The sequence below is a fragment of the Lissotriton helveticus genome, chromosome 7, assembly GCF_964261635.1.
Source record: "Lissotriton helveticus chromosome 7, aLisHel1.1, whole genome shotgun sequence".
NCBI lineage: Eukaryota > Metazoa > Chordata > Amphibia > Caudata > Salamandridae > Lissotriton > Lissotriton helveticus.
Window position 1 is genome coordinate 259,846,262 of NC_136068.1, and position 144,179 is coordinate 259,990,440.

The 144,179-nt window shown below is 43.0% G+C and overlaps 1 protein-coding gene across 1 annotated transcript; it reads right to left on the reverse strand.

Annotated features, from left to right (window-relative positions):
- Positions 1 to 6,814: 6,814 nt before the first annotated feature.
- Positions 6,815 to 121,404, reverse strand: KCNG1 (potassium voltage-gated channel modifier subfamily G member 1). The gene is made up of 3 exons (XM_078650484.1): positions 121,322 to 121,404; positions 10,210 to 11,015; positions 6,815 to 8,048 (listed from the first exon to the last, which is right to left on the reverse strand). Exons 2-3 carry the CDS (start codon positions 10,966 to 10,968, stop codon positions 7,278 to 7,280), a joined length of 1,530 nt encoding a protein of 509 aa, XP_078506610.1. The 5' UTR covers positions 10,969 to 11,015; positions 121,322 to 121,404; the 3' UTR covers positions 6,815 to 7,277.
- Between the last annotated feature and the right edge of the window lie 22,775 nt (positions 121,405 to 144,179).

Genomic DNA, 144,179 nt, shown 5'->3' on the forward strand with positions numbered 1-144,179 from the left:
CGGCTGGGCAATGGTAACATGTATGATATAAATACGAAGCGTGTGCAATACCTGTGAAATGACATATTCAAAGATGGCGCTTGCAGTAAGAACGCAATGTTGTCCTTTGTTTGTTGCAATGATGCTCACAATGATGTAAAAACAAGGCGGCCTCCAACGCCCGTGGTGGTACACTGACGAAGGAGCACTTCCTAAACGAGTCTGTAAAAATAAATCCACTGCTGTGTTGAGATAAATACCCAGAGAGTGCTGGTTTCATTTTTCTTCGGAGGAAGGGATTTTGGGAGCAGAAGCTATTTTGCGGAGCACCACCGCATCGAGGCACCCACCCATGGAGTGACCCGCTTTGAGGTGCACTGGAGCGTGATATATATATATATATATATATATACATATATATACACACACACACACACACACACTCTCTCTCTCTCTTCAGATCATGGAGTGTATACTCATGTAGAAACATATATATTTTTATTATTTCCACATCTATGGTTTGTGCAGTTGCTTGAAGTTTACCCAATATCTACATGGATTTATATGCAGTGTTAGACAAAAATAATGTATTCCCCAAATTTCAGATTTGATTGTGATATAGAGATGGGGCTGGTATTTCAAGCATATTGTCCTATCAGATAGAGGATGCATATCTGAAAACAGCAATTATCATACATTTTGGATTATTGATTCTTCTGTGACTTGCTTTCTCTGGATGGCTCCCTGTTGTTGTTTGTCCTTTAATTGAATATGAAACAATGTGCTTGAATCGATTATCAAGCACTTAATACAATAATGATTAGAAATAACTTGCTGCTGTTATTAATACCGTGTTTGTATCATCATGTATGATTTTCAAGGGTGAAAAATCGAAGACCGCTCATAGAGCCAACAATGAATACAAGTTTGATCCATTAAGCCTGAATAAATTCCCTTGCTGTCTTCCAAAGTTTTGTAAATTAAGTCCTGCAGTATGTAACATACATATTTATATTTCAAACCTGCCTCACAATTTTTAACCCAGAGGCCTGGGGACCCCATAGAGTGTTCGCAGAAGCAGTGAACAAAGATCACTTGCATTTGAGACAACAAAAGAACATACAAGATCCTACCAAGAGAAATTTCCCCAAGGAACAACAACTAGCTATGAACAGTATCTGCAGAGACAAATCCATAGAATATAAGCCATCAGACAAAGGCGGTAACATTGTGTTACGGACACGTGACCAATATGATATGGAGGCACAGTGGCAGTTGTCAGATAGGAACTGATATCTAAGAACCAATGAAAAAACCCATAATCAGAGCATCACGGTGTACCACCAGTTGATACGAAATTGGTATAAGAGCAAAGTGTTGGAAACTGATGAATATTTATATCTTCAGTGTCTACCTACCATTACACCTACATTTCATCATCTCCCCAAGATCCAAAAAGACAATAAACACCCTCTGGGAATACCAACTGTTTCCTCACAAGGGAGTCTAACAGAACATTTACCCATCTACATAGACCATTTTCCATTGCAACTGGTGCTGAAATTGACCTATTACATCAGAGACACCAAGGACTTTTTGAAACATTTCAATGAGGTATAATGGAAAGACGGTTTCCAACTGGTGGCCCTGGACAACTCTAGTCTGTATACTTGCATCACACATAAGTATGGGCGGAGGACAACACAATTCTTTTTGAAAAATCGCCCTTTGAAATTCCTGGAACATAATGCCATGCTGATCGAATTTATAGAGTTGTCTTAATAACACCATTTTTCTTTTCAAAGACCAATACTACAGACAGGTCTCGGGGACTGCCGTGGGCACCTGCTTCACCCCAAGCTATACAAATGTATTTGTAGGTTGGTGGGAGGATCGGGTGGCCTGGGCGGTCTCTAATGCCAGCCAATGTGGTAGCGTGGCATCGATACATCAATGACCTCTTCCTGATTTGGTGGGGGCCACCTGAGTCAGCTAGGGTATATATCGATGTTTTGAATGCCAATGAATTCAACTTGAAATTTACGGGTGAAGTCAGTTCTCAGTCAGTAAATTCTCTAGACTTGACAATTTGTGTCTTTGAAGCGAGACTGTGTACCATGCTGTATAGAAAACCTACAGCAGGTAATTCAACACTTTACGTCAAAAGTAGTCATCCTGATTTGCTCAACAGCAGTATTCCCTATGGTGAGCTTTTGAGACTAAAAAGGAATAAAACTAGAGACCAATATTTCCAATTAGCTGCCAAAGAGAGCATGGCTCGTTTCAGCTCCAGAGCGTATAGCAATCAAACCTTAACACAAGCTTTAAAAAGTGTTAACTCTCTAGCTAGGTTAGATTTATTAAAAGATACACAAAAAGACACCAATGATATCTGTAAATTCAGGATGATTACCAAATTCTCAGAGAATGCCAATGACTTGAGGAGAATCATGCATAAGAACTGGCATACTTTGAAAACAGATTCCATCATAGGTCAGGACATACCGCCTAGCCCCTTGCTCACCTTTAGAAAAACCAGGTCCCTTAGTAATACCTTGGTCTGTAGTCATCAGGCAAAAGAAGCCATAGGGTCTAGATTGACAACATTACATGGCTTCTTCCCATGTGGGAAATGCAAGACTTGCTGCAATAGCAGGAAAATCCTTTCACTCAACATTCCAGGTCTGGACAAACCTAGACATCTCAGCAAATTCATGACTTGCATGACACCATATACGGTCAATTGCATGACAATCACATGTGGATTGCAATACATTGCAAGCACCATAAATCCCACTAAGGTCCTCATACTAGAGAATATGAGGGCCATTACAAATGGGGAGGCCTTATATCCAGTGGCTAGACTCTTTGATAAGGAGCACAACAGGAATAGTGACCTGCTGACCTTCTGTATTGATCATGTCCCTGTTGATTCAAGGGGCAAGGATAGAATCCTTAGATTAAGAAGACTTGAATCTTGTTATATAATTGATCTACAGACTATGGCCCCAAAAGGTATGAATAGTAGTGAAGAACTGGCAGTTCATCTGGGGGAGTAATTGTCTAGGTGCCCTCATTAACTGAATTGATACAGCATGTACGTTAGATCTCCTATCTGGATTCCTCTCTTTTAATCGTTTTTATCTTGACTCCATCGCTCCTCCCTTTTCATATATATATATAACTTTATTTCAATAATGAAATAACACCAACTTTCTATTTTTCTGCACTATTATGTAGGACATAGGAATTATTTATTCTTAATAGCACTAAAAATAGTAATAGGCCGGTTATTTAGGCTTATTAATGGCAGGTACTGGAGGTCCATTCAGGGTGTAATGCAGTGGACACCAATTTGGGGATGATGTTCAATAATTTTACTTGGTTTTGTAATGACTGGATACAGGCCCCATTTAGGGTGAGATATTGCAAATTTATTCCTGATTACGGTCATGTATAAACCCTCCTTCACCATGATTTATCTTGAATGTGTGGTATAAACATTTTTTATATTTATACAACAGAATGGGAGTGTAAAAACAAAACACATCAATACCTATACTGATGTTGGAACATTGAAAATGTTACCATAACATTGCCACAATAGCCGAATTGAGTACTAGCAACATCATGGTAAGATGGCACTATATTGTAAACAACGAAGAGATCCATATATCCTTATATATATATATATATATGTGATCAAGGCCGGTCATCGGCTGAAATGCGTCATGGTGGACTCGATGTGAGATAATAAAAAATGAATTTTTCACGCAACCGGGGCTACGCTCAATTTTATCTCTAGGAGGAGAATGGCAGCTGAAGAATTTTAACTTTGTCTTATTGTAATCACATTTATCAGTATTCAAATAAATATGATAAATTATCTCAGGTCAGGGTACTGTGCTGAAGGGGCCCCCTGGAGCTCGGGTACCCCCACTTCGTGGGCTGCGGCTTCCTATGTTACGCCATTGCTTGAAGGCCACTCTTTCGCTTGCTTGGCCGCTTTCTAAAGGAATAAGTTAAATCTCCTTCTCCAGATCACAACAAATCTAACTTTCCATGTGGAACTTAAACTTTACTAGCTCTCATTAAGAAATGTCTCTTTGTTTTTCCTGCAGTTTGAATAATTTAAGTCAGTAGAAGGATACCGTCTGGTACCCATGCACTACATAACCTCATTAATCAACCAATCAATATGCCACTTGCTGAAATGGTCCAACAGGGGACAAAGGATGCTAGGTGTGAGATTAAGCAGGACTACAACATTGTGATACTACTCTATATTTTCTAATTCAACAATTGCAAATGAAGGATATTAAATGCCATCACAACTCCAAACTTCCCTGCCATCTTGTTATGAAGAAATGATCAAAACTAGAACAGGGGTATTTTTGGTGTCCACACCTGGCCCACACGTTCTGTGAGTACATTGGAAACTCCAAAGCTTGTGTTAGAAGGAAATCTGTATTACAAGGGTCACACAGCGGCTATTAACCTATGACAACAGAATTAGTAATTATTTACTTGTAAGATCTTCCAGAATTCCAGGCATATAATTCTGTACTTGCCATTTGTACATGTAGTGAGTAACAAAGGGTTCCACCAATCCCAGTGTCCTACATATAACCTGTTTGTTTCTTGGCTTTGGGCTACCTTTTGTGGGGAACTAAGCCTAGACCCACAACAATTGTCTAGTAATCATCAGTTATTCCTAAAGACAGTGGTCCCTAGACAGTTATGAAATTGGAGCAAACAATAAACATAAGCTAAATAGACTATATGTTCTTTGTCCAGCCGGACAGAATTTTAATGATTAGATTAATGCCCTTTCCTTTCTCTTCTTTCCCTCATCTTTTCTCCCTAAATTTTGTTTTAAATTTGCTTATATGTATCTAGACATGAAGCAATTGAATGTCTACAATTTCTCGTAAGCAGGCCTGTAAATTATCAATGTCCTCAAGATGATCCCATGCTTTTTTGCCCTAGGGATCAAAACTTCGTCAACACCCCATGTACCATGTGTATTTAAACACTGTGGATTACATTGCACAATGGTACTTTGAATGCGATTTAAGTCTGTTAAATTGTATGATATGCAGACTTTCTTCTTGCCTGAAAAAACCCTCCCCTATTCGTGTTGTCTGTCTATCTTTGTAAGTTGGGCGCAGGATGTCTTCCACTTGAAATTGAACATGAATCTCCTTTTATGCACTTATCTAATCATTAAAATTCTGTCCGGCTGGACAAAGAACATCTAGGGTTCGATTCCGATCCGGTAAAAAAAAGTCCGTACGAATCGTATCCAGAGCCCTCTCCGTACGACTCGTACACACGCCGTACGACCCGACGCAGGACGTTGCAGGGTACGATTCGTACGGGAAAAACACTCCGAACAGCTATTCAGAGCGGTTTTTCCAGAATCGGAATCGACCCCATAGTCTATTTAGCTTATGTTTATTGTTTGCTCCAATTTCGTAACTGTCTAGGGACTAATGTCTTTAGGAATAGCTTACACACCCAAGGTCCCTGACGTACTGCCTTTGGGTTCCCTTGTTGTTTAAAATAGTAATCATCAGTAGCAGCTGGCAGGGAATGTGGGTGGGGGAGTGGGACAAAATAATAAAATTTAAAAAATACCACTTGCCTCGTCTGCTAGCCACGTCTCTTCTCTGCTTCTAAGGAATCAGGAAGCACACAGGCTCCCTTACCCAACCACAAAGCTGCAATGCAACAGTGTGATTGGTCTGTGCGTTGTTGATCGGTACTCAGATTGGGACTGGGGACCGGGCATGTTTCCCACCAGGCTGTTTAATGCAGCCTTGTGGGGGACATGCAAAGTGTGCATGGCGGTTTGGCCGGGCCATGACGGCTGGCCAAGCAGTCATGCCCACTTGGAGTGTGTAAACCACTCCTCCCCCTGTACCCCCACCCTAACCCAGCCATAAACCTGTGAAAAATAAAATAATAACTACATTATTATCATTTTGTCTTTCCTGCCCAAAGAGCAGTGGGGCGATGCTCCTCAGCCTTAACGGAGTAGCTGCCCCTGGTAATCACCCCCAAAGTAAAGGACAGACAGAAAGATATTGGGTTAGTGCAATTTGCTAACAACTATGTGAATCTCTTCTCAAACCTATGCTTCGTTTTGTTCTATGTGATTCATGTCATTAACATCAGTGCTTAATTTGTGACTGTGGTTGCAGGTAGTGGACACCAGCACTCAGCTTGTGAGACCAGGACATATTTTTCATTATCAGACCTTCGCCCAAAGCAACAGAAAAAGGCATGAAAGGGAGGAAAAAGGAAAAAGAAAAATATATGTACACAGTGACAAATTGGGGAAGCAGGTATGAAAAAAGAACCAGGAAGTTTAGGTTGGAAAAAGAAAGAAGCATGAGGTGCAATCAAGACTAGGCAGCCTTGGCATTCTGCAACAACTGTGTTTGCCAAGGATTATATGAAAAACGTTACTTTCATTTATTTATTTTTCTTACAAATTATGCACTAACCCATGAATATGGCACCAACATAAGAGTAATAACAGTGAAAGATCAAGAAAGGATTATGTAGGACAATTAACAGGTGGGGCCCTCTGAAGGATTGGGGGCCCCTCTGCGCCGCAGGGCCTCCTGGAACCAGTGTTAAACCCTGAATAAGTTTGGATCTATATACCTAGAAGAAGCATGTTGAACCCTTGGATCTGACAACCTGAACTACCATTCAGCATTCTTCTGAAAGAACTTTCTTTGTAACATATGTAATATGTATGTTCTAATATTTACGTCTGTACTTTTATGGTCTCTAAATATAGGAAACACTGGACGTCAGATTGCACGGTATACTTTTTAATGCTCTGTATCTATAGATTTGCGCTTTTGTAGACATTTCCATAAATACAATTAAAGCCATTTCATAATAACGTAATAATCGCGTGAAAAAAATGCATATGTAAAGTATGTACAAGTTATATACCTATAGAAACATAATAAATAATAAAACGGCCTACACAAAGAACATTTAATTTTCTGTACAGTATGTTTAGCTCGCGTAGCAAACACCTATTTTTTGTGCTTCATGAATATATACATAATTTACTTTTAAGAAAAAAAGAGTAGCTAAAATATACTGAAAGCAAAAATATAAATAGACTCTTAGGCTGTGTTGGTTTTATGACTTTTTTTTTCTTGCTACTGCAGTACATGGATTTTCATCAAGTGCTTGCTGTGTGAATGGTAAGAAGTGTTTTATAACCGCAAAATGGCGCCCAGCGCTGGACTTTAAAGGTCATCTGTGATTTAATCATTGTCCTTGGTTTCGGAAGAGATACTGTCAAATAAAATGTCGCCCCCGTGTGCGATATTACTTAACGGCGACCTTGATTTCAGCAGCAGTTGGGCTCTCCGGCACATAAGTCTTTCCTGTTCTTGTTTCAGCTCAATGTAAGAGCGCGAAAAAGTATGGAAAATAGAAGTCACTGGAAACGCCATGAGAAGGATCCCGCTTAGAATGCTGCTCAGCGCTACAACTTGGCCTGGAATGCTTCTGGGCACCATGTCCCCATATCCGACGGTTGTCATGGTGATTACAGCCCACCAGTAAGAGGCGGGGATGCTTGTGAATTCCTGTGTTTCTGCCATTTCATTTTCAATGAGATACAGCAGGGGTGAAAAGAGTGCAATAGCTACACAAAGAAACAGCAAAAGAAGCCCAAATTCCCTGGTACAACGCCGAGCAGTGAGCCCCAATGTCTGCAGCCCCAGGGAGTGCCTGGCTAAGCGCATGACATACAAAATTCTTAGGGCCCGCAGTATCCTCAGCACCAGACCTACTTTGTCCAAGTAAATGTTGCCTGTACCCGACTTCTTCTTGCCAGCTGAAGTATTGTCCACAATCAAAGTGATATAATAGGGAAGGATCGCAACAATATCGATAAGGTTCAGTGGCCTTCTTAGAAACGCAAATTTGCTCGGTGCCTGAATAAACCTTAAAGAGAACTCTAACGAGAACCATGCCACACAAACAGATTCCACAATGAAAATGTTGTAGCACATCTTGGAACATTCACCCTGGAAAAAAAACAAAAAACAACATTCTCGTCATCACAGAAATTTATACATAATATACAATTTGAAAGCATTGTTCAAATGAAGCACTTTCTGAGCAACTTTTATGACTACAAGTAAATTGGTGGAAAGTCAGGGGTTCAAGTGAATTAAGATATCTGATTTTCCATCTTGTCTTGTTATATGTTGAAGGCCCACCATTAAGCCGGGGGCTGGACTAGACTTCTCCATTAGAACTGTAGCTACTAACCGGCATGCAGTGTCAAGCCTGAGGACATTTTGTTGACAGCTTTTTATGGAAGCTCCTTCAGAACGCAGTTCCTTTCAAGCAGGTTCGAGCGTCTTAAACATATACTTATTTTGCATGCATGAACATTGGGATTCAAAGTGAAATGGTCATTATGAATATAATATCCAGAGGTGGGCGTGTTGCTCCTCCGATGGAGACACCACCAGCATATCAAATTTGAAACATTGTGTTATAAAATTATTGTAGCCATTATATCATCCACAAACATATTGCAACTGAAAAATGAGGGTTAAGTGTACATTTGCTATAGTTAACTCCACATATCTGTATTTTGATGATATATAAAATCAATGTGTGTTGATGCAGAGTTGAAAACAGTAAATCTATACTCATCTATATGTTGAATATGGCTTCCACAGGAAGAGATTAGCAGGAATACCCGGATTGGGATCTGGTAATTCACTGCTATGATGTCACAACACTGGTTAAACAATCTGGTGAACCACTGTTGTACATTTCACATGGTAAGCACTTGCCTCCTCTTTGTTCCGCTGCCTCGCCCAGGTCTCAGACACCCAAGAGTGGGGGCAGAATGACAGTTGGTGGGGTTGACCGCTTTCTCCAACCTTTCTAGGGTCTCTGCAGGCCCAAGGGAGGCAGGAGAACAGGAGCAGGACTGTCCCTGCACCACCCGCCTTCTCCCTTGTTTGCATGGGTCTTTGCACACCCAGGTTGAGATGGGAAATGAAGCCACTCAGACAAGCTGCTCTCAAAGAGCCACTGTCAACATAGTGCTGGCTCTCTGCTCCCACTGTAAGAGTGGAGAGCCTGACTTTGGGCTGGGAGGGGGTGAGAGCGTGTAGTGGGTGGTAGGGGTGGATGAAATAACACCAGATTATTTTTACTTCAATTTTGGTGGGGTTGGCAGAGGGCAGCAGGATTATGTGGCAGCAGTCTAAGCAACTTTTTGGTCCATTACATACAGATAAATGAGTAGGGGGCATATGTATACTGGACGGATAGCAAGAGGCCATGTATTTTCTAATATTAGGAGATGGGCTTGGGATGGGATTATTCCGAGCAGGGTGTGGGTAGCTGGTTGGTCCAAGGATTTCTTTTCTAATTTACATAAGTGGGAGTATATGTTTAGAGTGGTGGGGAGATGATGGGAGGCCACATGTTCCTATATGTTATATCAGCCACGGCCCATGCAAGTAAGAGCGGTTCGGCTGGGTGGGGGGGAGGGGTTATTTCGACTGACGACGAGGGAAAATTAATGATTTATTTAATTTTCCTTGTGGTCGTCTGTTGATCCCCCAACACTGCCCCACCGCTCTTACCTGCACAGGCTGCAGCTGTGTTACGTATGGATCCCGCCTATTCTTATGCCCCTTTGTACTTACTAGAAACCAGGGCAGATGAATTGGAGATGCCATATGCAATATAAATTACCTGTTGGGTAAACTATGACTAATGGGTATGTTTTTCAACTCAGGGCTCTCAGTACCATCATAGATCAGTCGATCTTCACTCTTATTCTCTATTTGATGTCACTCGGAATCCCTCGATGAATGGCATCCCCGTTATTCCGTTACCCAGCTATAATTCTAAACATACTTCACATTATTTTTGTAGTCGATATTCTGGCTGCAACATTTTTGTAGCACAGTTTTTGTGCTCGATATTCTGACATCCACAGATTAGTAAAATCAAACAGGCTATTTTTTGGATATCTTCAATGAACATTTAATATATGAATTAACACATAACCAATTTAGTGGAGATTATTAGAGCCTTAATTGCAAAATATCCTTAAAAATAGGAACTAGGCATGTTTATCCAATTCACTCTTAAGCGGTGTTACAGTTCTACCTACTTTTGACCAAGTTACGCGTTCTGCCATAGACCACTTACTTTTTCTTCTTCTTCCCTTAAATCGGGCATGGTGCTGATAGACAGGTTTACTGCAGTAATGGTCACAAATAATACAGACAAACATGCAAACACTTTCCCGGGAAGTCCAGATTGAGGCTTTTCTACCATATCCCGCAATTTTCTCATACATACACTAGACCTGGTCTCCTCTGCTGTTTCAGAGGCATTTTCATTCTCTGTCAGTTCGTCTTCCCTTAAGTTCAACTCTGCAAACTCCTCAATTTTTTGCAGGTACCTTCTTTTACAGCACCATTCCAGGCTGTCCGCCTCAATGCCCCAGTACAGAAGCTCTTCTTGGAATGAGAGTGCGCACATCTCCCGCAGGAGACGCAGCTTACCCACGCGTAAGAAAGTTAAAATCGTTCTAAAAGCTCCTGGGTGGCGGTCAAAGAAAAACTCGTTGCAGGTGACGTCATAATCATCACAAATGTTCAAGATTTCATCAAAATTGTTGCAAAATTTGAGCTGTCCCAACCGCGTCAACGGGAATTCCTCCAGGGTAGTCCATGGGAGTAGGTACTTTATCCCCCCCACGTTTATGATAGCATGGTGTTTGCGGTCTTCAAGGCGAGCGCTTTTGTAGACATCTTCTTCTGGTTGGATTAGCTTTGCGCGTTGATAAAACACCCCCTTTAGCGCTTCTGTTTCTTGAAAGATTGGATGTGTGAACGAGTTATCAGATGCGCAGCTAATGGCACTGTAGTCATAATCAGAATTGTCTCCTCCAAGAACAGTCATCTTGATTATGGAGCCTCACATCACTGTGATAGTCTAATCATAGAAATCTGTAATGAAAAAAACAAAACATATTTTAGTATTCCTACAATGAAAATATTTTGATTTGGTAGAAGCGCAGAACAAGAATTTAAAATAGGAATCCTAGCCAGGTCTAAACATCTTGTTTTGAATTTGTAGAGGGGCAGCCACGACACTTCACAAATGGTTCATCTAGATAGCTTTTCACAATATCCACAGTTAATATGTATGAGAGGGATTTAAATAAAATGCATTTCACTCGGGAATATTTTTGTACATGTTGGTCGTGCTGAATACCTAACTGGATTACACTATTCGGAGAGCTGACGAGGTCAGGGTTACTGTATATCGAATAAACTACATCATGCTATGGAAAGAAAATGTACAGCTGAGATGTTAATATGAACTGCTAGCTCAAAATTTAGTGACTATACATTATTGCATTATTTAGCACAGTTCAGTTACATTTGGAAATGAATATAGGAAGTTCCATATGTTGTGAAGAACAAACATCTTCAATCAATGTTAAAATACACCAGCTAAGCAAAGATTGGGTGGTAAATGCAATCTACTCTTAATTTATTTACAGTTTGTGCTATGAAAAATGGAGGCAAGAGTTGTAATGTTTAGGGAGCTTTCTCATGTGGTTGTATACATTAACCTTTGCACACTTTACTTATAATTCCAAATACTGAGTGGTGTTCAGTGTATACTTTTTTGAATATGTAATATAGCATTGGGATGGCTACAACAGATCTCTGCCTGCACCATTTCATTCTACAGGAAATATGGAAATTTATAGAAAAATAAAATAGAGCCTGCACGTTTCTGAGAACCAAAATATTAAGAAAAATCATTTAGTGGAATAACATATTTAAAAAAAAAGTTAGCGACAAACAAATAGCAATATCAAACTCTTGAATAATTAAAAACATGTAATATTGTTTTGGGGGAAAATATCCTCTTTTTAAAAGAAAAAATTACTACCCCATAAACAAATTTCAATAGGGTACAGCAAATAAGTATTAAAGCAGGGAAAAAAGCAACGAGACAAAGATAGAGGAAACCAGAGTAGGGATAGAGTGAACAGGATTATGAGGATATGGAAGGGGCACACAAATAAGAAGAAAATGGTAAAAAGGAGTAGCATTGCGACCATAAGAAGTAAACTAATTTTAAAAGTGGGTACATCTTCCCGCACCCCGAAAAGGGGGAAGGTAGAAAGGAGGAGGAAGGGGATAAAAAAAGGAACAAGAAACTTTTGTGGAAGAAAGGCATTGGAATAAATAAAGAGAAAATTGGGATTCCTCTCTCAGAGCAACTGTAGGTAATTGTTGTTTTGGTTGAGGGGGATGTGCACCCTCCTCAAACAACAACCACAATCCCAGCCAGGGTGAATCACAAAAAATAACTAATTTAACCTTTGCCTACCCCTCTGGTTGCTCAGCACAAAATAAGTCAGGGTTAACTTAGAGCAATGTGTCACCAGAGCCTCCCCCCTCTGCCCATCGAAGGTAACCCACTGCCTATACTTGGAAGTATTAGTAGGCATGTGGGCTTTTGGCACCATCACTTTGTCACCTAGGGACTCTAAAACAACCTCTGCTCTACCCCCCATACTAAATGGGGCAATCTTCTCCCCAAGTGCTACACTGGCCAACCCTTGGGTCTGTCCGCAAGTGGGGGGGCGGTGCCCTTTTGAGACACTTGACAGCTCCCTTCACGTGCCCATATCGGTAGCACTCATAGTCCTTTCCTGTCTTTAAGTCAATAAACACATTCTTTTGCTGGCTAGATTTCGGCTGGTTATCCTTCCCCTGTGAGCTGTTTGGTGACCTTTGGAGAACATCTTACTTCTATTTTTGTCTCCCCTCTTTCTTCTGTTGGGGATGTTGACCTCCCTTTTTGAGATCCCCAAAGATGGCTTTGTGGGCAGTCTGGTGCAGACCCAACGGTCTGCATCCTTTGCAAGCTTCCTGGAATGAGTAACCTTGCTGTCAATCAGGTTTAGGTACAGCTCTGTAAAGCAAGTTCTGAAGATGTGCTCTCTTAAAATCAGCACGTGCAAAAAAACGATGGATTTAGGCCCAGATCCTTGTACTGGGGTGAATGTATGACATTGTTCTACATTCTGTCCATCAACTGTGTTTTTTGCAATGCTCTTAAAATCAGGCCACACAGCCCATTGAAACTACTTATTTTACTGTCCATTACCCAGGCACTCAGTGCCTTGCTGGAGTTTTCTAAGAAACCCTCCCAAGACTGGTTTGGCAGCTTACGCGATCCCTAAACCTTATACAGCATTTCTCTGGGGTGAGGCCAAACTTGGGGGGGGGATTACGATTGCTGTGAATCCATCGCAGATTCACCGCAATCGTGCTGCCAAATCAAGCCAACCAGATTGCGATGGTGGGGGTGTGGATGGAAAGTCCGTCCACCATGGGTCTGACAGCAGCCGGACCGGTTTGCATCAATAGAATGGTGACAGTGCCTAGCAGGCACCATCTGCCATATTATGATGCTGCATCACAGCAAGCATTTACATGGCGGTGAATTCGCCATGTAAAGGCTGGCGGGGAAGGACTTTGGGGCCCATTGCGGGCAACCCTCGTGCTGGGGGAGTTTGGCTTTGCATTGAGGGGCACCTTTGGTACCCCTCACATTTCCCTGCACAAGGTTGCAGGCACAGCGTGGTGCCTGCTATGCAGTGCAGGGAAATGCAAACAGTGTGTTTTGAAAATTGCAGTGGGTGCTGCAGGCAGCAGCACCCGCCACAATGTTAAAGATAGATGATGCGACCGCCACGGTCCCATCGTAATATCATGTGCGGGACCGCCGCCCTACAGACTGCTGGACCCAATCCCAGTAACGAAGGCAGACAGACTTAAGTCTGTCCGACATCGTATTCACCCCCTTTGTGAGCAGAAAGGCTTTCATGGCAGCACACCTCATCTGATTCCCCGCCTCCAGTGTACGAATGGGAATGTGATTACCCACTGCGGGCATGTGATTCCACAGACGTGCCCACCAATTCTCCTCTGGGATGACACGCATCCTCAGGGCTACCTCATAGGCTGAAAATCATTTGTCTATATCATCCCCATCACATAGCTAGGTATCAAGTATTAGGGTATGCGGACAATCACCTCTCCATTGGACACTGGATTGCTGCCACCATTGTTGCTGGTCTCTGAGATTTGCTTGGCTTTTCGGTGCAGCTCTTGCTCACACACTTCATGAGTACGTAGAATTGTCCTTTCTTCCAATTTTCTGTCTCTTTTAGCCATTCTCTCTTCTTCAGACCTCTGGGCCTCTACCTCCCCCATTTTCAGTTTGGCCATTTGCAATCTAAACTCTTTTTCTACTTTTTTGTCTCTCAGCTCTTCAGGGGACAGGTTGTGGAAGGACAGACTCCTCCCTTCCCTGGCAGGTGGTTCCACTCATATGAACAAGTAGTCCTCCACCGCCTCAGGTTCCTGTAGCTCAAGACCTGTTGCCAGGTCCTCCTCCTTCTCCAGGTCCACCTCCTCAGGACCATCATCTTCCTGTTCCTCTTGGGGTGAACTGCATCCCTTGTACTTCCTCAAAGGCTCTGAGGGCTAATTGGAGATCCACCTTTGTGGTTATCTTCAATTCATTCAGCCGCCTTTCCTTGCAAAGCCTCTGCAGCTCTGCCTTGCTTTATTTAGTCACGTTCATCAGACCAAATCAAAAACTAAGGAGAGTTTTAGAGAAAGCCGAAGAGGCCAATCAAGGAAAATGAAAAAAACATTGAATGTGATGCCAGTTAATTTTGGGGGCTTTAGTTTCACACAAAATCATGGAGTGTCACTGTAAAAACAAAAGTACTGAATACCACCACTGAGTACCAATGTAGGAAATAGGGTTTTTGGTTGAAGGGGGTTTTAATCCTCCTTGGGCAACAGCCACAATCCCTGTCAGGGTGAACTCCAAATAGTCACCAAATTAAATTGCACTTAACTCTCTGGTAGTTTGGCACAAAAAGTAGGCAGGCTAAACTTAGAGGCAATGCGTGAAGTATTTATGTAGAAGCAATGCGTAAGGCATTTAAGTAGCAATCAAGCAGTAATAAAATGAAAACATAACGCAAGAAAAATCCCACACCAATTTAGAAAAATAGAGAAAATGTTAACAAATAATATGTCACCAAAACAATTAAATCCAATCAGTAGAACAAGAGTTATGAATTTTTAAAGTTTTAGTGAAAACTAGCACTTAAAAAAAATCAAAGCACTTACTGCGGAGATCAAGTCTCAAGACTGAGTCAAAGTTTAAAGTTATGGCTGACTGCGATGGACGTGGCTTGGATGCATGCAGTCGATTGGGCCGGGTCTCGGATTACCTTTGCACCTTGAAGAATTTTTAATAAAAATGCCTGAAAAGGTAAAGTTCACCAGTTCACCAGGGCATGGCAGCTGGCGGTGTATGCGGAATAGGCGTAGTCGTCGGGGACCGCTGGAAGAAGTCACAGTGAGAATTTCTACGTTCAGACTATGTCGCTTTTTTGGAAGTAAAAAATATACAGCAGGAGGTAGCTGCAGCCAACAAGGGCTCCATGAGGCCGGATATCCTTCCCAAGAGAAGCCGCTGAACAGGGTTTGCAGCTGTGGAAAAAAATGAAGTGGGAGCTATCACAAACTGAGGCCATCTGGGGATGCACCTTTGTCGGATTGGCAAGCTGGTAGGTCCCAAGTTCAAGTTTTCTACTGTTGGGCACCTTGTGGCACCACTTCCAAGGATCCAGGTCTAGTGGGGCATCACTTGGAGGACAGGATCCACTTCAGGCAGCAGGGTCTAGGTTCAGGTTCAAGGTTAACGAAGCTTTTTGGGCCCCTGTAGCTCAGAAAAGAAGGCCAGTCAACTTGTCCCTGGAGTCACTCTGGTAGTTCTGGGATCAAGCAACAAGGCAGGCTCAAGCAGCAAGGCAGACCTCATCAGTATGGCAGTCCTCTGGGGGTACAATGCAGGCTCCTACCTGCAGGGCAGTCTTCTAAGAGCAGCAGGGCAGTCCTCTGAATTACAAAGCAGGCCTCAGTCAGCAGGGCAGTCCTTAAACACACAAGGTTTTCCTTCTGGGCGTCAACCACAGGTCCAGGAGTGAACTGAAGAGCTGGTCCAAGGGTTCACTATTTATACCTGGCTCACCCTTTGAAGTGGGAGAAACTTCTAGGCTCTACCCAATCTGGTTCTGGAAATTTCCCTCCTTCACCTGCCTAGGCTCCAAGAGGTCTACGGCGACCAAAGACTGGTTCTTTATGAGTGCGCTGGAAGCAGTCTCTTTGAAATATAAGTGTGAAATGGAACAGCTCTGCCCCTCCCATCCTGGCAGGATGGCCCAACCAGCCAACACTTAATCCCCTTTGTCTCACTGTCTGGGAGGAATGCAAAGTGGCATTTTCTGAATTGTGACTTAAACTCCAACTTTGCCATGAAAGAGGATTTTAAATTAAAATTCTTTTGAGACCCAACATGACATTGCTACCTGTTCCCAGTCAAGCATTAGCACCCATTAAAAAAGTAATATGGCAACCCAATACTATCCTAGTGATGAAAAGCTAATATGGGAGTTTTTCACTACCAAGAGATATAGAACTTAAAAGTACATGCCCAATGTTTTAAATATATCATTGCACCCTGCCCTATGGGTGGTTTAGGGCCTAATTTAGGATTGACTTATATGTATTAAAAATGGATGTTTAGGCCTGGCAAGGACTTTATTTTGCCTGGTCAAATTGGCAGTTTAAAATTGCTCACAAGTTGCAATGGCAGGCCTGAGAAATGTTTTCAAGGGCTCCTTAAGTGGGTGGTACAACAATTGCTTGAGGTCCATTAGTAGCATTTAATTTATAAGGCCTGGGTACATGTAATACTACTTTAATAGGGACTTATAAGTCAGTTAAATGTGTTAATTGGGTGTAAGCCAATTGAACCATGTTTATAGGGGTGAACAAAAGCACTTTAGCACTGGTTAGTAGAGGGAAAGTGCAGTCATACATCCATCAAACGAATTCAGCCAACGGGGTGAGAAGGCAAAAGGTTTGGAGGACAACCACACTAAAGACTGACAGGTCTAACAATAAAACAAATTAAGAAAGTGAAACATCATCCAGTGATAAAATATTGGAATGGAAGCAGAAGGATGAAGAAAGGATCTATGTAAACCTTGAACAAACACCCACTGCGAGAACTCATTTTCAGATAAATGGCATTTAACATTTAAAATAGGAAGTGAAGGGAAAAAAGGCATTCTATGATTTGGCTTCTACAAAGCAGTTTATTTAGGATGTTCTATAAATCTGCAGTGAGGAGCTTCCCACGCCTTCTTTTAGTTGTTGGTTATCTCTCACAGCCTATAACAGGTATTTGTGTTTATAATTATCCAAGGCCCCAATTTACACAGCCAAGTGAACAAAAATCAAAAAATTGCTGCGGTAGGATCACCCTATGTTGAGACCACATTTCTAACATTGATTTCGAAATAGCCCAAAGTGTACTTCCACACCAGTCACAGATTTCCAGCAGTACTCGCATGCATATCATTTATGCATGCAGACTTTTCAGCTGTTGCGAAATTCTGCACAAGGATATATGAAAAAACTGCATTTGCACTCTTAACTGACTTTAATCCCCCATGGGGACCGTAAACCTCCATTTATTTTAGGGTTTTTCTCATTAGGAAATTGACAGCACATTAACTCATGTCATTCGCTGTAGTAAATATGCAAACATTTCCAGGACACAAACAACCTACCTACAAGGTTCATGTAAATACCACTTACTGGGTGTTTATCTGTTTTTCCAGGTAGGATCTTCTTGGAATACGCACATCAACCCAGCTCTTAAACTTGTGATTACAGAAATCCCAACAATCAGGTTTAACAAATTTACAATTCACCAAATCGCTAAATTCATTGAAAAAGGATTTGAATTTCGAAGATGTATTCCAATGGGCACATCAGTTGATTGCAGAGACACTGCAGGGCATAATTTGGCTGGTGGATGCATGCGATGGGCATGGCAAGGATTTTTGTGGCTAGGACCTTATTTTCTAAAGATCAGACTTTGATACACATCATTATAGAGGAAGGCAAAAACCATTAAATAAAATGGCATGACGTGCAGAGTGGTGGAAGGAAGTCATGTGGTGGAATCAAGGATAATCCTACTTGATATTCAGCAGCCAATAAATACAACATTGCCCAACATTGGCTCCTAATAAAACGTTTGGAACTTATGCACTTGAGCTGCAAATACCATTGTGAATAGGACTTTTGCTGACACAATCATCAAAATTGGTTTATGTTCATCTATTTCAGATACTCCATCATCCTGGTCTTCTTCACTTATCACCCAGCTTCACAACTCAGTTAATGGATAGTGAAGAAAGTATATTAAGTGTTGCAATTCTGTACTGCCAATGCTGCACGAAGGATGGGCCACATTTTCTGCTCAGACTTGCATCAGGCCAGAAATCCAGGGCAACTTTTGAATAAGCAAATAATTCCTATTTAATCTCATTAAGTCCTATGTTAATATCCTACTTGGACCTGGGCCTCCTTGGACCAATGTTGGAGATCCCCGAGAAAAATACCACATTGTCGAACAAATGTATTTAACGGTATGAGTAATGTTTATTTTCTGTTCTTATGTCGCACCCCGTTTTCTTGAAATACATTCCTAAAACTGTGAAACCCAACCATGACTGTGTGGCTCATATATTCAAACTCTTACACAGCAAATGGGCTCTTAGCTGAATGCACTCCTTCTTAATTAGGTCTGGCTTGACAAAGCAGTTGTTGCCAGACCTTAAGTGATAATTTAGAAAAAGAACTTTCAGAAATGCTACTGAGAGAGGGATTTAGGCTCAGCCCACATGTTGGTTTGCTTGTGCACATAATTTACTTGGGCAGACCTGTGCTTTAGCTAATAAAAACGAGTGCATGTATTGCACTGTTTGCTGTGGGAAAGTATATGCTCAGAATTGAAGGACTGTGTTGGTTATTGTGTCAAGCTACTGTTAAAGGCTATAGGCCTGATCTCTTTACTATGAAAAATCATGATGAAGGTAGTAGGCCTAGCATATTTATTGTGAAAAGCATACGTTAAAGTCATTCGTCTTTTTAGGGTGGGTTGTTATTACTCTGCATTAAAACCAGCAGACAGAGATTGTTTAATGGAGTTTCACAGATTAACCTAATAAGCTGCGGCTTTGGTGTTGGCTACCAACCCAGGACAAACTTTTGGAATAAAAGATAGGCACTGTGATAATCCTTCTTAGGCCCTATTAGAAGAGATAGTGTTTTGTTTGCCAACTATAATTTTGCGTTCATTTTGAACCACCTCACAATTCAGATAACTCGTGCACCCTAGTACAGCCTTTTTACCTCACTACGTTAACTATAACTTGCCACTGTACCATGCAGTGTGTTCGGTTCAATAATGTAATTTGAAATGTCACAAGTGATATTGATAGTGCAGGGACTTCACAGTCTCTAACTTCTGTAATATGAAAGAGTAGAGGTAGTGCATGGAGTAGGGGTGAGTTATAGTTAATGCAGTGTGGCGAGTGAGGTGAGAAGACTGTGTGCGGAGGTGCACAAGTTATCTGAATTTTAAGGTAGTGCATAACTATAAATGTGAGTTATAAGTATGACATATTAATCTGAAAGTGATGATTAAATGATAAATTAAAGATTTGAATATAACTGTAGAATGACTAAAGTTTGTGTAGTTTAAATTGGGTTTCTATACCAAAATATACCTTATCTGTAACCTTTGTTTGTTTGTTTGTGTGCATTTCAATGGTTTTATAATGTAAGTAACAACTCTGTAATATTAGTAAAGTTTAGTGGTGTGGAGTGTTATTAAGTGGAGTGTGGTAGAAGATAGTGGAGGATAGTGTTGTAACGTGTACTGTGGTACAGTATATTTTCGTATACTGGAGTGGAATAAAGTGGTATTATGTCTACTGGAGTGGCATACATTGGCATGGTATACAGTTGAAATGAATATAGTGCAGTTGCATACAGTGGAGCGGTGTACACTGAATTTGGATGGTGGAGTGATGTATATATCAGAAACATATAGTTTAGTGGGATAGCAGAGACTGGAGTGTGGCAAAGTGGTGTTACATCCTGTAAATATTGTAGAGTGTATTTTCGTAGACTGTAGTGGCATACAGTAAAGTGCTATAGAGGGCAGTCTTGTGTAGTGAAGAGGCATATATTGGAATATGGAATACTAAAGTAGCGTAGAATCAAGTGGCGTACAGTGGAATGTGGTACACTAGAGTGGCATAACGTGGAAAAGCATACACTGGAGTGGGGTGCAGTTGAGTGCTATACAGTGGAGTGGCGTACCTTTGAGTGGTGAACAGTGAGCTTATGTAAATTCAAGTGACGTGCACTGTAATGTTGTAAAGTACATTTGCATAAAGTGGAGTGGCCTATATTGGAGTGCTGTACAGTTCAGTGGTGCAGAGCGGACTAGCGTACATTAAAGTGGTGTACTGTGTAATGGCGTATAGTATACTAGTCTAAAGTGTAGTGAATGCATTGGAGTAGCAAACAATTAAGTAGAATTCACTGTAATAAAGTAGAGTTTATGAGATGTTATATTTTGAGATGTACATTGGAGTGGCATACAGTGTAGTACTGTACAGTAGAGTGCCGTACAAATCAATATGGCAATAATAGAAGCATAGAGTCTTGTGATGTACACTGAAGCCTCGTTTAGTGGAGTGAGGAAGAATGTAGTTCTGCAAAGTGAAATAGCATACAGTGCAATGTGGTTCACTGCAGTGGCGTATACTGCATTTCAGTATAATGCTGTGGAGTGGAGTAGCATACACTGGAATTGCATACACTCCAGTAGTGTACCATAAAGTGCGGAATAGTGGAACAGCAGTTAGTGGAATAGCGTAAAGTGGAGTTGCATACAGTGCATTAGGTTACAGTTGTGAGCAAATCAGTGTCGTAAAGTGGAGTAGCATACTGTAAATAGCGTAGAGTGCAGTGGCATAAAGTCATGTCGTACTCACTGGAGTGGGGTAAAGTGGAGTACGTAATTAAAATGAAATGTAGCATAAAAGTATGTGAAAATGTGTGAATGTTGTATCTCAAAAATACGAATTTTAATATCTAAATGTAAAATATTTTGTATATGGAATACTGTGCAAGGTTCACAGTATACCAAAGTAAATGGGACTTAGTACTGGTGATGTGTCTGGTTGATGGCTGTTTTTGCCAAAGGTAGAAATCCGCCATGTAGTTTTAATTACAATTTTGCATTATTGTATAATCAGCGTTTTGCTGACTTCTGGGTCAGGGTGTCACATATAGTTAATTTTAAAGTTCTGTTATTGTGAACAGCCATTGCCATTTTAAGAAGCAGTAATAGGTGAACGTTTTTGGTTTTAAAAATCTATTTATTATCGACCTATGGTTTTCATAAACAATTATACCTTACTAAATTTGCACTCGTTTGAGCAATGCCCACACATTTTAGCAGACTTCTTCCACTGGTTTAATAGTGGAAGGAGTAACCTTTTTGTGGTGTTGGCTGAAGGGGATTTAACATGCTTAAATTGAAAATATTTCCTATAGACTATTACATTTAGTGTTTTGCGGAAGCCCCAGAGTTGCCTTTTGTTTAAATTTGGCAGGATTACATGTTAAAGCATTCACATGTTTATTTTGTGTAGTGCAGGTAAGTTATGTAATTATGTTATACGTTTTGATGTATTGAAAGTTAGTAATATTTTTTAATGGGGTATTTTTGTGAAATGTGGGGGTATTTTGTGTTAGTACCACGGCACATAGTTATTACAAGTCATTAGCTGATTAGGTCATCATTGGCTTTACAAAAGTTAAAGGCAAACTCGTTATGCCTTCTGATGTAGGCAAGTAATAGGTTTGATATTTTTGCGCTATTACCACTTTAATAATGTGATAATAGATAGAGCAAAATAGTTGTAACTGTCTATATAATTTTGAAAAACTATGGAGTAGCATGGGAGTACTGTAGTACCCCGAAACAATTTTTAAAAGTAACCTTTTTTGTTCATAATTTGTTCTACATTTTTACACCACTGTGCAAGTGCTTTTTTTTTACAAAGTAACAGTAATTCTTACTAATTACTGTGCTACTCTGTACACTTTAAGTGCATATTTAAATATGTAAAAAAAATTGAAAAACACTTTAGCACATTATATTATTAAAATACAGAGCCATATAGTGTATACACAATTTTCTTTTGTTCGGTACCACTGTTTTCCTGCAGTACTTCAGATTAAAATTATATATATCGTGATCAAGGGGAGGAGCCCCGAAACGCGTCGAGTGATACATTGTTTCTACTGCCGAGAAACGCTGAATAAAAGAAGTTTCTGAGAAAAAACGCCGCTTGTGTCCGTGATTCATATCGTCCTAACACAGGACTTGTGTGGATTTCCGAATTTATATGGGCTCGCTGCCCAGCACGGACCGCTGTTGAGAGTGGAGGGGCCATAGCGAGGTGTGGCGGCTGCTTACACCGTGGTGGATATATATATATATATATATATATATATATATATATATGTGACCAAGAGCAGGATTGCTCGAAACGCGTCTTTTTGTTTGCCCAATTAAAACTTGAAAACTTAAACTTACTGGATCCGTGTGGCTCGTTCTTCACTTGTGGACTGGAGTGAAGTTTTGTTGGATATATATATATTCACTGAAAAAACCATAGGTTTCAGGCCTGATATAGTTAGGAATTAGCATTTAAAAAACCTTAGAAATTCACTGAAAAAACTGTAGATTTTAGGGGTGTTATAGTTAGCTGGACATTTCACTCATACAAAACCATGGAAATTCCTCCGAAATAGTTAGTTGTACTAACTATATCTCGCGCGCCCGCAATCCACTGCTGCTGATGTCACATATTACATAATTCATGACATGGTCAGTGACATCACTGATGACATCTCAAATGACATCACTGATGACATCATCCAGTGAATGTGGTTTGCTTTGTTATTTAAATATGTTATATATATATATATATATATATATATATATATATATATATATATATATATATAGCAATTTGCATTGAAGAATGAGTGGATATATAAATATAAATATCTGGATGGAGGATTTAGTAGCAGTGTGATTGACTGTTTACTTGACTAATTTAAAGTGTCTCTCTAAATATGTTGGATAGTGACTAAACTGTGTGAACATCTGTATCACTTTGTCAGTTGTTGTAAAAACTACTTCTCCAGTTGGTTACTAGCTATTTGAAAGTCTATATTAGTTATTGATTAGTTAACTAAGTATTTGTATGGGAGAGTGAATATGTGTGTGTTTCGGTGGGAGGTGTGTGACTGCCCAAAGATGTGTGAATTGTTGATTTAGTAGGTATATGACGTTGAGACTACATGTTATAACAGTTGTTTGGGTGAGTGAATATCTTTATGGGTGTGGTGATGAGCAAATATCTCTCTTAATGGTACATGTCCAACAAAGTAGAAAAATAAAAGGCAATGTATGTGTCGGTTGTTGTTTATAAATAAGTATAGGTAAGACTCACTGATTGTATGCGTGACTGTATAGATAACTGTATACTTGTAATAGTGATTTTATAACACACTAAGTATAATTTACTATCTATATGAATAGATAAAATGGTGTTTGTATAAATGTATAGCTAAGTAAATGTAAGTATGATCCATTGTTTGCATAAGTGAATAGGATGACTTTATAAGTGAATAGGATGTGTGCTGGTGTGTAATGTTGATATAGGTGTATAAGTATATTTGATAGGGTTCTATTGATCATTGACTGCATGTATGAGTGAATCTGTAGGTAAGTGATTAGATGTGTGTATAGATCTAGGAATCACTGAGTGGTTTTTTAGAAACTTGTATCGGTGTGTCAATGGATTTAAATATGGTACTCTGTATTTTACAGTGAGTGATGAAAGGTTATACTAGTGTATTATGAGGTGTATCGTCACGTGGATGATGACATCAGTGATGTCACTGACCATGTCATGAATGATGTAATATGTGACATCATCAGCAGTGGATTGCGGGCGCGCGAGATATAGTTAGTACAACTAACTATATTGGAGGAATTTCAATGGTTTTGTATGAGTGAAATGTCCAGCTAACTATAACACCCCTAAAATCTACAGTTCTTTCAGTGAATTTCTAAGGTTTTTAAAATGCTAATTCCTAACTATATCAGGCCTGAAACCTATGTTTTTTTTAGTGAATTTCAAAGGTTTTTTAAATGCTAATTCCTAACTATAAGTTAAACAACTGCAAAGGTGCACCACAAAAGACAATGAAAAAATTCCAATGCTATTAATAAGCAAGAAAAAAGGACGTTTTGCATTAACAGGATGTTGTTAATCTTCAAATGATCTTTATTTTCAATGTATTCAAAAACAATGTACAGCCGACGCGTTTCGTCCCAAGCTGGGACTTCTTCAGGGCTGTCGGTAAAAACATACAAACAAGTGGTTACTCTACTAACTACGTAAAATGATAAACATTTCAACAACATACACAATTCACAAAACATTTTTTTAAAAACACATGTTAAAACATGGGCATAGGAGCTTGTACAAGCAAACAGCCTCAATCCTCAGAAACCATGATGAGAAAAAGGCATCTATCTTTGACATCAACAACTATGTACACCAGAGTTTATATGTACAATATTTACATATATAAAGATATAGATCTTTGGTTAGGCAATCAGTACACGTTACATTTATTTTTAAAACAAAGAAAATTAGGCGAAGGGAGAGTGCCTATATGTAAATTAACAGATGAGTGCCTATGTGTAAATGAACTATTCTGTACAAGTGAATCTATATACAATATAAACATTTATAGCGGGAGAAAAAGACCTCAATTGGACACCGAATGTAGGACATTACACGCTGATAGGGAAAAACTTGATGGATATTCACAATATCATTTGGAAATTCCTTGGCCAAAAGCAAAAATTCTTCATATATGACCAGGTGATTCATGGTGCGGAGAAACTGAGAGGAGTGGGGACCCCCCCCCCAAACCCCCCACCAAAGGGTCGTACCAGAAGGCAGAAAACAATCCGAGGTAAGAGTATATCTAAAATCTAATATTCTTAAGGGAAACACAGTGGGAGTTGCTCTCAGCCTGGATAATCAGGGAGACACGGTCGGTCATATTATAAACCCGTCGTGCACCAGAAAATATATGCAGTTAACTTAATTACCTTTTATAAATGTGAGCTGTCCCATAAGGAGTTAGAGTATGCCGAGATTGAAGAGTCTGGACCACGTGTTCACAGATTCAATCGTCCATTGTGCACTTATTGATGTATTAAATTTCTGATGTTTCCTTTTCTCATTCAGTATGGAACAAACCGGGTTGTACCTCCAGGAAACAGAAAGGAGGATAGAAGCATAGTCAGATTTGGTGAGATACGCAATGAAAGACAGAATAGGAGATTCCTACACTTTAATATGTCTAATCAGGGCATTAACTTGACTTACTATGTATCTATTTATTGGGTCTGGACTAGGTCAGGTTGGATTCCTGAATATAGGCAGTGAAAACTCTTCAAGGATTCATATGTTTGAACATCTTATACATGTTCTGAAAATCATATAAAGGATATATATAAATAAATGGCATAAATAAGTAAAGCCTGCAGATAGAATATGAGAAAAAGGATACTGTCGCAAGAAAGTTTACCTGTAATAATGACAAAGTAACAGGGGACAAAGATGTCCTATAGGTCCCCAGAAGAAGGAGGTGGGCACTGTATTCCAGTAGGCCTGCCAGGTGAAAAATAAATATAGAGGATATTTGTTGTAATTCAGTAACTACTTTAAAGATCATGGATTTATGATCAAGTCTCTACAATATATCCGTCTCCATAGGCTTATGTAAACATGCCCATCCACATTGACAACTTCATAATTTACATGTGTGGAGAACATGGATATATGATCAGGTATCTACATTATATCCGTCCCCATAGACTTATGTGAACATGCCCTTCCCCATTGACCAATTCGTAATTTACATATGAGGGGGATTAGAAGTAAAGGCCCTAAAGGCCATCTTGCCTAAATTTGGAATATGGCCTTGAATGTAAGGCTCATCACTATAAGCACTACCTCTCCTTAGTTTTTAGTAATAAAGATGCTCAATAACAGTGATAAGCCTAGTGACATTAATTTAACAAAAGGCTACTTAAAAAAAGATTGAATACATGGGCAGAGTAGGTTTTTGACAAAGTCAAAAACAAACAAAACAAACAGTAGGTTTTGGCCTAACAGTCTTACCGCTTGTGTTCAAAGCAGCCGGCGCCCATCCACCAAACCTACGTCCCGCCGAAACACCCGCAAGGTCGCTGTGTTTAGACATCCTGATTACTACACAGGCTTATATACCGGTATTAATTCGTTTCAACCGATCACAGCTGTGAATTTCGCGCCAGAATGCCGTCTTGAAAACTGAGCCATTGCGCTATTGCTTCCTAAAGAGAAAGCGGCGGCCATCTTATAGTGCGTTTCAAGTGGCTGTAAGACCCTGTGTTTAATATGCACTATCGACTAAATATGAAGGATCCTCACTCCTAATTGAGCTTTCATTTTATGTAAATCATTCCAAACAATTTATGAAAATGCACCCAGATGAATCAAAATCGATTGAAGAAAAAATAAATTTTACCGGTTTGCCAGTCAAATGTCCAATTCAAACCTGTTGAAATATAATAATAACCCCTACACTCTAAAGTTTTTATTTTGAGCATGATGAAGACTGATAATAGTAAAGGCTCGAGATAATCATTGTTTTCCCAAACGCGGTGTATTTTTTGGGCGGAGTCCCGGAGTATAAGGCGGAGGGCGTCATAGGAAGACCGCAATAAGTGTAGTCAAAAACGGCGGCCATCTTAGCCTATGTTTTTAAACAAATGATTTGAGTAAAGACCCGAAGCCTAGGGCAACATTTATTGAATTGTGGGGTATTTCTAGAAAGAGTTTGTTTAATAAACATTGTTTACTCAACCGCAGTGAAAATAATATATATTTCACCTTCTGTCTTTCATTGCGTATCTCACCAAATCTGACTATGCTTCTATCCTCCTTTCTGTTTCCTGGAGGTACAACCCGGTTTGTTCCATACTGAATGAGAAAAGGAAACATCAGAAATTTAATACATCAATAAGTGCACAATGGACGATTGAATCTGTGAACACGTGGTCCAGACTCTTCAATCTCGGCATACTCTCACTCCTTATGGGACAGCTCACATTTATAAAAGGTAATTAAGTTAACTGCATAGATTTTCTGGTGCACGACGGGTTTATAATATGACCGACCGTGTCTTCCTGATTGTCCAGGCTGAGAGCAACTCCCACTGTGTTTCCCTTAAGAATATTAGATTTTAGATATACTCTTACCTCGGATTGTTTTCTGCCTTCTGGTACGACCCTTTGGTGGGGGGTTTGGGGGGGGGTCCCCACTCCTCTCAGTTTCTCCGCACCATGAATCACCTGGTCATATATGAAGAATTTTTGCTTTTGGCCAAGGAATTTCCAAATGATATTGTGAATATCCATCAAGTTTTTCCCTATCAGCGTGTAATGTCCTACATTCGGTGTCCAATTGAGGTCTTTTTCTCCCGCTATAAATGTTTATATTGTATATAGATTCACTTGTACAGAATAGTTCATTTACACATAGGCACTCATCTATTAATTTACATATAGGCACTCTCCCTTCGCCTAATTTTCTTTGTTTTAAAAATAAATGTAACGTACTGATTGCCTAACCAAAGATCTATATCTTTATATATGTAAATATTGTACATATAAACTCTGGTGTACATAGTTGTTGATGTCAAAGATAGATGCCTTTTTCTCATCATGGTTTCTGAGGATTGAGGCTGTTTGCTTGTACAAGCTCCTATGCCCATGTTTTAACATGTGTTTTTAAAAAAATGTTTTGTAAATTGTGTATGTTGTTGAAATGTTTATCATTTTACGTAGTTAGTAGAGTAACCACTTGTTTGTATGTTTTTACCGACAGCCCTGAAGAAGTCCCAGCTTGGGACGAAACGCGTCGGCTGTACATTGTTTTTGAATACATTGAAAATAAAGATCATTTGAAGATTAACAACATCCTGTTAATGCAAAACGTCCTTTTTTCTTGCTTATTAATAGCATTGGAATTTTTTCATTGTCTTTTGTGGTGCACCTTTGCAGTTGTTTAACTTGTATATAATTCCATAAGGAATCAGCACAGTAACGATGGGTGCTAATCAGTGTGCACACACTTCCCTTTAGTCATCTTGGGGTGAATTATCATTTGGGGTGAAAAATAGTCAGGTGCTGACATTAGGAAGGGTCCGTCGTTGTACCTTTGGTATTCATTCTAATTCCTAACTATATCAGGACTGAAACCTATGTTTTTTTCAGTGAATTTGCAAGGTTTTTTAAATGCTAATTCCTAATTATGATGTGTGTGAAACCTATGGTTTTTCTTTGAATTTCTAAGGTTTTTTCAACGCTAATTCCTAACTATAACGTGTGTGAAATCTATGTTTTTTCAGTGATTTTACACAGTTTTTTTTAATTTTTAATTTTTATTTTTATTTTGCACCACACGATTCAATCTGTCTCTCCTGTCCAGCCACGCAATCAATTTCCCGGCCTTATCACCCACGTCATAAAGTCGCCCTTGCTGCATGCGATGCATTGCCTCAGCAGCGGCAGTCACAAGGGCCCTGTATTCAGTTTGCTTAAGAGCCAAAACATGCAGAATCTCAGGCGTCACTCCAGCCTCCAATCGCCCCTCCAGCACCGCAATCTCAGATTCCAAACTCACCACCTCTACTTGGTTGCGCCGTTTCTCATCGGCCACCAGGGACAAAGTCTGACCTCGGATCACCGTTTTATAGGCCTCCCACAGTGAAACAGGGGAGGAGACAGATCCCTCATTTTCGGCAAAATAATAGTCCACACATTTGACCACCTCGGATCTGATTCTAGGGTTCTGGAAATGCCATGGATTGATCAGGGCGATTCGGCCCCCCGTCCCCAAACAAACGTCTAAGTGAAACCATATCGGGGAATGGTCCGAGATCCCCCTAGCCAAGTGTCTGATTTCACGCACCGAGGTCAACTGCACCATAGGCACGATAATATAATCAAGTCTCGAGAGACTTCCGTGAGCCCCCGAATGAAAGGTGTACTGAAGTTGGCCAGGGTGCAGCTGCCTCCAACAATCGGCCAACCCAAAGGCATCAAGGAATTTCCCCAACCACAACTGCGATGCAGGGAGAAGCCGGGGGGGGGCTACGATCACTCTCACCATTTGCCACTGAATTGAAATCGCCACCCAGCACAAGCAAGCCATCGGGCAAGCCCAGAATGACCTCGCCCAAGTCAGCGAACGTGGTAGATTGCAGCCCAGGCGGAACATAAATAGACAGTATGGAAATCAATTTCCCCTCCCATCTCCCCGTAATGCCAGCATAGCGGCCCCTATCATCTAACAGTGTGGTATCTACCTCCAAGGGAAGGGAATTCCTGATCAGGATACCAGCCCCCCTCGATCCCGAGGTAAAGCCGGAGTGTGCCACCAAACGATAGCCTCTCCTGTGCAAAGCATAGCATGTGTTGCCCACCAAATGGGTCTCCTGAAGCAGGACCACATCCGGGGAGCACCTCTTCAAGTATTGCAGCACAATCCCACGTTTTATCCTGTCCCCAAGACCATTAACATTCCAGCTCAAAACCCTAAGCCCCCTACCCCCCATCCCGGAAGTAAACCGACCGCTCTCCCCACCTCGAAACAGTCAAGTGAAAGCAATTGATAAGCAGAACACAGCCTCGAAACAAACAAGAAGAAAAAAGCCCCCCTCCCACCCCCAAGGAACCCAACAGTGTCAAACCCCCCACCCTGCACCCCTGCGGTAGACCCAGAAGCCACCCCAACTTGCAGTGTGCCTGTCGCCCCATTAAACTAACCTACAGAAAGAGAGAAAGAAATCCCCAGAGGAGGAAGATCCCTCAGACCCCCTCTCACCCCCGGGCATTCACATAATACTCAAAACACAGTCCGGTAGCCCCGGCGATGTATTCTGGCTTGCCAACGTAGACTCACTGCTCCTGGTCCTCTACACCTCCCTCAGCTCCTCTCGAGTCTTCCGGGCCCTCGTTACGCTTCGGTAAAGTGTCCAACCAGTCACTCACCACCTCAGGGCGGTCGAAGAAAAAGGCACGCTCAGCATGTTCGATTCTCAGGCGGGCCGGGAAAAGCATAGCATATTTCAGTCCCAGGTCTCTGAGGCGCCTCTTCACGCCCGTAAAGCCCATCCTCTGTTTCTGGACTGCTTGCGTGAAGTCTGGATAGAAACTTATTGAAGCGTTCTCAAATTTAGTGGGCCCATTGGTTCGCGATGTTTGCAGGATAGCGTCTCTATCGCGAAAGTTAAATAGTCTAGCTATAATAGGCCGTGGAGCGGCTCCCAGCTTCGGCTTGCCTCCCGGAACACGATGGGCCCTTTCGACCGCAAAAAATTTACTTAGGCCCTTCGGCGCCAGATGCTTCAACACGAGGTCCTCCACCAGGATATCAACAGGCATATCGGCAGAATTCTCCGGGACACCAACGATGCGGACGTTATTGCGCCTGGCCCGGCCCTCAAAATCCTCCAATCGATTGGCAAACAAGTCACAAGTGGTCCGAAGATTACGGACCGTGGTCTGGAGGTACGAGACATCCGTGGTCAGACTAGCGGTCTTAAGATCAAGAGACTTGACACGCTCGTTTGTTTTCCCAAGGTCCGCTCTGATGAGGGAAACATCAACCGCCACTGTGTCTATTTTAGCAACCAGGGTTTCATACTGCTGGCCCATGCAGGATTGAATACTCGCAATAGCGCCCATCACGTCTTTCAGAGTAGGCTCCTCGTCATCAGGAGCACCGTCCCCAGCTTCCTCCAGGGCACCACTCGATCCGCCCGGGGAGCCCTTAGGTCGAGTAAATCGATCAATGGTCTGAGATTGGGTGGCCCCCCCTCGGGACGAACCTCTTGCACCGCGTCTCTCGACAACCGTCCTGCCCGTCATGACCGGGGAGAGACTCCAACTGGAATTGCGAAACTCGGGCAAAACAATCTCCGTCGTGGCAGGCGCCAAATTGCGAGCGAATAAGGGCACAGCACTAGCACCAGGCTGGCGGTTGCAGAGTAAGAACTCCAATCGGGAAGTGGGCAGTCACAAGGAGCAGAAACGAAACCGAAAGTACACCAAGGGCAGAGGGCGTGGCTTAGCAGCCGTTGTTGTTCGATTGCCACCTGGGTACCTCGGGGACTCAAGCCCCCGGTTGGCATACGTGGTAGGCCTCAAAGTTCAGGACGCATTAAGTCCAGTGTCCGACGGCCAAAACAAATTACGAAAAGAACGCTGGCATCAGCAGGGCGTCAATGAAAAATACCCGTCGTCAGAATCAGGATAGATGACAGGATAGTCGCGGGAGGCGGAAGGGGTCCCGGGAGCTCTTAGCTCACGCGTCCATCTTGGAATCGCGCGAAGCTCCTCCCTTACACAGTTTTTTAAGTGCTAATTCCTAGATGACAGGATAGTCGCGGGAGGCGGAAGGGGTCCCGGGAGCTCTTAGCTCACGCGTCCATCTTGGAATCGCGCGAAGCTCCTCCCTTACACAGTTTTTTAAGTGCTAATTCCTAAATATAACGTGTGTGAAACCTATGTTTTTTCAGTGAATTTCCAAGGTTTTTAAAATGCTAATTTCTGTATCAATTTTTATATTTTTTATATATTTATTTTCCAACAAACTGCCTTTGTATATTGTAATACATTGACTGTATCCTGTAATATGCAATGGCACAGCTAGTTTTTATGAGTTGGATAAAGTTAAACAGTATAGTCTACATCTTCAATCAAAATATAAACAGTCAAATTTGTCAATTAATTTTTTTTTCAACAGGCGCGCAACATGCGCGCACTTCGTAATTTTTTTAAGAAAAAAAATGGGTTTTTTTGCCCTTCGGGGTCTTCAGGGACCCCATGAGAAGGCCTAGGGGGTCTGGGAGTCTCTTCCCTGCCACCGTTTCACGTTTTTAAAAGCTTTTACGAAAATCGGGCAAACGTCATTTATATGCGACGTTGCGCGCACGTAAAGTAATGTGACATGAAAACAACACTTTTGATTGGTTTATAGTAGTTTATTTTCCAGAACTTGAAAAACCCCACCCACTTCCCTCACTGTCTCTTTTGGTTTCCTGAGAGAAGGATCTCTGCTTTGTTCCAGCTTTTTTCATATCAAAATGGCAGAACAGCAGCCACAGGATTCTTCTGAGTTTGTGTGTGAGTAACTCTATAGATGAGTGTCCGTGTGTAATAAGATGTATAGGTGTATGAGTACATATGATGAGTGAGTATATGTATGAGTGCCCATATAGAACGGTTAGTGAATGACTGGATGTGTATGTAGATTTTGGAATTACTGAATAGGTTGTTCTAACTGGAATTGGTATCTCCATTTTTTTGAAAATTTTTGTTTCTATTTTTGAATGTGTGTATCAAGGGTTATATTACGCTGAGAGGAGGCCTGCCACTCTTTCACAAGGATGATGTAATTTGAGATGTCATCAGTGATGTCACTGACCATGTCATGAATGATGTAATATGTGACATCATCAGCAGTGGATTGCGGGCGTGCGAGTTATAGTGAGTACAACTAACTATAACGGGGGAATTTCAACGTTTTTTAAATGGTAATTCCTAACTATAACGTGGCTGAAACCTATGTTTTTTTTAGTGAATTTCAATGGTTTTGTAAATGATAATCTTTAAATGTATTAATTGTTATATTTTTTATACTGATTTACTACATTATTTCAAATTATTTATTTTTAGATATTTTATTTTTTAAGTTACATTGCATATTTTTAATATAAATTGAAAAAAAAAAGTTTTTACACCTCTCTGCAACGCAGCCCCCTGACGCGTTTGCAGAGGGGGAACTAATTCCCCTTGCATACTGGGGGTCCCTGGGGGCCAACTAGCCCACCAGGAACCTCCAGTATTCCCCAGGGGGCTGCATTGCAGAGAGGTGTAATGAGGCCACACCCTTTTTTACACCTCTCTGCAGCCCAGCCCCCGGGCGCGTTTGCAGAGGGGGAACTAATTCCCCTTGCATACTAGGGGTCCCTGGGGGCCAACTAGCCCACCTGGAACCTCCAGTATGAGCCAGGGGGCTGCATTGCAGAGAGGTGTAATGAGGCTATGCCCCTTTTTACACCTCTCTGCAACGCAGCCCCCTGGCACGTTTGCAGAAGGGAAACTAATTCCCCTTGCATACTGGGGGTCCCTGGGGGCCAACTAGCCCACCTGGAACCTCCAGTATGCGCCAGGGGGCTGCATTGCAGAGAGGTGTAATGAGGCTATGCCCCTTTTTACACCTCTCTGCAACGCAGCCCCCTGGCGCGTTTGCCGAGGGGGAACTAATTCCCCTTGCATACTGGGGGTCCCTGGGGGCCAACTAGCCCACCAGGAGCCTCCAATATGCGCCAGGGGGCTGCATTGCTTTGCCCCGGGGGACGGCGGTCCCCGGGGCAGTGTGGAGGGGGGGGGCACACTTCTTTATCACTATGTCCCTGCGATTTGGTCCCCCCGGGGGGTAATTTAAAAAAAACAGACCGGGTTTTTAAAAAACATTTTTTGGGACTTGGGGGTCCTTCTGGGACCACCTGGGCAGGCCTAGGGGGTCAGGGTGTTTCTACCCTGCCCCCTGTTTGTGTTCTACACATTTGTTTTTCTGATTTCTTGTGCCTCGGTCTACCGAGCACAAGATGGCTGCCAACACTTCCTGGTTTGAAGTGTTAAAAGCCAATGAGCTGTGATGTATTCCTATAGGTTCTGTATCGATACCCCTATTCCTGACCCTATTCTGGTTAACAAGTTAACTAGCAGCCATCCCATGATGCAGAAAACCCCCATGATGCAGAAACCGTTATCTGATTAAGCCACACTACGGCACAGGAACGTGTTATCTGATTAGGTCATAACGCTTGCCATCTAATTAGACAAGCGATATTCCTCCAGCCCCTGATAAGGCATACGGAGTTCTCAAAACAAATCAAACCTATGACAACCTGGGAAAAACCCTGCGGCCATTGTTTTGATTTCATCGAGAACTTCAGCAAAAGAATGTGCTAACGACCAGGTCGTATGACATCCTTATTGACGTATCTATGTCCATCCTTACGTCAATCTCGGCACCTTAAAGGTATAAATATTACCGATATCGCCCTATGCAAACACACGCGGTGGTGACGAGATCGGAGCAGCCAGACTTGCCGAAGCCCAGAGCAGAGCAGACCCCGCTGGCGCAGCCCCGCCTTCCTGACGCGCTGAGAACGAGACGCTGCTTTCTCCTGCCGAGAAATCCAGCTCCGGCGCTTCCGGGTAGCCCTCGCAGGCAGCCTGGAATATCGAGACCAGAGACGAGAGATACCATCCCTCATTCATCCTAGATTCCAGGTACAGAACTGAATAACCCCTCGCAGAGAATTCTTTAGTCAGTCACTTGGCAAAACAAACTTAACTTAAACTGTAACTTTCTATCCCCGCCCACGTATTAGGCTTAGGTCAGGTACACTGGGGTAGGCGTAGTTAGAAACACCAGTTGAGTACGTTTAGTCAAATATATATGTGTATATATCTATTTTATTCATTTTAAACCATCATATGGCTTAGAAACCATATCAATGTTTTTACAGTATTATTTTATACTTCTGCTTTTAATGTATGCACTTTACTTAACCATAAGCATTGCAATAATATCGATCCATTTCTCTTGTATGAGAAAAGAGACTGATCAATAAATAACATCTTTTATTGAACACGCCCGTCTCTTCCTTTTCTCTACAATCTGGTGAGACTAAGAATGCACGTACTGACTGAGTAAAATAAGTCGTCTTTTGTTTTCACACGACTCTAGAGATACACTCTTGATTAGGGGAGAGCAAAGTTGTCATGTTCTATGGTTGTCAGAAACTAAATCCCTTCTTGTCTATCCAGGGAGGTTCAACTCCTCCTTGCCTATTCGAGAAAGTTTCTAGTGAACTCTGAGCTAGCTGGCAAACCCAAAACTTTAAGTCTAATATCGACAGTAGTAGACCTAGTTAACGTCTGGTCTAGGCCTATACTATTGAAGGTATTATTCCAATGCGCAGAGCCTATTGGGATTTTAGGAACTACACTACAGAGCATGCAGCTCGTGCTGATTGGCTGCCACTGTCAACACTCTAAAACAGAAATTGTTGGCAGCCATCTTGTGCCTCGGTAGACTGAGGCACAAGAAAGCAGAAAAACAAAGGTGTAGAACTCAAAAAGGGAGCAGGGTAGAAGCACCCTGACCCCCCAGGCCTGCTCAGGGGGTCCCACAAGGAACCCCAAGGCCCCAAATTTTGTAAAATAAAATTCAAAAATGGCAGGGTACGCGTACCGTACGCGCACCGTACTCGTACTCGTACGCTCACCTCCCCCTTATGAGGCAGTCACAAAAGTCTTAAGCCAATCAATAAAGAATAAGGCGTCTGGCCCGGCTGGTGTCCCTGCTGATTTCTTCCTGGCTAACCCTGATCATAGGCTCCCACTGTTAACCAACATCCTAAGCTGTGTAGCACACCTGGGCCCACCAAAATCTTGGTCCAATGCAATAATAGTACCCATTTTAAAAAAGGGAAACAGGTCTGACTCCAAGAGTTATCACTCAATTTTGTTGATTGACTGTACATGTAAATTAATGGGCAGGGTCATATTGGTTCGTTTGGAAGTTTGAAAGAGGGAAACTTTCTGACATAAAGTATGGTTTAAGGAGGGGCCTGGGTACTGTCGAGCAGTGCCTCAACTTCCACTTGGTCATAAGCAAGTATACACTAGCAAAGAATGGTTCCCTTTCTTTGGGATTTATGGATTTAGCATCCGCTTTGACTGGGTGCTGAGAGGGAAGCTGTGGAAAAAATGCTAAACATGGGAGTAGACATTCTCTAGTTCATTTTCTAGCACAGAGGCATCAGGGTATGACTGGGAAAGTCAGGTATGGGGCGGATTGGGATCTCACCACCCCGTCAAAATGAACTGCGGAGTATGCCAAGGTTGTGTGTTCGCCCCTTTTTTTCTGTTTATACATTAATGACCTAGAGAGCTACTCAACCAAGGGCAGGTCGATGTTCCAAGAATAGGGATTAGAAATCTCCTGGTGTTGCTTTATGCTGATGACTGCATGCTGATGTCCACAACTGGTGTGTGTCTGCATACATTTTTAACCAGATTTAATTATTTTATGTGTGACTTGGATCTAAAGACTAATACAGCTAAAACGTATGCCATGGTGGTTGGGGATACCCCTCTCCTCTTAAAGTCTTGTTTTATTAATGATGGTAGGATGCTCTATGCTCCAAATGTCTCCTACCTATGTGTCCTCTTTGACCAGAAAGGATCTTGGCACCACTTGGTTGAAACCAGGGTAATATGTTTCAACCAAACCTTGGAGGCACTATTTAGTTTTGTGAGGAAACCAGGATCCAGACCAATTGATATAATAATTAACATTTATAAGCCGCGCTCTTGCTCTGTAATTCTGTATGTGGCAGGAGTTTCGGGTGTTTGCAACTCGTGACGCCTTCAGGCAGTAGAGAATTCCTTTGTTATGCGATTATTAACAGTTCCTAGTAATCTCCCGATCAAACTTTGTCGTATGGAATTAGGCCTGACTCTAATCCATTGTATACAAATTTCACCAACTTTATTATGGCACTCGGTATGGGCAAAGGACGAGCCGATCCTTAATGGTGCTATAATATTGGACTGTATGAGCCTTGATTTTATGCATAAAATACCATGGCTTAGCTACTTTTTTATAAGCAGCTGGAGCTAGCAGGGAAAGTGGATTGTTTTTACAACCATAACTTATCACCAAAATCTCGAAAACCCAGCTAAAAGGGGGTCTTTTTATCTATTTTAAAGGAGAACAGGGAGCACATGGAGATTGTGGAGAAGAGAGTAGTGGAATATCTGTCCCTAGTTTGCTCTGATTGTTTACAGTCCTACCTTTCTTTTTTCTATTGCCACTCGAAAAGGTTTTATCTTATTAGATTCAGCTTTAGCATCGCACATTTGTTGGTTTCTTACCCTAACAAGGCGTACTGTGATGCTGAACTTGATTCATGTCCATGTGACTATCAGTTCATAGTTTGTTGCATTTCCTGTTTTTTTTTTTACTGGCTATACACCAAGCCGTGGAGGGATTTTATTATTCTGCTATTAAGGGTTTTGAATATTAGGAAAAGTAGGCCGGCCTTGAATCATCTCCAGCTCCTGAAAGATGTGTATATAGATGCTAAATGCTATATAGATTAATCTCTACAGTAGTTCGTTTATGAAATTTAGTTGGGAAATGAGGATTTCCATATTGCTAGAAGATGAAGTATATCTTTTTAAAGGATGCACAAAGTATTTTGATTTGAATTTTTATAACTTTACAGTTTTTTTATCATGAGACTTGAAATATATGTGAAATCTATTCACCTACTATTGGTAATTCTTAATGTACTTACTGAAATCCTTATATTCTGTACCGGGTAATTTTTTTTCTTTTTTACATTATGTCACTAGGCACTTTACTTATTCCAAAGTGGTCAAAAACACATGCTTGACGTATTAGAATTGTTTTTATATTTCACATCCGGAAGCCTATGACCTGATGCTGTACTTTGGAATGTTATTTTACCACACAGTTAATATTGCTTTTAATGAATGTTATTACATTGCCTGTTTTTTGTATATAATGTTCTCTTTTATGGTTGTGAAAAGATCCGAATAAAGAATATTTGATTGACTGACTGACTTCATGTGTAGTAAATATATTTGATGTGACTGCAGGGCTGTTAAGCCCCTATTTGCATAACATATATACACTTGTTTCTTTATATTTCAGCCCCTAGTGCCCAGGACTCATATAACTCTGGTTTTGTTTGTTGTTTTAAGATCATTATATAAGTTAAAAGCTATGTCATCCGCTCATGGGTGGAAGAGACAGGAGAGGACACCCTTGCCTGCACATAGCCTGAATGCACAGGGTTCTTGGCCAGCAGTGCACAGGCTGGGCAGTGATCCGAACAGGCACTGATACTGCGCTATCATATTGCATAGTTATAGGAATCTCTCCTGGCTCTGTTCCAATCAGTAAACACTATCACCTTCACAGGGAAAACGGAGTCACATGCAACCAAAAACAGAAGCTTTGCCCTGCCACATCCAGGAGCACGACTTAGGCACCTGGGCTCACGTGCACACCCTCCAAAACCTACTCAGCATATGAATTGAATTAAGAGTTCTCTTAAAATAAAAACAGGCAGACTACTTCTACCAGATGCCTCATCATCTCTGCACAGACTCGAGTGGAGATTGACAGCCCTACTAATTAATCAACCATTTCTGGTAAAGGAGGGTGTTAGTAATGCCTTCATCTCTAATATCAAATAGTGCGACATATTTACAATAATATGTCACATTCCTGTGCTCACCCCTGCGCTGGCGCACAAACTGCAGCCATGCACCGGCGCAGGCACCCTTGCCCCATGGTGCAAGGATGCCTACGTCATGGGGAGGTTGTTTTTGTGCAGGACGGGGCACTTTCCTGCACAAAAACAATCTCTGCAAGCATTTTCCTCTTTCAATACGTGCTGTAGAATGCAAAGATGAAGATGGAGGGGGAAGTAGGGTCACACTTTACGCAAGAGGCTCCCGTGAGTCTCATGAGAGCATGCACTTTGATTGGATGGATGTTGAAATGTTAGAAATTAATTGGCTGCCATTAATGTTTACAGGGAAAAAATGGAAGTGTTGTGGAAATGAAGTAAAAAAGCAGACATGGCATGCTGTCCCCTGGATGTAGAGAGTAGATGTCTCAGGTATAAATACTGTGAAGATAATACGTGTATATTGCTTTTAAATTAATTTTTACGGGACTGCAAGGGATTGTGAATAGTAAAAAGGAGTATATGAGTTCTCAATATACTCTGATATTAGGAATACATTTTGTGGCCTTTGATTTTGAGAGGGTGTGTGGAACAGATAAGTACTGTGATGAGTATGTGGTTACATTTTCTTTTTTTAAAGTTAAGAACTCGCTGGACTCTTTTGATATCGTGAAAAGTAGAAAGGAATTGGTGATCTTTTGATCCACTGGGGTATGCACAGTTGGTACTGTACAAAGAAGTATTACTGGAGATGGTGTGTATCAAAGTCTACTATTTAAGCCCATTGGCTTGGTAAGAGTTGTGAGTAGAGTGCAGACTCACACACCCTACTATGCACACCTATTATCAGAGCGAGGGGTATTAGAAGGGAGGACTTTACCTCTCCATTCTCTAATTCACACATCTGTCATCTGAGAGAGAGGAGTCAGTGGAGAGGCCAGTCTCTCTCTCTCTCAACACACATTACTATGTACACCCATCTGCTGAGAGATAGGTCTGATAGGAGAGGCAAGTCCCTGCCCATGCACTACTATGCATATACTACTACGCACATCCATCATCTGAGAGAGATCTGAAAGGGAAGACCAGACTCTCTCGCTCTCTCCACACCCTAGTATACATACCCATCATTACAGAGAGAGGTCTCAGAAGAATGGTCAGTCCCTCCCCACAACCTACTATACCTACCCATTATCTAAGAGAGGGATCTCAATGGAGAGGCCAGTTCTTTTACACACCCTACTATGGTCACCAAACATCTGAGAGAGTGATTTAAAATGAAAGGGCAATCCACCCCAACTACCCTACTATGCACAACTCTCATTACAGAGTGCGGTCTCAGAAGAGAGAGCAGTCCGTCCACACACCCTATGACGCACACCCTCATCTGAGAGAGAGGTCTAAAAGGAGAGGGCAGTCCCTCCCCACACCTTGCTACACACACACCCGTCATTTGAGAGAGAGGTCTAAGAGGAGAGGGTAGGCCCTCCCCATTCCTTACTACGCACAACCATCATTTGAGATAGGTTTCAGCATACCTGCTATGCACACGCATCATTATGAGAGTAATGACACCTCAAAAAATGATTGCTGGTGACATGTATTGATATCAGAGTTAAAAATAACTAAGCAAATAAACAATTTCTATTGAATATCTGTTAAAAACTCACACACATTTTTACAAAGATTTTGCAACCATATTCTGTTTTGTTACAGGAAAAAAACATTCTTTTACTAAAATGTCAGAACACAACATATATCAAAAAGTCATTCTACCGTACACACATACACTCACTAATAATTGATTAACTTTAAAATAACTCTAGAAATCCACTGAAAAAAATAAAGATAATGAAATATTACAGTTAGGTGTAATAAAAATATCAGTTTTCACTTAAAAGAAAAACTTGGAAATTCACTGAAAGAAACAAAGGTTAAATTGACGATTTAGGGGCCGATTAGGATGGCGGACGACCCGTCCGCCACCCCCGAGGTAGAGGGACCGTCTGCAGGCGCAGTGGCGGTCCCTCCGGTGCAATTAGTATGTGACCGCCACCCTTGCTGTCACATCCCGTATCTTTAACCTTGCGGCGGGTGCTGCTTGAAGCAGCACCAGCTGCAAGGTTAAAAATGCATGTTTTACATTTACATGCACTAAGCGGCAGGCACCGCGCGGTGCCTGCCGCTTGCAACTGCAGGGGGGTACCATAGGTACCCCCCATGTGCACCCCCAAACCCCCCTTCACTCTGGGGGCTCCTGTGTGCCCCCAGATGCAAAGGAACACATGCTTTTCCACGGCGGAAAAACCGCCATGGAAAAGCATGTCTGAACACGCATCCTAATATGGCTGGCGGTGTCTGATAGACACCGCCACCATATTAGAGCTTTTCCGCCACGGTCGGAAGCCGACCGCGGCGGAAAAGCGGCGGACGGTCTTCCCGTCCACCGATGACCCCCCAGCCATCCTGAGCTGGCGGGGGGGTCTTTGAAGGCACCGCAGCGGTGAATCCGCATCCTCCGGGCCGGCGGTGGCTTCCGCCGGCCCGGAGGATGCGGATTCACTGCAATCCTAATCGGCCCCATAGTTAGGTGAATTTTTCAGTGTCAACACTAACGTTTTGAACTAAACAAAACACACATATTCACCAGTAATAGTTAAATGCACTAACTACAGCTAACCATAACTCGCGACCCCGCCATGCACTGCTTATGACCTCACATTTAGCATTACTCATGACATGTTCTATGACATCATTTATAACATCAGTCATGACATCTCAAACAACATCATTGATTTTCTGTATGTTCTCTGAAAGTGATCCTTTAACAAATTAATCACACTGCATTGTTATTATGTGAGAATGCTATGGGGTAGGTAATTCCAGTACACTTCACACTTACTGAGAGTACCAGGCTGAGTAGAAAATGTGTGTAAACATGGCACACTCATCCTAATTTATGTAAAATGATGTTCATTATTTAAGCATACAGAATAATCCAACAGGTTGTTTGTTGTTATAAGGAGTGTTATTTATTAGTCTAATGGTGTCCTATTCAAGCTCCTTGATATCACACTCTTGCCATGTTTTCGTATTTCTGTTCTCTTTCAGGCCTATGCTTTTACTCCCTTGCAGATGAAAATCCTGTTACAAATGTATTTTCATGGATATATGGATGGTGTAAAATTAATGAAAATTTACAAGAATGGTTGTGTTCAGCTGCAAGAGAGGCTACATCTGCTTGAGGAGGGTACAATTCTTAACTGTGATAAATGTATATAATTTGACTCTACATGGACCCAAATATTTCACACAGTGCACTGTCATAAATATCATGTTTTGTCTTCCACAACACCGGACCAGCTGACACCTGAACAGCTGACTCGCATTTCACGCACCCCAAAGGCCCCTATGATCAGCCCAGCTCTCCTATGGCATGGTCCACCGCGCCAGAAAGACCAGATCAGGAGGCCGCTCCTTCCCCTTCCTCGTGGCCAGACCCTGGAACGCCCTACCGCTCCACCTCAGACAGGCAACATCACTCCCCAACTTGACGAGAAACCTCAAAACTTGGCTCTTCGATAGACCTCCTCCTTGATGTACTGGAACCTGCACCTCCCCTCCTCCTCAGCACCTTGAGACCCTTATGGGTGAGTAGTCGCGCTTAACAAGCACATGATTGATTGATTCCCCTCTTAAGGCCTGAATTTTCCTTCTTTGCATTCCCATTGTTGAGAATGTCATGTGCGTGCTAATTATTTAATCAAAAATGAATATGTGTGATGCAATCATATGCTCATTCTTTTTCATAATGTTCCTGTTCCTGCACAAGATAAACAAGCTTAAATGAATATATGCATAGTATTTAATCATTGCTTTTGATCATTTATAATGTTCAGCATTACTACGAAAGGATAGAGTTTCTGAAAAATTGATAATTACTTGTTGCATTTGCTGTCCAAGGGAACACTGTCTGAATATTGAAATTAGCTTTTACAATTACAATACTCTTTGATGAATATTTATCATAAAAGTCTTAAACAAAGCCTGGGATAATCTATAAAAACCAGACAGAGAGCTAAAAGTCAGAGAGGACTTTACACCAGGTCACAGAAGGACATGATTGCAAACTCATCATAACTAAGCAACAAAGCATTCAGCCTTCATTGGCTGCCTGGTCAGTTGCACTGTAGGCTGTGCCTCATCACTATGACACAACTGCCTCTGTAAGCTGAAAATATAACTTATTGTTCTGGAATAAGGTATGCAGATGTGACCAATCTTTGAAACTCAAGATTGACTTTTATGTTAATGTATTATTTAAATGCTGGAAGCAGAACTAGTATTGTTATTAGTAGTAGTGAAGGTGTTAGTGCTATAACTTATTAACAATGTTGGAGTATTATTTATTGTTTCTGTTACTCATAAACTTTCTTACTGCATTACTGTTCATATTCATTGTGGTAACAATTCATCTTCTCTGAACTAGACTACAGATTTAGTTTTAAATTAAAGGTTTTAAAATGTGTATCCCATATTCTAGTGATCCTTGAGTGTGTTGTTCATGTATAAAAGAGACCTAATGTCCTTGTCGTATCTCATGGGACAGCATATTACCTGAAGCACATTTGATGCAAACATTACTCAGTTAATTGTGTGTTGGTTGCAGCTCAACTGGTTTTCTGATTTGGGTTGGATTATTGGTGGAGTCATTATTGCCAGGGGTACAGTAGCTTTTGAGAATGAAACAGCACTGCCAGACTATAAAATATAAATACATGGGGTCCGATTCCCAAAGAGTTTGCTATGGGTAGGTAGGACTTACTCTTCTAGCACTCCTTTGCATTTCTAAATTCCAGATGTAAGCCAGGAGTACTCCTGAGTGAATCCTGACTATCTCCCAGAATTCAGGTGTTACGCAGGTGTACTATAGGATTAAGTCATAGCAAAATCTTTGTCAGTTGGGCTCATGGAAATGTGTCCTCTGCCAGTTGGTGCCTTTTCTCTCCAAATAAAAGTTAATGTATCTAATGGCTGGAAGCATCATTATGCTGGTCATAAAAAGTTGTCACATTTTACTGATGGGGCAGTTCTTAAAATTCTTAGTTGGAGTGAGTTGAAATTCAACTTACCAAATTAATATTCATTAGGTAGGCTACAAACTGTGACTCAACTATGGGAGGGTGGACTGTAGGTCTCTCAACCACCATATCTAGGACTACATTCAAATAAAGATTTGTTTTTAAAGCAGCATTTTCTTAAAGGAAACAGGGCTGCTTTAATGAAAAAGTTTTCTTTTTTTAAGTTTCTTTGAAATTTGGCAGTGGTACTCTGGCCCACTGACTACTCCCTCAGAACCTTTTTTCCACAATTCACAAAGGGGAATGCATCTAAATGAAGCCTTTACATTTCACAAATATGTCACCACCCATCTCGTAGGTCAGTAACTTTTCAATAGCTTGCAACCAGAATTACGGTTTGAGCACAAACTTGGTATTTAGAAGGAATTCCCAAAACACGCCCCTTCGAAAGACTGAAATAATATCCAGTTGCAATCCTATCTTAGAACTTGTTAAAACCTTACCAACTTCTAAAATTAGATTGATACATAGAAACCCACTTTTGTGTTGTTGCAAACTCCCATTCATAGTGTTTGCGACCATATATAAGGTTAGTAGTTAGGGCCCGAAACCTAAATGTACAAACCTAAGTATCTCTATGACTGCATTCTGATGTCACTGGATGTAATGAAGCATTTATATATTAAATCTAAGAACGCTACAGTCTTCAGTGAGAAATCATTTACATAAATTGACACAGAGAAATCTCCACATACACTAGTGTATTATTGCAATAAAGTTGAAGGAAATAAAGTCTATTGAGGTATGCCCACTCAACTGAGCAGTGACTGGGAGGCCCTGCAACTCGCCACATTTGCCGCCACCGTTGGGAGCAGGAGGAGCGGGACTGGACCACAGGTCCCAGGCTCCATAGGGCCCACTGACGCCCGCACCACGCGCCCGGAGGCACTTTAAAATCCTCACAGGGCTCCCGCAGCGAAGGACTCGCGCGGGCGATGACCGGGCCAAGGGTAGGCCCGTCTGCGCCAGTCAGAGCCAGGAAGAGGATGGGCTGGGCCACCCCCTAACTTCAGCTATGGGTAAGGGTAAAAGCAAAAATTCCAAGGAAGTCTGCGTCTATTATTTCATACTTAACTTCGGCGGTGGGAGCTTCAAACAAGGAAATAGCTAATGCAGACAAAGAACTGGGACTGGGTACGAGTCAAGATTCTGGGGAGGAGAATATTGTAATCGAGAACGCCACCAGAATCCCTGTACCCTTGGAGCCAACGGTGCTGATAAAAAGTCTGAAAGCAGGGAGAGAAGAATCAACATATGATGTTGCTCTGACCAGGGGTGCGGATGGTGTAAGAAAATCTGTCAGACTTGATTAGATCAACACATGGGGTAATTATTATGGGGCCTTTAGGAAAAAAGATCACCAAAAAAGTAAAGAAACGCAACAAAGGACCAAAAAAGAGTAATTCTAAGCAGGAGAATGTTGTGGATAAGAACACTCAACTAATATTGTGGGAATTGGTGGAGGACATATTCAGCTCGCAGATACTTACAAGTATTGCTAAAGATGTAACTGATACATTGAATACTTGTGTTGCGGGTATCCTGAATAAATGTGAGTGTATGGATTCTTTCTTAAGGGACTCAAGACCTCCGTGTGACACCCCTAATTTAACCACAATTCCCCAGGCCCATATAGAGCCTACGTCTCTTATAGGTGAGGATCGTCCTGGTAGTCAATCACAATTGCAACCTTTGGATAGGACAAACCTAGTCCCTCAAATAGGACAGGGGTAGCCCAGGGGCCTCAAGTGTGGGGGGGTGGAGCTCTAGCCATGATGGTCAGAGACCTTTAAATTTGCCATCTAATGGTATGAATCGGGCTACTAGGGGGTCTCATGGTCTACAAGAGAGGAGCACTAGACTAAATAGCTGTAAACTTAATCTTCTCCCAGAAGCTACTCCTCTGGTAGCTGTTCTTATAGGGGTGCCTCCACTTGGAGACCGTGACAATGAATCTACTCCAGCTTTGCTACGGAAAACCAAATATTGGTGTGACCAACAATGCAAAGGTAATGCTGAGGTTTCATCTCATATCATAATGGCTAGATGTGTGGGGTGGGTTGGAAATGGCCCCAAACAGGTCGAAGGTGATTACATTATTCTTAACTTCGATAAACGGGATATAGCTGGCCGGTTGTTTTGGGATAGTTCTGAGTTGGGGTGGGGGAGCATCAGGGATTTGCCCCTGGGATTCTTTTACCCACCAGTAAGACAAATAAAAGCACCAGGTAGATCCCTAAGTGACGTATGTCCAATGATGTATCACCATAGCGATAACTGTCCCTCTCAAAAGAAAGAGCTTGAGACAAGTTCAGAAAGGCCTAGCTGGAGACAGGTAACAGCCCCACAATCATTATCCTTGCCGACAGTGCACGAAGGAGGTAGTTTAGCTCTAGAAAATAGATTTCTCCCATTGTCCCAGCTAGATGTGAATGATTGACTGGAGGCGCCCCAAAAGTGCTGTCAGGGAGATACCCAAAACGATCAGGTCATAGATGTAGATACAGCCCCCAATTGTAAGATCATAAGCTGGAATATAGCGGGCCTTAGAGATGATCCAAGCTCGCTGAATTTCATAAAACAATATGACATAATCGGTCTCCAGGAAACGTGGGATAAGGCGAATAATTTTTGGTTGGATGGGTATAAATCAGATTGTTCCCCCGCACGCCCCGTCCCGGCAGGTAGAGCAAAGGGGGGCCTTCTAATGCTTTTCTCGCTAAAATTAAAAGGGTCGCCAAAGAGGCTGGAGGTGGGTTCCCATAACTGTTTGATAGTAGAATTATTAACTCCTAACTTCCTCAAAATATTATTTGTTCATTTTTATAATTCTGGGGAAGGTGATTTTATAAACCAACATGTATGTTATTTGAAAAGCTTTTTGGAAGACTATAGGCTGAAACAAACCACTTTTTATTATATCATACTTATGGGCGATTTTAATACTTATATATGTGAATTGAATTTTCATGTTGATGACCACCTAGGGCCTGCCCATTCTGCGACACCCCACTTTGAGCACACACAACAGGGGGAAGCTTTGAAGGACCTTCTGGCTGATGCATATCTCTTTGAACCTAGTTTTAATGATCCAATTGATTGGATCCCCACTTTCAAAGCTAGGGAGAGAGATACAGTTATTGATTATATATTTATCTCCCCCCCATGTTAGCTTAGGTAGTGTTCTACAACACCAGGCTGTCGCCTTTTAGTGATCCCTATCCAGTAATACTAGTGCTAGATACAGACCGGGGGCTTTTGGGAATAACAGGAAAGAAAGCAGGAGTTAACTGCGTGGTAACAAGTGATCAGGGGAGGAGGCTTAAATGGGCTAAGGTAATTTCGGAACTCTTTTTTTCTAATCTCTGTGAGAAGGCCAAAGACAATATTGCAATATGTGTGGATAATACCACCCCAGGGGTCGAGGACCTTAGAGCCTTTGACTGTGATAACCAAACCCAGACTAACTTCGGGTGAAAGGTGGTTTGACAACAACTGTTCACGGGTCCATCGCAACTTGGCTCAAGCTCTGAAAAATATACCTTGAGACAACGAGAAGATAGCCATCTTAAGGAAACAGTATAAGACCACTGTTGTTATGCGGAAAAATTAGATCAAAGAGGAGGCTTGGAATGCACTCTTATCTGTTGAAGTTCTAAAGGACAGCTCGAGACTTTGGGCTATTGTTAATAAACCCTTTTTTTCAGGCATAGAGAATGGTGCTTTGGAATTTAACATTACAGAGGCCCAGTGGCTTTCCTATTTTGAAGCAATTTACAGACTTAATGTCACTGTGGACCCCTCCTTCAGCATTGAAACTGATAGGGTTTTACCTTCTGTGGTTTTTAAGGAGAAGCATATTGAAAGGGCAATAATAGAGATGTCTAGTAATAAAGCACCTGACCCTGATTGTGTGCCTGCTGATTTGTATAAATGTAACCCAAATTTCTGGGCCAAGATATTAACTGATGTTTTCAATGCCTCACGTGCACAGGGGTTTCCTGCTTCATGGTCTTTATCCACCATTATACCAGTTTTTAAAAAGGGCCAGAGAGGGGATCTACAGTGTTACAGACCGATATCATTAATCGATTCTGGCGTTAAAATTTTAGGCAAAACGATTTTACTAAAGTCACGGACTGGGTGAACGATTCACGGACTGGGTGAACGATAATGAGGTTTTATCCAATCTACAATATGGTTTTAGACACGGTGGAAGCACTATGGGCCAGGGCCATAACCTGTATGTATTAATAGGCAGATATACCATAGCTAAAGAAGGCACTTTGCAGATGGCCTTTATGGACCTCTTTTCGGCGTTAGATCTGGTTAATAGATCGAAACTGTGGTCTATTCTGCTCAATATGGGCACTGACCCTTGCCTAGTCCATTTCTTGGCAGATTTACACCGTGGTCTCTCAGCAACGGTCAGGGTCACCCAGGAAGGTAAAGTCACAAGGCACTTTAAATCGGGTAGAGGCGTCCGTCAGGGGTGTATATTGGCACCACTACATTTTACCCTTTATATTAATGATCTACATAAATCCCTAGATCAGGCAGGCTTGGCTATCCCCCCCGAGTAGGAGAAAGGAGTATTCCGGTTCTCTTATACGCGGATGATGCTGTGGTATTAGCCTGTGCTGCTATAGGCCTCCAGAGGCTATTGGATGCCTTTGGGCCTATATGAAGTCCTTGGACTTAATAGTGAACATAACGAAATCTCACATCATGTCAATGGGCCAAAGAAATAGAAAAGTAAAATCCTTTTATTGTAATGGAGCAGAGGTCTCCAGGGTGTCCTCTTTCATGTATCTGGGGGTCTTATTTGATGATAGAGGTACCTGGGTCCCCCAACAGAAAGCAAAAAAAAAATGCAGTGGTTAGATCAACTGCAGCAGTACAAAGGTTTGCACAGCGCCTAGGGGTAAGGCCCCTTGAAGCCATGCTTAACATTTACAGATCCAAATGCCTGGCCATTGCTATGTATGGCTCAGCTATTTGGGGCTATAAACATCTGGAAGGGGTGCGGACTGCCGAAAACAGATTTCTACGTACCTTATTGTCAGTACCTCAATCAACCTCAACCTTTGCTATTCAAAAAGAACTGGGGCTTGGATATGTGTCAGATTTGTTGAGAATAGCCCCGGTGGTCTGTTGGCTTAAAACCTGGCTTAATCCTGATCTAACCCTGAACCAACAGATTATCCGGGACTGCGTCACCCTGGATAAAGCCAGTAGCATTCCGTGGTTGCACTATGTTGAGCTTATGTTCTCTAAATTGGGGCGCCCAGAACTCTTTAACGCCCCGGAAGGAATTTAAAAAGTGAATGTGAAATGGGTTAAAACTCAACTCTTGAACTTATTGATGAAAAACGTGAAGGGCAGGAGTTACAGAAACCTTCAGTCAGACAGGGCTCATTTCTTGATAAAAACCTCCCCACTAATTGAACCATACCTGAGAATAGTTACCAAGCCTTTCCATCGCTGGCTCTTAATCAGGTTTCATTTTAACCTAATTAATTCTCGCTGGGTAATTTGCAGGGCTGTTGTAAATCAGAGGACATAGGCCCATGTCCCTGCGATAATTTTTCACCACAGGATACACTGCATTGTATAATGTTTTGTGAGCATTATAATGAAATTCGTAGGAGATTTCTAGTCCCTCTACTGAGGGGAAAAGGCTTTTTACAGGTTAGACCGGCATTATTTTATCTCCAAATGCTTAACAATACATGGGATATTTTTAATATTGCCAGTTTTCTAGTCGCAGCGGTTCGTCTTAGGAAAAGAAGGTATCCAATGCTAAATTCTGTATGATATCCCTTGTTTTATACTTCCATGAAATTTCTATTAACTGAGCTTTTAAAGCCTTGATGTATTATATAATTGATCTTGATGTTTCAATTCTTTTTTTAATATCACTCATATGTTTTTATTGAGTACATGATTTTATCATATTGTGTATTGTCTATTGTACTTTTATCATTTTAATTAATCGAATAAAGTGATTTGACGGACTGACTGGGAGTGTCAAATTACACTTGCCACTGTTGTCTGTCATTTGTAGCTGCCTGTTAAGCTTCTTCAGTCTGTTGTTAGGGATCATATTGTCTAGACAGAAAAAATCATATTACAGGTTTACACTTTAATGAAATATCTTGCGGAAATCATTACACATTATTAACTGAAAGAGCTGCACAGCGTCAGTTGGAAACTTTTCTTTTGCATTTCTTATGGGTATTCATCTTTTTTTATTGTGTTACCAAATTTGGAAGTCTCTTAAAATAGCCATGGGTAGAGTACTGATGGCTGCATTGCCATCTGGCAGAAAACCCAAAGTGTTTACTTACCACTTGTGTATGAAAGCTTATTTTCATATTAAAGAGAAAAACAGGAGAGAAAATGGTAGCAATACTAGATTAACTAAATATCAGAAGCAGAGAAAAGTTGGGCAGAATAAATGTCATTAGGAAAGAAATATTAGGTGCATGGTAAGTACATAAATGTGAATGGGACCTCAACAATTGAGGAGACAGAAGAGGGTGCAGTGTACACATGATATAATTGAGTCTGCAGTATGTAATACAATCATGCATGACGACAAATTTCCAGTGGAAGGAAAACATTGTTGTGTCAGAATCCTACAGATGTTTGTAAATTATCAGAAGAGTGAAGTCAGTAAAAGAGGGTACATTGTATCTTAATCTCAGTGCAGCAGTAAAACTGGGTACATGAAAATACTGTTTCCGTACGATATTGGGTCAGTTAGTATTTATTATCAGGTCGGATATTTGAATCCATCACCAAAATACAAAGTTATTTAAAAACAATATAAAACCTTAAAAGTTAAACTAGCATATTTCTTTAAAAAAAAAACACTCAAAACAGTGTGCACAAAGTTTGCAATATTTAAACAGATAAAGTCATTCTCGTATTCAGGATTTTGAGTCTTTTGAGCCAAGGAGCAAATAAAAGTTTAGCTACAGTAAAGACTACAAGCATTGCAGAATCAGTTTTACATATTTGGAGAGCATTAACATGATTAGACTCCCCCAGTGAGCGAGAAAAGGGCACAATCCATCTATCCCTAGGTTTTGAATAAGCGATACAAAAGAACAATACATGTATTTCCAATTCTTTTGGATAATCACACGTAGGGCACCATTTAAATGTACTGACAGAGGACCCCCATGAAGATGTAAAAGTAGCAATGGGAAGCACGCCATATCTGAATTTCAGATATAGTGATCTAACAAACGAAGGGCTGATATAGTTTTAAAATTCCTCTTGCTTGAATACACATTCATGAAGAAAGAAGGCTTGAGACTGGCTGCCAAAGAGTCTGTTGTTTCAATACTATCCTTAAAATGAGCCCAATAACTCTCCTTTGCAATAGCAACTAGTGCTGCTCTAGTAACTACTGTATTATGCCAGCAATCGCTTAAACCTGCATCGATTATGGACATCTTTACATGAATCAATCATGAAATTGTGGGCGAATGTTATCACTGAGTGCGTCTCTGTAAGGGAGCAACTCTTCAGTGGACCAGCTTTGAAACCGATATAGGGCTGGTCTCAGATTTACAATCTTAGTAGTGGACTTCAAAGTAAAATCTAATTTTAACAGGAGTAGTGGATTACCCAGGTTTACGGTCAAGAGGGACCTCACAAAGTTGTTCTCATATACCCCTAACTTCGCCAGGTTGCAGTGGTGCCAGAGCTTCAGGCCCAAGAGGGCTGCACTTATGGCTTGAGCTTTATAACATCCAATAGCATGAAAAATAGATAAAAGGTTGCCCTTTTTGGCATACCTAAGTGTAGCTGAGTTCCTATGCTTGAGCAAAAGGGTTCATTATATGGTTTGGCTTGACTGTTCAGCAGTTGCAAGACAATTATGTGAGAGCTACCAGGAGAGGGGCTTTAGCTCCACCCACATGTTGGAAGCCAGGAGTACATGCTTTGATTAGGCAGAAGTTGTGTGCTTCCACAAAAAAGTGCTTGCCCTCGACGCAGCTGTGATCCTTTTGTTTATTTATTCAGCTGCCTATGGTTGAACTTTCAGGGCACACACATTATTTGTAATGCTATTAAAGTGTAATAGATAAATAAACAATTTATGGTGTTTTTCTCTTGCAGTAGGACAGATGGGAGGGAGGCAGTCATTAACCTATATAGATTTTTAGGTCTGGCGTGCAGCGCTTTCAGAATCAGACCTGTTGGCATTGCAAATGTTTGTTTGGGTTTGGAACAACCCCGCCTCCCCCCTCTCCCACGATCGGGAGCTGGTCAATCTGATTCGAAGACAGTTTGTATATTCCCCCTGAAATTTCCAAACTGTTGAAGGCCATAAATTGTGTTTTATTAACATTTATTTTTAAGGCATTAGTATCACAAAATAAAGAAAAGAGGATCTGTAGGCCCTTGTGAGATTTTAAAATAAGAACAGTATCATCATTGAAGAATAATGCAGTAACCTTCTGACCAGCTAAGATTGGAGAGAAATTTTCACAATCTACCAGAAAGTTCAGATACTCATTTATAAAAAGCAGGATTAACATTGGGACTGAGAGTCATTCCTGGTGAACTCCCATACTAACCTTATTTTTTTCAGTGAGTTCACCATGTGGGCCTCCTCTGACTGGAGCATAATTTCCTTCGTGAAGGAGCATAATTAATATTAGATGTGATGGGGATCACATAGAAGCTAGCAACTCCCATAGTTTTGCTGTAAGGGACAGAGTCAAAGGCAGGCCAGACAGCAATGAAGCCAAGATAGAGGTTCCCCCATATAGATGTCCACCACCCTTCACTTGGCCATAAGGAAATGGAAGCCCCAGTCTACAGTGCCCGTTTCCCTCCTAAATCCTGCTTGGTAATACCTCAGAATAGTATTATCGATGATTTAATCAGTCAGCTTGTCAAGAAGGTGCTTACAAATTTTATTTGGAAGATTGTCGAAGAGACTGATAGGAAGGTAGCTTGCGGGAACATTACGGTGACTTTTTTTAAAACAGGAACAATCTATGCACTCTTCCATGAAGGGGCAATTGGAGCACCGGCAACAATACCATTTAAAATGACATTAATGTAAGCCGGAATCTTATCGCCCAAGGAAAAAGTATTAGGACGATTGGTGGCTTTTCTAAGCGAAAAAAGCATGCATTCAACTGTGTCTTCAATATGGGTATGCAGCAATGGTTAAGATCAGAAAGTTTTCAAATGGTCAACCCATGCGCCTGGATAAATATTCACTTCCAGTCTCATAGCTATTTGGCGGCTGCCTTGAACGTCAGAAGGTTCTGATATCATTTGTTTTGGCAGTTTTTAACAGGTTTTCCTAAGTTCTCTGTTCCCAGTTTTATTTTGCAACAAGTGAGATTTTCTTAAAATGGGCTCTGACTTCAGCAATTTTGTCCCTGTCTCCAAGCTTAATGGCTTCTAAGAGCTCTGATTTAGCTTCTCTACATGCAGGAGTGCACAAATCCTGAGACCTGTGTATTCTAGCGACCAGTTTATAATCTTTTTTAAAAGACCTTTTAGAGTTCTCAAACAGATTGTTGTGGAACCCAATGATCAACTCAGGTTGTATGTTGTTTCTTATTAGACCGAAGTGGCTAGGTACTAGACCATTATTGTTTACAGTAACTACATGGGAGTTACAAACAGCATTCCAATGTATACTTCTTCAGTTGTTACTAGATGATACAAAGCCAAGAGGGGTCAGCAAATGATGAAACTAACCGTCGTAGCCAAAGAGAGGGGATCATTATTACTCTTGAATCTTTGGATGACCCAAAGTCACTCATTGCTCTTCAGACCCTAGGATCTAATAAGATATTGGCAATGTTACTTTGATAACACCCCTCTGAAAAGTTGGGTTCGCAATACTGTCTGACTTGGATCGACAATTGCAAGCAAGTAGGCCATAAATGATGGGTAGGTCAGCTAATTGCCGTGCAGATCTGCTCAAATACTTTTTTGAAGCACCCAATAGGTTAGGTAGGCGCCAATAATGATACTGATCTTTAGTCAGATCTTGTAAAAAAGGAGAAGGTCCAAATGCTATATTTAAGTCACCTGCAATGATTACAAAATAATGATTTATGTTAAATATAATAGATTATTCAGTAATCGCAGAGTGGTCAACTTGTGTGAATGCTTAGTGCTTCTGTTATAAATGCTAACTATAAGAATGGGCTTTGCATAATCACACATTATTATTAGGCTCTGTAAGTCTGGAGAACGTGTAAAAAACTATTTAACCGTGCATGTCAGTGCAATTCTCGACCAGACCAATAGACCCCCATAGGCGCACCCACAACGTGTATGGTCCTCGGGGATTGAAAAACTCACATAACCATGTCTGGAGAGTCTCCATGGCCCTTGTCCCCTGGAAGATACACAAGTCAAATGCATCTATGAACAGATCCCAGATGCTATCATTCAGCTTGGACCTTAGACCCCCAATAGCCCAGCTGATACTAGATGAAGTTTTCAAAGGAGGGTGAATAGAAGGGGCAAATGGTCCTGTGAGGGCAGGACCACATGCTTGTTGGTGGGTTGAGTTGGAAACAATGTTGCACTGCACAACGCCTCGCACTCTTGGGTAACTAGACTCCCCTTGTGTTGTACACTACAATCAGTTGAATTTCGTTAACAAAAACAGACCCCTCACTAGGGCACCAATTGTTCTCAAGCAGATCAAAAAGTGCAGCGTACCGGTTTTCAGTGGTAATATTAAAAGGGTGGTCTGTGACACCAGCATTCTGAAATGGGTGTTGCTGTAATAAGCTGAGGTGCCTGTAGAAAAAGCCTATGATGAGAACACAATGTAGTGGAGTAGTGTGGCTCACTGGTTAGAGGCGGCAGGCCTGAGAGCAGAAGTCAGCCCGGGACCAGGGTTCAATTCCCGACGCGGCAGGGTCGTGGACCTTGGTCAGCGGACTCGATAATTCTCGCTTCGGTGCTTACTCTAATCAGGGGTTACACTCGGCAACTCTGGGCATTAGCTTGCCTAATCTCCACAACAGCCCCACCAATTCCGGGGATGCCTGGCTCCACCTTGGGGACTCCCAGCAAGGGACCATCCCACAGGGAAAGCCAGGACGGGTTCCCCAGAGTTATACAGCGCCGGGACGCCCCGTTGCTAGGGCAGCTGTGCGCTTTACAAGTATACTACATTTACATTTACATTTACAATCCCTACTAACACTTTTTGTTAATGGACCCACCCACACACCTCCTACCCACTCCCACTGACCCAATCCGTTGCACCATGAAGATATTCTCAGAATAAGGGATGTTATGATGAACCTTTTATTTAAAGCCAATTTGTAACCTTGATTTTTAACTCTTCCGATGTTTCTACTATGCTATGGGCGAGTTGCAGAACATTGGCTAGAGCAATCACATACGGCACGGACTGCTAGGAGGCTGGAGGCAAATGGATGACAGACAGGGGTGGTGTCACTGTTGCTAGTCATGGATTCGTTTTTTTCCCCAAGACTGGCCCAGGCCCCTCTGAGCTCTGTTCCTCAACAGCCAGTTGTCATTCCTGTAGATAGCTAGTGGACGATAAGCTATTAGAAGCAGTCACTTCTGTAGAGAGCCACCCAGCCTCTGTAGTACATAGTTGCCACCTGTAACACACAGCCGGGCCGAGTGCGGCCAAAGGACATAAATAAAGGGGTGTTTGACTGCATGGAGTCTTCGCCCATACAGATTCACTGTGTGTTTGCTGTCTTCATTAATGTGCAGCGCACCCATGGCCCACGAGGCATGAGTGGGGAAGAACAAGGCCCCCCCCACAATGGCAACGAGGCTGGTACTGACCCACGCTGCCTCGGTTCACGACAAAGGGCAGGGGCATGAAACCTCACACCACCTCACCTCGAACGCTTCTGCCAGAGGTCCGGATTCCCTGGCATAATCAGCTGGCCTGCACACGGTCCAGTGGCCTGCACTGCTGCATTCCACCCAGTCCAACATCCTCAGGATTGGTCCTCTGTGGCAGTAGGTGTGCTTGTCAGGCTATGTTGTGCTGCCCCACCCCATCTCCTGATCAACGCCTGTCTGCTGCTGGTGGCGGCCAGCTAGGAACTGCATACATCGGAGGAGATGCCGGACAGGGCCTCACATGCATGTATCCCTCCTGCGGTCTACGGAGTGCTGACAGGCCGGCAGGGATTTCCCAATAGGAAGGCCTGCACATGAAGCAACATGCGGCAATCACTCCCCAGAGCTGACAACGGATGCTCAGTAAAGGCGCAGAATGCATGATATGGCCCACAGAGTGAGGCACGCAAAAAAAAAATTTGAAAAGAAGGAAAGGACTCGACTAGTACACAAAAATAAGACACAGGAGGAAACAAAAGAAATCAGGAAATACAGTGCAGAAGGCGATATACCAATATTAAAACCTGCAGAGGCAACATCAAAAAAAGAAAACTGGTTCACAGAGGATTTCATAAGCAGCCACACTCACCATGGAGTCCAATGCCACCCTCTCCTCCTCCTCCTGAGGCTATGACCCCCAGGAACAGGTCTTACCCATCATGGGCACGCAACAGCAAGAAGGAGCTGAAGCTCCTCTGAGAGACGCCACACAGGCCACGCAACACCACAGCCATGCGACGGTGATGCTACATCCTCTTCAGCAAGGTATTAAACCCTGCAACTGCTGCCCCGTGTTGGCAGTCATAGATTGGATGTGTCAATCACTACTTCCCAGGCACTAGGGAAATGGACAGCGCCATCAAAAGATCACAGTTCATGCACTATGGAGGCACTGAGCTGTACAACCTATTTGAGATGCTACCTGACACGGATGATAAAAATGATTTCAACGTAGCATTAAGGGCCCAGATTTCGATCACTTCAAGCTGCGCTTAGCCAAGCAGTCGGACACCGAATCTGTGGACGTGTTCTATGAGAGGCTGAGGAAGCTGGCGAGCACGTGCACCCTCAATGACCAACATGGGGAGATCCGGGCCCTGTTGATTCAGGATTATAGGTTGGCAGTGCACCGATGGCTGATCCTAAGACAACCAGGCATATCCCTGGATGACATACTCATACTAGCCAGATCTCATGAACTGTTAAACTTAAGGGCGGAAGAGATGGAAGCAGCCCTCAAAAACACCTGTTGGAGAACCACCTTCGAAAAACTGCAAGCCTCAAGCAGCTGTCACTGGCTGACACACCTGGTCCAGTGTGCAAAACCCCACATGGGCCACTCTTCGAGGAGGAGAACAAGTTTGTCATGTCATTTGCTGGCTGCACGGACCGCCACTGATGGCTGCCTACGGCCGACCACCATGTGCACCATCAAGGTCACGAAAACAACTGTGCAAGCCCTCATAGACAGTGGGGCGTCAGTAAATCTGATAGACTCGGAGCAGCACGATCTCCTTACACCATGCCCTCCTCTTGCACTCACCACAGCGAAAACCCACACGTATGGGAGACCCCTACAGTTGCGAGGAGTGATCAAGGTGGATGTGACCAATGACAAGCAGACAACCAGGGCTAAGTTCCAAGTCACCGAAGGCACCAAAGGCACGAAAGGCATGCTGTTAAGCTGCCATAGGGCTGAAGGTCTGGAGTAGATATTCTTTGTGAATCAGAGCCAGGAATCACATGCGGATTCCATACTGGCCGAATTTCTGCAAATGTTCAAGGGGTTAAGCAAGCTCAAACACAAGCAATTCAAACTGCCCATCAACACCTCCATTAAGCCAGTGGCCCTGTGACACAGGAGTGTCCCTTTCCACTTGAGACGCCAAGTAAAGAAAGAGCTACAGGTGCTTTCAGTTTTGGGAGTCATTGAGAAGGTCACCGGCCCCACCCCGTGGGTGCCGTCTCTGGACATCGCGCCAAAGCAACAGGAAGAGATCAGACTCTGTATCAACATCCGCCTACTATTTTCAAATAGTCTGGAGGAACACTGTGTGCTTTTGAGACATTCTGAGCCGCATGTCCGACTTTGGCCTCACCTCTCTATCCAAGTCCCTGAGGGCTCCCATACATATTGGTGTGTCTTGGGAATGCGGCCTGCAGGCCGCCAAGGCTTTCAAGGCAATCTAATAAGCCCTCATAGACAAGACCACCTTGGCTTATTTCCACCCAGGAGAAAGAACGAAGCTCATAGTTGATGCCAGCCCTGTTGGCCCGGTTGCCGTGCTCATGCAGGAAAACACCAACAAGGACTGGTTGCCAACAGCCTACGCCAGTAGAGTACTCTCAGGAACTGAAATGAAGTATTCCTAGATTGAGAGAGAGAGCGTTAAATAATTCAGATGACAGAATGACACTTCTGCACCGAGTAGCTGAGGCACCCGAGTATTGTATCAGACACGCAAACGGTGATGGAAGTAATGCTTTCAATTAAACTAACCACTGGCAATCAATTGGGGTAGCATTCCAAAACATTGTTCTTTTGCCCAGTTCGCCATCTCAGATCAGACCCAGCCTTATGCAAATCAGCCTGAGATCCTGTTCCAATAGGAACAGTGCAGCCCAAACTATCAAGCCAGGTCCTTTCAGAACCGGAACACAGGCATACTAAGACCAGTTGTGCTCCAATTGAGGCTTGTCAGTTGGCTACAGCTTGGCTCCAATGCCAAAGTGAACAAGGAACCAACATCTGTGCATATCCATTGGCTATTGGAACAGGGTCAAAACTTATTTGTATTGCTGGGGCCAAAGTTTTAATAAGCAACAAAAGGAAAACATCAAGCTTATAGAGCAACCACACCTCCCTCAACGTTCCCCCACAGCTAGTTCACAGTCCAAAATTTGAATCTGTATAGCATGCACATCCACTACTCCCACTGTTTCCAGAGAGTGATCCCAAAGACCAAAATTAATTCAAACATGACTGTGAAGTGCACCACAATGAATACATTTCAAAATGATTCAGTCTATCCAGTCACTATATATGCAAAATAGTCTATTGTAAAAACAGCCAATGCGTTTTGTCCAACTCCTGTGGACTTCATCAGGGCGTACTGATTAGTTGAGTTCTGTTTCTAGTGTCATCAATGCCAACACTACATCATTCTGATCCTTGGTACCTCCTTTTATGCACATAATCCCTCATTGATCCAGGGTCAGGTTTGATACCCCTTTATTTAGTAATATTGCATCTGTGCCTTAATAAGCCCCAGTTACCACTGCGGTGGTCAGCTTCTCTCCATGTGGGTCCAAAGTGTTATAGCATCGTGGTCAAGCAAACAATAGGTTGGAATGTTACACCGAGTGATTCCCAGTGGTTAGACAAATTGCAAGCATTCCTCCCATCACTTTTCGTGTTTTTGTTGTACCACCCTAAGTGGCAAGGGTATGCTCTACATGAGTCCCAGGCTCATTGTGCCCCTGGAACCAAGGTACAACTGACTGAAGAGCTCCAGTTAATTTAAAACTGGACTTGGGTTGCTTCTGTTCCTGTTCAGGAAGGACCAGCCTAGCGATTAGGGCTGGACTGCTTTTATTGGGACAGCGTCAAAACTGAACTGCTTATGGTTGGGTCCAAACTGATGTGGTATGGTGGGCAAACTGCTGTTGATGAAGTAGGTAAACTGCTTAATCTTTACTTGATATAGAAAACAAAATCTTGGCACATTTTGGAAGAAAAAGACAAGTGTGCACAATTGATGATTTACATTAAAGTGTTTTGAGGTATAGTTTATAAAGTTATTTAGTTACTGCATCGTAAAAGCATGCAGAAAAAGAGCAGAATAGAAGTAAAATTGCTCGTTTGAATAACATAGGTGTGAACTTACTAAGATTCTGTGGCATTGTTTTAACGTGAATTAGAAATGTGAAAGTGATGACTCGTGTGGAAGTATGATTAAATAGTTTTCTGTAGATAATGATATATACGAAGAATTAACAGAACTAAATGCAAATTACATGACATTATGAACAATTATTCAAGAATTGCTTAATACTATATTTTCTCATGTTAAAGTGCGCATCAACGAGAAGAAGTAATGGTGGTGCACGCAAATGCTAATTCTGATTTCACAGAATAATCTTTAAATATGAATTAATGTAATGTGCCTAAAACAAATTTTATTTTCAAGATTGTGAGATAAAGTTACATGTTGTTACTTTCGAAATGCAGCAGTACATTATAGCTACACGTGTTATTTAAACATGACTAACTTACTTTAAGCATATATTTACACCACAAATCATATCCAAATGTCATATTTCATAATGAAAATGCATATTTGAAGGCTTATATTCTTTAATAATATTAGCTTAAAATCTAATAGGCTTGTTAGTTTGTTCATGCATATTTTCCCTTTTCTTCTTGCCCGACTCTGTCTCCATGGGAGAATATCTCAGTATTTCAAATGTATTGCAACTGTATCAAGATTTCTAATGTGCCCACAAGGACCATTCAATACAAATGTTGTTACACCAGGAACACTTCTCTAGGAAATTGCCTTTTCAAACTTGTTCATGTGCCTTGTTAAAGGGTCTTTGTTTAGATCCACCTCTACCGGCTAATTGGATCTTTTACGTAACCTAAAACACTCCTATTCCCGTAGAATGTGTCTTCTTTAGTTCTCATGACAAGCATCCCATATGAACTCAACAATGGACTGAGTGATCTGATCGGATACAGTAACTTCGGATTTGCCACCTCGGAACTGAGGAAAATATATTAGCCCCTGGATTGATGATTTTCACGACTCATTCATCCATTTATTTTTGCGGGTTACTGCCTATTGGACTGAGAGACAAAAATCTGACTGGCGGATTTCCTGGCTGGTGGTATTTCCGGACTTTTTTACCCTATTTGAAGAGAATCTTTGAGCTGCCATATTGTAGGTGCTTTCTTTCTAGACGTTTTATAATTGATGGCCCAAGGAAATCAAATTGATTATTCTGTATTCTTACTTTAATGCCTAATATTTGTGTATTTCCTTCCTACATTTTTTATAAACTCTATCCATTTATAAATCTTGTTTATGTCTCTTTATGTCTGTACTCCAGTGATTGTGCATTCACATAGCCTTTATGAGGGATAGGACTTCTAATAGAGAAGTTTCTAGTCAACAGGACCTGATGTTTATTTTTTGTATGGCTCTAACTGAGCTACTCATTTGTATGATACTAGTTCGTCTAAATTTCTTTAGGAGATTTTGCCTACAGGCAGTAATTCTGTATTTGTATAGTGAAGTTTCAAGAGTTATATATATGAATCTAATTGCTAGCTTATAAGTCAGTTATCCAATTCCTGGTCCTCATTGGATGACTGGATTGTTTCCCCTATATCCGACCCCTCTCGGCATGGTTCAAGATCCAACAGAGGACTAAAGTAAATGACAGTAAGGTGTAGAGACAGGTAAATTAAAGACCAATATTAAATAGGCCCTGTGGCGCCACAGCACTGTTGTCAAAGTGGCAGAGGTCATTCCCTCCATCACCATAGCTGGACTTTTGGCCACCATATCGGGAATTCTCGCATGAAAGCACAAAACATTTGGTATGATGTATGGGCTGTTAAAGTTTCTGATGGCACACACCAAAGTTTTTTTGTTTTTCTGAAACAAACTCCCAAAGTGGGAGCTTGCTTCTGAAAAACAAAAAAACGAATGGCCTCCAGAACTTGGACATTTTCTCACAGGATGTGTGGGGTCACTATTTGTTTTCTGTTCATAACTGCAAGGCTTCAGTGGACAAAAACAGGACATCAGACTGTCTGCTCTAAATAGGATGGGCCATCTGTTGTAGTTACTCCAACAGCTCCTACTCCATCAGAATAAGATTCCAACAATGGAGGACGCTGGAGCACAGCCGTCATAAAACCAATAGTCTGCTTAACGCATAATAATTTAGCAAGCACTTCAATGACCCTGTACCTCCCAATTTCTTCACGAGATCTTACCTCGATGTTCCCACTTTGGACCAAGATTGCTAATGCCTCCCACCTCTAAAACACTTTCCTCGACTGCCTAAAATCCGGTCAGGTTTCCCCTATCCAAAAAAAAACACAAAAGCAGATCAAACTGACTTAAACAACTTCCGACCTATCCTCAATATTCCTACTCTGGCGAAACTCCTTGAAATACATGTTCACCTTCAACTCTGTAACCATATTGATCAATACTGACTATTAGACAAATTTCAATCTAGCTTTAATCCATGGCACAGCACTGAATTGGCTATGACACACATAGTGGACGATGCAGTAAAAATGCTGGATCAGAACCAATCCTGTCTCTTATACCTCCTTGACCTGTCGGTGGCGTTCAATACGGTTAAGCATGACAACCTACTAGGCCTATTGGAACACCACATGAGGCTAAGAGGAACAGTCCTGAGGCAGGACCACGCTTCTGTTGCCTTCATTGATCGATAGGTGGCCTTTGATTTGGTGCAGAGGTGAAATCTGTGGAGGGTGCTTGAGTCATATGGTATCCCAGGTGTACTACTAAATATCTTGACAATGTTACACTCCAAAACCTACACCCAGGTGAGATGGATTGCAGGATAGCAATTAATCAGGGTGTCAGCAGGGCTGTGTGCTAGCCCCATGCTCCTCAGCCTTTACATCAATAAAGAGGTGGATAGATTGGCAAATTGCAAGCATGACGCCCCCAAATCTTCAAGCAGCAACATCCCCATCCTCATGTTTGCTGGTGACATGCTCCTTCTGTCCCGAACCCCGCTTGCAGTCACTATTGGACTGTTATGCATTATTTTGCTCCGAATAGGACCAGAGATAAACCAAGCAAAATCAAAATGTATGGCTCTAAACCACATAATTCCTTTAGAGGTAGGGTAATCATAGAAGGGAAACCCCTGGAACAAGTAAAGTTCTTTGATTACCTAGGCGTAATGCTGGCTGAAGACATGTCTTGTTCCCACAGATGGGGAAAAGCAGAACTACCCTCATCCAAATGGTGTGAGTCATAGAAAGGAAACACTAGCCGCCCAGTGGCGCTGTAATGCCACAGAGGTAATAGTGGCTAATTATGGTGCTGAACTCTGGAGTTGCGCCGATGCTTTCATTAGTACTCGCATGGAAAATCAATTTATTAGGTCACTTTTTTACTTGCCTATAAGCACTTCTGTCCTACCTTAAAGACTTGACTTAGCATTAAAGAGGAACGACCAGGTGGTATTAATAAAATTCCTAACATACTGGGTGCGTATTTGGCCGACACCCGAAATGGAGCCTTACAGAAAGGGGCTGACAGAGCTAATCACTATTGATAAAGGAGTCAGTATTTCCTGGCTCAGGGATATAAAAACATTGTGTGAGTTTGTAAAGCCGAGAGAACTCTGGTGTTCCCATACCCAAATATCAAAAGGCACTCTCACAAAACTGAAGCAATTATACTGGGATTCTATGCTAGAAGAATTGTGGAAAGAAAAAAATTGTAGGAATACCACTAAGAAATTCCTTACTAACAAATGCTTCTTTAGATTGGAATTCGACCTGGACAGGGTTTGGGCCATTCCAAGCCAAATGTTTTTACTTAAAGTTTAGGATTGGCACCCTACCACTCAAGTCTTTTACATGGGACAAAAGTGATTTTGTGCTTCCTTACTGCCCTTTCGGCCCAAGGTCAAAGAAGTCAGTGGACCACTTTTTTTTTCTTTTGCCCAACTTATGTACTGCCTCAGAAAATATGGATCATCCCGGTGTGTATGTTAATGAGCATGGCAGAGGTACACTACTGGGAAGCTGCTAGATTACTTGGGTGCGACACAAAGGAGTGGATAGTGTTTGCAGTCTCCCACTTCCTAATCTAATGTTGGCTTGGAAAATCAGATCGAATAAGCTTAATTGATAACATGGCCTTATCAAAAGAGAGAATATACTATATGTTGTTTTGCCTTATGAAGATAGAATCTTGTATTTTATTGCAAATGTGTAAGGATTTTAAAGGCGTTCATTATTTATATATGTGTTGTATGTTCGTAAAGGTTTACTGTCATTTTAGACCCTTGCACTAGTCACATTAACATGAATAAAAGATCCTAGTACTGTGATAATAAGTGGGGGGTTCCAAATGATTTCTGCTCGTGACAAGAACAAGTAATCATGTTACCATGGTTTGTATAGTATCTGAGTACAGTGCTAGTTCCAACTATTTTTAAATTCTACTCTCTAAACTTGGACCAGATCTGTGGAGGCTGTATACATAAGGACTGCCTTGCCAATATGACTGGCATTATGAGCTGTGTTTTTAGCCAATAACACCTTTGCTACATGGCCCAAGTGTTGAGCATTTGACAATCTTGGTCAAGACCTGTAATTTTATGATACATTTTGAATAATGCTTTGTAATATACTTTTACGGTTGTATAATCTAACCAAAATAAAGTACTTTGGAAATTAGAAATATGTCTCTGAAACCCTCCCGTGGATTTTGCTCATCTTGGTGTCTAAACATTCATAAAAATATAGCCTATTTTTATAAATTAGTATCAGATTTCTTTTGTGTTGTGTAACTTTCTTATTCTGTTTTTGGTGTGTTTAAATGCTTCACCATAGTTACTTTGGTTATGCCTTGCTGCTCAAAGCCACACCCGCCAAGGGCTGAGCAGCGGTGTAATGAAACTTGAGAGGGGAACCCCTGCAAAGTACATGGAGGAGCCCTCCATCCGGAGTCAGTCAGGAGCTGTCAGGCCAGGGTACTGTGCTGAGAAGGGGCTCTTCACTCTGCAGGGGCTGTAGGGGCCTACGTTATGCCACTGGGGTTGAGGTAGAGGTTTTAGTACAAGCCTGATTGGTCCCAAGACAGCTTTGTGGGTGTTGTATATGGTGAGGTCCCCACCATATAATACACCACACTCCTCACAGATGCCAACCAGACTATTCCATGGTCGAACTTGCCATAGCAGGAAGAACATGGGAATAACATTGTCTGTGGAATGGGGACTCCACATGCAACAAATGACCCAGTGAATTTGAACCCACATATTTGTCTCCATTCCTGGGGTAATACCACAGAAGACCCATGTTTAGGTGCATGCATATCAGCTGGAAATATTAATTTTGGCCACTCTAAGTCAGTACCTAAATGTGGTTCACTCACAATCTGGCCCCGTTTCATGTGGAAAAACCCCATATCTTCAGGACTAGTTCCTTAGAACCATTCCAGGAATTTAAGTTGAAAAGGGCTTCCTACAACTCCAGTTCAGGTCCAAAGCAAAATGTCACGTTGTATCTGGTCCTTGGAATTTTTCTGCAGCAGCACCCACTTCTTTTGTCCACCGGACCCTTTACACCTCCTTTCCACAGGGGAAATGTTTTATAGTAGTAGGCAGGATGAAGATACTCAAAGTCTAACTGACTCGCTGACTTTCTTCCAAAGGTTTCAACTTTCACTTTCCAGCAATAAAAAAGAGGAACACGCTTGTTTTACTAGGAGAAACTGAAACTCTATATTTTAGGGTGTCAGCTTGAGACTAGCTCCCTTTCTCTATATCCTTGGGGGGCACCATGAAACTAGCTCCGTTCGCCCATCGAGCAACCTTTTGGTTCCAGGAATTCTAAAGAGCAGGAGACAAACTCTCTCCATTAACTTTTGTTGAGGAAAGAGGAATTCCTAAATGTGACAACAAGAGATGGAATGTATCAAAGAGGGCCCTTTAAAAGGGCAAAACCATCCAATGATTAGTGATGATCTATAAGCAACTTGTAAATGGATTTTTTCGTTCTCCCATTCTTTGCAACTCTGTAACAGAGTTCCTCGTATAGTGATTTGCTAGTATGTAACCAGATATGGCAAATCTGAATTTCCCTGATGCTGGTCTTTCCATACCTCCAAGGTCCAAAAGGGCTTGACCAGTTACTCCTTCTAAGAATTAAAGAAATAGTCACCTACAAGTTTCCATTTGCCTAAGTGTCCATGTGGTCTTTGGCTCCTAAGTTCGAAGGCTTGCCACAAAGGTCATAGATAGATGGAGCTAAAATAGATTCACAGACAGATGTCAGTTTTAAATCTCAGAGGCACTTTCCCTATTTTCCACGACTGGCTATACACGCTTACTTTGACATTCAGTTTCTAAATTTGCAGACATAGGACAGAAGGTGTTTACTACATATGGTTGTTTAGCACGGCAACCATCCTTAAGAAGAACGTGCCTAATATTTAAAAAATGGTTGAAGTACTATTTGTAATTAAAATATGTTCAACCCATTCGTCATTTTGTGCAAAATTACCTATTGGCTGGTAATTTGTTTTTGATTGGACTTGTCTCTCAAACATAGCTGAAAAAGAGTTTAAATTCAGGTTTCACATTTGGAACTGTAAATGTGGCTAGCTGCAAACAACATACACTTTTGAAAGCATCTTCTATTTTATGGGCAAGCGGGATTTTTTTCTTACCTCTGACACTCCAAATCTACAATTTGTACATCTGTGTAAAACCTTTGTACATATAATACTAACTTCCTAAAGTGGCAGGTATGAAAATATTAAACTAAAACAAATGTATTTTAAAGCTGAGAGTCATAACTTTTCTTGAGTCTAAAAATAATGTTCCTACTTTATTTTAGGATCATAATTATACATTCTAATTAACAGGTTATACAATTTACCCATATTTTCTTTAAGGAAATCTCTTTGGTGTCTAGCGAAAACATTGTTGCTGATTTTATACCGAAGGAGGTGAAGAGAGGGGTAAAGTCGAAGGACTATGCTGCCCTTAGATGGTTAAAATTGTAGAGGGAAGTGCCTTACCTAGAACTGGGCAATACCCCTTTAGCCCACAAATGTAAAAATAATTGTATACATAAATAGGGTAGACAGTTTGGCAATATTTGGTTAGAGAAAATCTCCAGTCAGTGATACATTCATAAAGTAGTAGGATGACATTTATTAAACATGATTTAGGATTTCTTAACGAATGGTGAACCAGCCAGCATGTGTTTTGCTCCTTAAGCAGTGTGCAGGCCTGGGGCTTTTTCAAGGCTGAAGTATAGGCAGTCGAGGGCAAATCTCATAGGATTCTGTGTTCAAAAGAAATAAGATCTTCATACGTTACGGCGATCAGTCCAGGGTCCTGTATTATCAAACATTATGGCAATCAGTCCAGGGTCCTGTATTATCAATGCAGGACCCGGGACTGATTGGAATAATGTATGAAGATTCCTTTTGGCCACAGAATCCTATGACCTATGATTCATGCTTAATAAATGTAATCCTATTACTATATCAATGTATCACTGTTTAGAGACTAACTTTAACCACATATTGCCAAAACTGTCTACTCTGTATATGTATCAAAGCTGATTTTATACCTTCCTTTGTCTGGTTCATCAATTCTTAACTGTTTTGCATGGTATGTGTTGCTTATTGTGTTGTCAAGTTACTCCTGCCTGGTTAAGAATAAAGCTAAGTTAAACTATGAAATTGAAAAATGTAAATACTTTATAAAAATCTTTGGCTAGCCTTTGGTGAATAGTTGGATTTGGATCTTGTGGGGTCTCAGTTAGAACATACAGGGCCTAATTTAGAGTTTGGGTTACTCTGTCACAATGTGACCATAATTTATAATGCACTTGTAATAAGGTGGGTGTGATAACCATCTCATTGTGACGGAGTAAGCCGTCCACTTCATTCTAATTAGTCCTATAACTCGTATGTCATCTCTTATACCTCTATTAGGCCAGGACTTTGTCTATCCATGCAATAAGTGACTAGAACAAAATAACCTAGCTATTAGAGAGGCATTCTTCTGAAACATCAGTAACTATAGTCCGGTGCATATATAAAGAAGGTGAGAGGTTTAATTTTCCCTCCGACTCCTTTTTTATTATACACTTCTTTTTAAGCTTTGTGTCCATGCTCTACTTTGGTACAAGGATATCTTGTTTGTGCAAGTGTATATGTAATTTGATGTAACTGAACGTTGGGAGACAACAACTCTTCTAAACTCTTTTAAAACAGTCTTGCAAAGGCACCTCTTTTTTAAATCCCATTTTCATGCATAGATGTCCTCAAGTGCAGATTGTTGAGACTCACAGCCAGCCAGTTCCCGGTTTAACAATACTTCCAAAGATTGCCTTTTAAATGAAAAATCATCCCTTACAATTTTTAAATAAATCCTGGCGCATGCATCAGATTTGTGTATCTTTCTGATCAGGTTTTCTACAAATAAATTCGTTTGGGAATTTTTAATTTCTGTATTTCTTCACTGCAATGATGTTTATGGTTTGCGGTTACTGTACCACCTATATATTTTTCTCTGAGGAAGGCCTTGCTGCTTAAACCATAAGGACCGCATGGGATGCATGCGTATCTATTTACACTAATTGAGAATCTTTTACATAGTTTGAGGATATCCTGAAAATCTATCGTAGAGCTGAACATTGTTCAGCAAACTTAGTTATGTCTAGTTTATTAGAAAGTTCTAGAGTTGGTGGTGCTGCAGAACTGACTTTTCTTTACTCGGGTTACATAGTTCTCTGGGGGGGATTGGAAAGGTGGCTGGGACTGCCACCTATATTACAATAGGAGGCAGGTTGACAAATCAACATACACAGTATCACAGATGTGTACGATGCCAGTGCACAACAGCCTTCAGTTCCATGAATTGCACTGCACTGCAATAAAAACACCAACCAGTAACAGAAAAGCGGAGTATCTGTCTGGGACACAGATCCAGCATATATTATTGAGCTGAATCCTGGAATATGGCTAATTCCAGAGAAATGTGCTGACTGTATCTGGGTGCACTCTGCCGACACCAGGATACATGCAGAATGAGCACTTGATGGACAGAATGCTGCACAATGTCAAACATTCACCCCAGTACAGAGATCTGGGCCTAAATCCATCTTTGTTTGTCCCCATGCCATTCCAGTTTAAACCCAGCCATATGCAAATCAGCCTCGACCCTACTCCCCATGGAAACAGTCCAGCCCGAACCACCAGACCAGGCCTTCCCTGGACTGGAAAAAAGCATCCTGGGACTGGTTTTGGGGTATCACCCCCTTATCTGCCAAGCTAGCTCGATTCCAATGAAATGGAGAGCATGGGACCCATGTCTGGGCATACCCTTCCCACTCAGGGTGAAAATTGACTGTGGGTGAATGTCTGATTTATTCTGCATTCAGTCCATCATTTGTTACCCCAGACATTTTTGCCCTAAGTGGGATGGGTATGCCCAGAAGTGGGTCCCTTACTCGCTGTGCCACTGGATTCAAACTAGGCTGGCTGAAGAAGGGGGGGGGGGGGGGTGGTACCCAGGAACCGGTCACAGGATGCTTTTTTCTGGTCCAGGAAAGACCCGGCTTGGCAATTTAAACTGGACTGTTCCCATGAGAGCAAGACTGATTTGCATGTGGCTGGGTCCAAACTGGGGTGGCATAGTGAGTGAGCAAAAGACCAATGGATTTAACCCTGATCTCATGACTGGGGTGAATGTTTGATTTCTTCTGCATTCCATCCATCATTTGTTGGCGCAGCATTTTTTGCCCTAAGTGGGATGGGTATGCCCAGACGTGGGTCCCTTGCTTGCTGTGCCACTGGATTCAAACTAGCCTAGCTGATGAGGGGTGATACCTCAAGACCGGTCCCAGGATGCTGGTTTCCGGTCCAGGGAGGATGCCGCTTGGCAGTTCAGGCTGGACTGTTCCCATGAGGAGCAGGGTCAAGATTGATTTGCATGCGGCTGGGTCCAAACGGGGGTGATGTAGGGAGAATATGAATGATGGGTTTAACCCAGATCTCTTGACTTGGGGCAAATGTTTGACTTATTCTGCATTCAGTCCATCATTTGTTGCCACAGAACACCAGGATACAGTCAGTGGTAACCCACACTTTGGGGGTCATTAGGATCGCGGACGGACTTGCGTCCGTCCGCGACCCCAGAGCAGGAGGGAACCTCCGCATGGCATGCGGAGTTCCCTCCTGTGCAATTAGGATGTGACCGCAAGGGTTGCGGTCACATCCTCTATTTTTAACATTGCGGCGGGTGGAGCTTCAAGCTGCACCCGCCGCAATGTTAAAAATGCACGCATTGCATTTGCATGCAGTAAGAGGCAGGCACCGCGCGGTGCCTGCCGCTTTCTGCATGCAAATGCAGGGGGGTACCATAGGTACCCCCCATGTGCACCCCCCACCTCCCCTTCACCTAGGGGGCCCGCAACGGGCCCCCGCAGTGAAGTTCCGTATGTTTTTCCACGGCGGAAAACCCGCCGCGGAAAAGCATACTTTACAGGCCATCCTAATATGGTGGACGGTGTCTGACAGACACCATCACCATATTAGAGCTTTTCCGCCGCGGTTGTAAGCCAGCCGCGGCGGAAAAGCTGCGGACGGAAACCAGGACCCACCAGCCATCCTAATGTGGCGGTGGGTCTTTGGTCAGTCCGCTGCGGTTTTTCCGCATCCTCTGGGCCGGCGGTGCCTTCCGCCGGCCCCGAGGATGCGGAAAAACCGCGATCCTAATGACCCCCTTTGAGCGCACTGTGTTCAGAACAGCAAACTGCAGGGCCCAGGAAGGTCTCTTATTTTCAGTTCCAGTTAGAACTAACACAAATGCCTCACGTGAAGGGCCATCAACCCATGATTTGGCGGCAGGTTTAGTGTTTTCAAAGCCATGCATTGAAGATATATACATGCACTTTAGGAAAATCAGATGTGTCTATCTATGTTTGTAAATTACACCAATAACCATTAAGCACTTACAATAATTGTTTCTTTCTACCCATAGAAACCCTTTCTAGTGAACTTAAATGAAAGATTGAGAAAAACTCCAAGGTTCTTAGCTTATGCCTTGCAGTTTGCATGCAGCTTCTTAGTGCAGGTTTCTAACTAACTATATTAACCACCACAGTTACCTTACTGCTGTTAACCCTGGAACTCGATGGGCGCATACAGACCTATGCAGCAGGCGCCTTATTCCACTAAGATATTTTAAAACGCACCCTGCGTGTCTCACCAATGTAATAAATATTAACAGATCTACTTTCAAATGTTTACTTGTTGTCAATTTCTTTAGGGCAGAGTTTACAAAAAAAAATCGATGTATACGTTGACTTTCTGACTCCGCGCCTCACGAGTCTTCCTGTTGTGACTCTACAAGCGCTGCAGCGCACCATACAGAGGTAAAGGCGCTATATAAACGCTGCAATACAACACTGCCATATCCTGACACTCGATTTACGGGATTGTTGGTAATATTTTGCATTTCCTGCATGGACACTCACACACAAAAAATACATGTGCAGTTATAAAAAAACGAATCTGTTAAGAAAATAATTTTGTAGTCTGCACATCTTATGTGAAAAACAGGAGACAAGTCAGAACATGTTTTCCCGTGTGTGAAAGTCAGCAATCAGACAGGTTTTAAAAGCGTTGCTCTGTTTTGCTGCTGCCCAATTGTAATAGCAACATTTGCTTCTTACATCTCAAGACATTTTCTAAAAGAACATACTGAGAAATGATAATCCTAAAGGAGCCCTTTGAAGCAAAACATTTCCACTGACAACTGTATAGTTTGAGACAAATAAAGAATGAAAATTACATCTTTTTTAAACATATGAAGTGATTCTCTATGACAGCCAGTCAGCTGCTTGACAAAAAATATTTCCAGTATTAAGTACCTATTGTGTAACAAACAAAATTAATTTATTTTGTATTTTGAATCGAAGCTGCTCAAAGCTTTGATTGCATTTGGTTGCTGAAATAAAGTTTATTTATATTTTTAAAACAATGAGAATTGCGTACTTTAAATAACTCTGCTTCTGTCAAACATTCTGAAATATTTTTAACAATGAGCAGTAGAAGACACACTCATTAATATCTTGTATATATCGATGGTTTAATAAACTTTCCTTTAAAACAGTAAATACATTCCTCTGCAAGGAGCCGGCCAACGCTCTTTTAGGTCTGCACAGTGTTAACATAGCAGCTTGTTTTGACAACTAGACAACTAAAAGCAACATAATTGAACAAAATGTCTTTTTATTTTTATTGCTTCCATCTTGTTTCTCTGCACTATGCTCTTAAATTAGCTCGCAAAGACGGGAAAGGACAATTCAATGCAATTGCTGCAATTTACCATTTAATTTTCTAAATTGTGCCTCTGTAATGCTGTGCTATTTAATGTTAGTGGGGATTTTTTAAGCACACATTCATCATCATGTGGAGAAGTGTGGCTCACTGGTTAGAGGAGGCAGACCTGGAAGCAGAGGTCAGCCCGGGACCAGGGTTCAATTCCCGGCTCGGCGGGGTCTTGAGTCCTAAAATGTCCATGGACTCGACAATTCTCGCTCCGGTGCCTACTCGATTCACGGGTTCACACTCTGCGACTCTGGGCAATAGCTTGCTTAATCTCCACAACGGCCCCTCGCGGTGGGATGCCTGGCTTTCACCTTGCGGATACCCTGCCGGGGTTATCTCACAGGGGAATACCAGGACGGGTTCCCTAAGCAAGCGCTTAGAAACCGCTCGGTGATTTGCGCTATATAAATTCCTGTACATTTACATCATCGTCATCATCTTTTTTCGATCATATTAAAAATAACCATAAAAGCACGTATAAATACATCCTTAAGAAGATATTATTACAAAATATTATCATTAAAATTCCAAATAATTCTTCACAATCCTGGAATAAGATGAGAATGCATAAAAGTATAAAAGATAAGACATTTCATATCACGGATCTGGTTGCATTGTGATTACTAATCAAAACTCAGTGGACTACATGTCATCCCCTTCCTTTTCCTCATGCAGGCCCATAAGAATGTTGCTAAGGAGTAGCAAACCAAAGGGTCAGGCAGTGTTTTTAAAAAGAATAGTGCTACCCGACACTGCTTAAAGCCCATTTTCTTTAAAATTGGTGTCAGATGGGCTTTTCTTTCGCTCTCATAGAGCCCGCAGAATAAAAACAAATGCATTTCAGTTTGGGGTGATAAATTGTCACAGGGGCACATGCTTAGATTGGAGTGGTTATACGTTTTTTCAGGATAACCGAGCATTAGAGGAATCAAATTAGTGCGGAAACGTAACAATATAAATCTGTTTTGCGCGCTGTTTATGTTGGCTAAGTAGGTGAAATCTCTCTCCATTAGTGGTGGGTTAAGGTAATAAACCTGTGCTGCGTGTTTCTCTTTATAGTATTCCTTACGCTTGTATTCAACATAAACATGACAATGACTTTCTGCTTGGACACCTTCCTACAAACCAGAGGATCTTTAAAAAGTTCGTGGAGGCCTATCTCTTTTAAAACTGACTCCAAGTAGCTTAGCCACTTAGATCTTTTCCACTTATCCATCTCTTTGCAGCTCCTAATTACCATTTGGGTCAGAGGTTCTCTCCTCCAAAAAGAATGCCATAGGAGAAGTGGGGCTAGTTGTAGTTGATCTGATATGTAAGAAAGGGCCAATTCGTGTGTAAGATCCCATTTGTGAAGGAAAAAGGGAGGCCCACTACAGATTTAAAGAATTTATTTCTGATAATTTGTAGTGGTGTAGATGCGCCCGTACCCCAGACCCCTGCTCCATAGGTCACGGCTGCTTTCACTATTTTTTATTGGCAATAGGGGTTTAGCACCCAATTTCTTTGCAAAAGATTTTACTGCAGTGATACCCCTTTTCATCACCAGCCTCCTTCCTCCATCAGTTTTGCCCATGACAGATCTTTGTCAAAAAGAATACCTAAATAGGGGAAAGAGTCTACGACCTCAATCTTTCCTGCGTCAGCGCTAAAATGCGGGACTTTGTCTCTTTTAGTACCCCCAGCTATAATTATAAAAGACTTGGATTGATTTACTTTTAGCTGTAATGAGTCCATAAAAGAGACATATGCTGTTATAAGCCTTTGAAGCCCGATCCCCGTTCTTGCAAATAAAACCACATCATCTGCGTAGGACAGTATCGGTAGCATTTGGTTTTCGTAGAGGGGAACGTCCCTAGTAGCCACTGTGAGCGCCTTCTCCACCCCATTTGTATATAAGGAGAAGAGAAATGGGGCTAGTACACAGCCCTGTCTTACTCCTTTGGAAATTTTGAAAAGGCGTGTACAATCTCCCGATTTAGTGTAACGCACTGAAGCAGTTGCATTTACGTATGATTGCCTAATAAAATTTAAAATAGCGGGTTCAACCCCCATCATCTCCATTATGTCCCAAAATTTATCATGGGCCATGCAGTCGAACGCCGCACTAAGGTCATGAACGCCATGCATAATTTGCCATCTTTTATGCTGGTGTATTTTTCAATGGTCAATGCTAAATTCAAGCATTGATCCACAGTACCCCTCCCCTGCTAGAACCGATACTGGGCCTGTATCAAGATCTTATTTTCTCTGGCCCAGCTCTCTAATCTAGAGAGTAGGAGGCGGCCCATAAGCTTTGATGTTGTATCCAGCAGGGATATTAGTTTGTAATTTTTAGGGACGGCCCTATCCCCTTTTTTATGAATGGGTACAATAACCCCCGAAGACCATGAGGGGGGGCGGGCCTATCAAAGCTATGCTATTTAGGACATTGGTTAAAAGTGGGAACCACAGGTCCAGGTTAGTTTGGAAGAAATCAATTGGAACCCCGTTCGGTCCTGGGGCCTTTCCAGAACTACATGAGTTCAGCGCCACCTTTACTTCATTAAGTGAGAGTGATATTGGGGCCTAAGGCATTTCCTGGGTAGTCACTTGATGGTTATTGGTATCAGTATCAGTCATGGGTCACTCATTATAAGAACATCTTCTCTTCAAATACTGATACCAATAACCATCAAGTGACTACCCAGGAAATGCCTTAGGCCCCAATATCACTCTCACTTAATGAAGTATTATTTCTACGTTTAATGAGCCCATTAACTTATTTAAACCGTTACCGTATTCACTATATATGAAGTGGTATGTAGGGTTCCCCCTCATGCCCTCTACCCCGTACACTGGGCCTAATCTGGTATTATAAAAATGTATCAGAACCCATACCCCTTCCTGATGTATCTCCAATGTCAAAATATGAAAATTTTGGTTGGAATGTGATTTCATCTTTGCCTTTATTGGTACGTCGTTCCTTATTAAAGTCAAAATTCCCCCCTTTGCCCTCCCAGAGGTGAATGGGATTGCCTGGGTCTTAAAGGATCGATAGCTATTTATGAATACAGGTTCTGTGGCCCATGTTTCCATGGAAACATGCTATTTCCTGATCCTGCCATGTCTTTAACCAATTGGTATCACTCAGTTTATGTGCGATACCAGACACATTCCATGAGGCTATGTTCAAGACATTTCTTTTACTCTCCTTTTTTGCAGGCGATAGTTGTGGGCTCGCACTAATAACCTGACTGGGTGAGTATTGCCTTTCAGTACATGGCTGTGAACTTGTAAGTACTGGGTATAGTCAGTCACAGGCATCGAGGTCAGACAGGGGAGCATATCTGTTCTTAGACCTCCAGTCCATGGTCTCACCATTTCCCCCGGGGGTGCCACCCCATTGTCTTTCCCTGGGCCGTAAGTGAGCCGTTGGTCTTAGTAAGATGGGAGGTTTATAAAAAAAAAAAAAAAAAGCCCAGTCGTAGAGCGATGATACATGAGTTTTTGATATAATTATTGCCCAGTTGCTACAAGAGAAAGCAAACAACAAATTCACTTTTAAAGTTTAAAACCACACAGTCTCCCGATAATTCTTTCCTAGCTGGACCCACCCAATGTACTCTTCTCACCATGATCATCTGGCTTGCAATATTCTTGCCTATTCCCCCGACATCTTCAGGTTTTGGGTTCGCCAATGTAGCGCTTTGAACATTAATTGGGGTTATGATTCTATCCGACCCTTCCGCAGCGGTGGCACATTTCCCAAAATTAACACCAAAGGCGCAGCTACTGGGGGTAGGTGAAGAGTCTGTACATCAGTCGGCTGGCTGCTCGGGCCCAAACTCATTTCTTTACAACTGTCCAGACTTGTCCCTACACTATTTTGCCCCTTAGGTGCTGCGTTGGAGTTCACCACTTCCTGAGTTCTGTTTTCACCTGGTTCATTCGTTTTATTGGAAATTAGAGTACGGTGTTGCTGCAGACCTTGTGGGTATATGTACCTTGTGGTATATTTGGGGTTAATCCTTCCTGATTATCTCTTATCTGTTGATCCCCATTTATCATTACAGAATTATGGTTTAGTGGTGTTATAGTAGGATCAGTTCTGGCCATCTCCTGAAATGTTGGGGGCTATCTGTCAGTTTTTTGTCCTAACTTTGTTAATGCTGCCTACAAAGCACATCGATTATCTGTGGCTTAACGTTCAAATACAGTTAGTTTTTCCTCTATCTGAGTTAATTTTAATAAGATAGGGTTTAACATAGTGCATACAAGTGTTTCAAGTCTCTGCCACATTATTTCAGACATCACGGGGCAAGGGGCCAAGTTCGTTATATCTTGCTAAGTCATTTCTGGAGTTACCTCCCGCTCCCCCTCATGTTTGTTTGTCCTTGGGGCTTTTTCTGGTATCGGTCTCTGCGGCCCCCCGCCCCTCTTTCTCTTTTGGATGACATTCGTATTAGTCTTCACAGGTTTTTCGTGGCTGCCACCCTTGAGGAAACTCTTTGTTGGATGCACCCACTGCCACATCATGGGGTATGAATCCTGTGCGCACAGTATCTTCTTTACCCCTATCTAGTGGCAAGGTTTCGCAGAGGATGATGTTAGGCTCTGATCCTCCCAATGATAATCTTTTGTGGTTTAGGGGTTCCAAAGATAATCAGCGTTCAGTTAATTCAATTTCATGTACCAGAACTGATGTTGACCGGGTCAGGAGAGAGTTCAGAGTCCCTACTATGCTTTTATCCCCTCGTTTACTCATCCCTGCTTAATGCTATAATCTAAAGTATAGTCCCAGTGTACACAGTCAATGATGTGGGGGCAGGCTTTGAAAGCTATTCATGGATAATAATATCAGGTAAGCACTGGGTAAATACCCGAATGGGCACTTTATCTTAGCTGTTTTTCTGGATGTTAGAGAGGGGGCCGAGCCCAGCCTCCTCCGGGCTCCTCCGGGCGTGGACGGGCCCGCCCTTGGCCCTGGCGTCACCCGGCGCGTCCCGGGCACATCCCCGTGCGGTAGGTCAGCGCCTCACTTTATTCAGCGCGACCTCCGTGCTGCTGGTGCTGGGAATGATAGTCCCTGGTGCATTGGCAGTCTCAAGTGCCGCTTTCCCCCGCTCCTCGGGTCCTGCAAAACGTAAGCCCTTGGACCCCCACAGGTGAGGGCAAGTCAATGTCTCAGGCAAATCCCGGCAGTTGTGACATTACACCACGCCGCGGGTCAGCGCCTCGCTTTCCAGCACGACCTCCGCGCTGCTGGTGCTGGGAATGGTAGTCCCTGGTGCATTGCGGTCTTAAGTGCCGCTTTCCCCCGCTCCTCAGGTCCTGCAAAACGGTAGCCCTTGGACCCCCACAGATGAGGGCAAGTCAATGTCTCAGGCAAATCCTGGCAGTCGTGGCACACATTCTATGGAAGGACTCATGGTGCTAGGAAGAAAAATGAGGAGAAAGGTAGGATGTAGGTCAAAAAAATAGTATTGAAATAGTCTTGAAAGGGGAGAGTTTTAAGTTTTTTTTCCTGAATTCCAGATGACAGCCAGTGGTTTTGAGGTCAACAGGAACAGATTTACCAATCTGGGAGTCTAGGTAAGAGAAAACGAATGCTCCATCAGCAGATTTGCCAGTCGGTAGTACTATCAGAAATACTGTTGACATCAGCAAAGAGTTCACCCCAGGGAATAGCTACAAATCCATCCTGACAGGAAGGCAAGGGATCTTTCCATGACACACCTGTGAACAATACACAGGGTTTTGAAGTTAAGCCTAGCTTGTATCGGAAGCCAATGAAGTAGATATGTAAAGAGATTTAACCTGAGCACAGCTGGACGAAAGAGTGACCAGTCTTGCCTCCTGATTTTTAATAAACACTTATTGATGCTAAGGTATAAGGTATTGCGGTGATCAAGGCATGAACCAATGGCTGCAGAAATTGCTTTTTTGTGGCTGTGAATTGTGAGCAGGGAAAATGGATTGAAATGTACACATAGTGACATCTTAAGATTGTCATCCACTTTGATGCCAAGGTTCTTAACAAAGGAAAGACAAGAGTGGCAGGGGCCCGAATCTTGTGGGCATAATGTGTGGAGGGGAATCTGGGGTGCACACTGTCTCCTACCACTTGCATAATTCACTTTGTTAAAATTAATCTGTAACTAAAGTGCCCCCATTCCTTATCTAACCTGGGGCAACCAACACCCTAGAGTGGAGACACTGGACGGTTTCCATCTAAGAAAACAAGTAACTGAATATCATCTGCATATATGTAGAACTGCAGTGCAAGAGATCAAAGAAGAAGAAAGAGTGGCTCCACGTAAACTTTGAACAAGTATGGGGTACTGTGATGGGGAGGCGGGTCCTGTGGACATGGATACTGATGTTACCTTGAACTGGTGGTCCGCTGTACGGCTGACCCCCTTTCTATCCTCCCTGCACAGACTGATGCGACTGAACAAGGGGACTGGTTCACGGCGGAGGTCGGCAGTGTATGGAACTTCCCGTCGGAAAAAGAGCAGGGTCCCTTTAAACCCAGACTGCAGTACGACGAGGCCCCGCCCCCTGAGAGCGAGGCCGAGCCAAAAGCCGGAAGAACGAGCAAGAAGGCGGACGGCGTATTCCCGGAGGCGGAAGGTGTTTTGGAGTGGAGACGGAGAGCGGAGCAGTCGAGTGTCGGAGAAGAAGGATACGAGCAGAGCCCAGCTGATTTCTTCAAGCCAGGAGGCCACCGGTTCGGCGCTTCGCCCTGCCACGTTCCCACGGGAGGAGCGTGGCTGGACAAGGTACGGGGCAAAGTAGCGGGCTGGGTGGGGCGGAGCGGCCAGTCGAACACCCGAGACCCAGTGTAAACATTGTATAGCCTCTGTACCCTACCCCACACGAGCACTACGGACGTGTTTATAATTGAGCACTTGGTTTCCCTCACACACCGGGCCCCTATAGTTCTATCAAGGATGCCCCAGTGACTTCTCCTATTCTTTCCTTTCCTTTGCGGATCCGTCCGGACGGAGACCAGAGCCTGAACACCGACGAGTCACAAGCCCCCCCCTAACAAGACCTGAAAAAGCGGATCAGCTGCACTCCGCCACGGCTTCAATCTGGATAGCTCGGGATTCCCAAGAGGAGTCAGGACGGAGCCCTCCGAATTCGCAAGACTAAGAGTGTCCACCAAACGAAGGAAAGCATATCTTAAAATAAAACCCTCTTTACGAGCGCTATTTCCTGCCTCTGTCTTACTTGATATTAATCCCCCTGACTCTGTCTCGCTATTCACTGTACCCCCTGACCCTGCCCCATTACAACTGGTGTCAGAAGTGGGATCTCCATCCCAGTCCATCTGCGATTCCGAGATGGACGCCATTTTACAGCATCTCATCAAGGGGCAGGAGAAACTGGAATGGGCGGTGGAGCGGCAGATGACCTCGGCTCAAGCCGATCGGGACCTGTTCAAGTCCACTATTTCCGCACAGATGGAAAACATGCAGAAAACGATGGCGCCTCCCACTGGTATCGTTCAACTGGAGAGTAGAGCACATGTCCCCAGCCCATCAGGAATAGCGCTACAAAAATATGTGCAGGGCGAAGACCCCGATGCGTTCTTAATGAATTTTGAGCGAGCAGCCAGAGCTCTGGGGTGGCCCGAAGATAAATGGCCTTTCTTCTTGGCCCCGCTGTTAACTGGAGAAGCCCAGTTTGCGTATCAAGTCGCAAATCCTGCTGGCAACGCCCCATATGCCCTAATCAAAAATGTGATTCTGGATCACTTGGGGCTAGACCCTGAAGCCTACAGAGTCAGGTTCCGCAAAGAAAAGGGGTTCGCAGGTGAGAACCCCAAAACGCTCTTTTTCCGGTTGAAAATGATGGCCGACAAGTGGTTGAACTCCGAAACCAGCACCAAAGAGGAAATACTGGCTCGGATTTATTTGGAGAAATTCATGGAGGCTCTCCCCTACGGATCACAGAGGTGGTTGAGACAGCACTCGGGACTCACTGTAGAACAGGCCATAGAGATGTCCGCCAACTATGCAAGAGCACAGCCCCGGGGCATAGGATGGGAACCGGAAAGGCATCCAAAACCCCTGTCCGCTGGAAAAGGGGAGAAAAAAACGAGACCTGCCCCCGAACCTTTCCGACCACGCCCTACCCGGATGGAGGCCTCCCTAATGCGTGGACCTCAATGCTTTGAATGTGGCGAGTGGGGACATATTGCCCGCCTTTGCCCCAGGAAAAGACCAACCGAGGAGCCCATGGAGGTGGGCTATCTACCCAAGGCAGTCCTCTACTCCGCAGAGATGGGGTCCTCTTTTTACGTGAGTATTAAGGTAAACAGGTATAACATCAAAGCCCTCCTGGACTCAGGTTGTAGACAGTCGGTTGTGCAAGAACGGTTTATCCTCCCCGACCAATACGACCAGGATGTTATTGTACACATTCCGTGTGTACACGGAGACATTAAACCTTATCCTGTTGCTCAGGTGTCCATTAGACCAATCGACCTGCTGGTGTGCTCAGTAAGGGTTGGGGTAATGCCGTCCCTCCCTGAGGACATGATCATTGGTGTGGACAACCCGGACTTCCTGAACCTGTTTCGGAGAACCCTGTCCGAACAGCCCTTGCCCAAGTCCAGCCCCCAGTCTGCTTTGATCACTACCGAACCCTGGGTCCTTGACCTCAGTTTTCGGTTTGCCCAGTCCGAGGACAGGTCATTGTTTAACGCCTGGGAGGCAGCCCAGTCAGCACAGGAAGGCCCTACCCCCTCCTATCCTAGATTCATTATAAAGAAGGACCTATTATACAGAGAAGCCGCTGCAGGAAACGAGCTACAACTCTTGGTTCCGTTGTCATTTCGAGAACAAGTACTGTTTTTTGCACATGCTCATCTGACGGCCGGTCATGCGGGAAAAGAGAAGACCACAGAGAGTGTTCTACGGCATTTCTACTGGCCAGGAATCTACAGAGACGTGCAGGAGTACTGTAGGAAGTGTGGGATATGCCAGAGGAAAAATACCCATCGACCCCAGGCGGCCCCCCTACAACCGATGCCTATCATTGGGGTGCCCTTCGAGCGTGTGGGTATGGACCTTATCGGGCCTCTACCGAAGACCCCCAGAGGGCATCTATACGCACTGGTTATCGTGGACTACGCGACGAGATACATAGAGGCGTTTCCCTTGAAAACTCCCACTACAGCCAACGTAGCCGAGAAGTTCGTGGAATTGTTTGCCAGGGTCGGGTTTCCAAAAGAGGTTGTAACAGACCAGGGAACGCCATTCACTTCACGACTCATGAAAGAAATCTGCAAGACCCTGGACATCCGTCATCTGAAAACCTCTGTCTATCACCCGCAGACGGACGGCCTCGTCGAGAGGTACAATCAGACCCTTAAAATGACATTAAAGAAAATGCTGTCCTCAGAGGGCCCAGCCTGGGACCGATTGCTCCCGTTAGCACTGTACGTACTCAGGGCCCAAAAACAGAGCAGCCTAGGCTATTCGGCTTTCGAACTGCTATACGGGAGGCTTCCGAGAACGCTGCTCGAAATAACAAAAAGCGCCTGGGAAACACAGGAAGACCAAGAAAGAAATACGCCTTTGGAATATACCGCACAACTACGGTCCAAATTGGGGAAACTCCGAAGTCTGGCCTATACGAACCTCGAACAACAACAGAAGAGACAAAAGAAAAACTACGACAGGGGAACAAGGCTGCGGAGACTGAACGTCGGCGACTGGGCCCTGGTATTGTTGCCTTCCATCACGAAGAAAACCGAATGGGTCGGCCCCTACGAGGTAATGGAGACAATAGGGGATACCACCTACAGGCTACGGGTCTCCCCATCAAAAACACAAACATACCATATAAACATTCTAAAGAAGTGGTTTGGTTCTCCTCCCCGGAGTGCCCACTTTGCCGTACCAAACAAAAGAACGGAGGAAACCACCCTCCAACAGCTCATAGTAAACCCAGAACTACCGGAAACGAAAAAGCAAGAATTAAGGGAAGCATTACTCCCCTTTGTGTCCGTGTTTTCCGACTTGCCAGGAAAGACAACACTGGTGGAACGTCGCATCGAGACTACACCAGGGAAAATTGTGAAACAACGGCCCTATAGGATCCCAGCAGCCAGACGAGAGGCGGTGAGACGAGAGGTACAGGACATGTTGGAGCTGGGTGTGATACGACCATCCACCAGCAGTTGGGCCTCTCCGATAGTGATGGTTCCCAAACCAGACGGAACGAAACGCTTCTGCATGGACTTCAGAGCCTTGAACATGGTATCCTCTTTCGACGCTTATCCCATCCCCCGCGTCGATGAGCTTATAGAGAAACTAGGCGATGCAGTGTACATAACAACCATAGACCTAACCAAGGGATTATGGCAGGTGCCCCTCAGAGAGGAGGATAGAAAAAAAACTGCGTTTATCACCGATGAAGGGCTCTTCGAGTTCACGGTACTCCGTTTTGGGCTCCATGGGGCCCCTGCCACGTTTCAACGGCTCATGAACCAAGTACTGAAGCCCTATCCTTCGTTTTGTTCTGCATACCTGGATGACATAGTGGTCCACAGCAAAATGTGGAGAGAGCACCTACAACACCTACAGGTAATCCTCAAGGCTCTGCAGGATGCGGGACTCCACATCAACTCCAAAAAATCACGTGCTGCCTTTACGAAAGTCAAGTACCTGGGCTACGTGTTGGGTGAAGGCACCATCGCTCCCCAGGCTGAGAAGGTGAAGGCCATCAGAGACACTTGTTTTGTAGCCGCTCCCTTAACGGATCTCCTAAGGAAAGATGTGAGAACAAAGGACATACAGAGCCCCCCTCGGGAGGCCCTGGAAGCCTTCAGGCTCTTAAAGAACATCATTACCTCAGCCCCTATACTGGTATCCCCTGACTTCTCTAGAACATTCCTATTGGCCACGGACGCCTCCGAGACCGGCCTAGGGGCCGTATTATCACAGGTGGACAGTGATGGCATAGAACACCCGATCTTGTTTACCAGCCGTAAGTTATTCCCTAGGGAGCGGAAGTACTCCACTGTGGAGCGGGAGTGTCTCGCAATCAAATGGGCTGTAGAAAAGCTCCAGTATTATTTGGAGGGTAAGCCGTTCATACTGCAAACTGACCATGCTCCCCTGAGATGGATGTACCAGAACAGATCCCTTAATTCTCGGGTACTCAGGTGGTTCCTGACTCTGCAGCCCTATTCCTTCACTGTGCAGCACAAAAAGGGTTCCGAGAATGGGAACGCTGATTTCCTGTCCAGGGTCCTATCTCTCCCCGATTGGGAGAGTCCAGGGGGGGAGGTGTGTGACGGGGAGGCGGGTCCTGTGGACATGGATACTGATGTTACCTTGGACTGGTGGTCCGCTGTACCGCTGACCCCCCTTTCTATCCTCCCTGCACAGACTGATGCGACTGAACAAGGGGACTGGTTCACGACGGAGGTCGGCAGTGTATGGAACTTCCCATCGGAAAAAGAGCAGGGTCCCTTTAAACCCGGACTGCAGTACGACGAGGCCCCGCCCCCTGAGAGCGAGGCCGAGCCAAAAGCCGGAAGAACGAGCAAGAAGGCGGACGGCGTATTCCCGGAGGCGGAAGGTGTTTTGGAGTGGAGACGGAGAGTGGAGCAGTCGAGTGTCGGAGAACAAGAAGGATACGAGCAGAGCCCAGCTGATTTCTTCGAGCCAGGAGGCCACCGGTTCGGCGCTTCGCCCTGCCACGTTCCCACGGGAGGAGCGTGGCTGGACAAGGTACGGGGCAAAGTAGCGGGCTGGGTGGGGCGGAGCGGCCAGTCGAACACCCGAGACCCAGTGTAAACATTGTATAGCCTCTGTACCCTACCCCACACGAGCACTACGGACGTGTATATAATTGAGCACTTGGTTTCCCTCACACCCCGGGCCCCTATAGTTCTATCAAGGACGCCCCAGTGACTTCTCCTTTTCTTTCCTTTCCTTTGCGGATCCGTCCGGACGGAGACCGGAGAGTGAACACCGACGAGCCACAAGCCCCCCCCTAACAAGACCTGAAAAAGCGGATCAGCTGCACTCCTCCACGGCTTCAATCTGGATAGCTCGGGATTCCCAAGAGGAGTCAGGACGGAGCCCTCCGAATTCGCAAGACTAAGAGTGTCCACCAAACGAAGGAAAGCATATTTTAAAATAAAACCCTCTTTACGAGCGCTATTTCTTGCCTCTGTCTCACTTGATATTAATCCCCTGACTCTGTCTCGCTATTAACTGTACCCCCTGACCCTGCCCATTACAGGTACACTGCGAATCCATGGGGACCATGCTCAAAAGGGTGATGGGGAAGGGAATATACTGGCCAACAGTGACTATTTACCTAAGATTTTCAAGATAGGGGAGAACCAATCAACAACAGAGACTGGAGGCTCTTGTGGTTGGTCTCACATGGCGTAAGAGCGTGAAAACATGACCAGAGGCATTTGACAGTGTTTACCATTGTCACTGCTCTATCGTCTCTACTTGCCAGGCATAGAGAGCTGAGTGTGTGATTATTTTTTTCATAAAGGGAGGTTATATGCAGGTTCTTAATGGGTAGGCAGAAAGTGCTCCTTGAAGAGATGGTTCTTAATTTTTATGGGGAGGAGCCATTCTAATGTCGATAGGGTGTTCTTCTTGATGCTGGTTTCTTAGATGGAGAAGGCCTACCTTATTATCTTTTTTTCAGTTCCAAGCTGCTCACTCTGCCTCTTGATTTGCCACTGTACTTTTTGCCTCTTTAAATCATCTTGTAGGTAAATACCACCTCCTTAGATGAATCAATTTTCCACTCACTGCACTATTCCTTAGTTGTCGTGATACTAGGAAGCAGCAGAAGACAAGGAAATGTCTTGATTGTCTCCTGAGGTATTGAAAAACAAATGCAACTAACAAAGCTGCTTCAAATCAATTGATTTCCTGAAACAAGGCTGTCCGGGTCAACATTATTATGGCTCAGATTCCCTTTCTACTATGCAGTACCACTGCAGGCCTAAGGGAGCTTTTATGATCCACATCACAACACAATATGGTTTCAGGTGGGGAATGGGAATGACTGAACAATGTTTGAATCCATCACTGATTAACAGTAAATATACAAAATCCATGAAGAGCTTGTTACATCTTGCCTTCATGGACTTAACTAGCGTGTTTGATCCCGTCAATTGTGAGACTGTGGCGTATGATGGGGAATATGTGAGTGGAGGAACCCCTAGTTGTCCTTTTGCTAAGGTTACACTCTAACACCACGGTTAAAATACACTACAGCACTGATGGTGAGAGAACACATGCAATATACTCAATGGAGGGGGTCCACCAGGGATGTATATTGGCCACTTTTTTGTTTCTTGTTTACACAAATGACTTGGAGGCACGTTTATTGCAAAAGGAATTTGATTACTCAAAGTCTGTAAAAATGTACTTTATGCAGACAACGCCATCCTTCTTGCAAGGACACCTATGAGCCTCCAGAGATCCTTAGACATATTTGTAAATTTTATGTCATCTCTTGAGCTAAAAGTGAACTACGAAAAGTCTTATGTCATGGAGTGTAGCCCCAAGTCAACTTAGTCAAAATCTTTTGTTGTGCAGGGCAATTTGAACGATAAAGTTAAACAATTTTCTTATCAGGGTATCCTTTTCAACGCACAGTTATCGTTGGATCCTCTATTGATTTTAAGGGCACAGCAGTCAATTAGAGTTATGGAGGCACTTTTCTGTTTTGCAGCTAAATTGGGCTGGATGCCTGTCAAAGAAATGTTTACACTTTACTGAGCGAAATGCCTCTCAATCGCTACCTATGGGTCTAGAGTGTGGGGCCATAGTAACTGTGGAAAGCTTCAATTTGTGGAGAATAATTTTATTAGAAAGCTCCTGATGGTCCCCAGAACGCATAGATGCCTTTTTGTCACTCAGAATTGGGATTCGAGTACATTGAGGACTGTTTTGGTCTTACCTCTTTGTTGCTATGGGTCAAAATCTGTCTTCACCAGAGCTAGAATTTTCAAGCTCTATTATTATGGACTGTCTTTCCATGTCCAATGTTCAGAGGATATCTTGGTTTGGATATTTGAAACGTGTTTTTGGGGATTTGGGTTTAATCAAGTTTTTTGACGATCCCTCTAAAATGCCTTCTCTAGCAAAACCTTTGATCAGGTCCACATATTTTCTAAAGTCAAGTGCATGCCACCACCCGCTATTGAGACAGCAAAAATCTTGGAGTATGGCCAATGCTAGTTCTTTCACAAATCAGCCACAATTTTATCTTTTCTTTTTCTCGAACTCGCAATATAAATTTTACCTAACCAGGTTTCACTTGGGCATGTTGCATTTCCTGGTAGCTTTTCCTAACCAAGGTGGATTGTCCCATATCCCCTCGCCATGTCCCTGTGAAAATGTGGTACAACAATCTACTCTGCACTTTGTTTTGTGCACTTTATAAAACTTTAAGATCTACATTTTTGCTCCTGATTTTAAGACCTCGCTGTCCATGCTCCTTTGGAGAATGTTTTAGTTATTTAGATATGCTTGGATTGAGTGAGATTTGTTCTGCTGTTTTAAATTTTAAAAGAGGAGTGCTCAAAATACAAAAGCGATATGGATAAATTAGCTTATCATAACGTAGCATATGTAGTTACATATGGACTGTTATTTTTGGCAATTATTTAATTGTTCGCTTTACTTATTGCACCTATTGACTTAGTGTTAATGAAATTATGTACTTTTATGGTGTTTTTTACTTTTATCAAAGGAATTGCTACTTTTGTGCTTTTATAATTTGTCTGCTAAATTGAATAACGTTTTTATGAAAATGATGATGACCCACATCAGCCAGTCTAGGAGAATCATCGAAGCTGGACAATGCACACTGTTCTTTTATTTCAGAACTGAAGTATAATACGATACATCTCCACATCAGTTCCTCTAAACTTACTTGCACAGTTACACCAAGGTATGGTCTCCATGAAGAAGTAACATTTTAATCCTTTGTTATGAAAACTTTTTTTTTACTTTTCAAATGCCTGATTGATTTCTCAGCAACCATCGCATTTTCACTAAAGGTTCTCCAGCTGTGCCAGAGAAAGTACGTTCTGAAAAAAATCACTTTCCCACTAATCCAAAGATCATGGGACACTTCCAAAGAGTATTATTTCACTCTTGTCCCTGTTAAGTTTGAGGCAATTTTTCCTCTTCCATTGTTCAACCCTTTTCATGCAGTTGACAAAGCTGGCTTTTGTTTTGAAAATTGACACTAGTAATTGAGGATCATCAGTATATGTTACCAAACTGTTACCAATGGGTCTGACCAAGGACACAAGAGAGCACATATAAATGTTGAACAGTGTGTGGCTCAGTGATGTCCACATAAATAACCACCAAACGTCACTTGTTTAATTCAAGTATTTCAGAATTCAATTAATATACTATTTTTTTGGTTAAAATATTCTGAGTCTGGACACATTTTTTGAACGTTCACTAAACCAGTATTTCTGTTTCTGCAACCCAAAGTAGCTTTGCTCGTGTTACTAGGGACCGCAAATTGATGTTTTACGGAAAACCTTTACTTAGGTTCTGATTTAGAGTTTAGCATAGAGGGTACTCTGTTGCATTGGAGTACCCTGTCCGCCAAACTGAAAGTCCATCTGCCTGATTTAGAAGTGGGTAGACTTTAACTAAGTCAGTAACTTACTCAGTTGGCCTTTCGGAAGTTTGGCAATTCCATCGCCCACCTGATTTTTAGAAAATTTAGACTAATATCGGACAACTTATAGGGTGTGATGGTCATTAGTTTTTGTATTTTCAAAACCATATTCATGCTTTAATATTTTGTTTTTGAAAATACAAAGACATATTAAAAATTCGATGATCGGTAATATCGTTTTGACGGTACAATCCGTAAAAATGTTAATTCACTGTCTGAAACTGCTGTCATGTTGGTTCCTGCGAATCTTAAAAGAGTGCAACTGGACCAGCAAACATCTCTATATTTGGCAGACAGATGACCCTTTGTATGGCAGGAGTAAAGTATTTTGCCAAAATGACAGATTTGCCTCTGTCCACTGTAGTCTAATTCAGACCTTTAGGGTTGTTACTTCCATTGTTCACTAATTGTTCTTTGACTTAAAAAAAAGACACACAATAAGTGGTCTTAAATTCAAAACATATATATGTATGGGGGTGCCGCTCGCAGCCGTTGTGTGTAACTTGGATTGCTGCTATCATTGGAAAGCCCGTGAACACTTGAACTCCGCCAGGAACACCGGGGAGAGACCGAAGTCTGCCCGGTTTGTGGGTGTGGGACTGCGAGTCCCAGCAGGAGCAGCGCTTGAGGCACCAGCACACCTGCGACTCTTCCCGCCCCTCTCCTCCCCCTGCTGCTTGAAAACGGCTTGCGGCCCCCGCTCCGCGGGAGCCGCTCGCAGCCGTTGTGTGTAACTTGGATTGCTGCTATCATTGGAAAGCCTGTGAACACTTGAACTCCGCCAGGAACACCGGGGAGAGACCGAAGTCTGTCCAGTTTGTGGGTGTGGGACTGCGAGTCCCAGCAGGAGCAGCGCTTGAGGCACCAGCGCACCTGCGACTCTTCCCGCCCCTCTTCCCCCCTATACTTAATCCCATCCACTAGCGCGGACGCGGGACGCGCGCGGGTCGGAGCACGGGGCGAAGCCCGGGCAAAGGGCGGGCCCTCTGAGGCCCTCAGAGACCGAGTGAGGCCGGGCAGGGCTTACTCTCTTTTATCTATTAACCGTATTGCCATCTGGTTCTTTTATGGCTCAGAACCCGGCCCAACCATTTTCTGACAAGGCAGGGTGTAGTTTCAATGGCCCCCTTGACAACTATTTTACAAAGGCTTGTACTGATCCAGATAAGGAGAAAACACTGGCAGAGCGTAGGGCAGAGCGTCGTCGCTCTGTCGAAAGTATGAAGAACAAGGTCTCTGCCGATTCCTCCCTGGATTCCCCCTTCTTCACTCTTGGATGTACTCCCACCAATGAAGACCCTCTACTTCTAGAAAGCTTTCCACTCCTATTGAGATACTGCACTCCAACACCCTTGGGCCACACAGGCCAGTCTGTAAACGTCATCCTTCCCTCTAGTCCGACATTGCCTGATGCCGATTTGACTATCCGGACCCTGGCTCAGGATAAACATGTTCAAAACAAATCGAAAAAACCAGTGCAGGTAAACATTCATCGTCCACCACCTGCAAAGAGAAGACGGAAGGGGGGGGATCCGCAAAAGCCAAAGATCAGTCACTCGGACTTTGGAAAATCTTCTAAACTTATCACCAGAACTGTCCCGGCCCCAGTGGTAACCTATGCTAATTTGCCAGATTTGGTTACTTCGCAACCATCGGTACCAGCTGCACAATTCATGAACATTAACGCCCCAATTGATATTCCTGATGATCCCTCACAAATGGTTGTTTCCAATGTTGCTTCTCTGGATAACATGGAACATCTAATAAGGTCCTTCATCCTTCCCATTATAAAGAGGCTGACGAGGGTGGAGAAAAAGCTTGAAGCGATCGAAGCTGCAGCCACTATTCCTCAGGGACCACCCAAGGGATTGTCGAGTAGTGTCCTAGTACCATCAGCCGAGGTGACCTCGTGCACCTCTGGCACTTCTAAAGGCACTCCCCAAACTAGGAAAATAACGCACTCTAAGCAACAGAAGGCTCCCCCCCAAACAGATCAATAATCCAGTCCTCATACCATCAAGTCCAACTCTGGCAGGTTCGGGGAAATCCTCTGTCGGGATCTTACAGCAGAATACAAGGGGCTCGATTAGACCTACCAGACCACCGCAGCGGAGAAGCCCTCAAACAGAACTGCCTCCCGAAGCTGCTCCATATGTGGTTGTTCTGACGGGAGTACCCACTTTGCCAGTGAATAAGAGGGAGGGGTTCTTCCAGCTTAAAAACAAAATTATGCACTGGCTCGCCCAGTACAGACCACTTACACACAATATTAATGGGGAGATTGTGCACGTTAGACGACTCTCATGGCTAGGTAGTAGGGTCAAGGATAACGATGGAGATCTTGTTGTCATAAACTTCAGGGACCCTCGAGCAGTCAATTATATACTAAATTGGCCCCAGGGTGGTGGCAGTAACTCCATTATCCCGCGCCCCTTGACCTATTTTTACCCTAGATCCCTGGTGCTCCCTCCAACCTATACCAGGGGTCAGATACCCATCCATATTGCCCCCCTATTGCCCTACAACACTAGCTACCCGCCCCAAGCCCCGCACTTCCACCACGCTGCTGACCCCTTTGGGTGGAATACGGTGCCATTCCGGTCAAAGAGCAATCCCAATAGTAGAATGGATCACTTGAGACCCTTTACACCCCTGGAGACAGCAAACAGGTTTGATGTCTTCTCTGGTTTAGATATTTGTGATTGAAGCTTACAGTATGATCAGTTCATGGGTGGCCAAATAAAACCAATGGGCGAGGATGTGTTCAACGGGGGAGCCCAATTTACTGAATCCCTTCCTGAGCTGGCAGCTACTACTGCGGCTCTGCCATCTGACCCCCCTGTGCTGTCCAGAAGAGGGTGCATATCATGTCTGTCTATTCTCTCCTGGAACGTAGCGGGGCTGCAGAGCAAACTAGACTCTCCTGATTGGGGGTCTTTTATTGACACCCAAGATGTTTGTATGTTCCAGGAGACATGGATACAGGAGGCCAAATGGCGTTTGGGCTATGCGAACTTTACCACTCCAGCCAAATGGGTGGGGAGAGGACGGCCTTCGGGGGGCCTTTTTATTTGGGTGGCATCCCACTTGGGATGCAAGGCTAGGGCCCTCAAAACCAACTCACTGGATGTTCAGTGCGTATTATTGGAATGGATGAACCATACAAAACTCGCACTGATCAATGTTTACTCCAGACCGGTGGTTTGAGCCGCTCACCCTGACACTGGAGGGAGCTCTCGGGGAAGAGGATGATCAGTGGGGAATACCGCAACTGGCGGGTCCGCCTGCCAAATCATGGACGCCTCTAGCGACACAAATTCTGGCATTTACTCTCAGCAACTCTCTGAGGGCTTGTAATGGCAGATCTGGGAGGGATATTCCTTCTAGACCGACCTTAAACAGGCCCGGGCAAGAGTCTCATCTGGACTACATCCTGGTCCAGACCTTGGATTGGAATAAGGTCCTGGCCTTTGAGGTGGTCTAAAGAAGTGAGAGCGACCATAATGCGCTGACTCTCTCGCTGGCCCTGCCATGCGGGCCCATGGATGACCAGCGGGATGAGGTAACACCAGTTAATAACTTAACCAACAATAGGCGCAGAGTTCGCTGATCCAAACTCCAAGATAATCCTGCCCACATCTCCGAACTCTACGGGAGGATACTCCCCCACACTAGAATCCATGGGGATAGCTATACATCAATCTCCCCCAGAAGAACTCTTCTCTAAGTTGGGCTCTCTCCACATGGACCTGGTGGGCACCCTTGTGGAGCTCCTGAATCCAGTCGCGAGGAAAGGGCCCCGCAGGGCACAAAGACAGTCATGGTACAATCCAGCTTGCAGGGAGGCCAAGGTCAAACTGCTTGCTGCATTGAAGAACCCCAGGGATGTAGGGGTAATCAGGACAAGGAGGGTGGAGCTAAAGCAAGCCATCCATAAGGCGAAGGTGGCTTGGGATTATTCAAACTGGGAAAACATGTTGGCCTCCCTTCAGACAAGAGACACTTGCACATTTTGGCAGATTGTGAGAACATGATCAGCCGAGCCGACTCAAGCAGTTGAGGCCAACATTGCGGCTTCGGTCTGGGAGGATCATTTTCGTGGTCTTTATGAAGAGGCTGTCCCGGGCCTGCGCAAGCCGCAAGCCGGTTCATCATCTGAACACCCTCTTACTCTGGGTGGGTCAACTGTCCAATCCCCAAATATGGAAGGCGTTGAGCCTTTGCAGATCTCTCTAGGTGAGGTTACCAAGGCAATATCCAAACTACCATCAGGGAAAGCCCCCGGATTAGATTAGATAAGATCCCGGGTGATTTATTTAAGCACCAACCCAGGGTCTGGGCTCCATACCTGTTAATAGTTTTTAATGCAATCCTTGCAGGAATGGCGGTCCCTAGTACTTGGAGGGGAGCAGAGATTGTACCAATCGGGCTCTCCTCTGCTCCCAGCCACCTACAGGCCAATCAGCCTCATTGACGTTTCGCAAAAACTTTTTGCGAGGCTGATTCTTGACCGCCTCCAGGATTGGATGACAGATCATTCAGTCTTGAGTACATTCCAGGCGGGTTTTAGGAGCAAGGTGTCAACCACGGATCAACTCTTCCGGCTGACCCTTCTTTTCTGGAAGACGGTGAGGGTGGAGGGGGGTACCTTATACACCGTCTTTGTCGACCTCCGTGCGGCATTTGACCTGGTCCCGCGGAGCAAACTCTGGACGGTACTTGCTAAACTTGGCCTCCCCCACGCTCTTCTAGATGTCATCATTCGCTTACACACTCATAACTATGCACAGGTAAGGTGTGGGATGTTGGGTTGTCTTTCTAAAAGATTCCCCGTTGGCAGAGGGGTAAGGCAGAGCTGTGTCCTTGCACCGACCCTGTTTTGCCTCTTTGTCAATGGGGTAGTCGATTTTTTAAACAACGTCACCAATTCAGATGCACCTAGGCTTGGTGGCACTAGGGTGCCCGCGATCATGTTCGCGGATGACACCCTACTGCTCTCAAAATCCCCTATGGGGATTCAGCGTATTTTGGAGGGGTTCGAGGCATTCTGCCGAGAGCATGGTCTTGAAATAAATGCCATGAAAACCAAGTATATGATCTTTAATCCCCCCAAAAAGACACAACCTAATCCGTCCATAGGCCTGAATAGACTAGAAAGAGTCTATACGTTCGAGTATCTGGGCGTGACCATTAATGATAAACTGGAATGGGGTGATCACCAAGTCAAGTCACAGCTCAGACTGGCGCAATTAACAGGGGGGATAATTAGGCTAGCAAATTCTAACAGATCATCCATTAGGCCCCTAGCCCCTCCGCTGGAGATTTATAGACTCCAGGCCAGAGGAGCGATCCTCTATGGTAGTGAACTTTGGGGGTATGCTTGTAAAAAAGATCTGGTTACTTTAGAAAATAAATTCTTTAGGCAACTCCTAAAGTTACCGGTAAGCACACCGCTCCTGCCATTAAGGTTGGATTTGGGTCTAAAGCCCTTGGATGAAGTGGTGGGTATGAAACCTTTAACCTTTTGGACAAGAATATGGTCCACTCCGGAGTTAGCCAACTATAGGCAGGAATTGCAGGGAATCCTTGCTCTACCTGCTATAGAGAATATTCCATGGTTCAAATATATAAAAACCGAATTTAACCAGCTGGGCCTTTCGTCCCTGTGGAGCGATCCTGTAGTCGCCTGCCAGGGTATCTCCCGGAAACATCTGGTGGCAACTTATTAAGCATGTAACTTGGTATCTCACACACAGGGTACACGCCCAGACTCCTTGGCTAACATATTCCTTGGGGTGAAAGACTCTTACAAGTTTGAGCCAGTTTTTGATGATATCTTCCCAAATCTGGCCCGGAAGCTATTCTTCCAATGGCGATTCAGTACTCTTCCGCTAAGAGCATTCACGAGTAAATGGAAGCAACCGACCCTGGAGAACTGCCCCGGCTGCAATTGCAGGCTCGAAGACGAACTGCATCTAGTCTTCTTCTGTCCTGCTTACACTGCGGCCAGAAGATTTTGGGTAATCCCCTTATGCAAAAATTTAGGGTTTCGTAAATGCTCTGAGGCCTTTAGAATCCTTAAAACTGACTTATCTAAAGTAACTGTGTTTGCAATGGCCAAATTTCTAGAGGCAGCTTGGCACAAGAGACTGCTCCTAATTTCTAGGGCACCGCAATTTTAGTCCTTGTCTGTGCTACTTAAGTTCATAACTACGGCACTCTATGTAAGTTTTTAGTTTTATTGATATACTGTTTTATTCTAATTAGCAATATTTTAGATTGATTGAGGAAATAAGTAGTGATTTCTATGTTTCGCTTTCCAGAAAATGTGACGGCTTCTTCTTTGTATCTTCTGCTACTTCAATATTGACGTAACAGTGTTGTTGTTCGTGTTGTATCAATTTTATTTGTATCTTTTATGGCAAATTGCCGAAATAAAGATTAATGAAATGAAATGAATGAAATATATGTAGCCTGACATTGTCGAACTATTTTCCCCTCAGTTGGTACCTCTCATATTCAGACATTCAAACAATAACAAAAATATAATTTGATGAAACTTTTGTTGATGTGAAATACAGTTGCCTATCAGTGATCAATATTTTAATGGGTCTCAGATGTTTAAATATTCTCACTTTCATTAGTGTGGTAGGAGTCTCAAAATATAATTCTCCACAGTCACACATAATCATTCAAAGAGGTAATGTAAGAAGCAAATTCAAAAACTGATTGATCCTATATTTCTATAACCTACCTTCATTGTCAAACTTAATAATTGGGTTGTGGGTAAAGTGACAAGCCATACACTGCCCAAAATTGTATAATCCATTTGGAAATTGTAGGAGTAAAGTGTCTTTAATAATGAATGACTACATGGTATTACGTCACCAACATTGGGTAACTTGTATGCTATCTGTGGAAAAGAGGTCAACTTCAGATCCGAATCTCTATTAATCCATTACCTATTTTTTTTAATAATAGTTTCTGTACTTTGTGTTAGTTAGAGCATTGTTAGGCTCCGCTAACTCTTGGATTTTTTCTTTTATGGGCTAGCGCGCATTTTTTAATGTTATTTAAATGGCCCCCATAGCACCGGCTTTTTCTTTGTCTGGAAATGTTGTTTTTCAAAATGTTCTTCAGTGGTACAATTGCAACAAGCTTTCACAAACTTCTGAAGGGGGGTACTTTTCTTTAGAGAAGGTGGACAGCTCCATTTTTCATGTAAGAGTGAATTTACCACTGTAGTTTTCAGCAGATTAGTGGTCACTCGTGTTTTTACAAGGACCATAAATTTGAGATGCAGATACAAAATCTTTTGCTAAAAGAGTTCACCTTCAGTCGGCTATTAGCACTGTCCATGTTTAAGGTGTCAGAATACACTTCTAGATTTTCATTTTTACCTTTCCGGATTATTAGAATATTGTCTACGAAACCAATTCACAAACAATTTTTCCAAGAATCTAGTATGTGATCTGTGCTGGGCATATTCATGCTCCCACCATCCCATTGATAACTTGGCAAAAGATAGCATGCATCTACATCATGTTGCATTCCTATAATGCTCTAAGGCAGCATCTACACTAAATCCAACCTAGTTTTGAGTTAAAGTAATATTAGAAAGTCTATCAGCATGCTACTATGTTCAATAAAAGAAGTTGATCTATGTGTCAGAAATATCTTATGTTGTTCAGACTTATCTTATGACTAATTGACGTGTACAAAGCTAAAAGAGTAACGTTTGCCAACAAGTGTGGTCATCAACATGGAAATCTCAGGTCACTACCTCTAATCTTGACTCTATACCTTTAAAATCTTCCATAATTAATGTTGTATTTTCAATGGGAGTTTACAGCAACTGTCTTACATAACATGCTACATTTTCTGTGAGATACGCTACGTTTGACCCAATTGAACTCCCTATAGGTTTTTCTGCAGTTTTATGAATTTTAAGGTGATAACAGAATGAAGTGAGTTTTAATGACTTGTTGGTTAGACAATTAATTCTGGTTCAATTGTTAAACTTCTGCTCATCCACATGTCAACTTTTCTCATTGATATCTGAATAATTCAACTGAGGGATTGGCTATGAGTCTCAAATACATGACTATATAATGTGGGGCTTGATTTTAGGTTTGTAGGATGGATTATTACATCACCAATGTGATGGACATCCCATCTGCCTTATTAAAAGTGCATTACATACTATGGCACTTGTGATAGGAGGATAGAATGTTGCTGGTGTCGATATTCAGTATTATAACCAGCAAATGAATGACATTGACCATGGACTCCAAAAAAATGTATTAAGGGGTAGCTCTGGAGTTGTAGGTTTAGAGACTACATCTGAATGAGAAAAGTAGTTAGTTATTATATTGGTCCAAGGAAGCACACTTGGTGGGAAAATGCTGCAGGTGGAATGTGCGAGATTATGGGACAATATTCCGAAGAAAATCTGTTGTGGCTTGGTCATGGGAACCACATCATCTTTACCCCGCAAGGGTACAACGCAAGTCGACCTGCAAGTGACCAATTGTCACTAGTGGTTTTCCCATTGACCGAAATGCAAAATTTTCACTATATTATTTTGCATTGATTTTCTATTACCTCTAAAATCTATGACTGTGCAATTCCACTCATTTTGGGGTATACGTTAAGATAAAAATACATTTTCTTTTTATAAATTGGTGTTTCTCTCAAGTTGTGTCAATTACTTATTGTCCATGTTGGTACTCTGAAACGCTTAACACAAGTTTCTCTAGTTAAGCCTGACAACTATTTTCCACACTACCAGGACTGGCCTAAGGATTTATTAGAGTGAATCAAAGGACCATCTTTGGGGTATTGTGATAGTATTACATTGTGAGGTCAAACCCCGACACAGCATAATACTCCACTTTCCTACTGTATATTTCTGCATATATTTAACCGATAAAGGTACACTAATACGTGAATATCTAATGGGTTGTAATGCTATAAAAACAAACATGTAATGGATCCTTACAAAGACATGTGAAAATATGCAAGTAGCAGTATACACACGCGCAAACATCTGAAGCTATTTAAGCTCCATAAGCACACTTTCTTCTATTTCATAATGTTCTGACTTGTCCATTTGAGCCACTGGTCTAGAAGAAATGTCGGTCAGCTTTTGACAATCAATCAAAAAGAAATTGTTTTCCGATTTGAAACATAAAAACAGGTGGGGAAAAAATCTAGTTTTCTATCTGCATTTTCCGTAAAAATCTGTTAAAATGGAAATCTGTGAGCCTTAATTGTAATAGGACAGAATAGATTATGATCAAAACTGTTGGAATAAAATAGGTCAGGATAATAAATTAATCTTTGAAACATCAAGATTATGTAGATTGGGATTAAATCAGGGGGTGTTCAATTTAGGGCTGTTGGACTCATGCAGCTTCTGTGGAGCAACAAGTGCATATGCACATTATTCCAATTGGAATCATTGTACATAATGTGACTCCTTTGAATAGCCAAGAAAAATCTGGTTTAGGTTGACACTACTAGATTAGACAGACAGCAGAGAGAAAATATAGGCCCTTGCATTTAAAACATGACCTACACATTCTCTACAAACATATGTAGGCCAAGGCCGTATTGCTAAGCATTGTTCCAGTTTAGCAGTAATGTTTATTTTCAAATTAATGTTGATGCATGCACACTCTTTGCTATATTAAAAAAAAAGCTGAATGTGCCAATTGGATTACAGGTGCCACTAACTTGATTTGATATTTATAAAGCGCAAGCTATACCTGAAGGCGTCTAGGAAATACCAACTAGAGAGCAGAAAGATTACGAGATAGTAGATGAACCAAGAAAAAGACCTGAATCTGTGAGAAAACCGTATTTACAGAGTAAAAAGTCATGTTTTGAGGGCTTTTCTAAATGAAAACACATCAGGCGAGTTCTTCAGGTGGGAGGGTAGGGTGTTTCATAGTTTGGAAGTGGAGGAGATAAAGCACCTACCACCTTATCTAGAAAGCTGAAAGCTTGGAGCCCTAACCATGTTGGCTTTGCAAGAGCAAAGATTTATTTATGGGGTATACCAACAGATCTGGTGTTTAAGATATTCAGGTGCAGCATTATGTAGGGCCCTGAAGGCAATACATAAGGCTTTGAAATCGATCCTTTTCTTCATGGGAAATGAATGAATAGAAAAGAGAGCTTGTTTGACAGACTGCTGCCTGAAAATCTTTAACAGTAGTCGGGCCGCCGCATTCTGAAGAAATTGAAGCCTGGAAAAATGACCCTTCTGTAAGCTAATGAAAAGGGCATTACAATAATCTAACCTGTAAAGGATGAGAGCTACAACTGTTTTCTGGAGAGCCTGACATAAAAAAGAAAAATATTTTTTTCTAAGCATTTTTAGTGTATAAAAGGTAGATGGAAGGATGAAATTTACTTGATGTTTGAAAGATAAAGCTGTATCAAAGTTTATTCCTAAATTCTTTGCTTTTTTGCTGGCAGGATGATTACCAAGTTCCTTGGGCAACAAATTAGATGACCAAAAGGAGACATTGGATCCAAAAAGCAAGACCTCAGACTTCCCCGAATTCAATTTCAGGCAGTTCTCCAGCATCCACTTCCTGATCTGTTTGCATACAATTGTGAAATCAGGTTGCTGTGTCGTGAATAGTACTGGTTACTGAGGCAATAATCTGAGTGTCATCGGCATACGATACCATGGCAAACCGAAAGGATTTGATTGGTTGTGCCCGAGAAGTGACAAACAAGTTGAAAAGTAAAGAGCTAAGTGAAGAGCCCTGGGCCTGTGGCACACTGAATGGCAGTCGAAAGGAGGGGGGGGACACACACCAGATTGCCTATTTCTACAACTTGCACTTGATCCATCAGAAAAGATTTAAGAAGGGATAGAGCTGAACCACCAATACCCAGGCTCTGGAACGAGTTATCATCAAGCAGTGGTCAACAGTGCCCAACGCTGCAGGCAGGACTAAAAGAATCAACTATGCATTGCCTCCATTGTCTACTGCATGTCATGCCAAAAACCTAAACGTTAGACTGCTTTATGCCTTGGTTAAATGGCATTCTAAGGGGCGGATTTTCAACGGTCGAGTAGAATTTGCGCTGCGCCAGAAAACCTTAGCGCTGCGTTGCATGTGTGAAAGTAAATAGCGCTGCATCATATTTACAATGAGAAGCGTCGCGAACTAGCGCATGCGCAAAAATAGTCTTGCGTCACAGTGCAAACATGTGTGCGTCAAGCCCATCCTTAAAAAAAAAAAAAAAAAGCAAAACAACGCAAAAGTTTGCAACATATTTTAGTTGAAGTCCAAACACAAGAAATGGCAGAGAACCTTGCTCCACAACCCATACCTCTAATTCAGCAGTCAGAAGAGGATCCAGCTACCAGTACCTCCATGTGGATGAGTGATATTCTCTGTTTGTAGATTCTTTCCTTCCTCTGTGTTTTTTTTCCTCGCCAAGGCAACTATCCGCTGATGGTGACGGACAATAACAATCTCCATGGTTGCCACAGCCAATAGATATTTGTTGTGCTTCTGCTGGTAGACCTCCTAGTAAATGGCTCCAGCTCTTTTTGTGCCTGTTTTGTACCCGCGCTATTTTTTCCGTGCAAACATTTTTGGGCTGCCTTGCGTCACTTTGCATGACTCTTATCAATGCCTGTGCCTACAGGGTTTTGGAGCTTTTTGCTTGAGCAACGTCCTGACACACCCACTCTGCATACATTAAATCGATTTTGGCGCAAAGAGACACAAAACCATTTGTGCGTCGCACTAACTTTAAAATATGGCGCAAATACATATTTGCGCCCATCTGAAAATGTGTGTGAGGTTTTGCGCCACTTTGCGTCATGCGAGCACCAGCGCAAACTCTTTGAAATCTGCCCCATGGGGGGAAGGTTTACAAAAAAGTTGTGCAACACAGCGCAGCCCCCGCGAGGCTGCGCTGCATTGTGCGACTGGGAGGGAGCAGGGAGCACCATATCTTCAAAGACATGGCTCTCTCCTCCCCTTTCCCTTGCGCCAGCGCTGATTACAGCTGCTGTGCCCCATGCACACACCTTAGCGCCGCAGCGCTAGGGTATGTGCATGGGTCCAGTATAGGTTTTGTACAGGAAGGGTATCCTTCCTGTACAAAATACTGTGTTCAACACAAGGGAAAGCTTTTCCCACTTTGTATGCGTGCTGCACAGTGCAGCATGCATGCAAAGTCGGAAAAGGAAGAAGAAATTAAAGCATTTCTCCTTCCTTGCAGTTTCTCATGTTAAACCCAATCTACTGTTATTAGTAAATTGGGTTTAGCATAAGAAAACTTGGGTGGTTGCATGGGAATGCCCATGCACCACCCATGGCACGCCCCCATGGTGCAAAGTAACGTGAAGCAGAGCAATGCGCTGCCTTGCATTACTTTTAGGTTAGTTCTTAGCGCTGGAAAGTAAATTACAAAAAAAAGATTTTGCATCATTTTGCGTCACTTTTGTGACGCAAACACGGTGCAAAAGATTAGTAAATCCCCCCTTAGTCTTTTGGCATTCTGATCCATGTCATTTTGTATAAAAGTCATATGCAAGTGTTCAGATATACTAATCTCTGTCACAATATCAAGTTCTGTGATGTGGTCAAGCATTAGTTAGCAAAGCTTTCTTGCATATATGCCTGGACAGGGGATCAGGACAGGCTAAGTCTCAAACTGATTTCTCTAGACAAGACATTCATCATGACTGAGTGAACTCGTAAATTGACTCATATAGGTTACTTCAAATGGTGTTTGGATGCACTTACTTTTCCTACGCATTACCCATCCATGCCACACAGTAAGTACAGTTCTACATGGTCTACCTATTTTCGTACCTATTGCAGGTCCTGGGTTTCATTTTGACGCAAATGGGTGACTCAGAGAGCCAGGTCAGCGAAGGTTATTGCCTTGCTCCTCTGGCAGCGGCGGACCACCTTCTCTATGTAGAGTTCTGTGCCTGCCTGTCTGGGATATCTAAAATCTTCAATGCCACTACTGGTGTGGTGGTTGCAGTAAAAGCTGTCAACTTTGCCGAACTTGTATCCTGTATGAGGCACTCGCTAAGCACAGATTTCTCCCTCTGGGGGCCATTGAACAGTTTCGATGCCTGGCACCACCATGCCTCAAAATAGGGATGGTGGTCATCAAAAGGGCCTGGCAACCCAGTGGAGGAGGTCAAGGGTTTCCACTATGGTGAGCCCAGTGATGTTCTTCTGGCAGAAATCTAGCAGTTCCTCCACCTCTAAATGGAACGCTTATTTATGGCACTGCTCCTGCTCCCCAAATTCTAAATGACCTCTCCGGATTCACTACTTTCCGATTTCAACTTGTCCCCAATTCTTATTTCCCTTTTTGAGTCGTTTTTTGATAAACACTTTTTTATTGATTTCACAAAAAAGCACCAGCCAATCCATCATGACACCACGATAACACAGGAATATATGCAATGTTCTGAACAACCCATATGACAAGGGCGTACAAATTCTAAGAGATAAACTTTTGAGTATCCCCGGCAAGGCTAAACCATTCCCCCGAACCACTTCCCCCAGACCCTATGGTTCTTCTTGGGACAGCCATGCGCCTCATACATGGTCTTATCCTGCGTGGCGCACCACTTGACTCCGGCACGCCATTTCCCAACGGTAGGGGGGTGGAGGGGGCAGGGCATTTCCAGGTAGTCGCTATGTCCCTTTTAGCCACCACCATTGCCGTGGTATAAAACAATGTTTCATTTCTGGACCCATCCAGGCCATACCCTCGGCTGACCAGGCGGGTTGGTGGGACACTCACCCTGCTCTAAATGAGCCTTTAACTTCTTTTTTCCCAAGTAACAGATGGTAAAAATAATATGATATTTTTAATTATGCAAGAATATGTAAAAGTTGTGGGAAGCAAAGAAACAGAGTTCCAAATTCAAAACAACGCTTTTATAGATACTTACAGCTGCACAATTCTCTTCAAGCGCACCTCACGACTGTCACACAGCTTCCAGATCATAGCCCTCCTGAGGCACAAATCATGCTGGGGGATCTCGGGAGGGGGGCATCTCTCGCATTTACTGGACACTGATTAACAACACCCCAACATGCTTAGATCAGCTGCGGGCTCAATGGAAGGATTGGGTGAGCACCTTGTAGGAGGAGGACTGACGTGACACTCTTATGGCAGCCGCAGCTGGCAGTGGGAGTACCTGCAGGGCGGTGACGTGGGGAGGGGCAGGGTGGGGGGTAGTAATGTATGGATTACGGAGCTTCCCAGGTAGGTAAACATGTAAATAAATAAAACGAATTTCGTTGAGTGCACTGCATCCCCAAATGCGATGCAGTGCACGCAACGAAATTTGTTTTATTTATTTAAATGTTTACTTACCTGTAAAGCTCCGTAATCCATAGATTACTACCCCCACCCTTCCCCTCCCCCTCCCCACGTCACCGCCCTGCAGGTACACCCATTACCGACCGCGGCTGTGTTTGCCTTAATCCCTGTTGCTGTATCTCTGCACATTGGTCCCACCTTTCTTCAAAGATCACAACCTCTCCTTTAAACGTCATACCGCTGCCACCTAACAATACTAAATCTCCTGTAGCTTGCCTATTACTACCAGCAACCAATGCATAGAATGCCCATACCCCTCTTTCCCACTGATGATCACACCTAATTTCCTACTAGTGTACTTTACCCCATAGCAACTGGAGTAAAGGCTTGGAATGGTTCTTGCACAAAATGAATCCCAATAACCAACAATGACTACAAAGAAATGCTAACCCTGGAAACTGGAGCAACGTTCTGCCCAGCATAAAGCATAATACCTCATCAGGGTATTAACTGCTATATAATGCAAACACAATAAAAGATATCACCCACACTAAAACAGGCTGCCTATTAATTCCATGTACTGCTTGACACTCTTACAGTAATATAAGACAAAACTGCCATGGGTCATATCCATCACCCTGCAGTGTACTAATCCACAGCACTAATCCACTCATCATCATCTTATCAGATGTGGAATAATTGAAGAGATCTACCACATGCCGCTGGCCAATGGTGGTCTCTGATTTAGTCCAACATTGCAGGTCACAATTAGCTGCATAGTACAGCAACTTCTTGACATCTCACAACGACACAGATTTAGGATGATAGTTACAAAGTCCATGCCAGCAGATCTCTCCGCCATTTCTCCCTGATAACCTATGCCTGTTCAGGCCCATAAACTTTAATACATATATATATCTTAGAATGAACAACCCAGTGCAGAAACCAGCTACAGCTAAGTGGACTATGAACATAAGAAATATCAAAAAGGGACTTGCAGAGCTGCTCACAGCAGCCAACTTACAGAAAATCATAAACTGTGTGGTTGTCTCTCATTCTTCTTCATCCCTCCCACTGCTAAGTGCTGCATCATGTAACAAAGTAGTCACGCCTTGATGGTACTCAAGCACAACATGGAAACACTTCCCACACAATATCAAAACAAAGACAACACACTTCCGATCAAACACCCTACATGATGTAGCAGGCTACCCATATAGGCAAGAGCTTCAGCGCCCCACATAGGGGTAGTCACACTATATAGATGTTGCAATAGAATAGAATACAATACAAATAGGGGAAGTGAATGAATGAATGAATGAATACGCACTTATATAACGCATGGCTACCCTAGGGCATCCCAGCGCATCTTGTGACACCTAATCATTCTTCACTAATCATAGAAAAAGAAAGATTTTCAGCTGTTTCCTGAAACGGAGTTAGTTAGGTTCTAGACGAATAAGGTCAGGGAGCTGGTTCCAAAATTTAGCCGCATGGAGAGGGAAGCGTCGGCCACCCATCCGTGCCCGTTTAATCCTCGGGACTGCCAGAAGTTTTTTATTGTTGGATCTAAGTATCCGGGTAACATGAAATAATTGCAGCATAGGCTGAATCAGAGGGGTCCGTTGCCAGTAATGGATTTATGAACAGTGCACATGGCCTTAAACCAGATTCTTTGCTGCACTGGTAGCCAGTGCAATTGACGAAGTGCTGACTTAGCAGAATTCCACTTTGGGACATTCATTAGAAGTCGGGCCGCGGAGGCAAGATGGCCGTTGAGGAGTTGTGCTGAGAAGTCGTACTACTTCTCTCTCCTGCTTATGCTCGTCTGAAATGCTAAATGCTGTGGACCCTAGATGGCTGGGGAATACTGGTGAATACTGGTGGCAGCAAGGATTAAAGGAATACTTTCGGCTAATCGTGCGACTTCCCAGGGTTGGACTAAATTGGGGCTGGCTGAGAGAGAAACTGGTACGCTGGGCTGGCGGAGTGGACAACGAAAAGAATTTAGGGCTGGCCCACAAGATGCCCTTTCGATCTGCTAAGCCAGACAAAAGAAAAGAAATGTCGGATTTATCTGCGGCGAAGAAGGCAGCCGTTATGGTCACACCAAGCACTGATACAGGTACTGGAAAAGCTAGGAAGTCTATGGGGGCAATACGAAAGGCCCCGGCTGTCCCGGTCCCCGCAGCAAAAAGAAAGATTGAGCTGTTCGGCAAGACAGCAGAGACAACGGGAGGCGCATTGATGCACGCTGCGGAACCTCGGAATTAACAAAAAGCGGGCAGAGCGGATGAAGTAGTTAAAGGAGTAAATGCTTCGAAACTGAAAGAATCAGCGATGTGGCAACCTACCCTGAACGAAGTGTTTTCCACGAAGGTCCCCGGGTAGTCCGAAGGTGCACTGGAGCAGCCGGCAGCCGATGGTAACGTCCTCAAGGACGCTACGGAAGCAACGCTGAACGTGGAGAGTCAGGTTGCTAGGCAACGTCTGGATTCTGAGCGAGGCGCAGAAGCAGAGCGGACACCCGGGCAGCAGGTTGTCAAGGGTAATGGCTCACAGATGGAGAAAGCGCCAGAGGCTTGTGCGGCAGGATTAACATCCAAGGCAATGCAACCAGTGATACGAGGTAACCACGAGACTCTGGGGGATATAGACCATGGGAATGGGAATGCGGATATGCTGGGGGCCCTGCTCTTAATGGAGACTGAGATGAACGCCCAGAAACAATTAAAGCAGACAAACAGTACTTGGGGAGAGCTTAACTGGCAAAAGTAATCGGGGGGAACCGGAGGTAGAAATGTAAAAGAAGGGGGTGAAGGTACTTCGATAGAGGGGGGGGTGCTTTTTTTCTGTTAATGAAGACACTGAATCTGAATCCATAAATTCAGGAAGCCCAGAGGAGGAGGAGGAGGAGGGTTCAGATTCAGATTCAGGTTCAGATAACTCTGGAAAAGATTCCACGCAACGGAAAAAAATCCCCAGATCAAGGAGGCGTGCTTCTGGTTCTCCATCACACCCTGAAAGACACTTAGAATGGGACTATTCCGCTACTTCACAGGAATATCAAGATAACGGCGCAGCTGGAGGCCCACCTCGAAGTGACTCTTTTGAAATTCTATTTAACACTCCTAAACAGATGCAAGCTGAAGCAAGGGCAGATAGCCGCAGAGCAAGGCAGAACACTAAGAAAATTCAAGGATCTCTTAGGAAAGTTAATAAATTGTATAAAGAAGTAGTGGGCAGAGCAACCGAGGTTGAAGAGCGCACAGGAAAATTGGAGGATGATGTAGGGAGCTGGCAATCATTCAAAACTGAACATGAAAAGATGGCGGAAGACCTGCGCTGGAAGATGGAGGATTTTGAGAATAGACAGAGACGAAACAATATCAGAATTTTGGGTGTGGCAGAAGGGACAGAAGGGCAGGATGTAAGGCAGTTTGTTGTAGACCTGTTAAAAGGGGCCTTTCCAGAATCCCAGTGGCAATGGGAAAGGGAAGTGCAGAGGGCGCATCGGTTCCCCTTTGTGTTAAAAAAAAGGGCAGGCTACAGGAGGGCAGGGTGCATTACCTAGGGCGATCCTTGTCAACATAGGGAACTTTTTGTTAAGGCAAGAGATCATAGACAAAGCAAGGCCGGATAGTAGGCGATCATTTCAGGGTGTCACGTTCTTCACTAGGCCCGACTTCTGTCACACCACTGTTGAGCGCAGATGGAAAATGAGGCAAATGATAGCACCCTTTCAGGCCCTAGGGGCAGAAGCATATCTTCTCTATCCCTCAAGACTTAAGGTAGTGGTAAAAGGGAAGGCCTGGATGTTTCCCTCAGAGATCAAAGCCCAGCACTTTTTAGATCAGATTAAGAAGCAGAAAGCTGGATCAGGGGTGGGGATGGCGAATCCTTGATATTAGCTGAAGGGCTTGAGTATTTTTGGTTATCTTTCAATTCTGCTCGTGTGATTTTGGAGAAAAACTTAAAATGAAACAACACAGCATAGCGTTAGTTGGAATGAAGCAGTGGAGGGAAGCGACTTGCACAATTTGATGCAGCCACACATAGGTCTCACGACCTATTTACCTGTAAGGGGGTGGGGGGAGGGAGAAGAGGGGGAAGGGTGGGGGAGGGCGGAGGGGGGGGGTTAGAAAAGGTTCACGAAGGTTTGGTGATTTAAGTTTGGCACAGTGCACTTGGACAGGAAATATGACAACATATGTACAAGATATACAGGATACAGAAAGAAATGTATGGTATCAAAATTCATATTCTCTATCATGCAGACTAGCAGGGGTACTTATTGGCTACAGAATTAACCCCAATGGCGTGTAGAATAGCCTCAATAAATGTATGCGGATTGAACGATATAAATAAAAGACTTAGAGTGGCTGCACTACTGAATACTTTGAAACTGGACCTGGCCTGTCTACAAGAGACGCACATAGAAGGTAATAAGGCATATCTTATGGAACAGCTGGGGTTTGTAGTTTTAGCAAAAACTAACCAAGGGACAAAAACTAGAGGGGTGGTAGTGTTGGGTAGGAATAAAGACACAGATGTGAAAAGGAAAAAAGAAGATCAATGGGGGAGGTGGGTACTGATGGAACTAGTCTTTAAAGGGGAGACGATTACGTTGGTCTCAGTTTATGGCTCCACCGAGGATGACCCGGATGTCTTTCAGTACTTGGATCTGGAGCTGGCACAATGGCCTGAACCAATTATATGCTGTGGTGACTTTAATCTGCATGACCCAGTGAGCTCAATTTTGCAATATGGGAGCCAATATCTAGGTAGGAAGAAAAAAAACCATAGAGCTTTGTCAGAGATGGTGTCCAATAATGCTCTGGAGGATCCATGGATAAAATGGCACCCGAATTTGGATGGTAGTACCTTTTTTTCAGCTCCCCATCAGGTCTTAGTTAGACTGGATTCTTTTTTAATCTCAAACAGTTTGGTAACAGGGTCAGAAATATAGAAAAGCACCCACGCATTATATCAGATCACAGCCCGTTAGTACTAACAGTTAAACTGGGTCAAGTTCAAAGGAAAGAGATACAATGGACGTTTGAAAGGGCCCTGCTGCAGGATCAGGAATATAAAGCAACCATGGCAAATTGGATTAAGAGCTTTTGGGGTATAAATAGAGAGACAGCATCCCCGGAGTAGTGTGGGATACCTTTAAGGCTGGGGTTAGAGGGGAGACAATGAGTTATGTTTTCTCAAAACAGAGGAGGGAGAAGTTGAAGGCAGAAGAGATGCGTAGAAGCATCTTGAGAGCTGAAGAAGAGCTAGCATTGGCTATTAGACAGCATTCTACGTTAGATCAGATACTGCTTAAGGGTATAGTACTCAGGGCAGAGGCGTTGGAAGGGATTGCCAAGAAAACAGTTGAAAAGTATCTGGCCAAAAAGGAGAGCGTTTATGAGCTCAGCGAACGGGTGAGACATATCTTAGCTTTTCGGACTAGGCAGAAAGGAGCGGCAGCGGATATTAAGGAGATCATAGATGCACGGGGAAACATGGTTCAAGAATCAGAGCAGATAAGGGAAGTATTCAGGCAATTCTATTCAGATCTTTATGGTTCAGATACTACGGCGGGTGTGGTAGATATAAAAGGTTATTTTAGTGAGATACTCCCCTCAAAGCTTTTATTGGAGGATAAGGCTCAACTAGAAGCTACATTTCAGTTAGAGGAGTTTGTTACGGCGCTAGGCAGCCTACCATCGGGGAAGGCTGCAGGTCCGGACCAGATACCGCTGGAGTTTTACAAGACATTTCAATCAATCCTTATGGGGGATATGTTTAATATCATGCTATTGGCACAGAAGGGTGAGTCGATACCTGAGTCCTGGGGAGGGGCCGACATTATAGTAATTGCAAAGAAAGGCAAACCGATAACCGCTCCAGGCTCATATCGACCGATTACTCTGATGAACTTGGATGTAAAGATATATTCCAAAATGTTGGCTAAAAGACTATCAACGGTTGTAGAAAGTCTGGTCTGTCCCTCCCAACATGGATTCATCCTGGGAAAAGGACCAACACAACCTATAAGACAAGTAATAACCATGTTTGACGCAGCAAGTACCCTAGGAGACCCTATGGCAGCACTATTTTTAGACACCGAGAAAGCGTTTGATAGGGTCTTCTGGGGGTTTTTATGGTCAGTCATGAGGTGGAGTGGCATAGGAGAAGGCTTCATAAGAGCTATACAAACTCTTTATAAAAATCCAACGGCCAAGATTAGAGTTAACAGGGGACATTCAGCAGCTGTTAGAATTAGCAGAGGGACCAGGCAGGGTTGTCCATCATCTCCCCTACTATTCGCGCTATATCTGGACCCTTACCTGCGTAAATTAGAAAGAAATCCAGGCATACCGGCAATGAGCATAAATGGTTGTAGGGTAAAAACACTGGCATACGCGGATGACGTAGCTATTTTCACACCAAATCCCATAGATGCAATCAGGGCGACGGAAGTGGAGGCTCAGTGTTTTGGAAAGGTTTCCGGATACAGTTTGAACAGAAGTAAAACACAGATCATTGAGAATAGCTACCTGGACTGTAAAGATGATAGGGTTGTTGACTCAGCAATATACTTGGGGGTGGCAATATCAGCAAATTTGGATCGGCTGGTGGGAAATAATATGACCCCCCTTAATGACGCAAGTAAAAACGGATCTGGAGAGGATAAATAATATACATTTATCACTGGTGGGGAGTACCAATGTAATTAAAATGATAAACCTGCCCAAGTTTTTTTATTTTTTTAGATCAATCCCTTTATTTTTTTAGGCCAGCTGGTTTAACACCCTGGAGGCCATTTGCAATAGATTCATCTGGGCACAGGGTAAGACACGCAGGGCTTATAGGTTTATGACCCTACCTAGAGAGAGGGGCGGGTGGGGTCCCCCGGATTTCAGACATTATTATATGGCAGCCGCCCTGCAATATATGCAGGGGTTGATAGGCGGAAATGATTGTGATCCAAGAGTTAATAGCTTCTCCACAAAAATATATACAGCGGTAGTAGGGTTGGATGTCGGAAACTGTTTTTTAAATTGCATAGACTAGGGATATTTTAAAAGAACGAAGTTCAAAACTATTTTGGCTGCTGTTAAAGTATGGAATGCTTTTCTGAAAAAGTCCAAACTGGGGAGATATAATCGGTATGTTAGACTGTATAAAAACAGGTCATTCCCTCTGGAAATATTTGGAGATCAAATTATGTTGGATTGGGCAGAAAAAGGTATTGTACAAATTGGAGATATTCTGAAATCAGAGGGGATGGTGCAATTTATGGATCTTAGAAATAAACATGATCTGAGCTATAGAGATTTTATTAAGTACCTCCAGATCAGGAGTTTTCTTGTCAATAAACTAGGAGGACCAGCAGGATTTAATAAGACTGACATTTTGGAAAAAATAAGAATAGCAGGGGATCGATCGATTCGTTCTTTTTATGCAAGCCTGGTAAAGGAGAAAACCGATGATTTAGAAAAATACAGCAATAGGTGGGCGGAGAAAACAGGTGGGGAAATAGGCTGGTTTCAGGAATCATTAGATCTAGGTCGAACGATATTGTGTGCATCCCCCCTTCAATCTCAGCACTACAAAACCATATATTCACTTTATTTTACTCCAGCCAGGATAGCGCAATGGGGAGGTACCACGGGAACTACCTGTTCGAGATGTAATGCCGCTGAAGCTGATAATATACATATATTTGCCACCTGTCCGCAACTCCATACGCTGCTTAGAGATATTGAGGGGTTTCTGGGTAGAGCATTAGGGATCCAAATGAACCTTACCCCGTCTTGGATATTATTAGGGGTTGGCGGGGATAATGATGGTGTACAGCAGGAATTCATTTTTGTGGCAATGGCGGTATATAGATTAATAATAGCTAGGGCCTGGCTGGATAAGAACCCGCCGACAATGCAAAGCTGGCTCGCTAATTTATTAGCATCATATAACATGGAAAAGAATATATATGCTCGAAAAGGAAGGAGAGGGAAAATGATGGGTTCGAGAATATGGGATCCTATAAGGAGAGGGAAGGAGGGATTAGGTTGAAAGTGGAGTTGAAATTGGTAGGGGTGAGGTCGTCTTTGTATATAATTATAAATAAGATAGCGAAATGTATTGGATACTGTATATCTGTATATCTGTGATTGACATGAGTTAATGAAAATTTAATTAATGATGAATAATGTATAATGTTTAAAATGTGCGTAAATTGGAAAATAAAAAATATATAAAAAAAAAAAAAAGAAGTCGGGCCGCATAATTCTGGACAGTCTGTAGAATCTTAATAATTCCCTGTGGTGCGCCCAGATATATAGCATTGGCGTAGTCTAGCTGTGATCAGATAAGGGCTTGAACCAACATACGTCTAGCCTCAAAAGGAAGGAGAGGCAGAATCTTCCTTATCAATCTGAGCAGACCATAACAGGTTGCGGCAACTTTACGCGATTGTACAGAGAAGCTAAGATTAGGGTCCAACCATACACCCAGACTCTTGATTTGTTTCTTTGGTGGAGGAGGAAGGCCAAGACAGCTAGGCCACAAGGGACCTAAATTTACAGGGGCCACATGTCCTAGTATCATGAATTCCGTCTTGGAGCCATTAACCTCTTCCATGCTCATGACGGCTCCCGGACGTCATGAGTCACGGTGGGCGTGTGCTGATGAAGGCCGGGAGCCGTCATGACCACGCCCGCGATAGGAATGTTCAGCACTGCCACGGAATTCGCGCCTCAGTGATGAGGTTAAGTCTAAGAAAAGACAAATCCATCCACTCAGATACTTTGACCAGACAAGAGGTCACGTTCATGTCATTATTATCATGTCGGCAGAGGGACACCACCAGCTGATTGTCATCAGCGTAGGTGACCAACTGGACCCCCCAGGGAAGCACAACGTCTGCAAGGGACCTCATGTAGATGTTGAACATGGTAGGGCTCAATGAAGATCCCTGGGGTACGCCATACTGCAGAGGGATCTGTTTTGAAAAAACATCCTCTTCAAACACCGAGAAAGATCTATCTGAGAGAAAGGACTGCAGCCACTTAAGGGCAGTCCCCGGTACTCCCACCTCCCTCAGTCTTTGAATCATTATTAGATGGTTTACCGTGTCGAAGGCTGCGCTGAGATCTAACAAAATAATGGCAGCGCAGCCTCCGGTGTCTACGTTTTTTCTGGCTTCTTCAACCACAGCAAGAAGGACGGTCTCCGTACCCTGATTGCTTCTAAAGCCAGTCTGAGTTGGGTGTAGGCCTTTATTTTTCTCCACAAAAGCTGCTAATATGGAGTTAACATGTTTTTCTGCCAGTTTGCTAATACCTGGTAATAAAGAAATGGGGCGATAGTTAGCCCAGTCCTCAGGGTCTAAATTAGGTTTTTTCAGCAGAGCTTTAATTATGGCTTTTTTCCATAAAGGCGGGACCAGTCCGGTTACAAGGGAAGAATTTATTACATCCCGAATAACTGGAGAGACAATCTCTGAGACCAAATTAAGAATGGGAGGAGGCGCAGAGTCGGCCGGAGATCCCGACTTCAGTTCCCCCAAAAGTTTCTGCAGGTTATGTAGAGTAAGCGGTGAAAATTCCTCCAACCTAGCTTGTTGAGAGAGTGGAGCTAATTGTACATCAGGATCAAAACCCATATGACAATGGAGCCTCTAGACCACATGATCGAGCCTGCAGTGGGGAAAAAGTAGCCAGGCCTGCCCCTGATCTACACAGGATCATCTCTCTTCTCCTTTAGTTGCATTTTAAGTCAAAAGCATCTCTCCTCTAGGAAATATTCACACATTTCTTAGCAAACTGAAGTTTCATCACTGGCAGCCTCTGATGGTCCTCCTCCATGTCTTGTCATAATGTCTGATGCCATCACATACCCTCATTCTTGTCCCTTTCCTATTTTTCTATTGATTACTTTCAGAAGCCCAGATGATAAATGCCCTCATGCAATGTGTTATATTTCATATTTCCATGTCCACCTCTTTTCTCTTTACTGCGTTTACTATTTTTTCTTGCTGTAGTGGACATTTTTTAATCTTCCTCCTACCTTTCTATGCTGGCAGGTGCTGATCTTGGTTTACATCGGATAGCACTGCTTTCCTGTTTTATTTTTTTCCCAATAAGAGATACTTGCTTTTATCATTCCAACCTGGGTCTATATTACAAATATGGCAAACGTATCTAGTTTGCGCCACAGTGCGCCTATTAAAAGGTGTGCCCTGCACAAACAAGGAAAGTGTGCCATATTGGAATAAATACACCCCCCAGGGCAGCCGTGAACTCATGTGGCAGTGCATTCAAATGAAATATGGAGCAGCTGTTTAAATGTTGCTATGTGCTTCACTGTGCAGATTGCAATTTGAAGGGGGATTAGAGATCCCCATTCAGGTGAGTGCACTGAGTGACTGCACCTGCCTGCAAGGGGGATGTCTGAGGGGACCCTGTTTCTCCCCCTGCCTTTAGGAAGTGCACTGAAAGTGCACCACCTTTTTGTGGCACACTTTCAGTGAACCTCTTAAAGTCATGTTTGCTTCTACACCTACGTCAGTAATATGGCACGGATGCAGAGGTCAAAGGGATTTCCTCATATGCATGAGGCCACTCCCCCCATTCACATGAGGGAACACCCTCTCATGAGAGCTCTGGCGCACATTGCTCTTCTGAAGTGTTGCTGCTGTTGATTACAAGTACAGTAGCTCTGCTGAAATGTTGATGCTGTCAATTACAAATTGAGCAGCTCTGCTTAAGTGTGAGTGCCCATGATTACAAGTACTGTAACTGCTGAATTGTTGATGCTGTTGATTATAAGTGCAGAAACTCTGCTGAAGTGTTGATGCTGCCAATTACAAACACAGCAGCTATATTGAAATCTTGGTGCTGTCGATTACAAGTTCAGCAGCTCTGCTGAAGTGCTGGTGCTATTGATTGCAAGTACAGTAGCTCTGCTGAAATGTTGGTGGGGTTGATTACAAGAATATCAGCTCTGCTGAAGTATTGATGCTGTTGTTTGCAAGTTCAACTGCTTTAGTGAAGTTTTGATGCTGTTGATTGCAAGTACAGTAGCTCTGTTGAAATGTTGGTGCTGTTGATTACAAGTTCAGCAGCTCTGCTGAAGTATTTGGTGCTGTCGATTACAAGTTCAGCAGCTCTGCTGAAGTGTTGGTGCTGTCGATTACAAGTTCAGCAGCCCTGCTGAAGTGTTGGTGCTGTTGATTGCAAGTACAGTAGCTCTGCTGAAATGCTGGTGTGGTTGATTACAAGGATATCACCTTTGCTAAAGTATTTTGAGGCTGTTGTTTGCAAGTTCAATTGCTTTAGTGAAGTATTGATGCTATTGATTGCAAGTACAGTAGTTCTGCAGAAGTGCTGGTATCCCCCTTTACAATCAGAGCAGCTTTTTTTAGCAGAGCTTGTGCTGACAAGTACACCAGCTTCACTGAAACGTGGGAGCTATTAAATACAAGTACAACAGCTTTTTTGACATTTTGGTGCCACCATTTACAATTACAGGAGCACTGTTGAGTAGAGCTGGTGCTGTTAATTACGTGTAAAGCATCGCTGCTAAAATGTTGGTGCTTTTCATTTAAATTTTGACAGCTCTGCTGAGTTTTCACTGCTGTCAATTACAAGAACAAAAGCTCTCCTGATGTATTGGTGTCATCCGTAACAGCGGCACTGTTGAGTAGAGCTGCTCTTATATATTACATGTACAGCGGATCTGCTAATGTGTTAGTGCTGTTGATTAGACGTACAGCAGCACTGGTGAGTAGATGGTGCTCTCTATTAAAAGCCCGACATAAGTCAAGGGCATACGCGTGTAGACAGAGTCTGCCCACTCTTTCACAAGGTGGATGCGGACCCCATACTAAACGTGTCCCGGTGTAATTGTCAGATACCTGGACACATTCAGCAGCGCCTGCACGTTATCTCCTTTGATTCGAAGCAGCAACATGCAGGCCGGGAGGGGGCTTATCAAATTCCAGCTGGGCCCATAGCAAAGTCCGAAGTTAAGGGGCCATCAGGATTCCTTTTGTGGTGGGTCCTGGTTAGTAGCTAGAGAGAGCCTCACACCTAAATGCAATGGAAGTGAAACGAAGGCACACCATATCACTTCAAACATACCTAAGAGAGGCCTGCTTTTAACTTTGGTCAATCCCTTCATATAAGGGATATGCATGCGCTGTAAGAATGTCCAGGGCTGGCTTTAGTGCTGGTGGTGCACAGTGAGACAATGTTTGTTGGCGCCCGCCGTCTGCGGTGGAGGTGATGACCACCGCCACCACAGATTCCCTCACCACCAACTTTTAACAGTGCCCCTCAAGCCTCCATAACAACTCTCTTTCAGATACGTTTAATAATTGATATAGTTCCACTCATACCAGGATAGGGTGTCAGAGCACTTTGCATCACACACACATTGCACAGCGACAATCAATCATACATGTGTAAATCAGTGTATAAGAATTATTACATAAGCCAGAGGACCACAAGGTGTAGGAGTCACATGTTATCCATACTGGTAGGCAGTATAGTTTAAGAGTGCGTGATCTGGAAAAGCACAAACTCAAAATTGAAAATTGAACACCATAGTTGGGGGTTCTCTTTAATAATAAGAATCAATTTCTACCAAAATTAACCATTTTTGCAACAATAATCTATGCTCTAATCTATAGTTTGCAGTGTGCATGTTGTTCTTTGATGACAGTTAATTTTTTCACTGTTCTATATTAGGATTTTATTTTATAAACTGCGAGTAACAAAAGGATGACTCCTAGAAAAGCAGTAACCCGCTGACCTATTTACATTATATGCATTTTGTGATCTGCATGGTACACATTCTTTGCAGCAGGCATATTAACCCTCTGTGCAATTTTTTGATTAGTTAAAACTTCAACTAGACAAAACTCAGGTCTCTCTCCAGGAAGAACATTAATTACCGGAGTTAACCTGACATTTTTATTGTTGGCTGGAAATCGCTGGAGGCAAGGAACAAACATATCAGCAGGTGCTTTTAGAACTAAAATAAACTTGCTAACTCTGCACCCCCTGAAGTCAGAACCTGGTGCAGTGGCACCAGTCACACTGCCCTAAAGCCAGCCATGAGAATGTCAGTATTTTACAAAAAAAACAATTTAAATACCACTATTTTGTTTTATTTATTTTACAGCCTTATAGTGCTACTCATCCCAATGCAGGGTGCCAGAGTGCTTTACATCCCATGTACACATTATAAAGTGACAATTGTGTAAATAAATGTGCAGGATGTGCAACATAAGACAGTGACAATTCATGAACTGCAAGTAATTAAAGGATCTGTGTGTTATAAGCTGTAACTCACCTCACCCAATTACCTAAAATAAAAATCTGTCTTCTGCATGTTACATAATGTGCTTTGCAGGAGACATAATAACCCTTTATGCTACTTTGATTCAAAACTTGAACTAGAAAAAACACAGATCCCACCAGCAAATACGTTAACATCGAGAGCTATCTTACCATTATTATTATTCCCATAGATTTATTTGGCACACAAAGATCTCTACAGCAGGTGAAATTTTAAAATGCAGACTTTGCAACCAATTAAGCAGAACCAATTTAGTGTAACAATTCTCCTTGTTGCCAATTTCTTTGTGGCAGAGATTTAAAAAGCAAACGTATAAGTGGAGGCCCAGTTTTTGCCTCAAGGTTGCGTCACTTATTTGGCTCAACCGTGACGCAAAATTTCATTTGCTAACTATTGTAATGCGCTCAAACGTACTCATGATAGACCTGCTAAACATGTATGTGAGGGCTTAAGATCTGATGTCACTTCTCGTAATGTCACTTCCTTTGAGATCATCGGTTGTGATGCCACTTCCTGTGATGCCACGTGCATTGTCACGAGCAGTTGTAATATAACACATTGTGATGTCACACGCCATGGTGTAACTTGCATACTGCACAACTTGATTAGTCCCCCCAACTTATGTTTTTCAAGACTGGTGCACTGATTATAAGTATAGAAACTTCCCACTGTTGGTGCTATCCGTTGCCAGTATATTATCCCTGGTGAGAGCTGCAGGACACACCCATTGCAGCTACAGCAACTCAGCTGAAGAATGGGGATCCTGTCCAGCTACAATGAACTTGAGAGTTACTCAAGCAGGAGCCACGTGCATGGGCATCTCCGGAGAAGGGGCGGTGGGAATACCACCCCGCCCAATTCTGCTTTGCACGGGACGCGAACCCTCACCTGGCATCAGTGCTGTAGCAAGTGTGTCATGGGGCCTCGTACAAGGAAAGAAATTGGCCCCCAGTCTGCTGTTTGTTTGACAAGATACAGTAATCATCAGTGTTCAATGGCCCCCTCAGGCCTCTGTGTCCCGGTGCCACTGCACCTGTTGCACCAATGGAAGCTGGATGTATGACGTTTCAACGCATGCTTTTACAAAGCATGCCTTTACGACGCAAGTTTTACAACGCAAGTCGTTACAACGACTTGCGCTGGGGGGCGCTGGATAGTGAATAGTTTAATTTACTATTCCAACTCCAGTCCCCGTGGATAGTAGGGAAGGTGTTGGATAGTAAATTAAAAGTATTCCCTCTATCCTAGAGCCCCCCCCAGCATAAGTCGTTGTAAAAGTTGCGTTGTAATGGTTGCGTCATAAAGGTACCTTGTTGTAAAAGTTGCGTTGAAAAGGATGTTCCCCATGGAAGCTACACCCCTGCCTGGTAAATGACTCGCTGCTTTTCCGCACAGATACCTCCTGTTAAATGCAGGAAAAATCTGTACGCTGAAACATCGATCGGGAGAGAGAAAAATATGCAGGATTGGGCACAATAACAACCAGTTATTCCCCTTTCCGTCCGGGACAACTCGGATAACCACCGTGAAGTTCCAAGTTCCGCCCCATCTGCACTCGCACCTTGGAATCGGCCCCTTAGTGGGGTGGAAACTGTCTCACAAACTGGACTCGAGCTCTGCTGGGGAGACTGCTGATGCATCACAGCTGGGTCCGTATATGCGTCATTATTCAAGTAGAAGAGACATCAATCATGTTAACAGGCTCTTACTTTGATGTGTCGGGCCCTTTCGAGTTTCCCGCAATCCTGCTCGCCCTCTTCAAATCACTATCTCTGCAATCACTCTGCGCCCTACTCTCGCGTACCTTTTCTCTTCTCCCTGTCTCTTCATTTGTGATCCTGCCGTCTTGAGATCTCTCACGCTTCCTTTTCATTGCGGTCTCTTCGCAGTCTACTTCTGTATGTCAAATCCCTTCACTATCATCCACGTCAGTATCCTCTCTCTTCGCTCACTCACATACAGACCCTCCCCTCCCTGTAAACGCTGTAGTTTATTTACCCCTGGGGCTGTCAATCACTTGACGTCAATGTACTTCATACGTTATACAATACAATTGTAATTAGTATCGACAGATATGTCATCGTCCCTCTGCTGGGCAGTCCCTGCAGAGCGGCCAAGGAGCGTAAGAGCATGAAATCTGAACGCCTTAATGACCCTTTCGTAATCACTGTGAGAAAGTCGCTCTGCCGCAGGAGGCGCTGTAACAAGGCTCTGGTGCTGCGCGGGAATACAAACCTCCAGCAGCAGCGGTACATCTGTGAAAAGGAGGCATTTGCGGGGCACCGGGGACACACATACCTTCCCGCAAGAAGTACAACGGGTCGAATATCAGGTGTGCGAGCATCACATTTATCACCCTCAAGAAAAGGGCGGGAGCGATTTTCGGCCCTACAGCGCAGCGGTCTTTCAGACTGGCAGCAGCAAAAGTAAAGCAGGGACTCTATTCATAACTCGGATTACTGTAAAGGGGGTTGGACACATTTTCGTGAAAGAGGAGAGCGTGAGAATGGTGTTCTAGAAAAATCAATTTCCACCTGTACAGTGGCCGCCTCTATTTCGAAGGCGTGCTGGATCTCGAAGCTCATTGTATTATATGTTTTATGGTCTGGCAACAGGGTGAAAGGACCAGGGGCGTGGCGGTCAGTGGTGCAGCAGGTGCAGGGGCACCGGGGCCCTAAGTGGCACATTGAATCCTAACAATTGCTGCAGTCTTCTACTACAACAGCAGTCAAAGGGGGCACTTTCCTTGCGTGGCATCCATGCTGCGCCTGTCTCAGACCCACCTTCAGTAATGTGTCGAGCAACAAGGGAGAGAAAGAGAGAAACACACGCACCCCAGTCTGCAAAAAAAGAGCAAAAGCAGTTACTGAACCTAAAAGGTTTGGTGCCCCTGACTTAAAAATCGCACGCGAGACTGTTGCTTCTGTCTTAGTAAACGTGTAAGATAGCTCAGGAGGTTAACGCATTTACTGCAGAGAACTGTACATTGTAGGCCACACGATTGAAGACTGGTAGCTGATTTTGTTAAATAAACATAAGTTATCCATGCATTCATCCACACGAAGTTATGAGTATCACTTAGTTATGGAATACTGCTACCAATTTAAGAATAATAATAATAACTAATATACACAAAGTAAGGTTTCATGCCAAATATCAGCATCATGGGGGGGGGGGGGGTGGTAAATATTAGTCAATTGTCCCTAGAAATAAAGAATTTGTATTTCTAAAATGTGCCCGTCGTATAGTAGCGTACATTTTATTAAAAAAAAAAAACAACCACCCTTCTTCTTATAAAAGTCCCCCTTCCAATCCTGGGCAATTCTGTACATCACGTGGACTGGAGAATGACTGGCACAGAGCGGGGTACTTTTGCAACTCTGGTGTAAGAATGTATGGTGCAAGGTACCACGTGCAATTATAACCATGTATTGTGCACTATTTTTAAATCATACACAATAAAATTTATTATTATCACTACATTTACAAACAGAACACTTCGTAAAAGAAGCAAGGTTGCAAAAGTTCCTAGTTTAGGGACATGGGGAGTCAAAGGTGTGTGTGTGTGCGTGTGTGGGGGGCGGGGGTTGACCCCTGCTCAGGCAGTGGTGCTGCAGAGACTGAATACTCACTGTACTGTGTCTACGGCGCTCCTCTAATGAGTGCTGGGACAGGGTCCTATCAGAGGAGCTGCACTTACTCTACTCTTAAAGGGCCCGCACCCAGTTTATGAGGCTGCAAACGTTGCGAGCCCCGGCACTTTCTAACCCATGGCAACCACTGGCATCTTATTCAGACCCCCGCTGCAGCCGCCCGGACATAACCACCAGACATAACCACCAGTGCTGGAAAGGCACAAGCATGCCTGCTCGGCTGCTGGTATGCTGTTTTATTAAGGTTTGTATAGCACCCGTGCCCGTGGCTGCCTGGGACTGCTTCTAAGCGCTGAAAACCAGGTCGAATAGTCAGGTGCGCGCCAGAGTGGAGCAGCTGCGGTGTTCTTCTCCGATGAGTGCGTAACGTGCTGAAAATGTGCAGAGCACTGCAAGCAGGCACACGAGCACAGTAAAAATAAAGCGAGTCTCTGCCATTCTGGAACGAATTTCCTTTCACCTCGTATTATTCGGGGAAGTGCTGGAAGAGGACGGGAACTTCTGAGGGGCATGCAGGCACTCTGTGACAGGAACTACCTGTACTTTTCAATTTCAAACTCTGGTGTAAGCAAACAACGACCTTTCCCACACCCACCAAAGAGACTCTCAACTTTAAGACTAATGTAGCAAGCGCGCGTATAGATCAGCGTTTGACTTCCAAAAAATAATGTATCTTGAAAGAGCAGGAACATCCACATTCGTGAACATCTATGGGTAAGCAACCTGCATATCGCTGGATCAAGTGGTGACGTAAAAGTGTTCGGCAATAACAACATCCGCATCATATGAGGCTTTATCATTGATTTCCCTTTATCACAGCCTTCAAAATCTGCTCACTTGAGTTCTAGTTGGCCTTCAATTATTCAAATTATAAGTTACATAAATATCGGTCCCACCCAACACATTTCTTTGAGAACTAGAGTCATAGCGAAGGGTTCTTCCAAACTTTGAACATACATAGTATAACCTTCACTTTGGCACTTAGAGACCCGTGCCTACCGCGTGGGGTGGGAAATTGGAGGGTTGGGTCAAGAATAAAACAGATGAGATCCTTTTCTTCCACTTGACAAGGCACATTGTTTTAAAAAAAAGTACCTTCAGATAGGTAAAAGCAGAAAGGAGACAAAGGGAGCTCAATAAAAAGATCATTAATAAAAAATAAAAAACAGCAAAGAACGTATGAATAAAGAAAAAGAAAACACAAGTAGACCATCTGTTCTCTTATGTTGATCACTGACAGGTGGGTGGGTAACGTTGAACACTAAATGAAAATAGAGGGGATTAAAAACACAAGAGGCTGGTGGAGACTGCCTGTGTGTCACGCAGAGCACCCGGATCACCCCTCAATGGCGAGCAGTTAGTCCTAATCTTGTGTTTCAGGCTGCCCGCGTCTGATGTCTTGGTGCTTTTGCCCAAACGTGGAACTGGTCAACTGGAGCACCCGGCTGCTTAGCTCTAGAAAGTTGAAAAAGGAGCGTTTCCCATGAAAAAACACCCGCAGGCAGCATGCGTTAAACGTAACTAAATCCGGTCATATCGTCCGTGCACACGGTATGCGGTACACGCTCTCTGCTGTGGGAGCTCTCGCCAGATACTGTGGGGAGCAAACTTTAAGCGTGCTCACACGAGTCACCCCTGGTTTGTCCAGCGCTTACTTTTCTGGTTGATTCCTCCAGCTGATCTGCTAAACCCTTTCCGTAGATAGTGCCCAGACTGCTAAATTATAGCGCCAAGTAGGAGCGGTCATCTCATTCAAAACAGTATAGCGCCCCGATTGCATGGATATAGCGCTGTGAATTCCATGACTGTGATCCGTCTGTAGATATGTATTCTTTTATTATTTAAGGGGGGCTTCATGGTGCACAGACATAACGTTGTGTACTAATGCAAGTGAACTGGCTGTAAATATAGCACACGTTTAGCTGCTTGCAATAAGAGTAAATCAATTGAGGATACAGCGCACTGTTCTGCGTGAGCGAAAGTAATGCACAGACGTGGGGGCCTGCGCTTTTGGAGTCAAACAATCGGACGTATTGCTTCATGTTCCGCAAAACGACTATAGTGCACACTTAGGGGCAGATTTACAAGCCCCTTGCGCCACTTTTGCGTCACTTTGGGAAAAGTGACGCAAGGGTCTTGTAAATCTGCCCCTTAGCTGGGGTTGTCCCATGCGCTGAGCAACACGTGCCCATATTGCATTGCATTTATTTCATATTACACTTCCTAGCCCTCGCGAGGCGCCTGAAACGCTGTTGCAGGGTCAGCTGAGTGTTGGTCATTTGCGGGCTCTGGTGAGCCAATTCTTGGTTAATAACACCCATTTCCCGAAACATTAACCGAGGCAGCGCATTTTAGTCCAAAGTTTTGGCTCTGCACTTCCGCGCCAGGGGAGCCTCCCCAGACAGCCCTGATACCCAGCGCGCGCTGCAAGCACAGAGGGTTCTTTCTCCTTCTTTCTTTGGGTCCCGGTGAGTTCCGGCCCCCTGTGCACAGACAGGTACCCTGGCACGCGCTGCACTTACTTGTTCCGGTGTTCCCCTTCCCGCTCACTTAAGTCACTCCGCGTGCTCCGGGCGCCGCAGCCTGTGCGCGTGATGCAGAGACTGCAGCTACGGCGCTGCGTGTGCGCCGCGAGGAGCCAGGGGCGGGGCCAAAGGGAGGCGGAGGCGTTGAGAGAAATCCAGAATTAGGAGGTTGGAAGGGATGGTGAGGAGAGGTAAAAGACGGGGGAGACAGGAATATAAAGGCATATAGAGAGAGAAGCAGGCGGGAGAAAGCGTCAGAGGGGGGTGGAGGAGGAGAGTTGGTGCCAGGGCTGCAGTAGTGCGTGCTGCAAGTCCTCAGCTGTGGCGAGCCTCCAGCCGCCCCAGCGGCTTCTCTGTTTGAACCCAGTTACACGCTCTTGACTGTCCACCTGTCCCTGACCCTGTCGCCTGTATTTCATTCTGCCCCTGCCTGTCTGTGGCGCTCCTATACGAACTTCGCCTTTGAACTGTTCCATGTGCTGAGAAGCATGTGCCCACATTGTACTGCATTGTATTCATTTCTAACGAGGCGCCTGAGACGCATGTTCAGAGTGTGGGTCATTTGAGGGCTCTTGTGCGCTAATCCGTGGTTAAAAACGCACATTTCCTGACACGACCCTCTAAAACATTAACCGAGCTAGTGCACTGGAATGGAAAGTTGTGACTTTCCATTCAAGTGCAATCACCACAGCCCTGATGCCCAGCGCGCTGTAAGTACAGAGGGCTCTCCTGCTTTCTTTGGGTGCCCGGTGAGTTTCGACCCCTTGTGCGCACACAGGTACCCACATGCCTGCACTTACTTGCTGGTTTTCCTCTTTTGACCTGTCGCCTGCATTTCCTTTTGCCCTACCTGCATCTGACATTCTTTTATGAACTTTGCGTTTTGAACTTCAATGAGAGTTCACGACTCTCAACAATGTCATTTTGAGAGACACTGAGACTGAGCGCTAAACGTGTCCAGTGCGCGCGGTCACACACCTTGTCGCAGAGTGGCACGTGTCCGTGGGGTGAGTGCGCTAGGGGATGGCTGAGTTGCCCGAAATGTCACTGCTCTAACATGATGCACGCGATACTCTACGCGGAAAACCAAAAGTCTTCCCTTAAAGTCCAGCTGTTTGTACATTACCTTTTATGTGGCATTTTTACACAATGTCATCATGGATCTTGAAATAATTACTTCTTGATTTAAGTACTCAATCTTTAACTAGTAGTTGGATATAATTTGCAAGCGGGGATTTAAGTAGGATGAAAAAGTGGGCAAGACATGTTTGAACGGCTACTCATTTTCAGACACACTTTTTTGCCCCACATCTTTCTGAAATCCTCCATCTGCGTACCTCATACCTCGTACCTCATACCTCATCTTGTTCGTCTTCAGTACCCTCTTTCCACTGTCTCCTGAATATACATTCTAGCAACTCCTTAACTTCACCAATGCTGTGTACACACCAAATCACTTGTAAGCACTACTCTTTCTTTTACTTTCGCTCTGTCAATATGTCGACAGCTGCGTACCTCCTTCACGGACTTTCATACAGTGTCACAATTAGAATTGCCACCTGAGACCATTCGTCTTTGTGCTCTGCGGGGAGGCCAAGCACTGGACGAGCAAGTATTCTGGACACTTTTGTGACCCACTGACAAATGCCGTGGAAACTTGCACTGCCTTCAGCCTGAACTCCACAACACCCGCTTATGCACTATCATAAACAGCCACCCGCAGTCTGAACTCACAAAGATAGCTAGATGCATCTCAAATCACAGTAGGCACTATATGAGAGTACAATGCTGCACAAAAAGAAAACTACAGATATACAACATCCTAGCGAAAGGAAACACTTAATCAGTGCAATATTAGGTAAAGCAAGAAGAATGTAATCAGGAACTGCATTACTGCATGGATTCCCTTAACATGTTTTACAATCATTGTTCAGTACTCGGTCCAAATTTTTGCCAGTAAAGTTAAGGACTTGAACATAGGGCTTAATGGGGACACGTTTCAATGTCAGTTTTTAATTACTTATGGGTGGATGAACCAGAGGGACCTGGTCCACTTGAAGCCCTGTTTGCAGGGTCTTTAAGTCAATAGTTCCAAACGGTGGAATACAGCTTTGTTTTCCCCAGTGCAAGTTTGAAGAACCATTGGCAAAGACAATAGGTCTGGGTTTAATGTATCACATGCAAACAAAGACCTGCAGTAATAAGGTTTAAATGCAATCAGACTTTAAAATCAGACATATGACATGGCTTTGCCAGCGCTTGATGGTGATGCTAATGGGGGCGGTGGTATTGGTGGTTGTATTCGTGGTGGCATTGGTATTGTGGTGGTATTGGTAGTGGGATGGGTGGTGGCAATGGAGTGTGATGCTCTTGGTAGTGGAACTAGTGGTGTTGGTGGTGTTCATGTTTGTGATGGTGGTGGTGGTAGTGTTGGTAGCATTGTTGGTGGTGATATCTTCTGGTGAGGTATTTGTGGTAGTGATGATATGGGTGGTTGTGGGTATGTAGTTGTTTGGTGTAGGTGATATTGGTGGTGATAGCATTGCTGGTGTGCTATTGGTGGTATCACTGATATGTGTTTCGAGTGGTGTTGTAGTGTTATTTTTGGAATTGGTGTTTGTCAATTCCATCACCACTATTTTCTTTAAAGGCCAAAGCTGATAAAAGGGGGGAAATGCTTATCGCCTCAGTGACAGCATTTCATGGACTCATACTAAATGGAAGTCTAGAAGGAGATATTCCAGCGGCTGACACCAGAAAGTGGTCATTTAGTTCCTTCATTTTTGATTACGCAATCTGCAGTTTTGACCTCTTGTCTAAAATGCAAACCCTGAATGTTAATATCACAAAAGAAAGTGATCATGCAATTCTTTCTTTGGCAACTGAGATCCCTCTACAATCCTCTGATACACGGTCCCTATCTCAACAAAACGGAACTCTAGAAGTTGCTTCCAAAAACGGGTGAATAAAGTGAAACACTAAATAATTGTAAAAATAAACTCTGTTATCATTACATGATTATTGACCAATGGAAGCACAGTTGCCGAACTGATAACAGTCTATGAGGATACGGTTACTGAAATAGTGGTCTCTCTGACCGACCGCACCGCCAGGTGTGGCAAGCGGATCACTGACAAAATATTGAAGGTCAAAAAACGACCTACAAAAACTAAACATAATTAAACATATTTCATAATGTGTAAAATTAATAAGTGATATATAACATTTTATGAAACATTAATTAAACATATACATATAATAAATATTATATAAACTTACCTAATAATCCGTTTTAATAATTACTTTAACAACGTATACATTATTTAAAAATATTATAAATTACAAATACATCTATACACATACAACAGTTACATAAATAAAAATTAAATAATGTGTATAACAAATTAAAAATTATTAATTTACTTTTCAAAATTTTAAAATTAATTATATACTACATTAACTAAAATAATACAAAACATAATATATAGCAAAGAGAAGAAAACTAATATTCCCCCCAAAAAAAACAACAGTAAAGATAATGTTGAATAGCGTAGGGCTTAAAATTACTATTCCCACTCCAGGGAGTGCAACAGTAGGGAAAGCGTTGGATAGCGTAGGAGTATAAATTACTATTCCCACTCCAGAGAGTGGAACAGTAGGGAAAGTGTTGGATAGCGTAGGGGTGAAAATTACTATTCTCACTCCAGAGAGTGCAACAGTAGGGAAAGTGTTGGATACCGTAGGGGTATAAATTACTATTCCCACTCCAGACAGTGAAGCAGTAGGGAAAGCATTGGATAGCGAGGGGTAAACATTACTATTCCCACTCCAGGGAGTGCAACATTAGGGAACTTGTTGGATAGCGTAGGGGTATATATTTCTATTCCCACTCCAGAGACTGCAACAGTAGGGAAAGTGTTGGATAGAGTAGAGTTTAAAATTACTATTTCCACTCCAGAGAGTGCAACAGTAGGGAAAATGTTGGATAGCGTAGGGGTATAAATTAATATTCCCACTCCAGAGAGTGCAACAGCAGGGAAAGCGTTGGATAGCAGCAGGGTAAAAATTACTATTCCCACTCCAAGGAGTGCAACAGTAGGGAAAGCTTTGGATAGCGTAGGGGTAAAAATTACTATTCCCACTCCAGAGAGTGCAACAGTAGGGAAAATGTTGGATAGCGTAGGGGTTAAAATTACTATTCCCACTCCAGAGAGTGCAACAGTAGGGAAAGTGTTGGATAGCGTAGGGGTAAAAATTACTATTCCCACTCCAGAGAGTGCAACAGTAGGGAAAATGTTGGATAGCGGGAGGGGAAAAATTACTATTCCCACTTCAGTGAGTGCAACAGTAGAGAAAGCGTTGGATAGCGTAAGGATAAAAATTACTATTCCAACTCCAGAGAGTGCAACAGTAGGGTAAGTGGTGGATAGCGTAGGGGTAAAAATTACTATTCCAACTCCAGAGAGAGCAACAGTAGGGAAAGTGTTGGATAGCGTAGAAGTAAAAAATAACATACTTATAAATAAAATACCTTTTTTAATTAATTAATGAACTAATGATTAAATAACTCTAAACTATTTACAAATAGCAATAAATAATTAACAACAACTTAATCACCAATACATAATTAATTGACAATAAAACAATAATAAATAGTAATAAATAATAATTAATAAATATTAAGCAACACATAATAAATATTGAGAAATAAAATATTTTTAATAACAAAAAATAATAATTATGAAACATTAATCACCAATTAATAAGTACCTATTACTATAATAATTACATTTACCAATAAACAATATTTAATAATATGTAATTACCAATTAATGATGAAACAATATATTAATTTTCATAACCCCAAAAATATACATTATAATAATTACCAATTAATAATTAATGTCCAATAAATTAATTATCAATACCCACCTTTCTAAAAATAATTATTTAATTACATTTCAATTACTTCAAAAACTATACCCCTATAAACACACAACACACTCCAATAATAAAATAATACACTTAACTTAATTATCAATTAATCAATTAATAAAAATTAAATACCAATTAACAACAATTAATTACAAATGATTAATTAATGATCAATTATATAATTACCAATACCAATAATTTAAACTAAATTAATACTTAATTACAATTAAATTACTTCCTACCCTATTCCCCTATAAACCCACAACCCGCTACGGTACTAAAATACAAGAATAACTTAAAAAAACATTATTAACATATACAAATTGTATACATATATTTTAAAACAAGTAGAAAACTTAACAAAACACATATAACACTTACATATTAAATACATAATAAAATAGATAACAATATAAATATCGATATTAGTAACATTGATATTAGTAACATAGATATATTTGATATTGATATTACTAACTTCGGTATTACTTACATCGATATAAAAAAAAATCGATATTCCTTACCTTAGGGTCGTTAGTCTTACCATCGATATTCTTAACATCGATATTCTGTCCCTTCGATATTGTGACAATGATATTAGTGTAGGTCGAATTATTTTCTCTCGATATTTAGACTGCTCACCGTGGCAAGCGTAGGGGGGTCACTCAGTCTTAAAGCACTCAGACTGCGTAACCTCAAATTTAAATAAATTGATTAGATTGCAATTTTTAAAATACTCTGGAACTAGACAGAAAGATGTTGCAAAGCTGAACAATTTGAAACCAAAAGAGGGTTTGGGCTCAATGCAGTAAGGTCAAGCCTCACTTAACGATATGACAAAACAATTACCAGTACTGCAATTTTACTTTAGAACAAGTATGATGACATAGTGAAACAAAACACCATATTCCAAAGACTTCTTTTTCTGTCTGACTTAAATCTTTATATTTTAATTCTTATTTACCAAAACAGCATTTTTGTTATTTTTAGAACATCACAACATTTATATACATTTCTTGACGTTTGTTTTTTATCACAACCTACAAAATCGAACAACCATTTTTTCTATCCTCTCATACCTTCCATACCAACATTCATCCAGACTCACTAGAGTCAACCACACTTTCTATTTACACAATATACATTTTTACATTCATTTGTACAAAAAAATTATTAGAAATTAAAGGTAGCCTTGGGATGACTTTTTTTCAAATTAGGTAATTCAACACTTTGTGAGGATTCCTAAGGCTGTATGAAGGGCCGGTCTACGCGTTTCGAACACCTTTATTAGAGGGTGTTCTCATCAGGACCACATATCTGTAAAAGAGGGGGAAGGTTTTTAGATTGATTGCTGGGAGCATTCTATTTTCGCATCTCTATAAGCTAGTCTATCTTACCTCTGCCTTATGTCAGTAGAGGGAAAAGGGACTCTGAAAAAGTCAAAAAAGAAACCTCAGGTTCCCACTATGAACCTGCCACCAAATAGAACCACTTGTTTTTTACCACTCTTAACCCGTAGCCAGACCCCATTCTGTCGCCTGATTATACTCACATTGTGGGCTAATATGTGCCTCCAGAGATGATTCTGTTAGCGGTGGATTTTTATTTCCTATAATATGAAAGAGGGGGGACGTCAGTTGTCTTGACGTCTCAGCGGGTTATTAGTTGTGTTAAACACATTTTAAAGGGACTTATTTGTAGGTGGGACTCCAGAAATTTCTTCGTTGTGTTAGAAGCCTTTGCCGTGTATCCTTAATCTGGTCTAGGGCTCTCTGCCTAGAAAAAGCAATACGGGTTTAGGTTTTCGAGGCGTCTCTATGTATGCCTGAGTGAAAAATGCAGGACTCTACCGCGTCTTGCAGTCTGAGCGAGAATTCGATGTTTTGCTTACCGTTTGGTTCGGCATCACCGTCCTGTAATTTCCAGCTATCGCGGTGTGTTTGGCGTATGGTCTTCCTGTTTCCGGTAGTTGATGGCGTGTGTGACGTCATTACGCGGCGGCGTTTGACTCTTTCTTTGGTCCCCTGGGAGTTGTAGTTCATAACACCTCTGCGTGTTTTCTTTGATATTCCCGAACTTTCTGAAGTGAAAATTAATCGATAGAATTGATGTATTAATCAGTTTGCCCGCTGTTTTATTTTTTCTCCTAGGATTCAGTGAGTTGCCTCATTTTCACATTCGATTGGACCGAATAACGGAATCTAGGTGGAAAAACTTGAAGACTTGTTTCTGGTTCCCATTACTTTTAGGTCTTGCTAATCAACGTGGATTCTTTGATGGTAGTGGTGGTTTTCTGTGGTGAAACTTTTTGTGTAAAGATTTCCCTAGACTTGGACTGTGGACATTTTCTCATTCTGAAAGTGGCTAAGGTAGCCTATATAATTCAGAAATTTCGTTCGGGCTATCAATTGCTGTATTGAATTTTATAATCAGCATTGCCTCTCTTTTTGCCAGTTTTTCTTCCATATCGCCTCCACGGGGATCTTGTTCAATTTTCGAGATTACCGTCCATCTGATGTCTGATTCTGTATGATTTGTTGCTTTCCAGTGATTGACTAGAGGTGCTGTCTGTACATTGGGGCACATTACGATCGCGGACGGACTTGCGTCCGTCCGCAAGCCCTGAGTAGGAGCGAACGTCCGCATGTGCTGCGGCGTTCCCTCCTGTGCAATTAGGATGTGGCCGCCACCCTGGCGGTCACATCCTCTATTTTTAACATTGCGGCGGGTGCGGCTTTCAGCTGTACCCGCTGCAATGTTAAAAACACAAGCATTGCATTTGCATGCACAAAGCGGCAGGCACCGCGCGGTGCCTGCTGCTTTGTGCACGCAAATGCAGGGGATACCATAGGTACCCCCCATGTGCACCCCCACCCCCCCCCTTCACCCAGGGGGCCCGCAACGGGCCCCCAAAGTGAATTACCGTATTCTTTTCCACGGCGGAAAAGCCGCCGCAGAAAAGCATCTCTTTTACACCATCCTAATATGTCTGGCGGTTTCTGAGAGACACCGCCACCATATTAGGCCTTTTCCGCAGCGGTTGTAAGCCAACCGCGGCGGAAAAGCGGCGGACTGAAACCAGGACCCACCAGCCATCCTAGTGTGGCGGTGGGTCTTTGGTAGGTCCGCCGAGGATTTTCCGCATTGGAAGCCACCGCCGGCCCGGAGGATGCGGAAAATCGTCCATCGTAATAAGCCCCATTGGTTTTAATTCGTGATTTGTGCCGGGTAATTCGGCTTCTCACTTCTTGGTTTGTTTTACCGATATATACCATATCAGACGGGCATTTGATACCGTATATAACGTATCGTGATTTACAATTTGTAAAAGCCTCATGCTTCCAGAAGGATTGTTTGTGCTTGAATATTGTTCCTTCTTCAGTATTGGGACAGCACACACATGTACCACATTTATGGTGGCCTTGAACTGGAGGCAAGCCTAACATTGTTCTGACTGAGGATTGTTTCTTTTTTTGGTTTGCTGCACGGACCAAATGGTTTGCGACACTTTGATCTTTCTTGAATGCAAACACGGGTTTGTTTTTCAATTTTGTAGGTTGTGATAAAAAACAAACGTCAAGAAATGTATATAAATGTTGTGATGTTCTAAAAATAACAAAAATGCTGTTTTGGTAAATAAGAATTAAAATATAAAGATTTAAGTAAGTCAGAAAAAGAAGTCTTGGGAATATGGTGTTTTGTTTCACTATGTCATCATACTTGTTCTAAAGTAAAATTGCAGTACTGGTAATTGTTTTGTCATATAGCAAAGCTGAAAAAAGCACACCAACAACAGAAGGAAAAAAATCAGACGTGCACAAAATGATAAAAATTGTATGGAAACTCAAATTGCAGTAAACCTAAAAAACAGTAAGGAGTTCTGGAGGATAGTAGCAGAATCAACAGGCACAAGGAAAACCCTCTACTCTTCTCCAGTCCCCCCTTCAGAGTGGGAAAAGTATCTCTCTGAGCTTTACAAACCAAACTTTTTTTGCTTGGCAAAACCAATGCAATCCTGGCACAGGCAGGAGGAAAAACTCCACGATACGCTAGGATCATCACCGAAAGAAATAGCATTATACATTAAGGCAGCCAGATCAACTACAGCAACAGGCCCAGATAAAATCTCCATTAAAGTTCTTCAAAGTGATCCCGAAGACTGGAGCAAGTTCTTGGCCCCTTTATTTTCCCATTATTTCTCCACCGGGAGAATTCCAAAAACATGGCAGGGGAGCATTGTGGTTTCTATCCTGAAAAAAAGGATCCCGACTGGCGCCCAACAACTATCGACAGATAGCCCTAATGGATGCTACAGGGAAGATTTTTGCAACATGCATATTGGAACATCTGAAAGATTGGGCATTCTCCACAGAAGTAATACCAATGACTAAGGATGGCTTTCGACCAAAGCATTCTGTGACAGATAACATTGCAGACTTGCAAACAGTCATAGACAAATATGTAGTAATGAAACAGCAAGTTGTGTATTGTGTCTTTGTTGATTTTACCACTGCCTTTGATTGTGTAGACAGGCCAACCCATTGGTCTAAGTTAGTGAAGCTTGGAATACCTAATGACTTGCTCACCATAATCATGGTGCAACATTCTGCAACATGGTGTAAAGTCCAGCTGGGGGGCGAAAAGGGTTTGACGGGGCCTATTACCACGGGGAAAGGCTGTGTCCTAGCCCCCATTCTATATTCCTTGTATTTAAGTGACCTCCCAGAGTGTTTACAAACAATTAACAATTTTCAACCAAAAATAGCTTCGAGCAACATGCCTTTTTAATGTACGCCGACGACATAGTAATTATGGATCTTACCCTGATAGGCTGACAAAGAAACCTTAATGCCCTAAATCATAATGCTAAAGGAAATTTCTTATACCAAACACCTCCAAATCTAATGTTCTTCCCTTTAGAGGGAGAAAACACTGCCTTTATTACAACTGGACCTTAGACGGCAAGCTGTTAGAGATTGTTAAGGAATATGCTTACTTGGGGGAGAATTTTCACACAGACCCTACAACATTGTTCTCATCTTGGGCATATCAGCCTAAAGGCTGAAGCCCACGTCGACAGACTATTGAAATTTGACTCCTCCTCAATTAATAGACATTTTGCACCCATGCTTGAGGTCTACCATTCCAAAATACCCCCAATTCTAATATACAGCTTAGAATATATTCTGATCAAGGCATGATATCGACTAAATGTAAAAGAAGGGATTCTACTACATAAATTGCCAAGAGTCAATCAGTCAGTCCCTGGCCAAGCAATCTCCCTGGAGTTATCCATATTTAGCACGTGCGCAAAAGCTATCACAAATATACTACCCTGGGCCTATAATCTTCTACATGCAGACCTAGGGTCTGTAAGGCATATTTTAAAAAGGAGCCTTTTAGAGACGAGTCATCACACCATACTTTTAACAAGAACTTAAGTATTGCACTAACTCAGTCTGGTTGCCCGATTGCACTTTTGAAATCTATGACTTCTTCACACCTGAAACTTTATTTAAAGAACTTGACCCCAAGGATAAGTCGGATCTAGACCACTGCTCTCAGCTAAACATTTTGCACATCTTCTAGACAGTTTATAATATAAAAGTCCGCAACAATGCATACTTTGTTAATTAGAGCATAGGGTCCAGCGTACCATAATTTTAATGAAGTTCGGGACCCAGACTTTTAAATGGGATAAATCTGAAAGTTCCACAGTATTTTGTGACTTATGTAACGGAGGACGGCAAGATTTTTTACACATGTTATTAGTCTGTCCTAATGCGACTCTGGTATAGGCCCGGTGCCAGTATATAAAACCTATATGTTTTAGACATAATCTGAGCTCTGCAGAGAGTCTAATTGAGTTTTGTAAATCTCCGCTCAATGAATTGTTATAACCTGTATACAATTAAAAAAATGTTTTTTAAAACTGTTTTAATGTCTGAATAGTATAAATGTTTTACAACCTTTTAATTAAGTATTTGTTGACCTCAGTCGAGGTCTAAATCAAATTTAATAAAATTATTCTTAGTTCATGCAGTGATGCTGATGGTGATGTGGTGTTGGTATTTGTATTGCGGTGAAATTGGTAGTGGTGGTATAGATGATGTTATTAGTTGTGCAGCTGCTGGTGGGAGTGGAATTGATGGTGGTATTTGTGATGGTGAGGCATTGGTGGTGGAGGTAATAGTAGTGGGTGTTTTTGTTTTTAGTGTGCTGGGAATGTTGATGGTTGTGGTGGTGGGTGATATTGGCTGTGTGTATTATTGGTGTGATATTATGTGTGATGGTGGTAGTATTGATGGTGATGGTGGTATTGTGGTCATGTTAGTGGTAGGGGTATTGGTGGTTGTGGAATTTCCGGTGGTGGTTAGGTATTGGCATTGTGGTGGTCGTGATGATGGCAATAATAATGGGGTGGTGTTGATGGTGGTGTGATATTGATAGTTCTGATCAAGTGCTCACATAATCACATATGCCCATCTAGGACATATACCTCCGAATTTGCTTTTTGGTTATCATATCAGAAGGGCCCGACTCCCAAGGTGGCCCTCTGATCTCATGAATATAGCAATTAGAAGGATGAAAAAGCTGTGTTAGAGTGAGGCTCCCAACGATGTCATGATAAAATAATAAAAACAATTCTGCTGCAGTACCAACAAAACTTGTGTCCGTAAACAGTACATGCATGGGTCAAAGAAATTAATGTGACAAAAAGGGAGATGGCTGAGTGCACATTTTATGTGTAAAATAGCCCTTTATGCGTTGCACTGCAGGCAGAATGGTACACCAAACAGCTAATTGCATGAAGCAGGAGATACACACTCCTCTAGGCAGATCTGTGAGTGACGGTGTTGCAAGCGAATGTCTGAAAGGGGCTTTTCCTAATAAGCTGAGAGTGGAAATGGGCGGACACACACAGAACTCTGTTTCTATTGTAAGCACTAGGTCTTGGCTATAGCTGCGCTGTCACCTCAGACCTAAAATGATCATTAAAATCTGGCAATGTTGAAAGGCAGTCTGTAAAACAGACATCCTTGTCATGTGTGTTTGTGGGTGAGAGAGAGAGAGAGAGAGAACAAGTGAAAGTGCCTGTGAGTAACGTGGTGAGAAAGAGATGCGTGAAAGAGACAAGGCAGTGAGTGTAGACGAGGCTAAATTCTGTAAGTAGAGCATGTAAGTGCAGTTTGCCATGGAAAGCAGTGGCAGCAGAAAGGCTGGCAGAGAATCGTCTACATTGGAGCGACAGGAAGTGGCAGTAGCAAGACTAGATGTTATGACAATAAAAGGAAATACCACAGTGACAGCAGAACTCTAAGTCACTGTAGCAAGACTGCAGGATAAAATAGCGGCAAGATCTGCATGTAGTGACAGCAGCAGTAGCAGCCAGGACTAGAAGAACATGGCAGTAGCAGGATCTACAGGAAGCGACAGATGCAAAGCTTCAGGAAATACAGCAGGAGTTATAGCAGTGACAACAGGACTAGGAGTGGCCGTAGCAGGGCTTTCAGGATATGACAGGAACATGTCCAACAACATTATAAGAGGCAGGAGGAAGGAAGGAGCAGCCGCGGCACGCGCAGGTAGGAGCGTAAGGGCCGGCTCGGTGGGGATGGCCGATGGTGAGGGAAAATGTATTATTTATTTATTTTTCCCTCGTCATCGTCTGTCAAAATCCCCCCAGCCGGACATATCGCCACAACGCTCTTACCTGCACGGGCCGCGGCTGCAAAGGAGGGAGACAGCAAGCGTGCTCATGGGAAATTTCATCTAAGCGAGAGTGGTGGTAGTGAATGTCAATTATTCACTTACCTACCTATATACTCATCTCCATGGATACAGCATCTCTTCCAATGATTTATAAGGGCCCCACATTCCATTGATGCCTTTAAGCTGAACCTTCTGTGACTATGGGAACTTGCCCTACTGCTGCATGGAGTGACTTTTGCAAAGAAGGGAGGCTTGTGCCATTGCTGCCTCTGAGAGAGAGTCAGTCATGTTTTAATGCTGTCTTGCTGTACCTCTTCTGTGAGAAAGTAAGGCTTGCTCTCATTCTGTTTGATTTGTAACTGTCCTGTGAGGGAAAGAAGCCAGCACTGCTGCTGCCCACACTATATATACTTCAATCACACAAAAGGTGATGGGAGTAAGGCTTGCAAATATTCTAACAACTGACAATCACTCTTGGTAGCATTCCAAACTATCGTTTTTATCCCACTGTGCAGTTCTAGACAAAATTACGCCTTATGCAAATCAGTTTGTACCCTGCTCCTCAAGAGAACAGTCAATCCTGAACTGCCTGACAAAGCCCCTCTCGAAAGGGAACACAGGCTGCCTCAGACTGTTTTCGGTCTTAGTAGTTTTCGGTCTTAGTAGGTTTAGCCAGTGAGGTAAAGCTTGGATCCTATGGTGCAGTGAGCCAGAAACCCATGTCTGGGCGTATCCTTGGTCACTTAAGGCGCATCATCAGCCACACACAGGTGATGAGATGGATGCTTGCAAAAAGTTCAACCACTTGGAGTCAGTCTCTCAGTCACTTGGAGATACTTTCCAACCTACTGTTTTTTACACACTGTGCCACTCCAGACAAAGGCCCACCATAAGCCAATCAGTATTGCTCTGCTCAGTTTTGACCTTATTAAGCCTTATCAGTGAGGTGTAGATTAGATCCTATGACACAAGCCTATGCTGTACTTGTCATCTCAGGGAATGAGTCTGGCGCTACCACTGCTGCCCTAGCTGCACCAGTTCTGTGAGAGAGAGAAGCTCTCACTGCTACTGCCCCAGCTGTGTGTCTTCTATAAGAAAGGGAAGCTAGCACTGCTGCTACCCTTAACCGTGAGTCTACTATAAGAGAGAGAAGCTACCTCTGCTGCTGCCTCAGCTTCATCAGTTCTGTACCAGAGAGAAACTGCTGCTGACACAACTGAACCTGTTCTCTTCCAGAGGCAAGATGGTACTGCCACTGCTCCAGATGTGCCTGCTCTGTAACAGAGGGAAGCTGGCACTGCTGCTGCCTCACCCGTGTGGATCCACAGAAGTCAAAAGTTAAGAAAAACTGTACTAGCATATCCCAAAACGGAAAATTAAGGATCCCTACTTCATTAATATGATAGCAGATTCAAGACACATTTTTCCAAAGAATTTTAGAGAGAAAATCGGGGCTTGAAGTGCAATAGCCAGAGAAACGCCCTACAGGCTGCCTGGTACACTGCTTGCGGGGGCAAGAAGTGGTATATAAATACAGTACAATTCATTTGTGAAGCACTGGGTTTTTAACACCCTAAACCTATACGTAACACTATACTTTTCGAATGGATATGTGAGAAATTGTGCTGTTGGTTTAGAAACATGTGAGCCCTACTCAAGCAACAGTCACACTCCTTGTCAGGGTGAACCACAAATGAACCCGTGCTCAACCCTCTGGTAGCTTGGCATAAAAGCAGCAAAGCTTATCCTAGAGGCAATGTGCATAGTGCAAAAACACAACAGAAGAAAAATCCCACCTCAATTTAGAAAAATAGAGTACATTTTAATAAGTAAAATGAGATCAAAACAACAAATATCCAATCAGTAGACCTAGACATAATTTCAATGATTAACGACATGAAAGCCCATATTAATTCAATGGCGAGAAGTGCCCGCTTCCACCTGAATTACTTAAGAAAATTAAAACCATTCATCTCGGAAGCAGATTTAAAACTGGCTATTCAATCTCTAGTTATTTCAAGGATCGAATATGGTTGCTCCACATTAGCCGGCCTACCAAAAACATCTACAGCACCACTAAAAGCCTGTCTCAGCGGCAAGACTCATCACGGGGTCTAGGAAATTTTATCATATATCTCCTCACCTGAAAGCACTAAATTGGCTACCTTACGAGGCTAGAATTCAAATGAGGATAGCATGCATTACCCACAAAGCGGTGCATTATAACACACCAAGATATCTAGCCAAGAAAATCAAGCTATCGGGAGGAAACAGACCAACCAGAAGTGCCAAGGAGTTACTGTTGCGGCCAGCCATCTTCCGAAAGAAAAAGTCTTATGACCGATCATTCTCTGGAGCTGCCCCTAGAGTCTGGAACTCTCTCCCTCCAAGCATCAGGAAGGTTCAAAATATTGTTCAATTCAAATGGGAACTGAAAAGCCATATGTTGAGGATGTACCTTGATTAGGGAAGCTAGCGGAACTCTTGGACGAATATTCTTAGTTTGATGAAGGGCGGCCATCTTCATGAACGATATTATCGATAAGTGAATGACTCCACACACATACCTGAACTGATCTTTGTTCTCACCGACATCGCCTACTAGATGAACCGATAACGATGTTATAGCAGAAAACTATATAACCTCTACCTCTTCTTATTTATCTATATAGATAGGGATATAAGCTAAGCCTTATCCACCTTTACTGTTAATTTCACACACGTTTGGAATATTTATATTTATGCACCCCCTCTTAGCCATAACTTCCTCTACCTCTTATATGTTTTGTTCTATAATTCTATAATTGTTATTGTACTGCCAATGTGTAACCATTCTTGATGTTAAGCGCTCTGATACCCACGGGTCTTGTTCGCGCTATATAAAACCTTTTAATAAATAAAATAAATAAATAATAAATAAAGGTAAGTATAGCGCCAGAGAGCACAAAGTGCCACTCATGGTGATTTGGTCGTACTAGACCAGGGGAAAGTCACAAGTTCAGGTTGACCATGATGGAGCCTGGGCTGGATACAAGGACCAGGTGAGTCCTGCTAAGAAATGTATCCTATCAAAGGCCATCACAACGCATCCAGTTCTCGGTAGAGGAGGCCGCCAGTAGAGCATCGCAGATGGTCATCACTGTAGCGTGAATAGCAGACAAGGTGTCGCAGGTGTTCGTCGCAGTAGCGCAAAGATCGTGTCGGGCATCACAAATGGTCATGCAGGAGCTTCACATGGGCTGTTATCGCTGTAGCACGAAGTGCAGATCTCGCATTGCCGGCTGTCACTGGTTGTCGCTGTAGTATGAAGAGTCGGGTCCAGCAGAGCTTTGCATTGGTGGTCATCGCGGGTGGCAGGATCTTGGAGTGAATGGGCCCATTTGCTGTTCTGAAGATTCCAAAACTTCAGGATTTCTCAATTTTTCTTCAGTGGTGTGCACTCTGATGCCAGCCAATGTCCCAGAACCTTGGTAGGTGCCTCTTAGGGATCCGGGACTCACTCTAGCAGAGGCCAGCAGGGCTCAGGCAGGGCCAGATGCAGGTCCAGGAAGGTCCACTTGCAGTGTGTCAAGTGGGCACTTGCAGGGAAGCGTTTGGAGCTTGTTGTGTTCCTGTAGCTCAGAGCATGAGTTCTGCCAGCTGACTCTTGGAGTTTCTCTGCCTGGGATGAAGGAAGCAGGTCCAGTCTTTCTTCTCAGATAACAGAACAGAACAGGCCCCAAGCAGCAGGGCAGTCCTCCGGTAGAAGGACAGCACTTCTTTTGTATTATCCACAGGTCCAGGTGTTTAGTGAAGAGGTCATCTGTGGGTCCTATTTTTTATACCTGGTGGCACCTTTGAAGTGGAAGAAATATCTGGAATTCTCGCCTCATAGATGGTTCTGGAATTTCCTTTCACCCCACCCCACCCTACCCCGGTTCCAGGATGTCTGGGATGACAAAAGGGTACTGTGAAGTTCTTTGTGTGTATGCTGAGGCAGCTCCTTTATAATGTAATAGGGGCTATGCACAGCTTTGCCCCTCACATCCAGTCAGGATGGACGATCTTGCCAACAAATAGTCCTCCTTTGTGTTAAAGTCTGGGGGGAATCCCAAAGGCCAACTACACCTAGTCATGAGACCCAGGATACAGGCTGCAAACACCAAATGGTTAAGAAAAGAAAATGCTAAATTTCTAAAAGTGGCATTTTCAGAATTGTGACAAAAAATCTGACTTTACCATTAAAGAGTATATTAACATATCATTATTTAGACATTAAACACAACTTATTTACCTGTTCCCAAACAAAGGCTACTGCTTGTAATGAGGTAATCCAATCTTATCCTTTGGGATAAACATAGTAATACATTTTTCACAACAAGAACTTGAAAAACTCAATACATGTCCAAGATTTAAAAAGCATTGCACCACACCCTATGGGCTGTTTAGGGCCCTCCATTGGGGTGACCTATATATATTAAAAAGGGCAACATGAATACAGCCTTATGGCCTGGAGAGCTCCATATAGGAGCCTCACACGCAAGTCTTAGGACCTTAAGTTTGATTTTTGAAAATATTTTGGGTGCCCCAAACTAAAAAAACAGCCATCGCTACCCTGGGGAGTATTTTTGGACATCGCGGGGAACAGGGAATGAAAGCAAGCAGAGTTAAACAAAAGGGGCCTTATGTTCTTTAAATGAAAGGCATAACAATAGAAGCGAAAGTTAGGGCTAGCTATGCCCCCCCTCTAACTTTGCACATCGCAACTTCCTCCATGCAATCCTCACCCCCTTGCTGGACCAGAGAAAACTAGTTTAGCCCCTTGCAAATCTTTCAAGGATGAGTGATCAAAGGATAAGGGGATCGTATCGAAGATAAATGTGAATTTCGGCAAAATTGACCTTTTGATCAGTGAAGAGCTGCCCAGGATAGACAGTGGAAGACTGCTCCAAGATCTTAATAAAGTGGCCGCCTATTTCCTTTTCAAGTCGAGATTTACTTGGGCTAATTTTGTGATATTTTGTGTAATTTGTATGCCTAGATATCTGATTTGCTGTTTAACTGTTACTTTACTTGATTGCATATTTCACAATATAATTTCTGTTTTTTGGTCATTAAATAGGTACCCAGAAACCCTCCCAAAACTCGTCAGGATTTTCTCCAGACTAGGCAGAATATCGGGGGAGTCCCTAGTGAAGATCATCAAATCATCTGCATATAGAGCAACTTTTTTCCCATCCCTCCCATCCAAATGGGACATATAATTCAGCCGGGAGATGGGCCTATATGAGTCGCATTTTCTTGAGTCTTTATTTGCTTTAAAATCAAGGAGACCTCGACCTCAACCCAGGACCTAGGGAATGGGCTATTACCTGAAAAGATCCTATTGAGTAGAACCACAAGAACAGGGGCAATCTCCTCAATCAATTCCATATAGAATTCATTGGGGATAACATCTGTCCCAGCGGCAGTTCATATTTTTAGATGTTTCATCACGATCTTAAGTTCTGCCAGGAAGATGTTCTGATTCAGCAAACTAGTTTGATCTTCTACGAGAGATGGTAAGGTTATACCCTCAATATATTTTTCAATTTGAGACTCCAAGACTTCTAGGTCCTCTGGGCCCGATTCACAGAACTAACTTAACACAAAATCCTAATACTACCATTTACGTATTCACAGAAGGCACTTACTCATTTTGGTATTCACAGAAGACACTTACTCATTTCGGTATTCACAGAAGTTAGGACTCCTAAATAAATGCCTTCTGTGAATACTGAAAGTCTTAAAATTAGTGTTTTTCCCAATTTAATAGTAGTAAAGTTAGGACTCCTAACTTTAGGACTCTTAAATGCCTTCTGTGAATACCGAAAGTCTTAAAATTAGGATTTTTCTCAGTTTATGAGTCCTAACGTTAGGAGTCCTAACTTTACTACTATTAAATTGAGAAAAATCCTAATTTTAAGACTTACGGTATTCACAGAATGCATTTAGGAGTCCTAAAGTTAGGAGTCCTAACTTCTGTGAATACCGAAATGAGTAAGTGTCTTCTGTGAATACCAAAATGAGTAAGTGCCTTCTGTGAATACTAAAATGGTAGTAAGTTTAGGATTTTGTCTTAAGTTAGTTCTGTGAATCGGGCCCTCTATGTATAAATCCTGAAAAAAACCTTCAAAGCCTGTTCTATTTTGGAGTTATCAGAGGAAATCTCGCCCGAATCTGTGATAATTACCTCCTTAATTATATTCCTAGTCTGGTTTATCCGGGACTTCCAGGCAAGGAGCCTCCTGTATCCTTCACCATATTGATAATTCGCTAAGTTGCTAGCTTCCCATTTTTCCTGGTAATGTCATCTAAGTGATCTATTAGCACCTGTCCCTTAGATATAACCTCCCTGCTATCCTCCCAGTGCAATTGCTTATCTTCGTGAATTTTATTTTCACTCCTTGCCCTAGAAATGTCATCTTCCAATTTCTTCATCGTTGCTGTAGCCTCCTTATGTTTCTTAGCTGCCAAACTTATTACTTATTACTCTACCTCTAATAAATGCTTATAGGCATCCCAAATTACCTGCAATGGAGCTGCATCTTTGTTTATTAAAAAAAAAGGATAATGTTTCTTTCTTTTTGCTTTTAATTGTGAGATTATTAGGGTTCTAGGAGTAGGGTTGCATCAAAAGTCCACCTTTTAGTTAACACAGCTCACACCAATTGTAACTCTAGAACTACAGCAGAGTGGTCAGAGAGGTGCTCCGGGACATGCTTTGCAGAAGCGATGTAATTTAGCAGTCTGCCATCTACCAGGAAATAATCAATCTTGGAAAAGTGCCCATGTTTTGTATTATGGAATGTAAAGTCCGAGCGGCCGCCCAATCCCTTATATTTCTTACTCCAGATATCTATTTGGCATAGGTCTTTCATTAACACTTTAATGAAAGAACCCATCTTTGTGGACACTACCCTTCCCCCTTTAGATCTATCAATAACCAGATTCAAAAGAATATTAAAATCACCCCCCATGATGATAGGTAAGGAGGATTGAAGCAGATGACTTTAAATAATATTTAAAGGCCCATCGTCATCTATATTCGGACCATAATACCCTAAAAGTGTAAGCCAACCAAGATTTTAACATCAGCAATAATCCAGCGCCCCTTAGTGTCTGCCTTAACATCCCGTATTGTTACCTTAGCAGAGTGTTTAAAAATCAAGGCTATTCCTTTGGTATAACACGTTTGGGGTGTATGAATGGAACTTTCGATCCATCTCTGCTTAGATCGAATAGTCTCCCATTCATCAGAAGTTAAATGTGTTTCTTGGAGGATGATCATATCATACTTCGATTAACTGAAGTATTGGAGGATGCTCCTCTGTCTGCCCAGGACTCTAAGTCCATTAACATTCCAAGTTAAAATTGTAAATGATGTTAAAGGAGGCATTAAGATTTGATCCGGCCCACCATTACAAATATTACAGATATTACAGGCAACCAACAGTTTCCTTGATCAAGGACTACTCAATTTGTATTTACAATATCCTTTAGGTTTAACAAATGAGGACTTTTTTTCTTTTTTCCCTAATATTCTCCCAATCCAGTTAAGACCCACAAAATCTATCTGTGACCCTGCCCCCCCCCCCACCAAGGGAACCCTCCCTGATGATGCCCTGTGCCACCAAGTGGAGCTCACACTCTCCTCCGGAAGGACATACACACAAAGTAAAGTTTATCCCTGCGCTTTGATTTGATCAATAAATGTCCCTACCTCCTTAGGGTCTTTAAAGTTAAACATTTTATTCTTCCACATTAATTTCAAAAGAGCGGGGAACCTCATTTGGACTGTTGCACCTAGAGATCTTAGTACTGGGATAAACTTCCCCAGTTCCCATTGTCTATTGTGCGTAATTCTGGAAAGCTCTGACCTAATCCGGAACGACTAGTCTCCATTAATATAACAACCTGCTTTAAGTGCCTTGGATAGTACACACTCTTTTAATAGGAACGTTTTAAAGTTAACTAAGATTCTCCTGGGGGTTTTCCTATTTGGATTGTTTTGAAAACTAATCTCTATGGATTCTCTGAATATCGGCCTCAAGATCTAGAGGATCAACAGTTGAGATAAACTCTTTTAAGAGGCCTATAAAAAACCTTGATGTTATCACCCTTCAGCCCTTCTGGGACATTAAGAACTTTGATATTGTTACGCCTACAGTTATTCCAGAGAGATTCAGTTTTGTCCAGAATAGATTTTTCGGCACTTTTTAATGACTCAATCTCAACTTGGTTGATCTCTACTTCCTTATTCAGACTCTTGACAGAGACCTCCATCACTCTGTAATTGCAGATATTTTAACCTCTAGAGCTTCGCGAGTGTCTTGTATTTTTACCTGATTTTTTTGTGAGATGGCAAACTTGCTTCTGATTTGTGAGGATAACTCCTCTAACATTTCTATCAGCTCCGATTAGATGGAACTCCGGGGTTTCAGAGGAACCTCAAAAAGTGATTGAATGAGGTGCTGGCTAATCTCCTCGGGGAGGTTGGCAACGTTGCTATCTCAATCCCCTAACACCTGATACCTATTTGAGGTCAGAAGATTCAAATGAGCTGCCTGTGCAGCCGAGACGTTATCACATTTCGGGTCCATTGTTACTTCTGGAGTTTTATTAGGGGGGCTCACAGCTTCATATAACTCCACCATTTCCAACAGTGATACCCCAGCTTGCTGGTGTATCAATACGATCTAAGGGATGGGGTCATTCTCACTTGGGACAGTTCCTTTTGCTGTCAGACCAATGGAGTTGGAGGGGGTAGTTGAGAGTTTTGGGGGTTAGGAGGTATCTTCCCCCTGCCCTCCTGCCAGATATTTTAGACACAATTCTGCCTGAGCCAGGAGCCAGAGGAGCAGTGGTGGTATTACCTATGGATTTCGAAGCGCTGCAGATTTTATTTCTTAAAGCGTACCTACTAGGAACCTCCACCCCCTTCACATCAGCTATACTACCATTGCCTATAATCTGAGGCGAAGGGCCTGTGGCGACAGTATTAATATAGAAGGTGGTTTTGCTTAGAGCTAAGCTGTGAGAGTCCCCCTGACTCTCTTGTTTATTTTTCCCTGCTCCTCTCTTCCGAAGGGTCTGTTGTGATAAAAGCAGATCACTGCCAAGTGCTTCTTTAGAACATCTAGGGCTCATGTGCAAGGCGAAAAGAGGAACTGTTGAAATGACTACAGAGTGTGACTTAATAATGCTGATACCAATACCAGATTGGCCCCCCTCGACACCATCCACACTCGGGTTAACATATCAGGGCACTCAGCAGCAACAGACTCTGCCCGAGTGCCCTGGAAGGAGATCCTTGCGACCGCCTGCCTTTCAAGACTAACGCCGCCTGCAGCCTGAAGCAGCCGCCCCCTGGTACAGCATGGGACCAGCTCAAGTATTCACCCGGCCAGTCTCCAATAACACAACAAACCCCCCATAACAGCCGGCAGAGTTGCCAGGCCACCAGCCTCCTCCTGCAGTTACCTTCAGTCCAGTAAAGGCAACAAGAAGCATGGAGCGGGCGGGGACAAGCGTCTCACCCAACTGAATACCAGCACAAAAAGATCTCCCCAGACGGGCAGGACCAGGCAGCCGGCTCTGGCTACGCAGAAAATAGGCAACGAGGAAAAAAAAAACATTGAAGACTCAACAAGCGAAAGACGGGTAAGAAGGCACATTCTCCAGTACAATCAGCTCGAAGGCTCTGGGACGTTAAGCAGCAACTTCCGGAGGAGTGTGGAGAGAGCTCGTAGCAGGTCTAACCTGCTGCCATGTTCCCTGGCCGCCCGGTGGGGCGGGTGTTTCAGATCCACCTAATGCCGAAGAGAGGTTGATAAAAATCATGTTACCTCCCACTTTTCTCACATTAACATATTTAACATTTTGAACATTACATTGATGCTCAATTTGTGTTTCAAAAGTACTTTGCTCAGAACTTTGGCATGTCATTGGTGAAGCGGCTGACTATGTATATGTCATCGGATGTATGTCATCATAACGCATGCTTTTACTACGCATGTCTTTACAACGCAGGTTTTACAACGCAAGTCGTTACAACGACTTGCGTTGGGGGGGCGCTGGATAGTGGAATAGTTTAATTTACTATTCCAACTCCAGTCCCCGTGGATAGTAGGGAAGGTTTTGGATAGTAAATTAAACTATTCCCTATCCTGCGGCGCCCCACAGCGCA

Excerpts from the sequence above, each read along its gene's own strand:
- KCNG1 (XM_078650484.1), bottom strand. The coding sequence starts at position 10,968 with ATGACTGTTCTTGGAGGAGACAATTCTGATTATGACTACAGTGCCATT. Across the intron at positions 8,049-10,209 it reads TAAGGGAAGAAGAAGAAAAA|GGTGAATGTTCCAAGATGTG; the intron begins GTAAGTGGTCTA and ends TTTTTTTTCCAG.